The sequence below is a fragment of the Misgurnus anguillicaudatus genome, chromosome 17 (assembly GCF_027580225.2).
Source record: "Misgurnus anguillicaudatus chromosome 17, ASM2758022v2, whole genome shotgun sequence".
Taxonomy (NCBI): domain Eukaryota; kingdom Metazoa; phylum Chordata; class Actinopteri; order Cypriniformes; family Cobitidae; genus Misgurnus; species Misgurnus anguillicaudatus.
In genome coordinates this window covers 17774121-17880135 of record NC_073353.2, presented here as the reverse complement: position 1 = coordinate 17880135, position 106015 = coordinate 17774121, and the positions used below count along the sequence as shown (strand labels likewise).

General features: G+C 37.8%; 8 protein-coding genes and 1 pseudogene across 14 annotated transcripts; 3 read left to right on the top strand and 6 right to left on the bottom strand.

Moving 5' to 3' along the window:
• Positions 1-8788: 8788 nt before the first annotated feature.
• On the bottom strand, positions 8789-11640 carry p4hb (prolyl 4-hydroxylase, beta polypeptide). Its single transcript, XM_055214502.2, has one exon. The coding sequence runs from the start codon at positions 11461-11463 to the stop codon at positions 9943-9945; it is 1521 nt and encodes a 506-aa protein (XP_055070477.1). The 5' UTR covers positions 11464-11640; the 3' UTR covers positions 8789-9942.
• On the top strand, positions 11580-25379 carry ttf2 (transcription termination factor, RNA polymerase II). Its single transcript, XM_055214498.2, has 24 exons — positions 11580-11609; positions 11985-12027; positions 12117-12228; positions 12357-12443; positions 12527-12596; positions 12699-13643; positions 13899-14019; positions 15196-15375; positions 15466-15623; positions 15967-16048; positions 16319-16417; positions 18396-18546; positions 19056-19161; positions 19235-19419; positions 19597-19750; positions 20097-20188; positions 20294-20373; positions 20765-20901; positions 21157-21327; positions 21447-21499; positions 21791-21944; positions 23406-23488; positions 23741-23815; positions 25076-25379. The coding sequence occupies exons 1-24, from the start codon at positions 11580-11582 to the stop codon at positions 25218-25220; spliced, it is 3513 nt and encodes a 1170-aa protein (XP_055070473.2). The 3' UTR covers positions 25221-25379.
• A 144-nt stretch (positions 25380-25523) lies between these two features.
• On the top strand, positions 25524-29760 carry LOC129451416 (uncharacterized). The gene is made up of 2 exons (XM_073855076.1): positions 25524-25898; positions 27613-29760. Exon 2 carries the CDS (start codon positions 27634-27636, stop codon positions 28648-28650), a length of 1017 nt encoding a protein of 338 aa, XP_073711177.1. The 5' UTR covers positions 25524-25898; positions 27613-27633; the 3' UTR covers positions 28651-29760.
• A 360-nt stretch (positions 29761-30120) lies between these two features.
• prmt2 (protein arginine methyltransferase 2) lies at positions 30121-35122 on the bottom strand. Of its 2 annotated transcripts, XM_073855075.1 has the most exons (9): positions 34886-35120; positions 34343-34525; positions 34034-34195; positions 33791-33955; positions 32941-33116; positions 32463-32592; positions 32234-32365; positions 30633-30800; positions 30121-30537 (listed from the first exon to the last, which is right to left on the bottom strand). In XM_073855075.1, exons 1-9 carry the CDS (start codon positions 34967-34969, stop codon positions 30505-30507), a joined length of 1233 nt encoding a protein of 410 aa, XP_073711176.1. In that variant the 5' UTR covers positions 34970-35120; the 3' UTR covers positions 30121-30504. The 2 variants fall into 2 exon arrangements, with proteins under 2 accessions (XP_073711176.1, XP_073711175.1); XM_073855074.1 differs by having other exon boundaries at positions 30121-30800; positions 34886-35122.
• Positions 35123-40173: 5051 nt separating this feature from the next.
• LOC129451590 (UDP-glucuronosyltransferase) lies at positions 40174-80285 on the bottom strand. 6 transcript variants are annotated; one of them, XM_055214868.2, is made up of 5 exons: positions 79348-80285; positions 42206-42337; positions 41304-41391; positions 40898-41117; positions 40174-40543 (listed from the first exon to the last, which is right to left on the bottom strand). In XM_055214868.2, exons 1-5 carry the CDS (start codon positions 80200-80202, stop codon positions 40264-40266), a joined length of 1575 nt encoding a protein of 524 aa, XP_055070843.2. In that variant the 5' UTR covers positions 80203-80285; the 3' UTR covers positions 40174-40263. The 6 variants fall into 6 exon arrangements, with proteins under 6 accessions (XP_055070843.2, XP_055070846.2, XP_055070847.2 ...); XM_055214871.2 differs by lacking the exon at positions 79348-80285 and adding an exon at positions 72607-73464; XM_055214872.2 differs by lacking the exon at positions 79348-80285 and adding an exon at positions 56597-57454.
• Positions 45666-47242, bottom strand: LOC129451592 (UDP-glucuronosyltransferase 1A5-like). Its single transcript, XM_055214874.2, has one exon. It carries the CDS (start codon positions 46524-46526, stop codon positions 45666-45668), a length of 861 nt encoding a protein of 286 aa, XP_055070849.2. The 5' UTR covers positions 46527-47242.
• On the bottom strand, positions 61638-62593 carry LOC129452482 (UDP-glucuronosyltransferase 1A6 pseudogene; annotated as a pseudogene).
• On the bottom strand, positions 68406-69324 carry LOC129451591 (UDP-glucuronosyltransferase 1A1-like). The gene has a single exon (XM_073855073.1). The coding sequence runs from the start codon at positions 69296-69298 to the stop codon at positions 68453-68455; it is 846 nt and encodes a 281-aa protein (XP_073711174.1). The 5' UTR covers positions 69299-69324; the 3' UTR covers positions 68406-68452.
• Positions 80286-85379: 5094 nt separating the features above from the next.
• nxph2a (neurexophilin 2a) lies at positions 85380-105509 on the top strand. The gene is made up of 3 exons (XM_055215946.2): positions 85380-85862; positions 85963-86108; positions 103262-105509. Exons 2-3 carry the CDS (start codon positions 86064-86066, stop codon positions 104018-104020), a joined length of 804 nt encoding a protein of 267 aa, XP_055071921.2. The 5' UTR covers positions 85380-85862; positions 85963-86063; the 3' UTR covers positions 104021-105509.
• Positions 105510-106015: the final 506 nt, after the last annotated feature.

Below are 106015 nucleotides of genomic sequence, written 5' to 3'. Positions count from 1 at the left end.
CTTTTGTTTAAATGTAGCTTAAATAAATTGACTGCAACCGCTTACCTTAAAAAATTGAGTAAATTGAATGAATAATTTTTTTGTTTTGTGAGCTTGACGTCAGTCCAACATTGTTTTTGACATCACACCGTTGTTACATCTGGATGTGGGGCTAACGTTGGGTTTTGACGTCAGCCCAATGCTACAGCTTAATATTAGTCCAGCATTGGTTTTTGACGTCAACCTGACATTAAATCTGGACATATCAGACTTTTTTTTATGTCAGTCCAACGTTGTTATCTGTTGTCAACCCGACGTTCTGGAGTTCAAGCCGAAGATGATTTTGACATCAACCGACGTTACATCTGGATGTTAGGTCAACAAGAACTGGGGCAAAAGTAACAAAGTGATTTTCCAGACTGATCTCATGGAAAGTCGTGTTATAGCACGCAAAATTGTATAAATTTTTTTGTGTCCATGGCACGAAATTCAACTTTATTTGTGCCTTGAGCACGACTGTCTTTTTCATGTCAGTTGCACGAATTTCTATAAGTAGTTTATCGTGTCTGTTGCACAACTTTCTTTTTCGGGTCTTTTTATGTATTGTTTTCTTATTGTTTTTTTCCTATTTTCTTACAATACCATTGTCGCTTGGGGTTGGGGTTAGAATCACTTTCTGTTACATTTTTAGACATCCTAAACCCAAACCCCAACTTTAACCCCAACTCAAGGCGAGAATAGTTTTAAAAGCAGAAGAAAAACATGTAGAAACCGATACATAAAAGTACATCCTAAACCAAACCCCGAATCTAACCCCAACCGACAATGAAAAAATAGGGTAAAAAAGAGAAAACAATACATAAAATGACACACAAAAAAAGTCGTGCCACGGACACAAAAAACTATTTATAGAAATTAGTGCTGAGAGAAACAGAAAAAGACATTCATGCTCAAGGCACGAAAAAAGCTGAATTTTGTGCCATGGACACACATAAATTATTCACATTTTTCGTGACTATAACACAACTTTCTGTGAGATCATGTTGTGATTTTCTTAGAACCATGAATAAATTTGCTAACTATGACAGCATCTTTAGTACGCAACCCTTGACAGAGCTGACAAATTAAGTTATTTCGACATTGTTTTGCGCATCTAGGTCCATAAAGCTGTTTTTGACCATGATAAGTAAATTCCTAAAGCGGTAATTTTTTTCATATAACACGTTCTGTTTTTTGTTTCATGTGTTAAAGGTGTAGTGTGTAATTTTTAAAAGGATCTTTTGACAGAAATGCTAAATAATATACAAAACTGTATTATCAGGGGTGTATAAAGAACTTTTTATAGTGAACCGTTTTGTTTTTATAACCTTAGAATGAGACATTTTTATCTACATACACAGAGGGTCCCCTTACGTGGAAGTCGCCATTTTGTGCTGCCATGTTTCTACAGAAGCCCTTAACGGACAAACTTTTTTTACAAAGTTGTCTCCGTTAATGACATGTTTGTCCGGTGGTGGCTACCATAGCTTCTCTATGCATTTCAAAAGCGAGGGGTGAGCAGTGGACTGAGCCGTTGGTTGCAATTCGCAACCTTACCACTAGATGTCGCTAAAATTTACACACTGCACCTTTAAAGGTGGAATACGTAGAATTTTTACCACTAGATGGCGCCAAAACACAATAACATCAAATGACGTTGTTTAATGACGCTCTGAAGCAGCGTGGAATTATGGGATTTGTAGTCTTTAACTCAACCGCTGATGGCCATCAATCAGACGCAAATGAGAAATCTCTGTCTAGTTAAATGTTGTTGCGAAGCTCTCTCTATCCAGATAATGCAACACCAAATTAATCCTCTCTCGTTTTGTTCCAAACTCTTCTTGGGTCGTTTGGTTGGCCCGTACGCTTACGGGAGCTGTCTTTGCTGACACAATCAGCGGCAGATGGTAAAGAGTAATCCATAAGTCCTTAAGCAAGCGCGTAGCCCGACAGGCGCTAACACATAGTTCCACATTTGTCCACGACACTGGCTGCGTCCGAAAACTGAAGGCAGTAACTTGTTGCCTCGCTGCCTCATGAGGCAATGACTTCGGAGGCATGAAGGCAGCTCAGAGAAAGGCTTTCGGACACACTTCAAAGGCAACGTGTTTGAAATATAAACAGAGAGCGCCTTTGTGATAACTAATCAACTACAATACTAATTTCTCGCTAGAAATGCAATTAAAATGTGTAAAAAATGAAAATACACCTTTATTTACACTTTATTTTTTCGAATTTGACCACTGTTGTCATGTGGTTTTTACGTCAGTAAAGGCGTTGACAAAGGGTAACATGGATATTAACGTCATTGACAGGAGACTGCACTGCCCCGTGTCAATGTTTTGAATGGCAATTTTCTCACGATTTACATGTAGTTGAAAACATTACAGATATTGAAAGTAATCAGCTGGACAAAATATATAACACTGGCCTAGTGGTTTTTGGACATTTTACTGCAAATATCTTACAAATTGCACCTTAAAAGTACTGATCAATCTACAGGTTATTTAGTGCTCTAACACATTCTGAAGTTTCACTTCTCAGAGTTTTTCAAAATCGCCCTACTGAAAAATCCAGCTAAGACCAGCATAAGCTGGTGAGCTGGTTTTAGCTGGTCTCCCAGCTTGGTTTTAGCTGGTGTAGCAAGCTGGTCTAGCTGTGTTTTGGTCACCTTTTAAGCTGGTCATGCTGTAAGACCAGCTGATCCACCAGCTTGACCAGCTTTGCCAGGCTGGAAGGATCAGCTTAGACCAGCTACCACCAGCTAAAACCAGCTACCAGCTTATGCTGGTCTTTGCTGAATTTTTCAGTAGGGCGGGTTTAAATGTCAGGAGTTAACACTTGCTACTTTTGTACCGTTGCTAATACTGTTGCATTATGTTGAAATTTAATATTATGCTAATTTGATTTAATTTTCATAGTGTTCATACTGTTGAAAAAATGTTTTATTCTCAACAATTGGCATTCTCAACGTTTGATGAAACTAAAGTTTAAAATAAAAATAAACAACAAAATATGTTTACATATTAACAAGATCATAATCATGTATTTACTAAAAACAACACCTATCGTCTTCTGTGTGTTACTTTTGCCCTTTCATAGGCCTACTTAAAACTAACAATGCGCTACTTACACTCACCTATGGTTCTATAAAGCACAATATGGTTCTACACAGGTACTACATACACTCACCTAAAGGATTATTAGGAACACCATACTAATACTGTGTTTGACCCCCTTTCGCCTTCAGAACTGCCTTAATTCTACGTGGCATTGATTCAACAAGGTGCTGAAAGCATTCATTAGAAATGTTGGCCCATATTGATAGGATAGCATCTTGCATTTGATGGAGATTTGTGGGATGCACATCAAAGGCACGAAACTCCCGTTCCCCCACACCCCAAAGATGCTCTATTTGGGTTGAGATCTGGTGACTGTGGGGGCCATTTTAGTACAGTGAATTCATTGTCATGTTCAAGAAACCAATTTGAAATGATTCGAGCTTTGTGACATGGTGCATCATCCTGCTAGAAGTAGCCATCAGAGGATGGGTACATGGTGGTCATAAAGGGATGTACATGGTCAGAAACAATGCTCAGGTAGGCTGTGGCATTTAAACGATGCCCAATTGGCACTAAGGGGCCTAGAGTGTGCCAAGAAAACATCCCCCCCACAATTACATCATTGCATTAATGAGAAATTAGACAGGTGTTCCTAATAATCCTTTAGGTGAGTCTATGTTCAAAGTGAAATTATACTGAAGTCGTTTTACATTTGTTCAAAATTCCACCTGGTATTGATAGAGCACGCTTGTGCAAAAATATATCTGTCTAAATCATTATCTTTTAAAATTATAATTTTTTTTAATTGTACTTTAGCCCCTGCTCACCCTAAACCTAGATGTCACAGCCACATTAAATTTTGAGATAAACCTGACCTGTCACAAAATTCGACATGGATGTCAGTCCGACATTGGGTTTTGCACTTTTGAACACAGTTCTTAGCAAATCTCATGAGGAATCTGAAATACAGGTTAAGCCAAAGTGTTCACATATTTTATCCAGTAACTGTGTGATTATTTATGTCTCCAGCTTGGTGATGTGGGTAGTTATTTTGTTCGCTTTCAGCAGCATTCCAGACACTTAGCAAGGCCGAGCTGTCAGACAGTCCTACATCAGAAAAACCCCAAAGAAATTCACTCTGTATAGCTCATATATAGAGCAGGAAAACTGTAATTTTTCTTATAAAGCCTCAATCGATTGTAACCCGTGGCTCATTTCAGCAGAGGTTTGTAACAAAAAATCATTAATAAACAGTGCTTGTGAAAACTCCCAGACATCTGTAATTATAATGTTGCCTCTGTGTTTTATAAGGCGAGATTCAATTATCTATTGATTATACTGCATACTTTCTTCTGTCCGTGATAATTCACCCACCTTTGTGGTGATAATTCACATTCAGCGATAGATCTCACACATGCTTCACATATGTTCAGCTAGCATCACATGAAACTCTCTGCTGTCGTAAGTTTTTTGTTTGGCTGGTTTGTTAAATACCCAGCTCCCACCACAATCTACAGCCATCCATAATAGATGAGCCCTAAATGTGTAGTTTTCTATGGGGGATTTGCTCGGTTTTAATGAGCTCTGTTCTACTGTAGCTATGTGAAATCTAAAGCATTGCAGGTGAGTATTACTGTCTTTGCATTTGCCTCTAGGCAAGCGTTTTATTTTCCTCGATATTGCTTATAGAGGAAATGTACCTACAGTACTGTCTCGTTTTGCTGCTTGGTGTGTTTTAGATCACGCTGAAGGGTTTCATTATTAACCTTCCCATTAAACCTCGTCTCCAGTTAGCTATTACTGCGTTAAGTGCTATGTAAAATTAAGGGCTTCATTAGTGGGAAAATTAGGTAGTTTTGATTTGTTGCCATTTTATTGATTTCTGTGTATTAAAGTGGAGTCTCCACCAACATAAGCTTCGAATTAAAACACGAGGAATATTCTAATAATCTCTTTTGAGAGTTTACAAATGATTAAAATGGGCTGGATTTAAATTGATTCGGATGCAATTGGAAGTGTTGTAAAAAACTGAAATGTTTCTGTTATTAAGCAAAAGGTACTTCAGTTAGTTGGTTTATCCAGATAAACTGCTAACCTGTGATTTTCACCACAGGAGCCCAAAAAAGAAAAGTAGCAGGTAGGGAAAACATGATCAGGGACCAAAAACCGAAAACACCTTTGTTATTGCCTCTGCCTGCATGCTGAACGAACCAAATAAGCTGAAGCCTGCCTAAGGGCACCAATACTTGTTTAAGCTACTGCTTTCATGGTTTTAAAAGGGCTTTGAAGCTTTTCTCAGCTGTTCAGGTTTAAAGACCTGCATGTGTAACCGGTCGCACCAGCCCCAAGCAGGACTCAAACCAGTGATCAGGCATGGGAGGTGGGCGCTCTAACAAGAAGTGATGACTAACAAGTCGCCAGAGCACTTCTTGAGGTCGGAGAGTGAGGTTTATAGTATTTACTACACAGGTCTCACTCACTAGCTGACCCCCATTACATATTCCAAGGTTTAAGATGGCTTTTACAACATTGCCATACGTTTTTGTACATGATTTTCCTACCAGATGCTTTCTTCTGAGTGCTTTTACTGCAAATACAATATTCATTCACTGACTGGCTCAAACTGCCCACACTGGGTACATCAAAAGAAATTCATTTCATGTAATACCTGTAAAGTGAGGCTTTGAAGCTTGTGTTAAGGTCTGCATATGGTTTCACACACAAATGCCCTCTCAATTTCACATAGACACACAAAGCTTATTAAGTTTAAAGAAGCGATACGCATAAGGGAATCATTTTTAGTGCTATATAGCACCTATAAAGTACCTATCAAGAACCATACAGGGTAATATAGCACCACTATAGCACCAAATATGGTTCTATAAAGCACAATATGGTTCTACACAGGTACTACATACACTCACCTAAAGGATTATTAGGAACACCATACTAATACTGTGTTGGACCCACCTTTGCCTTAATTCTACATGGCATTGATTCAACAAGGCGCTGAAAGCATTCTTTAGAAATGTTGGCCCATATTGATAGGATAGCATCTTGCAGTTAATGGAGATTTGTGGGATGCACATCCAGCAAAGCTCCCGTTCCACCACATCCCAAAGATGCTCTATTGGGTTGAGATCTGGTGACTGTGGGGGTCATTTTAGTACAGTGAACTCATTGTCATGTTCAAGAAACCAATTCAAAATTATTCAAGCTTTGTGACATGGTGCATTATCCTGCTGGAAGTAGCCATCAGAGGATGGGTACATGGTGGTCATAAAGGGATGGACATGGTCAGAAATGATGCGCAAGTAGGCCGTGGCATTGAAACGATGCCCAATTGGCACTAAGGGGCCTAAAGTGTGCCAAGAAAACATCCCCTACACATTGCATTAATGAGAAATTGAACAGGTGTTCCTAATAATCCTTTAGGTGAGTGTATGGCGCGGTGGACTACGTCGCGTTTATTAAGAAAATGATTTCACAAAATCCAAGCTGAAGAACAGACATTTAATCTGGAAAGGGAAGTTATTCAACTAAATAGCAGACAGAACAGCAGGCTGAATAGATGTCTGTACGTTAAAGTTATATTATCAGTTATTTAAAACGATAAACCATAGCATACAGAACTTACCAGGAAGGTTGAATAGTCTAAATTAACCAAACAACTTGTCATTCCGCATCACTAAATCCATTGAATTACATAAATACAGGAGCAGCATATAGCGGACTCTCGCGGCTGTAGACGGTAATGTTGTTTCTTCCCTCATTAATTGCAAAATTAATTCATACTGACTTACAAGGCGCACCTGACTATAAGACGCAGCACCAGCCAAGATATGAAAAAAATTCGACTTATAGACCGAAAAATATGGTATATAATAATGATGACAACAGCAAAAAACTTAAGGTGTGCAATTCTTAGACAAAAAGCATTTCTATGTCCTTTCTATAACACGCTTTCCTCAAAGACAACATCTCAGTTTTCTGTTCCTTCAGGAGATGTATTAGTACCTCAGGGTATCAATAAGAGAAAAGCTGAGTGTGCGCACTTGCCACTTTCCCTAACAAGATTATCGCTTACTGAAATTTCAGTCTCAGCACAAGCGTTTGACATTCTTAATAAAAGTGTTACCTCACACACTGAAAACCCTCAGGTTATGTATATGGTGATTTGACAGTGGGGGGCTTTACTTTCACAGTTAGAAATGAAAGCTTGAATTTGTTTTACTTGTATTTGGCTCCTGTTGCATTATGGCTAGTATGGTGGATGTCGTCCAACTTCATAAATAATGCATTCAACATCCGCTAAGTTTGAAGTCATTTCCAAACTCCAAACTTTAGGGGACTTCGGATTTGGTTTGGATTTAAGCAGCAACAAAACTTGTGGATACTCAATAAAGTGGCTGTGACCTAAACTCTTTATTCATACTCTCTGACTCTCTAGGCACAAATAGCTTTTCTGGTTAAATGCAACAATTTCATCACTGTGTCATCACCACCACTTTTGGTACACAGTAGGCTAAGCGAGAGTTGCTTTGGGTGTAAATATGTGTTTTTGTTCCCTGTGAGTATTATTGCAGGCTCTCACTAGTACTGAGCATAATATATGCTGACAGTAAGCCATTCGTCCTGTTTTACCAAGGTAAAAAAAATGCATGCGTGTCATGTTTACAAATGTCACAATGTTTTTTTTTTCCTTTTTTGTATTTCAGATCCTTGTGTGTCCCTTTAATTGCTACATGAAATATTGCAGCTCCATATGGCATTTCACATAACTGTCACACGATTTTTTCATCAGAGAGCAGGCAAATGTAATACAGTACTTAGATGCACACTTAGCAGATGCTTTAATTTGTATCATCAGCATGTTTGTCTTAAAATTTGCTGTGTTTAGACACTCCTTAGAATATGAAACAGCTGATACGTCGCTCTTTATCCATAATACAATTTTTTCTAGGAAGTTACACAATTTCTGTTTAAAGGCGACACACAAATAACAACGACTGTGTTGAATAAATTACATAAATGAATCTGTGATTGGATAATAGCGTTACTGTGGAACATACGCTAGAAGAACCTATAATCCTGTAAGTTTCTCACAGTAATGATGAGTAAATCAAGCCTCATTATGAATGTATTGTATTATGTTTTTGAAGAGAACAGGGAGCAGAGAACTCTACAATGCAGATGGTTCATTTCTTTACCCATGGCGCCCTCTGCTGGCGTAAATAAAGAATTTAAGTTTTAGACTTAACTGGCTACGTGTAGGTAACCACGATTTTTGGGCAAAGATCAATGGTTAACCATTGCTAACCACGTTTTCTTGTCATTTTAATTGAAAGCTTAATACATGAACAACAAAGACATCCATTTAGATAAGCTCGACATCAAACAGGTTTACGAAAATAAAATTAAAGAATAACAGAGTAAACATTTTTTTCTAAAATTGACTTTAATTAGCTTTACTCTTTGGCAAACTTAATAGTATAATATGATTTTTGTTATTAATGCATTTAAGAAAGCCAATAAACAATCTTAAAATAGTTTCGAGTTTTACTTTAAGGTATATTTAAATTTAAATAAAGGAAACTTTACAAGAAGTTGCCATTCAATTTACATTTAAAAGCAAAAAAAAAAAAAAAAAACAGTTTGGTATCGACCCAAAAAGATAAGTTAACTAAAACAAACCACACAAATACAAATTATTTATTTTTGTAATTTTTATTTTTAAATGGACAAATAAACAAAAAACACAGCTTAAACTTAAAAAAATATCAATAAAGCTATTTGTTTATTCCAGAGGTCTGTAAGAATTACAACAAATATTTATCAAATATAATTTGATAAATATTTTTCATTTATTGTTACTGACATGGTTTTATGATATCGTCACAAATAATTCTCATACTGTTTTGTAGTTTTTTCATCTCTTGTTTATTTGGCCACCATTTTGTTTTTAAATTTAAATGGAATGGAACGCTTTGAGTCTCAAACACCTCTTTCGGTCACCCTTGTTATTTTATAACCCTAACAAAGTCCAAATTCACAAAACTTCTCCATCTTTTAACATTATCCCTGAAATTCACCCCTACCTGAAAAAAATCATTAAAGGGGGAAAAAAACAAGGCTCATTCCAAACACATATACACCATATTTTACAGAACTCCAAGACATCAAATGGTGACACCACCAGTTGGAAAAGATCTTTCAAATAGTCATATACAGAAGAAGGATATGAGATATCATTAACTGATATGGAATCTTTTACTGCAAAAAAGTTTTAATGCCATCATTCAAATCATCCTACCAGGTAATGAGAAAACTAAGAGGGCCAACTATGGAGGGCCAAAATGCAACACTTTTGTTTATGCTTACCAAGGGCAGACTGCAAAAACATACCTAAATAAAAACAACAAAAATTAAAAACATAAAATTAGGTAAAACAAGCTTTTCACTTTCACATTTTTTTAATAATTTAGTAGCAGGCGATTTTGAGCAAAAAATAATGTGGTTTAGCAAAACTGTAAAGAAAAGGTGGTTTCTAACTTTGTAAATTTTTTGTTATTTCTCTGCTCTGAAAGGTTTCTCCAGTGTTTTAACAGTAATACATGGCATAAACACTGACCCCCTGAATCATGGTAGTCCAGCATGTAAAAGTTTAAGCCTTTGTAGAATGTGAAAGATTCATTTTAGAAAATGATGCCAATATCAGGGAGATATACCGTAAAGATAATGGGGTGGAGACCCTTTAAAGTTCTTTTAGTGGGCAGAGAGACGTCTCTGGACTGCATATGACTGATGGAGTCGGTAAGGACAATGGTTTCAAATGGTTTGTCACGCCTCTTCATTGTGACACTTATAACTCATCATGTTCCTCCACATCTGAATCAACGTCTTCTGCATCCTCAAGATCATCGGATTCATCATCCTCATCTTCTCCTGCTGGTGCCCCACCTTCCTTTCCTCCGCTCTCCAAAAATTTAGTAAACCCATCTAGTGTTCTCTCACCATTGTAGTCGATTACTTTATGATCCTCACCGGCAGGGAAGAACTTCAGGGTAGGGAAGCTATGCACTTTGACCGCTTCAATCTCATTGGCTGTGGAGTCCATCTTAGCCACAATGATATCGGGGTTGTCCTTGAATTTTTCACCCAACTGATCCCAAATGGGGGTCAGCTGCTTACAGTGACCACACCATGGGGCATAAAACTCCACAAAAACATTCTTGGCAGGGTTGAAAGCGATCTCTTCAAAATTCTTGCCCACCAAGACTTTGACGGGGTTTTTATCCCAGTCTTCAGGAATGTCCTGGCTCATCAGATGTGCCTTTAGTTTGCCCTCTGTAAAGTCTTTGCAAAAAGCAATAATGTTCTCTGCGGTGATGTCGGAGGTTTTTGGTTTGTATTTGGTCATTTCTTCTTCGAGGGTAATTAGTCGGATTGCTGGGCACTCTTCCTTCTTCAGGCCAAAAAACTCTAAGATTCTCTGGTTGTCATCCACATCACTATCAATAAAGATGAAGAGAATCTTGCCTTTGAAACCTTCAGATGCCTTCTTAAATTGGTCCATCTTCTCCTGGAAGTCTTTGGCTGTTTTGGGCACAAACATCAGGATATGGGACTTTATTTCCCCTCCAAAGATTTTCGGAGCGGTCTGCTCTGTAAACTCAATGACCAGAGGAAGCTGATTTTCCTTGATGAAGGCCAAGAGGTTTTCTGTGCTGAGCTCTCCATCAAATGTGTTGCGACCCTCGTCAAACTTCTTAAAAAGTACAACACCATCCTTGGCCATTTCAAACTTTGTAAAAACGGAATCGTCAGAGGTGATGCCGAAGGGGATATCGTCCACAGCCTCCGCGGCTTTAATGAAGGCCTTGGCACTTTCTGACTCGACATCCTTAAAAAAGCCAATGACCACAACCTCGTTATCAGCAATGAGAGACTCTGCTTGTGTGATATCACTTAAAGTAGCAGCTGCGGGACCGGTTCGCTTTTTCAGCCAGTTCACGATGTCATCAGCTTGTCGACCAGCCGAATACTCTTTGGGGTTAGTCTTCTCTCCTCCCTTGAAGAACTTGATGGTAGGATATCCTCGAACACCAAACTCTTGAGCAAGTTCAGATTCCTCTGTGGCATCTACTTTACCTAGTCTGACGTCGGACCCTTCAGATTTCAGCATACCCGCAGCTTTTGCATATTCTGGGGCCAGAGCCTTGCAGTGCCCACACCAAGGTGCATAAAACTCAACGAGGATATTTGGATGAGTTTTGAGCGCCTCCTCGAAGTTACTTTTCTTTAGTACAAGCACATCCTCCTCCACCGATATTTCAGCCGTGCAAACAGCGGCCAGTGCGCACAAAATCCACAACTTTGACATCTTAGCTAACCTCCGAGCCAAAAAATGCAGTCGAACCGTAATAATGCAAAACAAAAACTGCTAACGTAGTTGATTTGTTTCCGATTCTAGTAGTTCTTACTAACGCTAAGATTCTGATGTTTGCCACTAATGACGTGGCAGCATATGTATGAAAGGAAAAGTGTTTCCGCGCATGCGCATTTAAGAGGGGGAAAGCTGTTCGTGTTGACTTGTGAGTGGACGGCGGCTTCTTCCTTTCTTGTGGGTTTACTACCGGGTTGCAAACCGACTGTAAAGGTGCATACCGCCACCTACTGTGCTTAAGTGTGACAATGTTAATCTGCACGACGCTGGTTAAATTATATTAATTAAGCGGTGTTTTTTAAGAACCTCATTATTGCTATTATCAACGAGTGGACGGCTCATCTCCTCTTACTTTTTTGTAGGTAACCATATTTACGCTGTATGCCACGTCATCAAAGCGCGACACCGGCGGGCTGTTTCTGTTCAAAGTAAAACAGAAGCCGGTGACGTGCAGCTAGTGGGGCTCTGAAAATATTGAGAAAGTTTTGTGTCATGTTCACGGTAAGTACTACGTGCAGCGTGTCACGTACGCAAAAAAACTGAAACGTGTAACTCAAGACGAGTGAACTGAACTGTTCTGTGTTATTCAGGCACTACGTGTTTGCTCAAGACTGGTGTAAAGGAAGGGCCGAGTAAAGGCAAAAGCTTTTATGTTTGTACTGCGCGTGACCCAGCACCCTGCGACTTTGCACTGGCTGCAGAGTGAGTGTGCACGTGCTTTATACATTTACACCTGCATCTCACACACACAGTCATGTTTATGTCTGTCTGGTGGTTATATCTGATGATGACACATTTAAAGTAGTTGCTGGTTTTGTGTATTGCCCAGACATTCCCCCATCTCACTGCCTTCAGCATGAGGACTCTATGGTTGAACTCCAAACACTAATATACAGTGAAACACAAGACAAATGCAGGTATGAAATATAGTGTATCTATATTTTAATATTGGTAATGATCACTTAAGACTGTGCTGATTTGAAAAGTTACTATTCATCAGGTTGTTTTATCGCTGCACACTGGGAAAAACACGTGGACAGAAGTGGTGTGGTGGTGTTCCCTGGAAAGAGGTACACACACATTACATTAAATAAGAGTTAACATATTTACACCTATAATGTATTATATAATAGTTTAAAATGTCTTACATTTAATTACACGTGTTCTTGCAGAAAGACCCTGAGAAAAGGACTGACTTATCAGACGAAAATCAAACTTCCATCCTCCCTCCAGTCAGAAACCCTTTCAAAACAACCCAATGCAGGAGAGATCAAGACAGTAAATTGCATAAAGATGTCAAAACGGACAAAAAACACCTTAATACCGAAGATCATGCAAATACTGAAAATGAGGGAGGAAATGCCAACAAAACAGAGATTAAAAAGGATAGCAAGAATGAACCTACAGGTCAAGGTGGTTTGAATGGAGAGGGGGAACACCCTCCCATAGTTTCAGATTCCTGGAGGACCAAAAAGCTCCCTGCAGGGATGAAGATAAAGAAGAGAGTGTCTGATGATGAAAGACGAGGGCAGACAGCGGAAGACAGAAAGTGCCCTGAAAGTCCAGACAGTGTGGAGGAAAGTGCGAGAATCCAAAGCCTGGCAGAGAAATTGAGTGAATCCTGTAGCGTCAAAGACAAGCAGAAGTCTACAGAAGCGGGCGGCTCTCCTCAAAGCCCTTCAAAGAGCTCCTCTGGCTGTGATAAGAAAACTGCGGTAGAGAATAAACCAAAAGACAGCGTTGTTTCAAACAAGCAAAGCTCTTCTAAATCAAAATCAGATATGAGTCAAACTACCTTGAGCTCCACATCCCAAGATATCCCAGTTACTGAAAAGCCAACTGCAGTTAGTGTTCAAAAAACAGAAACAAACCAGAAGGACCAGAAAAAGATCATGAGCTCTCCATTTGGTGAGTGGAGTGATGGTGAAGATGATGATGATGTTCAGCTGGTATCGGTACAGCCTGGTCCTCAACAGAGTGCGCAGACTCCACTTGCACCTGTTCAAAAAACGCTTACCTCTTACCCCGGGTTCCAGCCTGCTACTAAAGTCCAAGCTCAATCTGAGGACCCCATGACCCTCCACAGCCATCTCACATCCCAGCTCAAGCAGAAGAAGGTATTGCTTTTTTATTAAATAAAACATATAATAGAGCTGGAGAATATTGCAATTACTTTCTGGATGGCGCATTATGCAATAAAATAATGTTTGTAAAACCATTCAGTTATTGTAGACCATTGTCGTTTGTGAATTGCAATATACGATAACTTGATCAAAATCTTGCAGCTCTAATATGTGAAGATTATTATGAAATTACTAACTCTGTTTTTTTCCCTCTATATTTTCTATATCCATTACATGTTTGTGTCCTAGGCTACTCTTTCAGCGGTGAATGTATCTGCTTTGCCAGATAAAGGGGAGCGTTTAAAAAGTCAGGTGAAGGAGCTGGAAGATGCTCTGGAGTCTCTAAGTCTGACCCCAGCTTCTTTGTCTGGTAAATTTGACTCTATTTCCACAAGGCAGGTGCCATGTGACATGTTTAGGCAAAACTTGCAACAACAAGTGAGTGTAGAGATTTCATCCAGTGTTTTTGCTGTTTAACCAAAATGCAGGGCTTTATAGGAAGTGGCATGATTTTAATTTTTTTAGTCTAATAATAGCCATAAATTATTAAATTATTGTATGGGAGTGAGAACTAATATAAACTTTGTCATCATAAATGTTATTATCAGGGTTCCCACGGGTATTTGAAGTTTGTGGTTCAAGGCCCTGGGAAGTTTTGAAAATATACATACATGGATACAGGTGCATTGAAAGTGCTTGAATCTATTTTATGCAAGAAGTTTTCTGGGAAAATATCCTTATTATTCCCTGTGTTACGTATAGGATAACTATCATAAATATTCCCTGAGACTTTTTAAGGGCACACATGCTTAACTGTTTGCGTTTAAATGTCTATAAATTTTTGTAATGCAAATGTTGATCAATATTTTAGATAGTGATATACTTCCTGGCTCCCGCGTTACCCTGTCTTTGTCGTTAAGCCTCACCATTGGTTGAATTTGATATACACATTCAGATGCACTTACCCCTGGAGGCGTCCCTCAACGCAGTGACTCAGAGCGAGTTCCAGCAAAGGGAACTGTAACAATGTATTTTAAAAGGTAACACGATGTAACCTTGCTCTCACTTGAAATGTGTCGCCACATTTAGTCCTTGAATTTGAGGGTATTGGACCTGGAAAGTCCTTGAAAGGTCCTTGAATTTGAAGTTAACTAAAGTGTGGGAACCCTGTATTATACATAAGGAGGGGGGAAACCACATTAACATCCATATTTATCTATTCGCAACCCAAACCCTAAAGTGTAACTTAAAACCAGTATCCAGTATCTTCATTGACTGCATTTAGTCAAGTTTGCAGAACAGAAAGGGCTGTCAATTCATGTGTAACCCTGACAGATAAAATAGTGCTTCATAAAAACCATTATTACAAAAGATCATGCCTTTATACTAACAGAGATTGACAGTGCACTGTATATATTAACTACAGTTTTGCAGCGCAGTACCACTGCGCAGCTGTAACAGGTTAATACAGACATCAATAATGCTTACACACGCTGTGTGTGCTTTATAACCTCAACATAAAGAAATTCTTATCATTTTATTATAGAGTCTCAGGATAAAGACAGAAAAGAGGCAGAACCGAAACCCACACCCAGCCAGTCCAATCCTTTCAGCCGACCTGGAGGCACCATCTTCTTGCCCACAGCTTCAGCCCCCGTGTTACAGGGATCCTCTGGCGGCTCACTGGGGATGAATATGAGTCAGGGCTACTCGCAGATGTTTAGCGGTATGGATTTTAATTTCATTTTGCAAATTGATTTGTGTCCATTTTATTTGCAAATGTATGAAATGATTGTTTGACTGGCCGTGTATGCAGTGAATGCTCAGGGCCAGGGCTTTTACGGGGGCAGGATGACTGAGAACAGAATGCTGGCTGTACGCAATGCCACCACTGAGGCTATTGACCATCTGCACAACTCGCTGGAGTCTTGCCCATCAGAGGACACAGAAGCACAGGATCCCAAGGGAATCAAGGCAAGTCGGTCTACTTATCTCACAATGAAAATTGGAATTGAAGAACTCAGATGCAAAATCCTCTGAGTAGGCCTACTTTAAACATGTTTTCTTGTAAATGATAATATTTTTCTTAATGGATTTGGCAACTATACTGGTATTCCTGAGTGGCCTGAGGCCAGGATTAAGTGGATTTGAAGCGAAAGTATTTAACGAGCATTCGGTTAATATCATTATCTTAATTTTAAATGAGGTGCCGTTTAGCGCTTGCATCTGAGCTCCTCAATTGTTAAAATGACGCCATTACAGGGTATACCTGATGTGCAGGTGTAGTGACTGTAACATGGTGGTCTCACCTCTTTAGGTGAACCTGTTGCCACATCAGAGGAAAGCTCTGGCCTGGCTGCTGTGGAGAGAGACACAGAAGCCTTGTGGAGGAATTCTGGGTAATACTCAAATTACATAATTTATTGCCAGAGAGTTTTGTAAGAGATTATAAACCGATGGACATTTTTGCAAAATAAACCCTGACCGGTAATCATTACCCCTGTGAGTCCTGAATTTGTACATGATCCTAATTATTATTTAGGATATTTTTTATTATATACAGTGGACATGAAATATTGATTTGACCAATGACAATTAAGTAATCTAATGATGTAAACTTTAGATTCTCAGTTTCACTGAGTTTCTATAAAAGTTTTATTTTTCTTAAGCTGATGACATGGGTCTGGGAAAGACCCTCACTATGATCGCTCTCATTTTGGCTCAGAAGAAGAAAGATGAAAAATTGGAGGAATGGATCTCTAAAAATGGTACTTATTCATTGCCTACATTCTCGTATTTTATGCTTTTTAGCGTTATGCTTTTTTGCCTGTGTTTTTATGATTCTCTCTTAGATGCAGGGTTAAAGGGTTAGTTCACCCAGACCAGTAATGACAATTCTAATTTAATTTACCCTCATGTTGTTCCACAGCCGTAATAACTTAGTTCATCTTCAGAACACGTATTAAGATACTTTTGATGAAATCTGTGAGCTTTCTGACCCCACATAGACAGCAACAAATCTGAAACTGACAAATCCCAGATATGTAGTAAAGACCATAGATATAGTATGTCTACATAGATACGTCATTCGACCGCTCTATATTTGTCTGCCATTTTGACATCACTCAAAGTTTTCCAGGATACCACAACATTGCACAACCTCTGGTTCATAAATCCTGCAGATTCCCGAATATATTTATATTCCCTGAAGGAAATGGGATAACATTTTATAGGTGAGAATGTGTTAGTTTTTGTATATGTATTAACATAATAGTACAGGTTTTTAAACTATAGCAATTTTTTATGTTGTGTTAGCAAACACTGTCATCTTGTGTGTATCGTGTTAGTTTAACAATTTTGATGTTTGGGTCAACAACATCTGATCAAACATGGGTATACTATGGTTGCAGAGACACAGTCAGCTTGCACTCAGGTGTTCATGGACCGTCACGGCAGGGTTGCCAGATTTATTTAAATAACAACACTTTATTTGCATAAAATAATCTTACCTTAATATTGACAGCTGATAAACAAAACCCTGGCTTCAACTCTTACATTTCCTTTGGTGTCTAAGTGTGTATTTGTACATCTTAATGATATGCAAATGGTACACACCCCAACGTAAATCTCTATTCTTGGACTACAACAAACACACGGATTGTAGGCAACAGTTTACTTACTGGGATTGGTGTTGTAGACAAGACGGACATTATCAAAATTCCTCCCGCTTCTGCCTGTAAGTTAAAGGCGGAGTGCACAATGTTTGATAAACGCTTTGGAAAAGGAGATGGGCGGACTACCAAAACACACTTATAGCCAATCAGCAGTAAGGAGCGTGTCTACTAACCGACATCCTGCCGGGTTGCGTATGTAAGGTCCAGATTCTATTGGGGTAGGGGCGTGTTTGTTTAGGTGATTTCAAATATCAACATTGGCTTTCAAACATTGTGCACTCCGCCTTTAACTCCTGTTAGCATTGCATTGTGACTGAATCTTTCAATTCAATTCAATTTTATTTATATAGCGCTTTTCACAAGTGTTAATTGTTGCAAAGCAGCTTTACATGAGAAGATGTAGAGGAGAACACAGAAAATCAATAGGTTATATAAGAAGTAGATATAGTGGCTAAGGTTAAACCGTACAAGCGAGCATATTAATAATATAACGTATACAGTAAAGTGCTATGTTAAGACAAAGTTGGTAAGGAGCGTCACATTTCCGGCGATGTCAGAGGTATTCAGGCCAATCACAACGACGTACAGATTAGCTGGCCAATCAGGGACACAGTGCTTTTTAAAAAGCTTTTTAAGTTTTGTACGTGAATCATTGCGTTTCAGAAAGACAGGGAAACCTGGGGCTACAAAAATGTATGGTATGTGGAAAATAATGTGTTTTTTTAACCACATTAGGTATATATAGGTGTTCATATGGGTGCCCTTTTATCCACAGGAAAAGCAATCCGCATCATCAGTTTTAAACTTGGATCGTTCCAATATGGTGGATATCTTGCAAATAGTGGCTCAAAAAAAATCTGCTAATGACACATAAGTATATATGTATATGTATATCTATGTAAAAGACATTGCTTCATATAATGAAGATGGACATTTTAATGATGCCTTTACTATCTTTTGGACTTTGACAATTTTAGTTGCATTGCTGTCTATGGGGGAGTCAGAAAGCTCTCATTATCGGGCTAACTAACCATTTAACGTCAATGCGTGAATTCTGATTTACCATCCTCAGATTCATCCCTAGTGGCTTCACAGGGGACTTTGATCATCTGTCCTGCTTCTCTGGTGCATCACTGGAAGAAAGAGATTGACAGGCGTGTGAAGAGCAGTCGCCTCAGTGTGTATTTGTACCACGGCCCCAACCGACAGAGGAGTGCAAGCGTGTAGGGTGCACTTGTATACACACACACACACCAAATATATCAGTGTTACATCAGTAACACTTTGCAGTAGGGTTGTATTTATTATCATTAGTTAATGAGTTGGCTAACATTAACGATGAACAACACTTCAACATCATTTATTAATTTCAGTTCATGTTAAGTTCAGCTTTTATGAATACATTTTAGTTCAGATTGCTCCAAACCAGTATGTCTTACTCTTTATTTATAGATGATACATATGATTTACATTTAGGCATTTAGTGGACCCTTTTATCTGAAGCATCTCATAAAAGTGAGGAAAAACGATAGGGATTTGTCTTAGGACATGTTACTGTTTGGTTAGCTAGCATGAATCTTTAAACATTGTCTTGGTTGCTCTAGAGATGTAAAGTATTTCAAATGCTTGCATGTGCATGCTTTCATGTTACAATTTTTTACATACTTTTATAGCCGATACCTTGTATTCTTTCTGAATCTTTAATTCTCTCACCAACCTGTCTCTTTACCAGCCTTGCTGAGCACGATGTGGTGATCACCACATACAGTCTGGTTTCTAAGGAGATCCCTGTTCAGAAGGAGGATGCAGAGAAACCCTCTCAGGACTCTGATCGTGTGGTATGAACTGACCTTGACTCTTGATAATTTAATTGATTTGACTATATTTAGATTTTGTTGTTTGTTGTTGTAGACCTCAGACCTCCCTCCCCTCATGCGTGTCGCCTGGGCACGCGTGATTCTCGATGAGGCACACAACATTAAAAACCCCAAAGTCCAGACGTCCATGGCGGTGTGTAAGCTGCGGGCCCGAGCCCGCTGGGCTGTCACTGGAACTCCCATTCAAAACAACCTGCTGGATATGTATTCACTGTTAAAGTACGATCACACCGCTAACTCAAGACACATCATACGTATAATATAAAATGCCACTGTCCAAACGCTTTTCACTTCCTGTCAGAGGTGGAGCTTCCTTTTGTAATATAGTATAATGAGTAAATTGGTAAATTAATAAGTAAGTAAGTTAATAATAGCAACTGTTTTAATGCCATGCAGGTTCCTGAGATGTTCTCCATTTGATGAGTATAAGCTTTGGAAAGCTCAGGTAGATAATGGCTCAAAGAGAGGAGGAGAGCGATTGAACATTCTTACCAGAACGCTGCTGCTTCGTAGGACCAAAGACCAGCAGGACTCTTCTGGCAAACCACTGGTATACACACCGGCCGCCCCCTTGTGTCTGCATACCTTTATATAGACCACATTTAAGGCGGAGTCCAGGATGTTTGAAAAACGCTTTGGAAAAGGAGAGGGGCCGACTACCAAAACACATTTATAGCCAATCAGCAGTAAGGAGCGTATTTACTAACCGACATCCTTGCAGGGTTGCGTATGTTTGGGGCGGATCTATCAACAGAAGGTCCAGATTCTATTGGGGTAGGGGCGTGTTTGTTTAGGTGATTTCAAATATCAACATTGGCTTTCAAACATCATGGACTCAGCCTTTAAACACATGCCTAGGCTAAAGGTCAATTAAAACCTCTTTGCTGATATTGTAGGTGTCTCTGCCTGATCGCACATGTGAGGTCCACAGATTGAAGTTGTCTGAAGATGAGCAGGCTGTATATGATGTTGTGTTTGCACAATCTAGGTATATTGTGATCCAACTCCTTTTATAAATGCATATTTAGTACATTTTTTGAAGTTTGTACACATGATGTCACATGGAAATCCTTCTTGTCTTGCACCTGTAAAGGTCAACACTTCAGAACTATCTTAAGAGACATGAAGGAGGGGACACTAAAAAGGGGGACAATAGTAACCCTTTTGACAAAGGTAAGTGTGTTCGGTAATACCACCAAGTATGGGCCGAGTTAGTTTGGTTTCTTCTCATGTGCAGTCTATTGTTATTAATTAGATCTTCACCAGATATGTCAATTTTGGTCATTTTGACTGAATTGCTTGATTTGATAAATCAGATTACAGATTATGATTTTCTTAAAATAAGACTTTAAAGACCCCCAATGTACTGACAAGATGTTGACAATTTCTATTGTAACAGGAAGTTATGGTGGGACATATTGAGTGTCTCCACAACCTTTTTAAATAGCCACTAGCATTTAGTTTCGATTTGACTTTAAAGTTAGGATCTTCCTGTAAGGATTTTGTAGGAATGTTAATTTATGATTTGGGGAGGTATGTAATGAACAGCTGTTTTGTGTCTCAGTTGCTCGGGAGTTTGGGATGTCTCAGCAGAGCTCGCTGTCTTCATCACAGCAGCCTCAGGCCTCCAGCACCATCCACATCCTCTCACTTCTGCTGAGACTTCGACAGTGTTGCTGTCATCTGTCACTGCTCAAAAAGGTGATGCTCCCTCTGTCACATGTACATTCACTTACAGACACCAAGAGCTGTGGGTTCAGCTAGTTAACATTAGCCATTGCTATTAGTTGCTGTGATGTCATCTGGAGGCTAAGAGCATATATCTGCAGTGATGTTTATATGGACTAAATGCATCTAATGCAAGTTTTGGGTAGTTTTTAGTTGAATATCTAAAGTTGTTTTGATTCTTATACAGCAAATAGGTGATCTAACTGTTACAACATGTGTGTTTGACAGACTCTGGATCAGTCGGAGCTGCAGGGGGATGGTGTCACTCTGTCTCTCGAAGAGCAGCTGTGTGCTTTATCTCTGTCTGAGACCTCAGATTCGGAGCAGAAAGACATGGTGTCACTGAATGGCACCCGCTTTAGTTCAGAGCTCTTCCAGGAGAGTCTTGAAAGCACTAAGGTGACTGATCCCACATGCACTGTTGTGTTTAAAGCCTTTGGAGTATAAATGTATGTTATGTATAATCTGAGTATACCTGAGCTATTTAGGATCTCAGTGATGTTGTTTTTGCATTTTAGATATCAGCCATTTTGACAGAGTTGAGAGTTATTAGAAAGAAAGATCAGAAAAGGTATGTTAACCTAATGTGCAGTTTATATAAATTAATACATTTTAGCATCAATTTACATCATATACTCATTCACCCTCATGTTTTTCTTATGACAATCTTCTGTGAAATATAATCCAATATTTTAAGTATTTTGATGCTGTATGATAGCTTTATTTATTTGTTTATTTGTTATTGATAATCTTTCCTTCTGCTTAAGTTCTGTAATGCACTGCAATAATTGTTTGGACTCTGACAATGGCAACCCAACTCAAAACTGATTGTATTTTCATTTGACCTTCTTTTTTTTTGCAGTGTGATAGTGTCTCAGTGGACCAGTATGCTGCACATTGTTGCTGTTCACTTGAAGAAGATGGGGCTAAGCTTTGCAGTAATCGATGGCACAGTCAATCCTAAACGCAGAATAGACCTTGTCGAAGAGTTCAACACTAACCCCAAAGGGCCACAGGTATGTGCTCACGTTGAGGTCACAGTGTATAGGCAGACGGTTGTTATCGCAGATAAATCCCTGACAGTGTGATCAGGACTGAAGGGGCTTATTTTGTGATAACAACTGGCTGCCTGTACATTATCCTACTTATTACACGGCTATTATTTACCTCATAAGTAAGGTAAGGAACATGCAAGAAAAACCTGTTAAATTTTTACTGAAAAACCTGTTTATTATATTTTAAGAGAAGACAAGACGTTTAAATGTCACAAATACACTTTTATGTTTAATCATTTGTAAATATATGTCTTTTAATTAGGGCTGTGATGATACATCGCGTTCCCCATTAAAAATACCTGCCTAAAATCAATTCTGAATCGCAAGGCTACGATTCTTGTTTTTCATGCACAGCTTGTGCATGTACTACGGCTATGTGATCAGTAGGAAGTCCTTATCAATCTAAAATCCCTATGAGTTCGAGTCGTTTATAATGTGAATTTAAAAAAGCAACACTCGTCAAACACAATCATTCAAAATAGTTTTATTATCATGAAGATACCTGAAACAATCTGAAGAACAGCGATATAAATATCCCTTTAGTTTAGACATTTCCTGGAATAGCGTTTATAATGCTACTTCTTCTGTGGCACAAATGGCGTTTCTACACGAGAGCGCCCTCTGGCTTTTGGATGTGGCGGCATTTCACTGTAATTCAATTCATTCATTGAGAAAACGCGCATTTGCACGATTATTCGTCACAGCCCTACTTTTGATAACCTATGACATTTATTTTTGTGTAATATTAAACTGTTCCTGTAAAAATAATATACAGCAATCCTGATTATTAATTATGAATGTCACAACAATTCGGTCAATCAAAATCAAGCATTTCATCGAGCAGTTTAATTATAATTTTTATTTATTTATAACTTGCTTATGTGTTGAATATCTGCACTCTTAAAACGTTTATTGCATGCTTTGCTTACTAAAATTTCTAAACACTAGACCAGTGGTTCTCAAACTGGGGGCCGCAAGATGGTGCCAGGGGGCCCACAGTTTTATGACGTTTTATAAAATATATTAATTTATCATGAATTCTGTGTAATTAAACCTAAAAAAAATAAGGCTACTAACCAACAGCACTACTTTTTATAACTTAAAGGTGTAGCGGAGGATTTTCTTGAATTTTAGAAAAAAAAGAACCACCTTCTCCACTTTTTAAAAAAATGCAATTGCGCAAGACTCCTGATTGACAACTAGGAGGACCAATAGTCTTGATGATCCACCCGGAAAAAGGAAATCCTCCGCAATACCTTTAATATGTTTTGTTCAATTAAAATGTTACATTTTAGAACAGTTTTTGTCATAAATTTTCTTTGGGGGGGCCACGAAGGAATGCACTGTACACAAGGGGGGCCGCACGCGGAAAAAGTTTGAGAACCACTGCACTAGACTCATCTTATGGGGTTTGTGTTGCAGGTGATGCTGGTGTCTTTGTGTGCTGGAGGTGTAGGCCTTAATCTCATTGGAGGAAATCATCTTTTTCTAATCGACATGCATTGGTGAGTTACTTTGCAGGTCTTTAGAAGATCTTCATAAACTCTGTGAATCAATAACAGTGTCATCATACCAGTGTTTTGATTTTGCATTTGTGAATGTTTCAAAGGTCACAGGTTTGATAACCAGGAAACGTTTTGAATAAATATGTCTGCCTTGCGTGAATGTTAACTGAATACTCATTTACTAAATGGACAGTAAATTTTGAAAACTTACATTTGGGTGATTGTGTACACAAGTTGTGCTTCCATTCACAGGAACCCAGCACTTGAGGATCAGGCATGTGATCGTATCTACAGGGTGGGACAACACAGGGATGTTACAATACATAGGTGAGGAGTTGCAGTTGCTTGTAATCAGTGATAAACATTTGATTACACACACATAAGTAAAGGAATTGACACCGTTAAAGGCAGGATCCGTGATCTCTGAAAGCCAATGTTGACATTTGAAATCACCTATACAAACACGCCCCTACCCCAATAGAATCTGGACCTACTGTTGATAGACCTGCCCCACACATTCGCAACCCAGGCAACGATGTTGGTTAGTAGACACGCCCCTTACTGCTGATTGGCTACAAGTGTGTTTTGGTAGTCGGCCCGAGACTCTTCTCCAAAGCGTTTTTCAGATATCGTGCACTCCACCTTTAGAAAGATTAGTGGTTTGACTAATAAACAAGAGACAGGCAAAATATTGTGCCATGAAGATTGAGAGTCAAAAAAGCAGCTGATTGAAATCACAATCTGAATGATTAGTTGGCCAAATATATATAAGTCTAGCTTATATATCAGATTATTTCAGCACATTTAAGTTGTTTTTATTTGTCTTTTAGTTTATTTCATAGGCTAACATGCATAAGAGCTCAGATGCAAAAGCCGCTAAGGGTCACTTTAATCAGAAATGAGATGATGATATTGACCGAATGCTCTCGGCACTTATACGACAACTTGAGATCTTGTTTACTCAGTCTGTTACTCAAAATGTTAACTTTGTATCTGCATTATGGTTTAACTCATAACTGAAATGAATGAGAAAACCGCAGGCAGGAGATGAAGTGATATTATTAAAGATGGTTTATTGAATAATCTAAGTTGTGTTCAATGCTAAGTTTAGCTTTGTTGACTAACATTGTCGACTAAAAGCAGATTTAGTAGGTGGTATTATATCAAAAACAGACAGTGAAAATGTACCGTTCACAACATTCTTGTGACGTTAACTCTTTCCTCGCCATTGACACCTTTGTTAAGGCAACATTGAAATTATTAAGTGACATTTGTGAAAAAAATAAGAGCTAGAAACAAATGCTAATTCACAAAAAAAAACTAAAAGGGTTTTGCATCTGAACTTTTCATATATAGAACTTTTCATTTATAGACTAGTGTAAAAAAAACTTGTCAGTGCTTGATGGACTATATAGAAACACAGAGGAAATACTGTATATGAACATACATATTTTTAATTTATATTTGACTCTTAACAAATAATGCATCCTGATTTTGTCTCTTCACTTTTAAAATTAATACACAGAATATGTTTTACATCTGTCTTGCCTGTAAGGTGATAATGTCATGTGGTTGAATCTCCCACAGGTTTGTGTGTGAAGGATCAGTGGAGGATAAGATCTCTTCTCTACAGGAGAAGAAGAAAGAGTTGGCAAAGACGGTCTTGTCTGGAACTGGATCATCATTCACTAAGCTGTCTCTAGCAGATCTCAGGGTCATCTTTGGTGTGTGATGTGTGTGTTAGAGAACGAAATATTAGTCCAGTCTCAGCATGATTTTATTTGTTGTCATTGTTTTTTATCAGTGTACTGTATGAAAAATGAAATGCAGAAATCCAAGAATTTGTTTTCAAATGTTGCATATTTATTCTGAATAAATATAAGGTTACGAAGTTTGTCTGTTATTTACACACAAATGGCATTAAAACTGAGCAATACATTTAAGTATGCAATGAATGTATTTATTATACCTATTCAGCAATTAAAGCAAATGTGGTGTGTTAATTACAACAAAATTGCATATATTTTTGTATATTTTGTAAACACAGTGTATAGTTCTGGTAAAGTGTTCAAGGTTATATTTCATTGTATATAATCTGAGAAACAGACTTTTATTTTGATAGCCGGGCAGAATCAAAGCTAACGCGCATGAAAATAATTTCACTATAGTATTAAATTTATGAGTTGTTACGATCAGGCTATATTTTTCCATGAACGCACAAAAATACTCGGAGTTATCTTACCATGCGTAGTTGTACATAGTGTAAGATATATTCCGATGATAATTTATTGTTTCGTGTACCCGTAACGACACTTCGACAGGATCTTTATTGGTAAACATACTGTACGTTTAAGTCTTACTGATTATTAACGTCTGGCAGATTTACTGGACGTATATGATCATGATAAGGGTAAGTCTTGTTTACGCTCTGTTCTTGTATGAACCTTTAATGATTGACAGTAAGAAAGTCATCATCAAAAGCAGCGCTGTCAGATTCAGTAAATCAAATGTATTGTTGTCATTGTATGACCACGCCCAGTGTTTAAATAAACTACTGCTTATGAATGAGATTAGATTCGCTTTGGTTATAGCTTTGGATAGCCTACATGATGTGATGGAGGCTGATGTGTAATGTCTGCTCTCATTGCAGATAAAATGTGGACAGTAACGTAGTTACTGCGTCAATAAATATTTTCATAAATACTGACGCGTTAATATTCGATAACTAACCAGCATCCGTCAAATACAGTAAATGGTCACAAATATTAATCCGAAACCCCAAATTTTTATAATTTATTGCTTTTTACGCAATTATTCAACATGCATTCGGTGAAAAATAACTTTGATATCTTTAATATTTAACGTTACCGGGCACGTGAAACACAGTGGTTGAAATCAAACTTAACGTTTTATGTCAAAAATCTTTTAATATGAATGTGATTCATAAAAATAATTATGATTCAAATTTTATTATATTTTTAAATGCAGTTATTTAAAGTTAAAGGCTTTTGATTTGATCAAACTTGACAAGTCGCAATATTGGCATTCTATACATTGCATAAAATGTATTAACATTAACATCTAATGTTAATGTGAACTCGTGAATTACAATAACACACAAAAGAAAAAAAAATCTAATGTTGTAATTAAATTATGCAAATCACTGAACATTTTTTGTCTTTATAATACATTTAAATGAGCCCTTTTCTACCAGTGGGTGATGATGACCATAAATGGCTTAAAGGGATAGTTCACTTTAAAATGAAAATTCTGTCATCGTTTTCTCAACCTCACGCCGCTCCAAACCTGCATGAATTTCTTTTTTCTGGTGAACACAAAAGAACATATTTTGAGAAATGATGGTAAACACACAGCAGAAAGTGACCATTGACTTCCATAGTAGGAAAAACATATTTTGAAAGTATTGTGATAAATGATGAAGAAAATATTTTGATAAATTATTGTAAGCACACAAGTGACATTACCCATTAAATTCCATTATGTTTTTTATTCCTACTATGGAAGTCAATGGTCACTCTCTGTGTGTTTACTATCATTTCTCAAAATAATATCTACTTTTGTGTTCATCAGAAAAAAGAAATTCATACAGGTTTAGAAAAACATGAGGATGAGTAAATGATGACAGAATTTTCATTTTAAGGCAAACTATCCCCCTAAAGCAACACTACACTAAAGCATCACAACATGTATGTAGCCCGTCATGTGTGTGTATTGTAATTTCAAAATATGTGTTCTGCGCATTGAGTGAACCTACGCGTCCCGTCAAAACAAGTGCCCGCCGCAGACGCGCCCAAAGGGTTCATGATAAAAGAGACGCCCGCGTTTGCCAGACACTCGCACATAATCTCCTGCGTAATCAGAGTTTACTGTTAAGGGAGTGTCTTGCATGTATTTTGTGAACGTGAGCATCACCTTTACCCCAAACGGTTTTGACGCCTGTGCAGCAGGCACCCACCCTGACAAAACACATGTCACTCTGAACACATATTTTGAATTTGCGCCCCTTGGAAGAGCAGTCATGATCCACCACTGTGTTTTAATTACATAATTGCGTAACCAACCTAACCTAAGTAATGCTAATCTTAAGCAATCTTTCACTTTAGAGTGGTTAAAAAGATGATCTTATGGTTCACTCCATGATGCCCCACTCTTCCAAGCCTCGATCCCACCCTTGTGGTCTTTGTGACAAGTATACTGCCCAGGAATCAACAGTCAACAGGCACCAGCGAATGCATGGTGAAGAGAAACCCTACAAATGCCCCTACTGCAACAAAAGTTTTAGTCATTCTTCTGGTTTGGTTCTGCATAAACGGACCCATGCTGCGGAGAAGCCTCATACCTGCCGTATTTGCAGCAAGACATTCATTTCCTCTTCTCATCTGACGCTCCACATGCGCTCACACACCGGAGAGAGGAAGTACAAATGCGGCGTATGCTCAAAAATGTTCATGCAGTCGTCCCAACTTATGTGTCACAAGGCCACCCACTCGGGCGAGAAACCATTCAAATGTCCAGACTGCAACAAGTGCTTTGGCCGATCCTCACACTTGAAAACCCATCAGAGGCTGCACACGGGTGAAAAGCCTTTTAAGTGTACACAGTGTGATAAGGCTTTTATACAAAAGGCCGGACTTGTAGTTCACATGCGCCTGCACACAGGCGAGAGGCCTTTTAAATGCGAAAAGTGTGGGAAGGGCTTCCGCACATCAACTCACCTGCTGAACCATCAGGCTCTGGAGTTAAATGAGAGCAGGTTCGTCTGTACCACGTGTCAGAAAGGCTTCAGGTCAATGTCAATGCTGAAACAACATGAAAAAAGCCACCAGACGCTCTGCTGTAGCGTATGCTCGGGAGCCTTCGCACAATCCTCATATCTGCAGCTGAAACTGCACATAAGCAACGGAGAGCATCTCTACCATTGCAAGGTGTGCAACAAGACGTTCACAAAGATGTCCACCTTCGAGAAACACTGCATTAAGCACCAGATGCAGACGGATGAAGGAGAGGCCGAGTGCCAAGAGGAAGCTGGGGATGATCCCCTATTTCAGCCTTTTGTCACCGATTCCTCAACATCCTCGAAATCAGAAGTCAACACACGTTCCAAAACAAGAGCAAAAATTAGAAGTAACATGGAAAACTGACAGTAATGCAATTTATCATTTACACAAAAAATGCTGTTTATATGCTTAAAGACACAAGTTTCGATCTGTTCATAATTGCATTAAATAACGAAGAGCTGTTTGCACACAAAAGACTTATAAGTCATACAGTAGGGTTGGGTTAAAAATTGATTCTCTGATTTTGAACAACCTTCAATTTAACTATTGATTTGGGAAATCCTGAATAAATTCTTAAGGGAGTTGCACACTGGACGTGCACATTAAACAGCGCGAGCTTAGTCAGACTTAATTCTACTTTAAGATGCAAAATATGCGTTAGCAGCCTATGTTATTTGTTAACGATTTGGGACAAATATGATGTTATTTAATGTTAAACTATGTGAGTGCCACTCTGTGGTGCGTCAGGGATTTGAGCAGCGTCCAGAGGCACAGCTGCTGTCAGATGGCGCCGGTGTGCGTACATTCATAGAAAATAATGTGTTTGATTTTTAGTATAGTATGAATCCTGGTAGTATGAATGAGATTCGGACGTACTACATCCGCCATGTTGCTATATCACGTGACATACGTCGTCATCACTTCATGTCATTTCAGCGCGAAAACAGCCGCATGCTGCTTCTTCTTCGTTGGATAACTCCTCTCCCGGGGCATCATGGGATAGTGAAGTGTCCATCATATGCAAAATCTAACCGGAAGTAGTAGGTCATCCGGGTACTTTTCGCATACTGTTTTTCGAATATTACGCATACGGACATACTACTCGGCTCGCCTACTGCTTTTCGGGTAATATATAGTATGAAGTAGGCGTTTTCGGACGCAGCATGTGAATATTATCTGTAGTTTGCACCTCATCCTGAAGATGTCACCATCTTTCAAATTGCTACACTTAAAACCAAACAAAATTAAATTTTGATGTGTGGAAGCCTTTGTTCAGTTGCAAGGATGAGGTTGAAAAATGTTTTTGTATATGCAATGCAACGGGCCTATTGTTAATGTAAATGTATATTTTAGTGATATACATGTGGGAGGGTTCTAGTAACCAGCATTTTTATTTAAATCTGGATTCCATGTCTGCAAAACTAATTGATATTGAATCGAAACAAATCGAATCACGAAATTGGTTGCAATATTCAGCCCCATCATATACAGATATAATAGTTGGAGAATTCAAATACTATGGACGTCAATGTTTGGCATCATTTATCAAAATATCTTCTTTTGTATTAAAAGGGATAAAAAAACTCATGCAGGTTTAGAATAACATGAGGGTGAGTAAATAATGACATTTATTTTTGGGTGAGGTAACCCTTTAAGGGTGCACATCTCTGTTTAAAAGAGTAAAAACCTTGCAGTGTTTGTACACACTAGCTGAGAATGATGTCTGTGTTCGCCTGTAATTAATTTATATGCATCTTTTAGTGGTAAAAACTTTTATTGTTGTGCTTGTAGGATTGTTTGGGTATCTCTGCGACATAAATAAACACAACATGCTTAAAAAGAAAAGCTGTATTTGTACTGAAACTGTGGTAGTAGCAGCCTACTGTAGCAGCAGCATGTAGGCTGTCAATCATAGAAGTGGGTGTGACACCAAGCCAGGCCGACTGCTCTTAAAGGGGTAGCACAGACCGTATAAATCGGAGGATGAAAAACAGGGTGGAAAATGGTCATAAATTACTTACATTTCTATATTTTTTGACAAACAAAACATCAGGGAACATAAAATAATAATAAAAACAACAAAAATAAAACATATGTCATGACCCCTTTAAAATGTAAGATTTGTGGTATATTAAATTTTGTGTATTCATGTTTATATAAATGCAACTAGAGTTCAAGGCTGTGTTTATTGTAAAAGTTCCTAGACTTGTCCCAAGGTCACCTCCACATTGGAAATGTCTTTGTCTGAACCTGTAAAAATATTTTAAATGACAATTAAAATGTAAAGAAAAGCTCTTTAATAAATAAAAGGTTAAAGCCTCCCTTCCAAAGAAAGGTTTATTCACCCTAGAATCTTCTGTGCCATTTATGGTCCATGAAAACGTGATCGACAAGTGACGTCTCCAGATCGGATTTCTCTGAAGACGTATGGAGCCCACAATTACATCTTCTTCCTCAACTGTCACTGGTGTATCCAACATAAAGAGAGTCTGTTTCCAGTGTGTGATCTCTGAGAAAACATTAATAAAGGCTTCTGTTTAACGTTAACATTAAAGGAAAAGTTCAGTATTTTACACTTAAAGCCCTGTTTTCAGATTGTTTATGGTGAAATAGAACGGTTTTGACTGAAATTTCGACATATGCGGCTGCACCGAGAATTTTCTGGTGTTTGTTGTTTCACCTCCCACCTCTACAATGGTTGTATAGGTGCACAGGAACAATCCTTTCTAAAATGCATTAAACTTTCGTTTACAAAGACATGAAACTCACCGAGTGGTCAGGGGTGTTCACTGATATGCTCACACAAAAATCGTTGCAAGTTTTTGCCAACTCCATTGACTTGTATTAGATGTGCTGTGAGGTACGGTATTACTCCGCGCCGGGAACTTTGTTTCTATTCTTGCAATTGGCAAAGGTGGATTATCGCCACCAACTGGGCTGGAGTGTCTATTATTCAAGCTCTCAGCGGAAGAATGTACGGGTGTGAGGCGTTTGGAAAAATAGGTCCACAAGTTTACAACGAAAGGCTTAAACATCTTTTAAAAGCATCTTTTGCAACAATTTTTGTGTGAGCGTATCGGTGACCGCCCCTGGCCGCTCGGTGAGTTTCACGTCTTTGTAAACGAAAGTTAAATGCATTTTACGAAAAATTGTTCCAGTGCACCTATACACACATTGTAGAGGTGGGAGGTGAAACAACAAATAATTTCAGTCAAAACTGTTCCATTTCATCATAAACAATCTGAAAACAGGGCTTTAACTGTAAAATACCGAACTTGTCCTTTAAAGCATTATATGTTATATATAGAACTTGAAATTACATTTGTCATTGAATTTTTTAAAGGTGCCAAAAAATGCATTGATACAATATGTTAAATTGTTCTCTGATATATACATAGAAGGAATGTGACTTCATTGCATAACAATGTTGAGCTCTGCTCTGATTGGCTGTTTCTCAAAGCAGTTCAGTTCAGTAGCTCACATTAAGTAAACTGACCTTATATGTTTGAGCCTGTATCAGACAAAAGATGCAGATTTTGAGGAATAACCAAGTGTTCGGAGATTGGAAATGGATGTTTCTGAGTGGTATATTTATTTGTGTTTTTTCAGTATGCACCTGTAAAGCATAACTGTAACATCATCACTGGTAGAACTTCAGCCTAAATGCTAGCATATAGCGCTAACTCAACAGTCAAAACTTTGTTTTTAGCAATGAAAAAAAAAACATTGTAATTAATTTAATGTGTAATTTTATTTTGGGGGTGTACCCCAACGTCTGTCAGGCTGAAACGTCACAGTCAGTGTTATGCTGAGATTGGCCTGTTTTTCAGTGGTCTTTTACACTGTTTAGATAAGGAGAAAACAATAGTGTCACAATATGTCATTTTATATTCTATGGCACCTTAAAATATGCTATGCTATCTGTTCTGAAAATGCCATACTCTGAATATGGTCCTGTGTTTAACTCCAGTGATGGTCCATCCTCTTCTAAACTCTGGAAATGTGCACTGAACCAGACAGTGAAGCCATGCAACGTGCCTGACTTCTCGATAGTGAAACTAAACTCTCCTTTGAGCCTCTAAACAAAAGTGGAAGAAAAAAATCAAATGTAATCTTTAAAGAGTTTTCTGTGCATTCATATGAATGATTTCATTAAATCCAAATTCTAACTTTACCTCCAAGTCTGAGACCTGCATTGTCCTCATATCAAGAGTGATAACATCAGATGGAGTGGACAAACAGTCTTCAGGTAAAAGATGATGGCTAAACTTAGGCTTGGAGAGAAACTCTTTCTGTGCAAGTGGGCTGTAATACATTAATGCAGAGTTAGTTTAACATGCACTCCATGCAGTGTAAGAGAAAGTAAAGTTTTGGTGATTAATGTTATGGTTAAAATATGCATTTGACATTCTTTAAAATAAATGTAATTTAAAACAATTAAAAGAACACATGGTATATTTTGTAAATTTTGACAGGAAAGCCAGATGTCTTTTTACGAACATTATACACCGCATAATTGAAACGTGTTATTGCAAATAGGTCCAAACGGGTTTCTGAAAAAAAGTTCTTACACAAAAAACTCTAAAGGCTGAAAGACTTAAATAATAAAATATTTCAGGAAATATGTTAACTATTCAATATGAAAGTCCTCACTGTAGACAACTGAAGTCTAATCCATATGGCTGCTCCCAGAACTCCATTTTTTGCCTGTAGTCCGAGAAGGCCTGGCATGGGATGACAGTAAGGCAGGCGGAGGACGGCCACATCATTCCTCCTTCCTTCAGCCACCGATCACGTGCCAGCAACACTGACTCCACCATGAACTCAAACTGACATCCAAAAAAATATATTATTTTTTTGTGCTCCTAAAATGTGCTCATGTTAAGTTCAGTGGTATAGCAAAAGGTCATGGATTAAAATCCAGGGAACACACACACAACAATAAAATGTATAGATTGTGATGCAATGTAAATCGCTTTGGATAAAGCCGTCTGCCAAATATATAGATGTATTGTAAATGTAATATGATTAAGTTATAAGTCGCCTCTGGGCAGTTATTTTAGTCATGCAACAAGTCCTATTAACTTGAATATGGAGGGCAGATATCTCTAAAATCATGTGCTGAAATCACAATTAAACCAAATGTTTCTGACCAACAATTAAACCTGACATCACCTATACCATAACTTTTGTATCTTATGCTCAAATTGTGCTAAAAACACCTGTATTCGAGGTCATTTCAGCTACCGCGCACAGGTCGGAAAGCGCCTCGTGCGACTTTGTATAGAGCCCCTCCCTCAGAGAATCGTCAGTCTTTATCGATTCCAGGACTTCTGTCACCAAAGAGGCCATAATGAGTGTTGCATTGTCTCCTATTCATATTAATAGGAGTGCCCAAGGAGTTATATCCAATATCTTTGGTAAGGATAACCACTCTGTGATACAAAGGTGACATAAATTATCATTCATTTAATGTACAGTATGTTTTGTTATGTCTTGATACCAGAAGACAGTTGCCCATCCACTCTGACACAAGAACATCAACTTTCCCAGGCAGGGTGAGATTTTCAGCTCGGTCCCGAAACACTTTTATAACCTCCTCGCACCCGTTCTTTTTCACAAGTTCCTCTGTGTGTTCTGCTATCGAGCTGGCCTCCACAGCGTATACCTACAGAAGAAAACCAGTCACCATCTTATCCTAATAATACTAAAAATATATTATTCACAGACCGTCTGTTCCTCTTACCGCTGCAGGTTGTGCTAAACGGGCACAGAAGAGGCTGATAACCCCTGTCCCACAGCCCAAATCCATGACCACCTTTCCTTTCAGGGCAGCACTATTGTTCAGGATCACCTGCCTGTATGTTTCTGTGCGGGGTTTATCTGACAGCATCTCCAAATGTAGCCTCTATGGACAGCAGATATATGGCACATTAATGTAAACAAATGAAAAATCCTAATCTTTTGAATTTCTCAAACTAACGTTACTTAATTTGAAGCACTTTGCACTTAACCGCTTAATGATTTTAGATGCTTTTCTAAATTTAATACTTACTAATGTCCCATAATTGCTGAAATATTCGTCATCTTGCCAAGCATCTTCAACTTCTTCATCCTCAGTTTTTGGCCGTAAATAGCTAGATGGCACATAACCAAAGTGACCATGCAGTTCAGCCCACCACCAATCTTCTGAATTCTTGTCATGGACCATTAATATGTTGCCCGCTAAAAAACTGAGCTGTATGTTAAAAAACAAAATCAAACACAAAAACATCACTCTCCAAGCAACCACATATTATAGTTTCACAACGGCTGTCTTGCATTAGCAAAAGCATTAAAGAGTATACAAGTAACTTTATGCATTCTACAGAAAAATATACTTTTATTGATTTTTGAATTTTTATCTGATATAAAAATATCAAAATGTTATAAAAAGTGTTATAAAAATTTTAAAAATATATTTACTTAATTATAAACTATATCCAAAGTTTTAACTGTAAAAGTATTAAGTACACAGTCGAAGTTAAATCGCTGTTTATTTTGAAAGTCGATCATCACGCACACGCATAAACAAAAGACTTGACAGCACGTAAGTTACCTGCTCACCACCATTAGCCTCAAAATCCGCGAGTGCGATAAACTCTTCTGCTTCATTCCCCTCATTGCTTTCATCCTCAAGCATTTCAACAGCTCAAATGAATCTTGACATTCGTCAATTCAAACAAATAACGTAACTGTTATATACCTGTGTAAAACAAATCTTTTTGGATTGACAGGAACCAAACTGTTTCCCTTTTCCACGGCGCCCGTGGCGTCTAGAAAGTAGTTTTCAAAATAAAAGTCTTTGGCAAAGGCTTAGGCTGTTTTAAATAGGGCTTGGGCGCCGCGTTGCATTCTGGGACGTGGCGGCCATGTTGGTGGCCTCGCGAATGTAATCATACAGCAAGTTGAACGAGGAGAAGCGGCAGAGTTGGGAGAATTAAAAGAAAGAAAAAAGATGTTAAAATCCGGAAAAGTATGTGTAATTTACTGGGATACGTTAAACAGGGAAGCAGGGACCGGTATGTGGACAAAATTGGAACTATTAACGGTTGGGATCCATATGAAAAAAGAGTGAATAAAGAGCCATTTAAGATAACAGCGTGGTTGTTGTAAGAGCACGATTTCACGCCAATCTGTAAGCAAAGTCACGTATGACCTAGCTTCACAAGTAGCTTAGTTAATGCAGCAGTTTTTGCTGTCAGCAGAGGGATAGCAACAGAAAGATGAATGTTGAAATGTTCCCGTATTTTGGGCGAGTAAACCGGGACATTTCCCTTATGTTCAATGTTGACTTAAGCTATATATATTAATATTCAGATGTTATACTTCACTGTCGTATATATAAATGTCATTTATATGTCATGTATACACATTACTGAGGGGTTGAGGTTAATGTTTGGTTTCCGATATTGAATAAAACATAATGAAGTTTTGTTCTTATCTGTCATTTTTAATGTAAATTACTTTTAATGTGTTACTTTATTATTAATACAGCAACGGTTTACCATGGTTGAAAAAATAACGACAAATTAATCAAATTAAGACACACGATTGAGAGAAAGTATGTCTATAAACAGAGTGCAGCAGTAAAGGAGGCTATCAACATGGCCGCCACGACAAGTAATGACGTCACGACGCCCAAGCCCTATAGACCCCTTCAAGGTTTGTAAACATTGAATGATTATCGGGTGCGCGCGCAGCACGGGGTCGAACTGTTCATACCATTTAGGCTTTATAATTTAATCTAACAGTGCTGAAAAATGATGACTTACCTCAAATGAAGTGAGCACTACAAACACAAGCCTCTTTGATCTTTGCATTGTCCCAGTCTGCACGTTAATTGCTTGCAGACGCAGATGTTGCATTTTTTTGTTTTTGAGATTCTGCATGAATCGCGAAAACTTAACGGAAGACCTCGTGCGATTTTCACAACCCACGACGTAAGTAGGCATTTTTGACGATACCGAATAATACGCAACTCAATCAGCTGTAATGACTTTTCTGACCCCGACATGCGCAGTGGGAACAGCCTGTGACGTGAACCGTAAAGGGGTTTATAGGACATAATTCTGTAAAAATACTACCCCTTATTTGTGTGGTTTTATAATTTTTAAACCGCAGTGACATCTAAATATACATCTTGAGAGAGGTCCACGTCTATTAATATTATATCAATAAAATGATAGTAATATTAGCTTAAGTAAAATTTTATCTAATTATTTAATACAATCTAATAATGAGATTAGAAGCATCACAGTTATATTTGGCATTGCCTTACTCACTCAATATCAAGGTTATATTTTCATAAAATGCTCTTTACATCATGTAAAATTATTTTTTAAAAGGAATAAATCACAAAAGAGTAAATCACTTACTTTAGCTGGGTTTTTTCACACGCACGCACGCACACGCACGCACGCGCGCACACACACACACACACTTTCTTGTTTCCATGTTTTGTGAGGACATTCCATAGTCGTAATGCATTTTATACTGTACAAACTGTATATTCTACTCCCCTTACCTACCCCATTCCCTAACCCCAACCATCACAGAAAACATTCTTGTACCTTAGATTTTCAATAAACATCATTTTGTTTGATTTATAAGCTTGTTTCCTCATGGGGACATCAAAATGTCCCCACAAGGTCACAAAAACACTGGTATTCCTATCTTTGTGGGGACAATTGGTCCCCACAACGTGATAATTACCAGGTACACACACACACACACACACACACACACACACAACTTTAATACCTCGTAATGCTGTAATGGCTAATTACTTATCCAATAATTCAATTTTTTTATAATATAATGTGAGCTTCTCTTTAAAATGTATTATATTTATAGCAATAACCTTGATTCTTTTTGAGTAAAGCCTATTACCCTCATATAAACTCAGTGTGTGTCTGATACTGAAAGTATTCATTATTTTTTTATACATTTCAATTTTATTGACCTGGGCTAGCAGAGGAATGATTAAAAATCTGACTTTTTCCATGTTTAAGTGCGCATTCTATTAATATTATATCAATAAAATTATAGTAATATTATACTGTAGCTAAAGTAAAATCTAATTATTATATAATCTAATTATTACAGTTTTTTCAGCACAACTGGAGCTACATGTGCAAAACTAACTACAGTCTGCACTACCAAAATTCACCTGAGCACACCTCTAAATACATGGCTCAAAACAGCTCAGTGCAGCCAAACACTAAACGAAACCCTCACTGAGATAACACACACTGTCACTCAAAACACACTGAGAGTATAAAACACTAGCATCAAACATCAATACAGAAAATACTAACTTTTTATCTTTACAGTTTCAACAATTTCAGTGACGTCACACACAATAATGTTTTCTTCAAAGAATGATTCATTTATTTATTGATTTATAAAATATTTGTAGAACATCATAATTCTTTAAGGTAAATGAAAATTAGCAGTTTGCTTCAGTAGTCTGGAGTAATTTAAGGAATTACAGTAATGAGAAAAAAAACTTAGAAACTAAAAGTACATACTGTAATTCAAACAAATAATTAAGGGGCTAATCCTGCCTCTCTCTAGCATCAGGCCACTACCTGCCGCCCTTTTACCTACACGAACCTGTTCCATTTCCAAAATTAGTCTTTCTGAGCTGTACCATACATATACTGTATATATATATACATTTATATGAAATTGCAATCATCAGTGTTTGAAAGGCACAAGGCTGAAATCAATTCTGTTATGAATGTGTGGTTCACAGTTTTGACAGCAGTGTGTTAGCATTTGAACAAAGTGCTATAAATCCACAGTGTTGTGCAGGTTGTGGTTAAAGTCATGGGATAAGAGTTTTGAAAACTGTGTTCAAGCAATGAAAAATGAACTAGAGTTTGGTCCACATGAACTGCTGCTCTGCAGACTGTAGTTAGAGTTTTGCACATGTGTGTGACTTCAGTTGTGCACACTGTTGTTTAGCAATAAACAAAAAACTGGAAATCTAATCTAATTATGTGATTAGAAGCATCACAGTTATATATGGCATTGCCTTACTCAATCAATATTAAGGTTATATTTTCATAAAATGTTTTACACCATGTAGAATTATTTTATAAAACAAATAAATCACTTAAAAAGTAAATCACTTACTTTAGCTGAGATTTTTCACACGCAAAGTGTAGTTTTAAGATTAGTTCCGTCGAGAATATATATGTATAATATTCAAATCTGCAGTCGTTTAGTAAAGATAGCGCCTGTTTGAACGTTTGCTAAAAAGATTCGGTACGTGAGAGAACAAGAGCCATGAGCGGACGTCAGTGTTCACTCGCCCCGCTGACCACCGCCCTCTCTGGGCTACATCTCTGACAGGGATTCCCTGGCTCTGATGTTGGCCCTGTCTGTTTTTGATGGTCAAAAATGAAACTATTGAAACTGGTGTCATGAAACTATTACTTGGTTTCTTGTTCATATTTAGTGTCTTTTGTGTTGTTATTGTTTTGGTGCAAGGTAAAAGTTAATAAAACTATATTTATACAACATTACTATTGCTTTCCCATTTATTCTTAACCCGATACAAGCACTCGCTTATTATTAGACTTTGTTCTTGTCAGTACTATATAAAACAGTTTTTTATAAGGGTCACAGAGATGTTTTTTGCATGCTGTTTATAAATATATCAGTGGTGATATCTCATAACGTGTTTAATAGTCATGACACAATAAATAAATGATCAATGTCCACATTGAACAATGTGACATTACTCCACTTAAGTTTAAACTTACAAAGAGCTGATCTTTGACTGGATAATCACTTCCGATTGGGATAACAGACTGATTCACGAGCTAGTGAACTAATGTGAAGAGGCTAATGTAAAAACAGTGCGTCTGTGTGCATCCGTGTGTACGTGCAGTTTTTCCAGTCAGAGATGAGCCTGTTTAAAGGACCTCCATTCACTAATACTAAAATGACCACTAGGTGGCGAAATGATACGAATGGTGAAGCGGCTACTGTGCCGTTGTCAGTAGAATATCGCATAGCTCTTAGCCTATCAGATTCGAGAACCAGAAAGAACTGTTTTATAAAAAATTAAAAAATCGGACTTTTTCATGTTTAAGTGCTATAATTGGGTTCCCAGTGCTTCTATCAACCTAGAAAATGTACATTCTATTAATAGCTTCAATTTTATTATTTATGTATTACATAATTTTATATTAGCTTGGCTTCTTTTGTGTATGTCATTTTAAACAACAATAAAACATATCAACAAATAAAATAAAACAAAAATGTTTTGAGTAGATTATATAAAAAATAGCCCTCCAGATTGTTTTATTCATTGTGGTAGCCCTTGCTCACAAAAGGTTGGAGAGCCCTGGCCTAGAATGTGTCTGTCAAGTTTCAGCTTAAAATACCTTACCGATCATTTGTTATAGCAAGTCCAAAATGCCCCTATTTGGGTTGAAGCAAAAAAGCGCTTTCACGTGTGTACTTTAAAATGCAAATGGCTGCAGTTCCTCACTCTCTTACAAACAGACAATGAGTGTTTTTGGTTAATGATAGATCTAATTCAATGCTAACAAACATATTTAGAAAAGCTTTTGGGTAAAATTAACCATTCAGTTAGTGGCTGTAGGCAGGACTTTGTTTATGTGATGTCACATTAACAAGAGAATCAAAACAGCATGTCTGAGACTGCTTTGGTTTAATAGGAATTAAAAAAGAAGAGAGGGTGGATTTTTGATTGCTGTGTTCACACAATGCCAAATACACATTTCTGTCCAAACACCTTGTAAAAGTGGATTTTGCATAATATGTGCCCTTTAATACGTTTAAATGCACATGAACTGCAGTCCAAAAGGCTTTGTGAGGTTTTATTCAAGTCACAGAGGTATTAATAATACAAAACACTGAAAAATAAATCCACACACTTTCAACCCCATTGTGTATCTACTCCTTCTTCTTTTTATGTGTCTTCCCAAAGCACTTCCTACAACAGAACTTGCAACTTTTGACAGTCACAAAGATAACAGTCACTACAATGAGAACGAGAAAGCCGATAACATCCAGACTATGGTACTGTATCCAGTTCAAATCATGGGCAGCGGGTCTAAGATGGTCCGCCCCTTTGTGCCTCATAACAAACTCAGTCCAGAACACAGCAAGGTCCAGTGGCTCAATAGGACGGTCTCTATGGACAGCTGAAAGCTTTGTCATCTTCTCCTTGTAGCTGTTGAGTGAGAGATAAAGAATGTTATTAGTACTGTTTACCTTACATTTCAACTGATGGAAGGACCACCTTAGACCAGTATACAATTCCTTGCTGTCCTGGTTAATTAGTGCAGGTCGATCAATATGATTTGTTGATCATATTGTTTAATAATTTGTTACATTGTAGTTTCAGAATTTACAATATTACAGTTTTCCTGTAGCTACACAAAACAAAGGTCAGAAGTTCCATTGCCAGGTTACACAACCGATCAAATGTGCAGCTTTAATTCTTGACTAAGAAATACTAAAGTTGCATGAATCAAAACAAATGCACATCAGCACAAACTTTAACTTGTGTTATTCAGTAGCTAACCTTTTGTCATTGATGACCTTCCTCAGTGCCACCAGCAGTTTTTCTGAGGTCAAATCAAATATACTCAGGCCTTCTGCAACTCCTCGAGACACTAAGCGTTGGACATTATCACCCTGGTCTCCAAACAGTGGAAGCATCACCATTGGCACCCCGTTACAGATGCCCTCATAGATTCCATGTGATCCACCATGTGTAATAAAAGCTTTAACCTTAGGATGGCCTATAATCAAAACAACATGATTAGGTTATTATTAGCAGCTAGTGTATTATCAACTGATTCTGTAGTGAATTAGATCATGCATGAAATTCAAGCACGTTACTCACAATGAAATAAAAATTCTGCTGCACAATTTTTTTAAACCATATATGAGGTTTAGAGCATTGGGTTTAAAGAACGTAAATATACCTAAAAGATCATTTTGTGGTAGCCACTTCATCAGTTTGACGTTCTTTGGGGCATTTTCAGGCACTGGTCCAGTGTACCTCCATAGCACCTACCAATGAGAATTATAAAGATTTATGATGTCATTCTGTAATCTTAAAGGATAGTTCACCTTAAAATGAAAATTCTGTCATAAATTTCCCATCCTCATGTTGTTCTAAACCTGTATGAATTTCTTTTTTCTGATGAACACAAAAGAAGATAATTTGAGAAATGATGGTAAACACAGCAGATATAGTGACCATTGACCTTTAAGCATTTGATTATGTTTTCATAAAGCTTTCTTACTGGATCAGTCAACAAGAAGAGTCTCTTAAAATTTGCATAAAGCATTATCACTAAATATTTTCAGATTTTACATATTTATTTCATGTTTGGCCTCCCATGACATACATACTGCCAGGATCCTGTCAGCCTCTGTATGTTTAGTCTTGTTTCTAGTGACAGGGTCCTGACAGCCCCGTATTGTTAGGCTTGTTCGACTTCATGCGGCGCCGCAAGAACTGACAGACAGATGACGTCAGAGTACCGCGAGAGCGAGACGAAATTAGTATTTGTATGATTTCTCTAATCTTTCTCGCGGTACTTTGACGTCATCCGGCTGTCGGTTCCCGCGGCGCCGCATAAAGTCGAACAAGCCATCAGCTTTCAGTTGAACAGTCACATGGCCTTTGTTTTGTGTAGTTGTGTTCGACTTCATGCGACGCTGTGCAGACCAATCGGCAGCTGACTTGAAGCAGTGCATTCTGGTTAGTAATTTTGTCCGACTTATATAAATATTGTAGCATGTATACTGATAACATTGTTATATTTCTTCATTTAACCCTTGCTCTGCCTTTATCTTTTAATAGTGTATCTTTACTTACCCTCTGAGGTATCTGCCCAAACGCCTCAAAGAAGACTCTGGCTTTAGCTTCAGGTAACTGTGACACCATGGAGCCCAGAGTGAAGACCACAAAACCATGTTCTCCAGATCCATTCACAAACTCTTCAAGCTCCTGCACAAAAGATAGACAGCAGGGTTAGGCACAGAGTACAACATAACTTCTCAGCGTTAACTCTATGTGTTTAGTGCAAACAGTTCATGCTCTTTCTTAACGCACACACAGAAACAGTTGCCCATGCTGGTTCACCCAATTTTTAAAAGCAACATGCTTAAATGATTTGTCCTGTGGGATCTGTATAGTTGACATTTTTACACATAAATAGGCACAGCTTCACTGTTTGAAATGACTGGTTCAGTATCACCTTTACTCTATAAGTAAAAGAGTCATTTACCCCATATGTGCACATAACAGACTGGTATGACAATGTAAACAATTTTCATTTTGTGAACCTGACCACTGAATGAAAAAGTCAAAGTTCATGTCATTCAACGTGAATTGCTTACCTTTGATAAAGGACCTCTCTTAGCACAGTTAAGGCCACCTATTTGGACCATGTTAGGCATTAAGGGTCTGGGGTACTCGAAGGTAAAGTCGTACCTTAGAAGCCAGACTGCACCGTGACTTAAAAGCTCTTTGTAAGTAGTGTCTTTCTGCAGATATCTTCTGGCCAGTTCATCGGAGCTCGCAAACAATTTCGTGCAGAGAAAAGATTCCACCATTGTCATAATCATGTTGTGTATTCTCTGATGGAAAGTCATCTTATCTGAATAACCGGTGAAGAACCGTGGGACAAAAGATGGAGGTGTGGGGCATTTACTCGCCGCCTCGTCCAGCCGACAGGGAATCCCGCGCAAGAAGTAAACGGCGGGAATCGAAAAGTTTTGAGAGATGATGCTGCCACATGGCAGGAAAGGATCTGTAAGCAAAGCATCGAAGCCAATCTCTCTCAAACTCTTCATCAGGGTCTCATTGTACAGCAGCATCTCGCATCCTTTCACCTGCAAGTTGGTGAATTCAATCAATCTCGCCACATTGGTAAAAATACTCATGAAATCCGGGGGCTTCTCGAACGCCATCTTCCTTATGTTGTCCAAGTTAAAGTTTAACTCGGCATTGGTGTACGGCACAGGATGACTCTTAGTGATGTAATTACCAGTACCCCTAATCAGTATACTGGTCTCAGGTATCAGGACCACCATCTCATGACCCCGCTGAGATAACTCCTCCACCAGAATCTTCATGCTAAGCCAATGACTGCCATCCATCGGTATGACAAGAACTTTTCCCGCCTGCACGGTCTCCGAAGAGAAGCAGCATAGCCAGGCTATAATGCCCAGAACAGTAATACTCAGTGCTCTCACCATGTCTCAAACACAGAGGTGAACACAATGAAAAGCACTGGCAATGGACTGGTAATGATTTTAAAAGAGGAGTGGCCTTAAAACTAGACTAAGGGGCAAGTGCACGTGGATAGTTTGCATAACCTTCAATGTCACATAATAGGCACAGACCTAAAAAATGGATTGTCACTCTGAGTTAATAATTTCAAAAGAACTGTCATAAGAGTTATCTGCAGATTACTTTCTCAACACAAAGGTAAAGAGGAGCAAGTGTCTGCTTCAGGTTAATATTTTTTTAAACAGGCCATTTGTAAAAGCCATACATAATAGGTTAAAGTTGTTTCAAAATAGGCATATAGAGGTGAAAACAATTCTGCAAGTCACTGTGGCATTGCAGTAGTAGGAATAGCTCAAAGTGCTTGTAAACACATGGCTGTCACGCAACTCATGAACTCTCACAGAGGGTTCTGAATGAATGAAATCTTAATGAATGATTTTTTTTGCGGTTGCTTTGATTTCTTTGCAGGAAATGTTGTAAAGGTTGCTTTATGTTGGACAAAAGAGCTGACAATCAGATGAAGGCATACATAAATAAAACTATTGCGCATGTGTTTGATAACAATGTATTCTGTAAGCCTTTTGCTTCATGAAAAACATTCTTTTTACATTTTAACAAATCCCCTTTAAGCAGACCTATGCATATATATTTAGTTCATTTAAAATTGAGGACGAGATACACATGAAAAATAATGTCTTTATCTGTGTACCAATAAAAATGAAGCAAGAGTTCTCAGAACCTCCACTAGAGATTTCTCTGAATTAAGATTACCAAAAACCTTTCAATCTGATTTGAACACAACAGAAAAGCTACAACAACAATACCAAGGCAATTAAATTACCTGCTGCTTTTTTCAGTCTTTATAAGTTTTCTTCTCATGTATACTCTAACTTGGGATATCCAGTACTGGGATTTGCTAGAAATATAACTCTGCTATCTCCTGCACACTTATTGGTTATTTTTATTCCAAATTAATCACAGAGATTAGAAAATATAAGGTGTATCGTCTGAAGCACTTGTATCATGTAATTGTGTAAAGGCCCAAGTATACTATATTTTCTTACACTTTAGCGAGCCTGCACAGTCAAATAAAAAGTTCATTTGAGTCATACAGGTACAAAAACTTGCAATACCTCTCCTGGCCTACACACTACATACTCCTGTATTGATGTGTTGACAGGACTAATACGTTAATTATTCTTGTAATAACAGCTTTATAAACGTACAAACTTGTACATATTCCTATTCATAAATATTATGAATTTTGCAATAACACACAAAAGGCGTATTCTCCCATGCAATAATAATTACATCAAAACACAACATACGTAAATTCACAAAATATGTTAATTTATTAATTCACTGTAATCCACATTTAAAATGCATACGGTTGCGAGGAACAGATACTTTTTTCCATTTATCCAGCAAACTTGATTCTGGTTCTCAGCAGTGACTATAACGTCAAATCTCACGTTCGTTATGCATTCAAATTCAAATATTGCGCCTCAAGAAGCTTTACGACACATTGCTTTACGGAGTGATATCAAACGCTTATTGGTTCTTGAAATTTCGCAATACATAAGTTATTGTGATTACAGTCTGTCTATTATGGCTTTTATTTCTAACAGTACATGATTTTAATTAACTGTTTGGGTAGGTTTAGGAGTAGTACTGTACTTGCGGCTTAATCTATCTTTTAATTGCTATATGTTACTATTGTTACTAAAATGTTCCTACACATTTCTGTCCATTACGTTGCATAATATAAAAAAATACATTATGTATTTAAAAATGTTTTGTATAAAAAAGGGTTTGGGGTAGAGTTGGTAACATTATCGAAAAAATTGTTAAAGTGAAATTATACAGCAATCTTTATGGTATGAAAGTTTTGCAATTGTTTTACGTTTTGTAGCTGTACAAATTTAATAATGCTACGATTAAATACGTCTACATTGTACACTGCAATTTAATATAAAAAGTATATTTTGTGTTTTCGAAAGTTACGTATTGATACGTATTAACATTGAGACCAAGTAAGAATTTAATTATAAAGACTCACTTCTGGCAGAGGATTTGGTTTGTGGCTAAGTGTGGCTCCAATCATGATCATGTTGGGCATCACTGGACGTGGGAATTCCAAAGCAAAGTCGAATCGCATAAACCAGAGAGCAGCACGGCTCATGATCTCTACCATGGATGATTTTCTTTGAAGTAAACGTGAAGCAATCTCATCTGCTTGAGTAAATATAGATCCACAAGCCATGGGTTGCAGTAAAGTGTATACCAGATTCACACTTCTTTGCCAAAAAGACATGTGGTCAGTAAATTGAGTAAAAGGTTGAGGAACATAGGAGGCTGGAGTTGGGCATTGACCGGCAAGAGTGTCGACCCCACATGGATGATTTATTTGCATGTAAATAGCTGGAATGGAGAGATATTCACCAACAATAACTCCAACAGGCTCAAATGGATCGGTGAGAATGGCATCAAAGTTGTACTCTTTCAGTTTCTTCATCAGGTCCTTGTTGAAAAGTAGACTTTCCGCATTTCTCACTGTAAACGTTTTTAGAAAATCCAGTGTGAAGATGAATGTCTGAAACCTGGCCAGGTCTGTAGACACATCAGTACTCAGAATGTTGTTTAAATCTGCCGCTAAGTTCCCTTCTAGCTCAGCTTTAGTGTAAGGCACTGGATAAGAAAGAGTGGTGGTGTGATCTGATGGACCCATACTCAGACTTGCATCTGGGATGACCACCACCACCTGATTCCCTCTTCTTCCCAGCTCTTCCACAATAGGCTTCATCCCCCGCCAGTGACTGCCATCTGACGGAATAACCAACAGCTTTCCAGCTTCAGCTGAACCAAAGAGTAAGAGACTCACAAGCAATCGTACGATAGTCATTCTATCAGTGGTGTGAAAGAAGTCAACAGCTGAATGAGATTAAGAACGTGTGCACACAATACTACCATAAAGGTTAAAGTACCACAATTCAAAGTGGACTATGTCCAAAGAGTTTCTGCAGTTTGCAGATTGCATGTTAGTACTGTAAAGTTTGTAAAGATGACAGTATGACCAAAATCTTATATTATGATAGGATTAATTTTATATCATGATAACAATATGTATCACAGTAGTTTTCTTTTTCTTTTAATAAGGTTTTTATGTTATTAATTTAATACCATATAATTTTCATAATTCTTAATATATCTGATTAAAGGCAGAAAAGTGATTTAGTTGAAAACAGTGAGAGATTTTTTTCTTAATGCTGTTTGATTGACATGAATGACAGACAGGAGCAAAATTAGGTAAGTTCCACTTTAAGACCAAAGTCCGGATACTGTTACACATGCATTTTCTTTTTCAGCTGTTTATTTCTCTTACGACTAAATGGTCATGTTTATGAGGATACTTGCAAAGACGAGAATTTTGACGCATATATGTATTTAAGGTCAATAAGCAATAAGCAGCTGATGAGCTGCTTGCATGCTCCTCTTACACAGAAACAGCATGCGCATTTAGCACTGTTGTTTGTGTTTCAATGGCTTAGAACCAAAACGACGGTGGGTGCTTAAATACATGTACAAATGTTACATTTTAAAGGAACACGCCCAGATTTTGGGAATTTAGCTTATTCACCGTATCCTTTAGAGTTAGATAAGTCCATACATACCTTTCTCATCTCAATGCGTGCTGCAACTCTGTCTGACGCAGCCCCCGCTGGCTTAGCTTAGCAGCACAAAGTCTGGAACTGAATGGCTCCAGCTAGCAAACTGCTCCCAATAAGTGACAAAATAACGCAAACATTTTCCTATTTGTGTTGTGATTTGTATAGTTACACAATGTACAAATAACAAGGTGATATGAGACACAGCGATCTTTTAACAGTATACATACTGGGAACTATATTCTCAGAAGACGAAGTACTGTTACATGGGCAGAGTGATTTGCTCGCAGCACCCGAGAAGCCCCTGGTGAGGAGCAGAGAGTTCGGTCAGAGTTGTGCAAATCACTCCGCCCAAGTAGCAGTGCTTCATCTTCTGAGAATATAGTTCCCAGTATGTATACTGTTAAAAGATCGCTGTGTCTTATATCACCTTGTTATTTGTACATGGTGTGACTATACAAATCACAACACATAAATAGGAAAATGTTCGCGTTATTTTGGCACTTATTGGGAGCAGTTTACTAGCTGGAGCCATTTACTTCCAGACTTTGTGCTAAGCTAAGCTAGCGGGGACCGCGTCAGACAGAGCCACAGCACGCACAGAGATGAGAAAGGCATGGACGGACCCATCCGACTCCGGGGGACACGGTGAACAAGCCAAACTCCCAAAATCCGGGCGTGTTCCCCCAATGCGTACAGAAACGTGATGTGGGCACGTAACCTTGATAGAGACTAAATAAATGTATAGAGTCCAACATCTCTATCGGTTTACAATATTCTAACGGTTTATCATATTACCTACCAGTTTGTCGCACAACATATTTGAATAAAACGCATAATTAAACACCAAAATTACATTGTTTTCTCTTGCCATTATAGAACATAAAAATCAAGTAAAACAAATCAACAGTAAAATTATTATTAAATAAAATTAGTTAATAAATAAAATTACTATTAAATTAGTATAGGGCTTATTCGCAAACACCGGAAATCGGTAACCGCGGCCATATTGTTGACATGACATCTGTCCTGCCCCTAGCCACACGTAGATTTGAGTTGAGGGGAGCAGTAGCCTTATGGCTTCATCTCGTCGGTATTAAGAGAAGATGAGCTTGATTGGTGTGGAACCATATCAAATAGACCCAATAGCCTTAAGTAAAGATCCGTCCTTATTGCCAGCCGTAACTTATCCGGATATTTATAACTATATCGTTCATACAGTATCCGCATACATCATACAAGCACTGAAGGGCCGTTCACATTATAACGATAACTATAACGGTAACTATATCATCGTCCACATCACCAAACAATACGTTTATGCTAATTCGCTCACGGCACTCGCGCAAATCACTTGCCTTTAATATTGCTTGTAAGAAAAACTTTTGCAGATGTCCTCAACATGCTGCGTTTCACGTAACTCTAAACAGTGAATCTAATAGTTTGTGTAATCTCTTACCGTTTGGCATAACAGTTATAAATACTAATAAAATTATGATCAAATTATGGGGACAGACTTTGCTGTGAGGTATATATCCCTAACGTTACCTGTGGTAAAATGATGGGGACAGACTTTGCTGTTGGGAGTCTCTCCTTCGCTGGTTCATTTCCTCTGTCTCATTCCTTTCATGTTTTCTGACAGTCAGTATCGCATAAAAACGAATTCCGTTTTTTTTTTTGCTGTTGTTGGAACAGCCGTGTTTTAAACCACACACCATCGCGCGGTTTAAAAATATTACATCGATAATAACACCCACGCTGCCTCGCTTGTCAATTGACAGACTGACAGTTCTATGTCAACAACTTGGCCGGTGCGAACATTGATGACGTAGATCGAATAACTCCTATTGTAAGAGGTAAGATGCATGATGAAATGTGACGCTATATATTGCTAACGTTTCCAGCAGACCAATCACAGTGCTTGCACTCTGTGTAAAATTGACATTATTGTTTAATTTTTGGGCAGGGGTGCATAAGGCTACAGCGTAGGGTACACGCCTATGCGTAAGCTATGTCCTACACTCGACGCAGAGGTATAAATTGGGCTTTATGCATCAGCTGTTCATCCAACACTCTGTGGGATTGATGCTGATAAGCAACACTGAATTCTTTTCATATGAATGATTGTAGTGTCCAATTAAAGTGTCCGATAAACCTTAGTGTCAATCATAATCACTTAGGTTGTTTCCTGTTTTGCAATTTACAATCTTTATTGCATCTTCATAATTTAGAAGAAGCATATTGTTGTGTCTATCAGCAGATGGAGGTTAACAGCTCTAGCAAAATAAACAATATGTGACTCTCCAACAGGTTGGTGGGCCTGACAGTGACGATGAACATTATGTTGACTCTTTTTTATCCAAACACATTACAAAATGAGTAGTAAAAAGAAGAAAGTCTGCTCTTGAATGTCTGCTGTAAGAGGACAGAATTATTAACTTGTTGGCTATTGTGGTTTCTCTGCCATTTGCTTCCTATTTTCACTGTCAATGACCGTGGAAAAATTGTTTTATGGCAAAGGCAGAGTTACATCACTAATAATTCTGCAGTGGAACTATGTGTCAAATTTACTATGAGGGCTTACTTGTGACAAAGGTTTTAATTTCTTGGCTGCCATCCCTCCAATCATGATCATGTTGGGCATCACTGGCCGTGGAAATTCAAAGGCAAAGTCAAAACGCATAAACCAGAGAGCAGCACGGCTCATGATCTCCATCACAGAGGTTTTTCTCTTAAGTACACGTGAGGCAATCTCATCTGCATGAGTAAATAAATATCCACAAGCCATGGGTTGCAGCAGAGTCCTTACCAGGTTCACACTTCTTTGCCAAAAACTCATGTTATTAGTAAAATGTGTTAAAGGTTGAGGAACATAAGAAAGTGGACTTGGGCATTGACTAGCAAGAGTGTCAACGCCACAAGGAAGGTTTATTTGCATATAAATAGCTGGAATGGAGAGACATTCACCAACAATAACTCCGACAGGTTCAAACGGGTCTGTGAGAATAGCGTCAAAGTTGTAGTCTTTCAGTTTCTTCATCAGGTCTTTGTTGAAAAGCAGACTCTCTGCGCTCCTCACAATAAACCTTTGTAGAAGATCCAGTGAGATAAAGAATGTTCGAAACCTGGCCAGATCTGTAGACATATCGATACTCAGAATAGTGTTTAATTGATTTGTTAAGTCCTCTTCAACTTCAGCTTTAGTGTAAGTCACTGGATAAGAAAGAGTGGTGGTGTGATCTGATGGACCCATACTCAAACTTGCATCTGGGATGACCACCACCACCTGATTCCCTCTCCTTCCCAGCTCTTCCACAATAGGCTTCATCCCAAGCCAGTGGCTGCCATCTGAAGGAATAACTAACAGCTTCCCAGCTTCAACTGAACCAAAGAGTAATAGACTCACGAGCAACCGTACGATAAACATACTGTGCTAGCAGTGGTGTGAAAGAACGGAATGAGCTTAAGGGTGTGACGTGCACACAATGTTACCAAACAGGTTAAAGTATCACATTTCAAAGTGGACTACGTTCAAAAGAATGTCTGCAGTTTGCAGCTTGCATGTTAGTACTGTTAAGTTTTGATATTTAAGTTAAACACATAATTAAACACTAAAACTAAAACATTGTTTATCTCTTGCCATTATATAATATAGAAATAAAGTAAAACAAACAAAACAAATAATAGTAAAACAACATCCACAGCTCATGCAGCACACTATTTTCTTCATTCTGTAAATAATTAACAGAGCATGTCTGTCCACTTATACAATGACCAGATATTTCATTTGCTGGGGATTATTTATATAAACACTAACATTTAAGAGATCAAAAGTTCAGACAAACACCCTCTAGGTACGATTGCTGGTTTGAGGATTACTTTTTAGGGTTTATGAGACATCCCAGATAAAAAAGTAGTACACTTCCATAAAGTTCTCTATTTTCACACGCTAATTTTGTAGTTTATATACTAAAAATTCTTGTTTAGTACTTTTAAAGCTGTTCTTAAGATTATCTAAGTTTACTTATTTGTGCTATTTTGAGACACCACCAATATGAACCAAAATGCACTTTTAACATTCTTTCTCTGTATTAAAAATTTATTTAATTAAAAACTCTCTAAGCGAATCTGCGAGACGTTAGTTATTGTTGACGTTTGGAACTGTTTTCAAATAGACGGAGCGTAGCTAACTCCTCCCCCTCCCTTGCGTGCTTTCATGAACGCGCCCAACCCCCACCCCCAAATCCTTCTTGTCGTTTATTGGCTGGAATACTTTGTTTTGTTTTGTGATGCTAGGTTTGGCCACTTGTTGATATTGCCGTTTGTGAAGCCTGGGCTGTCTACAGAGATCGCGTTTTTTTACAGTTTGATCAGCGGACAGGCAGCAAGCAGATAGTGAGGAGATTTTTCCGGTATGTAACAAAAAATGTTTTATGGTCTAAAACGCTTCAATTCGCTTAGAGCGCCTTTAATACTTGTATTAAACTTGAACTCAACTTTCATACAAATATGGGTTTAGATTTACTACAAGTGGTAGATAAATACAATTTTAAATAGATTTTTGTTCATATTCATGTTCATATTCAACTCCATGTAACATCAAATACTCCATCCAATTAAAAAACTGTCATGTTTTGTTGTTATTTGGTTTTCTGTATATTTTTTTCTATTTCATGTGAAGCTGCTTTGGAATGATGAACAATTGTCAAAATACTGTAAGATAATCTTTTATCCAAAGCAACTTACAAAATGAGGAGTAAAACAAAGTGAGTCTGCTGTTGAATGTCTGCTGTAACAAGACAGAATTCTTAACTTATTGGCAATTGTAGTCTTGCGTATTTGCTTTCAATGGCAATGACAATTAACAATTGTGTAATGGCAAAGGCAAAGTTGCCGGACTTATAATTCTGCACTGGAACTATAGTATGTAAAATTTACAATGATGGCTTACTTGTGACAAAGGTTTTATTTTCTTGGCTGCCATCCCTCCAATCATGATCATGTTGGGCATCACTGGGCGTGGAAATTCAAAGGCAAAGTCAAATCGCATAAACCAGAGAGCAGCACGGCTCATGATCTCCACCACAGAGGTTTTTCTCTTAAGTACACGTGAGGCAATCTCATCTGCTTGAGCAAATAAACAATCACAAGCCATGGGTTGCAGCAGAGTCCTTACCAGGTTCACACTTCTTTGCCAAAAAGACATGTGGTCAGTAAATTGAGTAAAAAATTGAGGAACATAGGAGGCTGGAGTTGGGCATTGACCGGCAAGAGTGTCGGCCCCACATGGATGATTTATTTGCATGTAAATAGCTGGAATGGAGAGATATTCACCAACAATAACTCCAAAAGGTTCAAACGGGTCTGTGAGAATAGCATCAAAGTTGTAGTCTTTCAGTTTCTTCATCAGGTCCTTGTTGAAAAGCAGGCTCTCTGCGTTCCTCACTATAAATGGTTGTAGCATACCCAGCGAGAAGAAGTATGTCTGAAACCTGGCCAGGTCTGTAGACATATCAATACTCAGAATAATGTCTACTTTGCCTGCTAAATTCTCTTCTAGTTCAGCTTTGGTGTAAGGCACTGTATAAGAAAGAGTTGTGGTGTGATCTGACGGACCCATACTCAAACTTGCATCTGGGATGACCACCACGACCTCATTCCCTCTCCTCCCCAGCTCTTCAATAATAGGCTTCATTCCAAGCCAGTGACTGCCATCAGAAGGAATAACTAACAGCTTCCCAGCTTCAACTGAATCAAAGAGTAAGAGACTCACGAGCAACCGTACGATAGCCATTCTATCAGTGGTGTGAAAGAAGTGAACAGTTGAATATGAATAAGTATGATGTCCACACACTATTACCACACAGGTTCAACTTGCACTTCTTATGCAGCACGCTCAAACTTATCAGCATTTTGTTAATAGATAACAGAGTGTGTCCATAAAATAAATGAATGCTACATTTTGTAAGGTTGAAACGTTTAAAAGTTAAAAAATTGAGATAAACTCTCTATATTGTACATGGATTAAAGATTTCTTACACTTTTAAAGATAAAGGTTGTTTTGCTCGTATCTCTGCTTTCTTTCTAGACATCTCGTCCTGGATGAAGAAACATCAGATTCAACTCAAATCACTGCCAACACATTAAAAAAACACCACTTCACCATTTAACAAGGTTCTTCAACTCTAACTACTAAGTCCGTGAGGAACCCGAGGGTGTTGTTCGATGACCAGCTAAAATTTACTATATCACAAAAAACACTCTGTCAAGCAGGTACAAAACAGGTAAATCAGACCTTTCCTGTCTGAGCATGCAAAAAAATAAATAGGAACCCATAGCAGGCGCGTTAAAAGTTTGAGGTTTTGACTTTAAATTGTCATCATGTTGTGTTTTGGCTGCCAGAAGGAACAGCACTTTTAGTTCAAAACTAAAGTTTTACCGGATCCTGCCACACATTCTTTCACAAAAATCAAGACGACAATTGTGGTTGAATGCAATATGCAGTACGTTTTGCTGTCGCGGCTGTAAGTTTGGTTCCTCTCGACAAAACTTTTCTTGAAATTGTAATATATATTTAGTTTAATTGCTAAACTACAAATTAACGAAATTTCAATGAATTTGAACAGGTTGTTTTACCACCCGCAAAATGGAAAACAATGGGACAAAATAAGGTGATGATTTTCGAGTTTCAAATGGCCAGTATTTTGTTATTCTTAAACCCATAGATATGGTCTTGGTGTCATTTTAAAGTTTTTTTCAAGCTCTTTCTATCTGAACAACTAGTTTTAGCATTTAACCATGTTTAAAATTTTTGTCACATACCTACAATACGGAATACAGACTGGATGGGGATGTTCATAAATAATGCTTGTTTTTGCAGTGCACACTTCATATCAGGTAAAATAACCTATACATATTTACTGGTGTGTTGGTTTTATCTAGTACAAATCAGCAAGTTTCTGTTTTATAGGTGAAAAGTTGCAAACCTTCAATATTGTTTAGCTTAAATGTTACAGTGATAGATGTGTGAGACATCCTTTGAATGGTCTCACATTGCTAATCATAGTTAGCCCAACGATAGGTAACATTAGACAATAAGCCTTGACAAAATTCCCCAAACCACCCGAAAGTAATTCATATGCCGTCTAGGAAATATCCAAAACCTGGTTATCCAAAACCGCTTCTTCTTCTCGTGTTTTTCAATCAGCCCACAAAACAAGCGTTTTCTGCGTTCACTTAACTAACACCGAACTGTCCGATTTTATAGCTACAACATGTAAACATAGCTTCCAAAACTACACTTATTGTTGCCTCTTTAGACAAAATGTTAAGTTATCTTATTTGTAAGCCGCTTTTGATAAAAGCATATGCGAAAAAATCCCAAAAGTCAGGCTGTATGGTTCCATAAAAACTGCCTGACGTCCACAGACCCTTTCTGTTGCACAAAAGGTCCTTTGAAGGTGGGCAAATATGGTTATTTTAAAGGTGACATATCATGAAAATCTAAGTGCTAGTCCTCAGTGCTTCTACCAGTAACTCAGTTTTGGTAAACAGTTTTCTGCAAGCATGTGAAAAAATAGCCCATTAAAATTTGGCTCCACTTTTGAAGTCAGAAGGGCATAATACCGCCCCTTAATCTACACTATCCAACCACAGCACTGTCATTTAGTGAAGGGGGTGCAGAATCCACCTGGATGATGCGACGGCAGCCATATTGCACCAGAATGCCCACCAAACACCAGCTTATTGGTGGAGAGGAGACAAAGTTATATAGCCAATTGGTTTATGAGGGGATGATTATTAGGCCAATTGGTAGTCTCAGCCTCAGACGTCATGCCCACAGAATGTTGGCTAAACGTCTGATGTTTATCGTACACTTTCCTGGAAACCCTGTGGGAATGTCGAAGTCGTCTTTTGATTCATTTAAATAAACCGGATTTCCAGGAAACGCGAGTGATTATTTTTGAGTGATTAGTTTGTATAATAATGACCAGTTATTATGATCAGTTAAACATTGGATTCTCAAAATATGCAAAGTTCGCGGCATAAACTCTCAAAAAGACGTCCAAGAGTTTTGCTTGAGGCAGTTAGTGGAAGCAAAAAGTTCGGTTCTCCTGAATTGCTTGTATGTGTTAAAAAGTGAAGAGATATGCTTCAAACAGACGTTTAACGGGAGCGTCTCATTGGTGTGGCTGTTGATGAAGTGCACAACGTTGTTCTATAGTGTTTATTTAGATGCTATTCAGTTGTGGCTGGTTATTTCAATAACTGACTTGTTGCCAGCCGACTCGTTATTGTGGGGAGTCCGAAACGTGACGCTAGATGAAACAAACTGTGATTGGTTGTTTGACATGTCGGTCAAGTTTGGCCATGATGCCGGGTATGAAAAGATAAGATTTAAATGCTGATATCAGTTTTTATGATTTTCTTTATAATCCTTATTGATCTTAAGATTGACAAATATATGCATTCATCTGCTCCAACTAAAAGACTAAAATTAGCTGATATATAACAAAGGGTGCTGGTATAGGAAATAATTAATGACAACTTATCTCACTGTGGCAGATGTCAACTTTACCATAGGTGAAACTGCACTTTGCCTTACTGCCCCAGAGATAAACTCTTATATAATTAAACATATACAGCCCCACCAAATCAACGTCCTGCCAACTATCAAACAATGTTTAGCATGTTTTATATTAAAGAGCAACTATTATCTGATTCATAATTTTACATCATGAATCAGATAATAGTTAAATCTGCATTTTCTGGATCAGTTTCAGCTCGTACTGTAGTAAAGACGATATTAACTTCTGTTAGCATTGCATTGTGAGCTAATCTTCAAAACATGGTAAGGAGCGTCACATGTCTTGCTGATGTCAGAGGTATTAAGGCCAATAACTACAGTACATACTGGTAAGCTGGCCAATCGAGGACACAACGCTTTTCAGATCGATGAGCTTTGTAACAAATCAGAGCGTTTGAGGAAGACAGGGATATCTGGAGCAACAAAAATGTACTGTATGAGAAAATAATGTGTTTTTTACCATAAACCCAATTTAATAAACAGAATTTATTGGGGCCATTGGTGATAAAAACAAAGCTGTTTCGAAGGTGTTAATGGGACCCATCTCATGGAATTATACTGTAACTCTACAGAATATTCATGTTATTGTGAATTGTGGCTTCTCTGCAATATTTTACAGTCCATGATATTGACAGACAGTATTAAATAAAAATCAGATGTTTGTGTCAAACAGCACCAATAAGTTGAACTATAGCATGTTTTTTTTTTAAAAGACCTTACTTGTGATAAAGGTTTGGGTTTCTTGGCTGCCATCCCCCCAATCATGATCATGTTGGGCATCACTGGCCGTGGAAATTCAAACGCAAAGTCAAATCGCATAAACCAGAGAGCAGCACGGCTCATGATCTCCATCACTGATGCTTTTCGGCGAAGTAAACGTGTTGCAATCTCATCCGCATTAGCATGTAAAACTTTACAGGCCGTGTGCTGCAGGAGACTTCTTACCAGGTTCACACACCTCTGCCCAAAATTCATATGGTCTGAAAAGTGGGTGTTACGCTGAGGAACATAGGAGGGTGGACTTGGGCATTGGCTGGCAAGAGTGTCAATGCCACAAGGAAGGTTTATTTGCATATAAATAGCTGGAATTGAGAGATATTCACCAACAATAACTCCGACAGGTTCAAACGGGTCTGTGAGAATAGCATCAAAGTTGTAATCTTGCAGTTTCTTCATCAAGTTATCATCAAACAGCAGGTCCTCTGCGTTTCTTACTATGAACTTCTGAAGAAATCGAATTTGGTGGAAGAACCACAGGAACTTGGACAGGTGCGAAGAAAGTTCAATGTTCAGAATTGTGGTTAAATTGCCTTCTAACTGCTCGCTTAATTCAGCTTTAGTGTAAGGCACTGTATAAGAAAGAGTGGTGGTGTGATCTGATGGACCCATACTCAAACTTGCATCTGGGATGACCACCACCACCTCATTCCCTCTCCTCCCCAGATCTTCCACAATAGGCTTCATCCCAAGCCAATGGCTGCCATCAGAAGGAATAACCAACAGCTTCCCAGCTTCAGATGAACCAAAGAGTAAAAGACTCACGAGCAGCCGTACGATAGTCATTCTATCAGTGTTGTGAAGAAAGATTTCACAAGTCTGGCTGGAGGAGATCAAGACCGATACTTAACAACCAGGTCATGTAGCTTAAAGTTTTCCATATCTCTACACGACTCTGGCTTATATTCAGTCGAGGTGGAGACAATTACAACTGGGTGGGACTTTATCTATATAAGCCGGTGAAGCAACCAATGAGGGCAAAGGTTTTAAACTGAATAATTGTGTGTACTGCAAAACATTAACATTTTCAAATAGAAAAAAATGTAAATGCTTTATAATGCCATTTGTGAGAAATAGATAAAGTTGCATATGTATATATAGTTGATGTTGTATATAAGCAACCTTGAACTTTAATCTCTGAGAGTAGATTTGACATTTGCACAGATAAAGATATCCTCTGTACACTGTTAGAAAAAATGTCAAAAGATGTACCCAGGATCACATATTAACCCTTAAAGCTGCCGTAGCATGTAAAAATGTATTTGCAGAGATGAATAATAAGAGATCTGTGCATTGTAATGACATATTGTGAGCCACAAACACTATTTTTTCCTCATTCTTATGTAAACTTTGCACATGCAAGACAATCTCAACATATCACAGACTGTGATGTTACAGCTGTGATGTATGCCCCAACATTAAATTATATATTAAATTAAGTACAATGTTGTTACAATGCTAAATAAAACATTGTGACTGTTGAGATAGCAAGCAATATATGCTAGTTACTGCTATATGCTAGCTTTTAGGCTGAAATTCTACTATTGATGTTACAGTTACGTTTTGCAGGTCCATACTAAAATAAACCCACAAACTTACCACTCAGAAACATACATTTCTATCTCCAAACAATTGATTATTCCTTAAATTCTGTATCTTCGTCAGATACATGCTCAAACATTAGGGCTACTTACACACAGAGCTACTGATGTGAACTGCACTGAGAAACAGCCAATCAGAGCAGAGCGCAACATTAGTATTCATGACCCTTCCAAATAAGGTAATAATAAACCATTGCATAATAAAGGCAAATCCTAGGGTTGTAAAACCGTCTCTGGATAATTTTTGCACTTCATAAAGCCACATACCTTCTATGTGAATATCAATTAAACACATTATTTCAATGCATTATTTTGCACCTTTAACAAAGGTGAGCATGCACTTTGCTGCTACAGTACCATACACTGCAAAAACTACTTTCTTTCTTAGTATTTTGTCTTGTTTTCAGTAAAAAATATTTAAAAATCCATAAATCAAGATGTATTTTCTTGATCGGCAAAATGACCTAAGAAAAAATATGTTTTAAACAAAAAAAAAACAATTTAAAGGGGTGAGAAATATGTTACTTTTTCTTAAACATTAATTTCAAGAAATTTTTTCTCACCCCATTGGCAGATATTTTTGCTTGTTTTAAGCAAAAATTTACTTAACTTGTATATTTTTGTTCTAAAAAATATATTTTTTATTAGGTAATTTTGCTCATAAAGAAAATTCATCTTGATTTAAAGCTCCACTGTGTAGGATCTACTCCCATCAAGCGGTGAAAGTCTATAGACCCCTTCAAGGTTTGTAAACATTGAATGATTATCGGGTGCGCGCGCAGCACGGGGTCGAACTGTTCATACCATTTAGGCTTTATAATTTAATCTAACAGTGCTGAAAAATGATGACTTACCTCAAATGAAGTGAGCACTACAAACACAAGCCTCTTTGATCTTTGCATTGTCCCAGTCTGCACGTTAATTGCTTGCAGACGCAGATGTTGTATTTTTTTGTTTTTGAGATTCTGCATGAATCGCGAAAACTTAACGGAAGACCTTGTGCGATTTTCACAGCCCACGACGTAAGTAGGCATTTTTGACGATACCGAATAATACGCAACTCAATCAGCTGTAATGACTTTTCTGACCCCGACATGCGCAGTGGGAACAGCCTGTGACGTGAACCGCGAAGGGGTCCATATGACAACCAACTGAATATTACTTTCTAGCCCCCCCCATTCGGAATGCGTTTTAACTCGTACGGTGGCCCGGCCGTGTCATGCCAAGGTTAACATGGCTTCCAGTAGCTACAAAGCAAAAGCAATGAAAAAAATGAACAATTTGCAATGTCATTTGCGTGTGATCCATCAAAGCACACAGATTTATGTTTAACATGGAAAAAGTCTGATTGTCATGATATGTCCGCTTAAAATCACATACAAAAAGCAACCATAAACGTAGCTTAGACACTTCTTTTTTCATCGACGCGAGGAAAAATATCACAGGGGCTGTTAAACTTGGTATTAAGATGTGTTTTCGTCGATCAGATCACAAGTGGACAAGAGACACATTACGTTTACACTTGGTGTTTAAATCCGTCTCTTTTTGTCCATTTTCGACCGCTTCTCTTCAGATTACTGAGGAGATGGTCTGTGGACGAGTCCCTCTGTCATTTAATAATGAACTGGATTAATGAAGGGTTTAAATGGACGCGAACTAATATGTCAGAGTCCAATGCTTATGTTTAAGTAAACGTTACATGTCCGTGTATATGTAAGAGCTTTCTCTGATATTGGTGAAATAAGATCGCTCAACTTTCACACGCTTGTAAAATGAAACGAAAGACGCGCAGATCAGACGCTTTTATCAATGAAAGGCTAAAAATAGCGCTGTACACCGTGTGTTTGTGTTAGAGGTCAGAAAAGATGAAAAACATTTATCTCAGTACCTCAGATTACATAAATGGGCGGAGAGACGGCGTGTGGCTGTTCCAAGACATTAAACCACATGCATGTTTACACTAACAAGTGTTACGCATACCCATGTTCAAGTTTACAACATAAACTGTATAGATGTAAACAAATATGCTGAATTACCTGTGGTGAAGAAAGTAACTTAGCAACTTCATTGTCCAATGAGCCCCATCTTGGAAAACTAACTCCAATATTGACTTTGGTCTTGATGTTTTTCCTGTCGCGTTGTCGTTTAAAATCCCTGTTTCGCTTCCTTGGCGACTTGTTTTAATGTCCTCGAGAATAGTTCTTCAACAGGCTTTCAAATCAAAGCATTAGATCGCAGGTTTATCTTCGGCGTGCGGCCGAAGGATTCAGTCTAACGCAGGTCGCATATCCGGGCTGCATACGTCATCAAGCCTGGTTTATTTAAATTAACTGAGCATTACATTCGCAAGTCATAAGCATATTACATCAATTTACAATTAACTAAGAATAAATGTCAGCTTTATAATTGTTAATATTCTGAAATTAGACTGTCTTGATGACGTATACCGCCTACACATGCAACCTCCGTAGGCTTCAGCTCGCGGCCAGCTTGAGTGTACTCTGAAAGCGCGAAAGGCGGAGCTTGAATTTCAGGAATGTCCCGCGTCGGCGAATGTATTTCAAAGATGGAGGCACAACATGGATTCAGCCAGAGCGCGCTACGGCGGTATGTATTTTAAATAGCAGATTCTACACTCACGAGAATACTTTGATTAGTGGGGTGGAAGTAATTACACATGAATGAGCACATACTTTTGGAAGAAAACATGGGTTTTTGCTAAGAATTAACTAAAAAAAGTACACACTGGAGCTTTAAGATTTTTGAAATATTTCAACCCAGTCTCACCCCATGTCGTCAATATTTGACGACACTTGACCATTCGTCAATATGTGACGCGGAGGGTATACCTTTCGCATCATTTTTTGACGAACTGGGGACTTCAATACTATTACGTCCGTTGCATTCTCTTCTCCTATTTTCTTACCATTTTCGCGTCGGTTTAGGGTTAGATTTACATAATGACATCCCTACCCAAACCTAACTCTAACCCCAACGCCAGGTGACAACTGTTTAATTTCGCGTACACTGTTTAATTTCGCGTACACTGTTTAATTTTGCGTAATCTAACCCTAAACCGACGCAAAATTGGTAAGAAAATAGGAGAAGAGAATGCAACGGACGTAATAGTATTGAAGTCCCCAGTTCGTCAAAAAATGACGCGAAAGGTATACCCTCCGCGTCACATATTGACCAATGGTCAAGTGTCGTCAAATATTGACGACATGGGGTGAGACTGTGTTAAATATTTCTACTGAAAACAAGACAGGACAGAATTCTTAACTTGTTGGCTATTGTGGTCTCTCTGCCATTTGCTTACTATTTTTACTGTCAATGACTGTGGAAAATTTGTTTTATGGCAAAGGCAGAGTTACATCACTAATAATTCTGCAGTGGAACTATGTGTAAAATTTACCATGAGGGCTTACTTGTGACAAAGGTTTTAATTTCTTGGCTGCCATCCCTCCAATCATGATCATGTTGGGCATCACTGGTCGTGGAAATTCAAAGGCAAAGTCAAAACGCATAAACCAGAGAGCAGCACGGCTCATGATCTCCACCACAGAGGTTTTTCTCTTAAGCACACGTGAGGCAATCTCATCTGCATGAGTAAATAAATATCCACAAGCCATGGGTTGCAGCAGAGTCCTTACCAGGTTCACACTTCTTTGCCAAAAACTCATGTGGTTGGTAAATTGAGTAAAAAGTTGAGGAACATAGGAGGGTGGACTTGGGCATTGGCTGTCAAGAGTGTCGACCCCACATGGATGATTTATTTGCATGTAAATAGCTGGAATGGAGAGGTATTCACCAACAATAACTCCAACAGGCTCAAATGGATCAGTGAGAATAGCATCAAAGTTGTAGCCTTTCAGTTTCTTCATTAAGTCTTTGTTGAAAAGCAGGCTCTCTGCGCTCCTTACTGTAAATGTTTGTAGAATATCCATTGTGAAGAAAAATGTCTGAAACCTGGCCAGGTCTGTAGACATATCAATACTTAGAAAAGTGTCTACTATGCCTGCAAAATCCCTTTCTAGCTCATCTTTGGTGTAAGGCACTGGATAAGAAAGAGTTGTGGTGTGATCTGATGGACCCATAGTCAGACTTGCATCTGGGATGACCACCACGACCTCATTCCCTCTCCTGCCCAGTTCTTCCACAATAGGCTTCATCCCAAGCCAGTGACTGCCATCAGAAGGAATAACCAACAGCTTCCCAGCTTCAGATGAACCAAAGAGTAAAAGACTCACGAGCAACCGTACGATAGTCATTCTATCAGTGGTGGGAAAGAAGTCAACAGCTGAATATGAATAAGTATGATGCCCACACACTATTACCGCACAGGTTCAACTTGCGCTTTAGCACACTCAAACTTATCAGCATTTTGTTAATAGATAACAGAGTGTGTCCACTAAATAAACGAATGTTACATTTTGTAAGGTTAAAACTTTTAAGTTAAAATTTTTTGATAAACTCTCTATATTGTACAGGTATGGATTGTTCGTATCTCTGCTTTCTTTATAGACATCTCTTCTTGGATGAAGAAACATCAGCTTCAACTCAAATCCCTGCCAACCCATTAAAAGAACACCACTTCACCATTCAACTTGGTTCTTCAACTACTAAGTCCGTGAGGAACCTGAGGGTGTTGTTCGATGACCAGCTAAAATTTACCATATCACAAAAACCACTCTGTCAGGCAGGTACAAAACAGTTAAATCAGACCTTTTCTGTCTGAGCATGCTATGCAACTTCTAGTCCAAGCTATTGTCATATTAAGACTGGACTATTGCAATGGCCTACTATTTAGCCTTTCCTGCAAATGACCCAGAATCTGTTTTTTAATCAACCCACAAAACAAGCCTGTTCTGCGTTCACTTAACTAACACCGAAAGGTCAGATTTTATAGCTACAACATGTATACTTAGCTTCCTTAACTACACTTATTGTTGCCTCTTTAGATAAATGTTAAACGTTCTTATTTGTAAGTTGCTTTTGATAAAAGCATATGCTAAAAAATCTATTTAAATGTAAAGGTTCCCAAAAGTCAGGCTGTATGTTTCCATAAAAACTGTCTGACGTCCACAGACCCTTTCTGTCTTTGTAGACTTTGTAGGTCTTTTGTCAAATATGGTTCTTTTAAGAACTTTTGAGTAAAAAGTTATTTGGGAAACCAAAAATAGTTCTTGGCATTTCTGCAAAGAACCCATTTGTTTAGTGTGTAGAGCATTTTTGGGGGGGAAACAATTAGGAGTACAATAATTTATGTGGTGGCCAAAGGTCTTCACCATTTATTTAAACATATTATTCAAATGTAGCAATTGTAGTATATTATTAAAATGTATGGAAATATTGTATGCATGTTATGTAGTTGTGCTTGGAGTTTCATCTTTGAGAAGAATTTAAAGAGGCTGTTTTTAACCCAGCATTGGGTCAAAAAGCGACGAGGCCAGTCTATTGAGTTGTCATTTAGCTTGGGTTGTTTCAACCCAAAATTACTGAGTTGTTTTAAACCTTTGTTGGGTAAATTATAAACATTTTCTGGGTTAATTTAACCCAACGGCTAGGCTTGTCCTTTTTTGACCCAGTGCTGAGTTCAAAATAACTCAACCTGTTTAGGATGTACAGTACACAGACATGCAAATCTTATTAGGTGAAGGCCCTGAAGAATGACTGCTAAAATCAAAAACAAGATAGGAAAATACTAATAATTAGCAATAACATTTTTTGTCATGGATGCTCAATCCTCTAAACACCATATTTCCCAATGTGCACTATGGTTAGCATTTTTTGGCAACTAGTCACATAAACAGTTAGGTTTCTCCATTTTGTATCACATACAGTATCTTATATTGAACGATTTAAGCAAATAAATTAAAAGCAAGTATTATGCAAATATGCCCTCCTGACATCATTTCCAGCCACTACTGATGAAAGTGTATTGCATATGGATGATCTCAGATGCAGGTCACATATCAGTTAATAAAATACGAATAACACTATTTTTATTTTCATATATTCAATTTACCAATTTTTTTCTCTAAAATTTGCCTGCTAAATTTTGCTCTGTAATCAAAAGCCTTATCATAACCATCAATTTGTTATTCAAAAAGTGGCAAATAGAATTTTTTTCACTTGCCTCCATAGAAATAAAATAAAAAATAAAAACGCAGTAAAACAACATGTAATTCTCACACAAGGTATTTGAACTTTAAAGAATTCTGTAAATATTTAACAGAGCGTCTCCACTTAACTGACACATTGCAACACTAGTCGTTTTGAAATGTCTGGTAAACAAGCAATATTCACAAAAAAATTATGTTGGCATAAATATCATATCTCACTTATAATACACCGCAGAGTAATTGACATAGTCATAGTTTATCCAGGCACTAATTATGGTGAAACTTTTCACAGTGAATTATCACAGTGTATAAAAAATGTGAACACTCCACTGATTAAACTTAAGACTTTAACCAATGTGTAAAACATACACGGTTTTAAGTCTTTATATTTCTTCATAAACCAGCTGTTTTTTTAAATAGAAACATGAAATTTAAAACAGATATGAAAAATGAGATTTAAATGCAGATGTCAGTGCAGTTCCCTTTCAGTCAGTCACTACAAGGTCACTTCGTGACCGACGAATTGGAAACGCATCTCGCGAGACCAATATACTTCAAGAAACTTCTAAAACGCCAATGAACTCTGCATGGAGATAATTGCATCTACCGGCAGCGCCCCGCCGCACGAGTATTTAATGAGAGGCAGGTGCAGTTATCAAATCAGCTTTTTTCGCTTCGAAAGCTGCCAGTAACCTGCTCACGAAAAGCTCTTCTTTTCTCTTCTATTGAATAGATCTCTGCATGTCAGTTGGTTGGGCGAATGCACCACAGAGGGGGCTCGCGAGTGTTTACACTTCTTTGATCTACGTGATTTCGCCATTCTCTGCTCACGGGCTTTAAGGGTCTTTTTAAAGATGTCTTTTCGTCCGTGTTCGACTTCTGGATGCTGTAAATACATGGGTCCTCGTGATGGACATGATCGCTGTCTCTCGTGTCTTGGCTTACAGCAAGCTGAGGCGGCTTTCATGGGAGGCACATGCTCCGCTTGCGAGAGCATGACTATTGCAGGTCTGCGGGGTCGGGTGGCGTTTCTCCGGGATCGCCACACACCATTGCCGATCCCCCCTAAGAATGCGGCTGTGAAGCTTCAGAAAGACGACCTCTGCATTACGGTGCTGAATCGGTCAGCTGGTCCGTCCAGCAGCCCTCAGAAACCCGATCCGCAACCAGTTGAGGTTCCGATGAAGACAGAGGGTGTGTGTTCTATGTCACTCTCTACCTCTGTTGGGCCTCCTGAGGATTTGGTATCTGCCGTAACATCGGAGGGGGGGCCGTCACTCTCGGACATTGACCCGGATCTGCTCCCTCCTTTGGGTAGGGTTGAGGTTCCTGAGCTCGACCCTGAGATGTCAGCCATGCTCGATCGGGCTGCAGAGTTGGTCGAGTTGAGAGCTCCTCTCGTACCATCCTGCCTAGACGATTGGTACTTTGAGGCTGCCAGGACATCGCAGCCCTCTCCACCTGTACCATTCTTTCCCGAGATTCATGATAAGCTGACTTGGTCATGGAAAACCTAGTTTTCCCCCCTGGAACCGGCCGCATCAGCCATCACGCCTCACCTCCCTCAATGGTGGGGTTGCTAAAGGGTACGCTAGTATTCCGACAGTGGGGCATTCAGTAGTGATGCAGCTGTGTCCTGCTTGTGTTTCCTACTGGAAGGACTATCAAAACCTTTCCCCCACAAGCCTGTAGGCACTCATCAGCTCTGACGGAGTCGGCATAAAGGGCTTGTGGGGAAGCGGCCTTTGCCCTACATGCCATGGCTTTGTTGCTCCTCCAGGGGGGAGTGGTGCATTGGCTAGCCCGCCATCTCCTCCTTTGGAGTCAGAAAAACTTAGGTTTCTTCGTGCCATTCACATTCCAGGGTCGCTCAACACAGCGGCAGACACGCTTTCACAAGCACCACAGCCTGGCGAGTGGTGACTTCACTCCAGAGTTGTGCTTTTATATATCTAGCATCGCTTGGAGAAGAGACCTTCACCGTCTACTCTCAAGGTAGATATCGCGACGATATCCGCACACCACACACCAATAGACGGTAGAATAGTGGGTCAGCATGATCTGGTCATTTTTAAGAGGTGCACGAAGGCTGAATCCTTCGCGCCCTCCCTCTTTTCGTCCTTGGGACCTGTCCATGGTGCTGAAAGCCCTGCAAGACGCTCCCTTTGAGCCTCTGCAGACTTTAATGCTCCTTTAAAAACTTTTAAACTTTAATGCTCCTTGCATTGGCTTCTGTTAAAAGGATAGGTGACCTTCATGCATTTTCAGTCAACGATTCGTGCCTTCAGTTCGGGCCTGCTGAATCCAGTGTTACACTGAGCTTCCGGCCTGGCTACATGCCTAAAGTTACCACCACTTCTTTCAAAGATCAGGTGGGGAACTTGCAAGGGCTGCCGTTGGAGGAGGCAGACCCACCCAGCTCTGGCTTTGTTATGTCCTGTACATGCACTTTGTGTGTTTGTGAATTGAACTCAAAGCTTTCGGACCTCAGAACAACTCTTTGTCTGTTATGGTGGTCAGCAGAAAGGGAAAGCTGTCACACAGTAGATAATGTCTCATTGGGTTGTAGACACAATTGCCCTGGCTTACGAGAGACAGGGTATTCCTTGCCCCTTTGGGTTAAGAGCCCATTCGACCAGAAGCGTGGCATTGTCTTGGACTCTGGCTTGTGGTTCCTCGCTGACAGACATTTGTAGAGCTGCTGGCTGGGCGACACCTAATACGTTCACTAGATTTTACAGTGTTCGATGCAATTATCTGCATGCCAAATTCGTTGGGTTTTTAAAAGTTTCTCGAAGTCGATTGGTCCTGCGAGACGCGTTCCCAATTCGTCGGTCACAATATGACATCTCTGTTCCCCTTTTTCTCCGTTCCCCTGCTTCAGGGAACGAGGGTTATATATGTAACCGAGACGTTTTATATAATCATATTTATATAAATTTTCTTTATAATCATTAATGATCTTAAGATTGGCAAATACATGCATTCATTAAATGGCTCCATCCAAAAAAAATCAGCTGATATATTAAAAGGGTGCTGGGATAGAAAATAATTAATGGCATCTTACTTATCTTATTGTGGCAGATGTCAACTTCACCTTAGGTGAATCTGCACTTTGCCTTACTGCCCAGAGATAAACTCTTATATTATTAAACCTATACAGCTCCATCGAATCAACGTCCTGCCAACTATTAAACAATGTTTAGCATGTTTTATATTAAAGAGCAACTATTATCTGATTCATGATTTTACATCATGAATCAGATAATAGTTTAATCTGCATTTTCTGGATCAGTTTCAGCTCGTATTGAAAAGGTAGTAAAGACGATATTAACTTCTGTTAGCATTGCATTGCTAATCTTTAAAACATGGTAAGGAGCGTCACATTTCCGGCTGACATCAGAGGTATTCAGGCCAATCACTACATACTGGTAAGCTGGCCAATCAAGGACACAGTGCTTTTCCAACCTATCTCTGTGGTATAGTCACAGAATATTTTGCTAATTTTTCCGTGGCATTATGACGGATCTCCGAATGTTTCCGTTGCCGTACCACAGACTTTCTTTTCTGTGTCATTGTCACAGATTGGTTACTCAACTGTTTTGTCCTATTTTCTACCATTGTCAATATTTTGCTAATTTTTACGTGTCATTGTAAAAATGAGCAAAATATTCTGTGACTATACCACGGAACTTTGTGAGATCATGTTGCGCTTTTCAGATCGATGAGCTTTGTAACAAATCAGAGCGTTTGAGGAAGACAGGGATATGTGGAGTAACAAAAATGTACAGTATGTGAAAATAATGTGTTTTTTTACCATAAACCCAATTTAATAAACAGAATTTAGTGGGGATATTGGTGATAAAAACAAAGCTGTTTCGAAGGTGCTAGTGGGACCCATCACATAGAAAGATACTGTAACTCTACAGAATTCTCATGTTATTGTAAATTGTGGCCTCACTGCAATATTTTCACAGTCCATGATATTGACAGACAGTAATCAATACAAATCAGATGTTTATGTCAAACAGCACCAATAAGTTGAACTACAGCATGGATTTTTTTAAAAGACCTTACTTGTGATAAAGGTTTCGGTTTCTTGGCTGCCATCCCCCAATCATGATCATGTTGGGCATCACTGGCCGTGGAAATTCAAACGCAAAGTCGAATCGCATTAACCAGAGAGCAGCACGGCCCATAATCTCCATCACTGATGCTTTTCGGTGAAGTAAACGTGTGGCAATCTCATCCGCATTAGCATGCAAAACTTTACAGGCCGTGTGCTGCAGGAGACTTCTTACCAGGTTCACACACCTCTGCCCAAAATTCATATGGTCTGAAAAGTGGGTGTTACGCTGGGGAACATAGGAGGGTGGACTTGGGCATTGGCTGGCAAGAGTGTCAATGCCACAAGGAAGGTTTATTTGCACATAAATAGCTGGAATTGAGAGATATTCACCAACAATAACTCCGACAGGTTCAAACGGGTCTGTGAGAATAGCGTCAAAGTTGTAGTCTTGCAGTTTCTTCATCAAGTCTTCATCAAGCAGCAGGCTCTCTGCATTTTTTACAAGGAACTTTTGAAAAAATCTTATTTGGTTGAAGAACAACAGGAACTTGGACAGGTGCGAAGAAAGATCATTGCTCATTATTTGGGTTAAATTGCCTTCTAACTGCTCATGTAATTCAGCTTTAGTGTAAGGCACTGGATAAGAAATAGTGGTGGTGTGATCTGATGGACCCATACTCAGACTTGCATCTGGGATGACCACCACCACCTCATTCCCTCTCCTCCCCAGTTCTTCCACAATAGGCTTCATCCCAAGCCAATGGCTGCCATCAGAAGGAATAACCAACAGCTTCCCAGCTTCAGATGAACCAAAGAGTAAAAGATTCACGAGCAACCGTACGATAGTCATTCTATCAGTGGTGTAAAGAAATTTCTCACAGGTCCGGCTGGAGAAGATCAAGACCGATACTAAACAACCAGGTCATGTATCTTAAAGGCGGAGTCCACGATGTTTGAAAAACGGTTTGGAAAAGAAGACGGGCCGACTACCAAAACACACTAATAGCCAATCAAATCAAATCAAATGCCGGGTTGCGTATGTGTGGGGCGGGTCTATCAACAGAAGGTCCAGATTCTATTGGGGTAGGGGCGTGTTTGTTTAGGTGATTTCAAATATCAACATTGGCTTTCAAACATCATGGACTCCGCCTTTAATGTTGTCCATATCTCTACACGACTCTGGCTTATATTCAGTCGAGGTGGTACAGCTGGGTGGGACTTTATCTATATAAGGTGGTGAAGCAACCAATGAGGCAGAACTTTTTAAACTGCATAATTGTGTACTGCAAAACATTAACATTTTCACATGGAAAAAATGTAAATGCTTTGTAATGGCATTCGTGAAAAATAGATAAAGTTGCATTATAGATATGGTTCATACTGTAAGCACCCTTGAACTTTAATCTCTGAGAGTAGTTTTGACATTTGCACAAATAAAGATATCCTCTGTACACTGTTAGAAAAAAATGTCAAAAGATGTACCCAGGATCACATATTAACCCTTAAAGCTGTCGTAGCATGTAAACATGTATTTGCAGAGATGAATAATAAGAGTTCTGTACATGGTAATAACATTTCATGTACAGAACTCAAACACTATTGTTTCCTCCTTTTTATGTAAGCCTTGCACATGCAAAAGACAGCTGGAAAACAGGCCATTCTCAACATAACAGGCGTGATGTACGCCCCAAAATTTTATTCTATATTAAATTAAGTACAATTTTGGTACAATGCTAAATAAAAAATTGTGACTGTTGAGTTAGCGCTGTTTGCTAGTTAATGCTATATGCTAGCGTTTAGGCTGAAGTTTCTACTATTGATGTTACAGTTACGTTTTGCAGGTCCATACTGAAAAAAACACAAACTTGCCACTCAGAAACTTACATTTCCAATCTCTGAACAATTAATAATTCTTTAAATTCTGCATCTTCATCAGATACATGTTCGACATCCCTACTGAAAAATCCATCTTAAACCAGCATAAGCTGGTAGCTGGTTTTAGCTGGTTTAAGGTGGTTTACGCTGGTCCTTCCAGCCTGACAAAGCTGGTCATGCTGGTGGGCCAGCTGGTATTCCAGCATGGCCAGCTAAGTCCAGCTTAAAATGTGACCAAAACACAGCTAGACCAGCTTGCTACACCAGCAAAACCAGCTTCCTACACCAGCAAAACCAGCTAAAACCAAGCTGGGGACCAGCTAAAACCAGCTCACCAGCTTATGCTGGTCTTAGCTGGATTTTTCAGTAGGGATGAGAGCTGTTTACTTACACACAAAGCTACTAACCTTCTATGTAGATATCAATTAAACATATTATTTCAATGCATTATTTTGCACCTTTAAAGGAACACCCAGATGCTGGGAATTTAGCTAATTCACTGCATCCCCCAGAATTAGATAAGTCCATACATACCTTTCTCATCTCTGTGCGTGCTGTAACTCTGGCTGTTTCTCAATATGCGTTCTTCAGCAATCTTGCGTCCTCGTGTCCTCGCTCTACGTCATCATTAACGGTCGAATTTCATTCCAATTCTCAAGAACGCAAGGACAGAGGACGCATGAAAATACCCGGATGTGTTCTTGATATCGAGGATGCATCGAGTGCAGACTTGCTGAAATCGCTTAACGCCCCAGAAGTCATTGCGGCAAAACTTCCGAGTTCGTTCTTCCAAGGTCGCCTGGCAAGACCGATCTCCACGAGGACGCAAGTCCGTTCTTTGCGTTCTTGGAATTGAGAAACAGCCCCTGTCTGACGCAGTCTTCGCTAGCTCAGCTTAGCACAAAGACTGGAAGTGAATAGCTCCAGCTAGCAAACTGCTCCCAATAAGTGACAAAATATCGCGAACATTTTCCTATTTTTGTGTTGTGATTTGTATAGTCACACTGTCTACAAATAACAAGGTCATATGAGACACAGCGATCTTTTAACAGTCTACATACTGAGAACTATATTCTCAGAAGACGAAGCACTGCTACTTGGGCGGAGTGTACACGCTGTGACTATACAAATCACAACACATAAATAGGAAAAAGTGACAAAATGTGTATTTTGTCACTTATTGGGAGCAGTTTGCTAGCCTGGAGCCATTCACTTCCAGTCTTTGTGCTAAGCTAAGCTAGCGGGGGCTGCGTCAGACAGAGTTACAGCACGCACAGAGATGAGAAAAGTATGTATGGACTTATCTAATTCTGGGGGATACGGTGAATAAGCTAAATTCTGGGCATGTTCCTTTAACAAAGGTGAGCATGCCCTTTGCTGCTACAGTACCCTACACTGCAAAAGTTTTTCTTAGTATTTTGTCTAGTATTTCAGTAAAAATATATAAAAATTCTTAAATCAAAATGTATTTTCTTGATCAGTAAAATGACCTAAAAAAATCTAATTTTTTACACCAAAAATATACAATTTAATGGGGTGAGAAAAAAAATCTTGAAATAAGTTGACTTTTTCTTAAACATTAAACTCAAGAAACTTTTCCTCACCCCATAGGCAGATATTTTTGCTTGTTTTAAACACAAATTTACTTAAATTGTATATTTTTGTTCTAAAAACTAGATTTTTTATTAGGTCATTTTGCTCATAAAAAAATGACATCTTGAATATATCTACTGAAAACAAGAAAAATAAATACTAAGAAAGTAATTTTTGCAGTTCATGTTTTTGAAACTAGTATGATCTGTAGGAATTTCATCCCCAACATGCACCTCAGTTCATTAACTATTAATGCATTTAATCGTCATCTTCTTAAAACAATAGTTAACCTAGCAATAAAACTTGCTATTGTCAGCTGTTTTATCAAAAGTGTTTATTTAAATCAGGGTCACCAGAGTTTAAACCCCCACCCCAAATAAACACACCCAAACCAGTTCATCAGGGCCTTCAGGATTACTGATGGGGATAAAAACAGACAGATGGGTTGGATAAGGGGCGAAACTCATAGGACAATGGCCCTCCGAAAAAAGTACTGTACACCCGTGATTAAAACACACTATAATCAGTTTCTAACTAATGGTCTAAGTGCATTCCTGTGCCATGTGTCCACAAGACATGCATGATGTCCACTCAAACAAAATATGTAACTTTGTTGTCACGCTAGTGAAATTGCTGATTGCATTTACATCTGAGAATGGTAGCAAAATTACAGCCTTTTAAAAGACTTACTTGTGGCAGAGGTTTTGCTTTCTTGCTATCCAATCCTCCAACAATGATCGTGTTAGGCATCAAGGGTCGTGGAAATTCTACGGCAAAGTCACCTTGCATAAACCAGAGAGCAGCACGGCTCATGATCTCAACCATTGATGTTTTTCTCTGAAGTAAGCGTGAGGCAATCTCATCTGCATGAGCATACATACGTCCACAAGCCATAGGTTGCACCAGGGTCCTTACCAGGTTCACACTTCTTTGCCAAAAGCTCATGCGGTCAGAGAAACGAGTAAAAGGTTGTGGAACATAAGAGGCTGGATGTGGGCATTTACTGGCAAGAGCGTCAATGCCACATGGATGACCTGTTTGGATGTAAATGGCTGGAATTGAGAGATACTCGCCAAGAATAACTCCAGTAGAATCAAAAGGGTCTGTGAGGATGGCGTCAAAGTTGAAGTCTTCAAGTTTCTTCATCAAATCCTTATTAAACAAGGCACTCTCAAGGTTCCTTGATGTGAGAATGCTAAGCCTATCCACACTGTTGAAAAAAACTCTAAACTTGGCAAGATCTTTAGACACATCTGCACTTATTTGCAGATTAATGCCTGTATTTACATTCTCCACCAGCTGGGCTTTAGTGTAGGGTACTGGATATGTCAGAGTAGTTGTATGATCTGATGGACCCATGCTAAGACTTGCTTCTGGAATGACAACAACCACCTGATTCCCTCTGCGCCCAAGCTCCTCGACCAAAGACTTCATTCCCGTCCAGTGGCTGCCATCTGCTGGACTAACCAATAACTTCCCAGCCTTCACTGATCCCAGAGAGAAAAGACACAGCAGCAATACAAGAGCAGACATCTTCACAACCACACAACTGTGTGGACCAGTAGCAACAGGAAGAGTTGGCTGTCTTAAAAATTTTAAGCACTCTGACTGTGCACTTTTTTAGCATTGTGTTTTCTCTTGAATGGAGGTTGCAACTTTAAACAAAGAAGGTGGGCCTGAAAAGAACAACATTCCACCCTTCAGTAGCAAGCCACGCCCCCAGAGGAAATAGGAAAGCACTATCCATCAAGAAAAGTCTAGAGAGTAGTCTGTGGTTCTTAAGTCTGAAATGTATTGGTTTACATAAAAATATGAAGACATGCATCAGTATTAAAAAGTGTCTTTCAGTAAAAAAGTGAGGTAAAAGGTAGCAACAAAATAGTAAAAATGGTGTGGTTTGGTAGGCTGCCGATAAGTCCATGATAAAAAACACTTTGAATTATTTCATAAAAGCAAGTTTTTATGCCTTGAGATTTATCTTATAGATTCCTGACAGACCTTCTTTGAAAACCTCTCTTAAACCTCTAAACTCGAGTAGTATTTTCCAGATTAATGTGATTTGAAAATAATCGAAGTTGGATTACCACAAAAAATCAATTGTTAAAGTAAAAATTTTTCCAACTTGAGAAATTTAAACAGTTTCCCGGACAGGACTTATTCTAGTCAGACTAAAATGCATGTTAGAGCTGCCTTAATTTAAAAACATCTTGCCCTGACATATCTTTACATATATCAGTGCTATTGTTTTGTCTCAAGATGGCCACCAATATAGATTTTTTTTGTAAGGTTTGTTTGTAAAAACGACTTAAATGTCATAATAATAGTTAAGGCCGGGTAACTGTCCCATAAGGTGTTACCAACTGAAGTAATTTTTTTAAAGTCTTTCACATTACATTTTTCTTTTAAAGTGAGAAATTTTTAATTGACAAAACGTTATTTTTACGTGTTACCAATTAAAATAATTTTTAAGTAGATCCAACTTTCTTTTTACCGTGTAGAACCAGAGGTTACCAAGAAAGAGCGGGAAAGTGATTTAGTGCACTTTTGTGAAGGTATGGTATAACAAGGCTCCGCTCATTCACTGAACACAAGGTTCTGGATGGGATGTAGGATGGCGAATGTATGCCAGTGCGGAACCAGTGACAGTTCTGTAAGCAAGCAGTAATGACTTAAACCTGATACAGGCTTCAATTAGTAGCCAGTGGAGAGAGATAAAGAAAGGCTCTTTTGGGCTTATGGACGATGATCCGAGCTGCTCGTTCTGAACCAGTTGGAGTGGTTTGACTCCCCATGCAAGAATACCACCAAGGAGAGCATTACACTAGTCCAGCCTAGAGATTATAAGGGCATGGACCAAGAATTGTGCAGCATGCTCAGAAAGGTAGGGCCTGATCTTCCTCATCTTGTGTTATGCAAATTGGCAGGGCCGCATTGCATTGTCTTTTAGGGCCAAATTTACTAAACGGGGCAAATTAGCATGCAAGCGCGATTTCAAAAATGCGCCAATTGGAGTAGTAATATCTGCAGGTTATTTACTTAAAAAGCGCAAATTAAATAACACTGGCGCAACAGCTGAATTCCATAATGACCAACGCTATCTACTAAGAGGAGCGCAAATTAATGCAGAGTCGCAATTAAGCAGAGCTGATGACTTAACGTGTGATGCGCTTGACTTCAGCACCACAGACATCACAGATAACAAAGCCACTGAACTATGAAAAGTGAAGGTTTACAAGAAGTTTTGAAACACCTGGTTTTATGTTACAACTTCTAGTGACTTTTATTTTATTTACTTCATCAATTAAAAAATAACATGACTTGGCAAACAATATTTTTGAATAATATGTCCCCCCAAATTAACTGTTATATGTTAAAACAATCCGCTGCATTGTATCACACATTCTCTGTGATGCCTCTTTTTTTGCAATAACTTCAGCCATTTCAAGCACAAAGTATTAAAGGAATATTCCATTTTCTTAAAAGAAAAATCCAGATAATTTACTCACCACCATGTCATCCAAAATGTTGATGTCTTTCTTTGTTCAGTCGAGAAGAAATTATGTTTTTTGAGGAAAACATTGCAGGATTTTTCTCATTTTAATGGACTTTAAAAGAGCCCAACATTTAATACTTAACTCAACACTTAACAGTTTTTTTCAACGGAGTTTCAAAGCACTATAAACAATCCCAAAAGAGGCATAAGGGTCTTATCTAGCCAAACGATTGTCATTTTTGACAAGAAAAATTTAACTTTTCGTCTAGATCCGGTCCAGCACAACCTATCGTAAATGCGTAGTGACGTAGGGAGGTCACGTGTTTACATATATAAAATGCAAATTGGCGGAAAATTGTAAACAATAAACTGACACAAATACATTAATAAGTATCAGTTGACATACAACAACATAGGAGCGGTCCTCTTTCTGAAGACTTGTAAACACTGGGGCGGAGTTTCACGTTCGTCTTCTGTGACCTCTTGATGTCATGACGTATCATCACGCATCACGACCGGATCTAGATGAGAAATTGTGGTTTAAAAGTGGATAATTTTATTTTTCTTATCAAAAATGACAATCGTTTCGCTAGATAAGGGCGCACTCACACTATCCAAACCAAACTGCGCTCGGGCGCTTTTGACCCCCAAAGCCTGGTTTGTTTGACTAGTGTGATCGCTCTGTTCCCCGCCCGGGCGTGGATTGCTTAATCGCGCCGCGGCCGGGTTGCAGAGGTGGGCCGGAGCGTGGTTCACTTGGGCTCAGGCGCGATAGGCTGTGTTGTGAACTGTTAAGTGTTGAGATTAAAGTCCATTAAAATGAGAAAAATCCTGCAATGTTTTCCTCAAAAAACATTATTTCTTCTCGACTGAACAAAGAAAGACATTGTAAAGGTGGGAGGTGAAACACAAACACCCGAAAATTCTCGGGGCAGCTGCATATGTTGAAATTTCAGTCAAAACCATTCTATTTCATCATAAACAATCTGAAAACAGGGCTTAAAATACCGATCTTGTCCTTTAAAGTCTGTCTGGAATTTGCCCCAAAGTTATATTTATGAGTAATATCATACAGGACACATTATTACCTTCATTACTGTGTTATCTTCTTCAGTCTGAACAATAGACTATTCGTTAACTTTTTGGGGTGGTTTCCCAGACAGGAATTACCTTGAGCCAGGACTAGGCCTTAGTTTAATTAAGAAATATAACTAGTTTTAAACAAACATGCCTTACTAAAAACATTACTTTTGTGCATTTTGAAAAACAAATGGCACTGATGTATTTTGCGACTTTTAAGCAAGTTGTTTTCAGTTTGGACACCTCTTTATTTTAGTCAAGGACTAGTCTAATCCCTGTTCTGGAAACAGCCCCTTTATGTTTAGTTTATGAAGTTTCCCCTTTAGAAAAAGATTAACTTTGAGCTGATATGAATTCTCTTGTCAACTATGACAAAGCACCCAAAAACCTTTCACACACTCTTTCAATTCGGGGACTTGCGCAGCAAGTTTTTTTTACATATCAGTACTTCAGCCAATCCCATACACTTTAGCTTGCTTAAAATCCTTTTTAAGAGGCACATGGTCATGCTTGCATTGAAGGTTCCAAACTGTGTACACTATACCTGTATTTCAATATTATTATTTGACAAACAGCATGTATTCTTTATTCTCTAACAGTTTTTACTGATTTGTAAGCATGAATATTGCATTTCTGACTTATATCAGTAAGGTGTCAAACTGAGGGAGAGGTCAGTCTTTACCAGAGGTGAGGCTGAACTTTATCTTACCGCCAACTCCAAGAAATACATAAGCTAGAACAGTAAATACTGTTTTCGTGGTTCAAGAGAATGAATGGCATGTTTGTAGAGTAACTTATAAACCTGTTTAATTAAAGCACCAATGATTTTTTGCTATTTTCTGTTTAGCTTGTCTTGTAAAGGCTCATTAGACTTCAATAGATCAGACATTACACTCTCTATTTAGGTGTCTCCTACCCTGTTCCTGGTGATCTACCGTCCTGCAGACTTCAGTTCCAACCCTGCTCCAACACACCCATCTGTAATTATCAAGCAACCCTGAACACCTTGAATAGCTGCTTCGGCTGTGTTTGTTTGGGGTTGGAGCTAAAATCTGCAGGGCAGTATTGCAGATTAGAGACCCCTGCTCTATATTTTAAAGTATGTGCTTATTTAAGAATGACTTAGAGAAGTTGTGTGGAAAATTCTTTTACACAAACTCTTCAGTTACGAACAAAGGGTTAAATGGCTTTTAAAAAAGGCAAAAGGTTTGATTTCTTGGTTTCCATACATTCAACAATGACCATATTGTGTGCATCAAGGGATAGTTCACCTCAAAAAAAGAAAATTCTGTCATCATTTACTCACTCTCATGTACAAACATGTTTGTTCTGATGAGCACAAAGGAAGATAATTTGAGGAATGTTTAAAACTAAACGATCAGAGGCCCCATTGACTTCCATAGTATTCTGTTTGCCTGCTATGGAAGTCAGTGGGGCCTCTGATTGGTTTGATTATAAACACCTCTTCAAATATCTTCCTTTGTGTTCATCAGAACAAAGAAATTTAAACAGGTTTGTACATAAGAGTGAGTAAATGATTGCAGAATTTTCATTTTTGGGTGAACTATTTCTGTAAGCATAGTTTATGCACAAGTGTGAAATGTGCTACAAATGTGCTGCTATACTGTTCACTTGCAACTCCTCGATTAGGATTTGACTCCCAGAATCGACTTGTTGTTCACTATGTCCTGCTGTGTCCTAATTCACATACTTCTGCTAAACCTCAAAAAGTTTTCGTCATGGGAAAGTACTGTGTATCAAAAGAATCAAAGCGCTATCGCAATACCTTGATGGCATACGTCACAATGATATGGCATTGGCACGGTCTCATCTGAGAACATCTCTAAGCGGCATGCACTGCTTCAAGGCTGCGTCCAAATGCCCACACTTGCGGTCTTGGCAACTGGACAGCATGTGCTACGCAACAGGAAGTGCACAAGATTGTCCCAACTTAAAACTGGGAAAGTGCAGTTCCCTTAACCCACACTATCTCGAAATCTTTGGAGCAATATCGTAAGTTAATAAATGTATATTACGTACGGAAGGTGTTGCACATTTTGTTACATTATGTATTTTGTAAAACATCTGCAATTGAAGAGTTTCGTTGCAAAACGAGAATTGTTCAGAAATCTCGTTTTTAGTTGCGCATTCCAATTCATATCAATTCAACTGCAGTTGGTTTGTTTTGATTTAAACCTTCATTACTTAAAAAATACAGCTAAGTAGCACCATAAAACAAAATAATAACATGATAACATAATAATAAACATGTTTTGACAAAAATGTTAAAAACGGATTTATCTCGTTTTGCAACGAAACATTTCAATTGCTTTTATCACATAATTCTGTTGTTTATTCAGGGACTACTAAATAAACAATACATCAATTGAATAAAGCTGCATGCACAAAATGAATGCAAAGAATTCTGCTTCTGAAAGTTTCAGATAAATGTAGATAATAATATTTAAGTTCAGCAAATGTTCATTTCACAGTGTTTATGTGTTCGTTTTATTTAAAGAAAAACTTAAAAATATATATTTTAAGTAGCCTTAATTAAAACGAATACATTTGGTGCAAATTGCTGCCACTACCTGTATTGACATTTTTACACTTGCTAAGTATGTCCCATTGGCTGAATAATGCTACATGCATGCACCTTTAAACTACCTCTTAAGCAAACAGACCTGAACCACAAAGTTAATCATCATCTTCAGGTCTAATAATTATTTCAGTGCTCACAAAACAGCATGTGACAGCCTGATGTCCAGACACAATATTTGTAAGTTTGCTGTCAAGCAAGTGTATTAGCTGGTTGTCTTCATATCTTAGGATAGTTAAGAGCTGTTTGAAAGACTTACTTGTGGCAGAGGTTTGGCTTTCTTGCTATCCAGTCCTCCAACAGTGATCATGTTTGGCATCAAGGGGCGTGGAAATTCAAAGGCAAAGTCGAATCGCATGAACCAGAGAGCAGCACGGCTCATGATCTCTACAATTGATGTTTTTCTTTGAAGTAAGCGTGAGGCAATCTCATCTGCATGAGTATACATACGTCCACAAGCCATGGGTTGCACCAGGGTCCTTCCCAGGTTCACACTTCTTTGCCAAAAACTCATGTGGTCAGAAAAATGAGTTATAGGTTGTGGAACGTAAGAGGCTGGAAGTGGACATTTACTGGCAAGAGTGTCAGCGCCACATGGATGACTTATCTGCGTGTAAATGGCTGGAATGGAGAGATACTCGCTAAGAATAACTCCAACAGGCTCAAAAGGGTCTGTGAGGATGGCGTCAAAGTTGAAGTCTTTAAGTTTTTTCATCAAATCCTTATTAAACAAGGCACTCTCAAGGTTTCTTGCTGTCATAACTTTAAGCATATCCATAGTGTTAATAAAAGATCTATACCTGGCAAGATCTGTAGACACGTCTGCACTCAAAAGTTTTGTAACACCTGTATTTACATTCTCCTCCAGATTGGCTTTGGTGTAGGGTACTGGATATGTCAGAGTAGTGGTATGATCTGTTGGTCCCATGCTAAGACTTGCTTCTGGGATGACAACAACCACCTGGTTCCCTCTGCGCCCAAGCTCCTCGACCAAAGACTTCATCCCCGTCCAGTGGCTGCCATCTGCTGGAATGACCAATAACTTCCCAGCCTGCACTGAGCCTAGGCAGAAAAGACACAGTAGCAAAACAAAAGCAGACATCTTATCAATCATATTCTTTAGCTAACAACAATCACAAGCATATGATCTAGTAGCAGTGGCAAGAGTTGTCCGTCTTTAAATCATGTGGATTTGGCCCTTCCTAGCACATGGTGTTATCCTAAAATGCAACCCACAAAAAAGGTGGAGCCTGAAAAGAATTACACACCCCCAGTAGAGAGATAAGCAAAGCAGAAAAAGTCCACAGAGACGTTTATGGTTGTTAGAAACTCTGATAGAAACTGATTTGACATAGATTTTATAAATAAAATAAGTATATTTCAAAATAAGAAGTAAGCCAGAGCTGAAAAGAAGTACTTTAAAGTTTAAATAAAGGTGTGTCTCCTCTATACCTCACCTCAGTTGGCTGTACTTATGTCTTCATCTAACATTATGAAATCGGCATTACACAAACAATGGCAAACTATGTCTGTATAAAATCTGGAAGGCTTTGTGAATGTGACAATTTACAGAAGAATGAAACTAATAAAAGCTTTTTATTTGATTACAAATCACGACACATACCAATTTTTTGCAGTTCATAGAGTGAGGTAGTGAGACAAAAATCGATATTTTATTAAGACAAATATATTAATGATATTAAAGTAGTGATGTTTTCACTTACAGCTTAATAAGTTAATGCTAATTAAAATATAATTCGACGTACAATGATTTGTGTGCATTTAACCTAAATATCTGTGACATGTGTACAGAATAATGGACGGCATTGATCTCTGTCGCAGTGTTCACATCTATTTATCAATTCCAAGTTTGTACAACAAATTTACAGTAAGTGCTCTTTTGCAAACTTTGTAGCCCGAAAATAGTCCCCTGCTATTCAAAGTTACCAATGGGACTATTTTCGGGCGCTGCGTAATATCATTGCACCTGCTTCAGCCGTGGTACGTCAGCAAAGTCTTTGATTATTACTCCAGAATAAGAGTATAGTTCCTAGCCATATCGGCCTAGAAAATCACAACTTTTCAATTTCTATCTGTCTTAGTACACAATGTAACTACAGAAGAGTCAAGTTTTAAATAGGAAAAATATTGAAACTCTTTGGTCATTTTTGAGCGTGATGCTAATGGTCTAATTCAATGGATTATGCAAATCTATGCAAATGGATTCCAAAACAGTAAAAATCAGATGTTTAACACTAGAGGAGCTGGAAAATGAGCCATTTACAAAATTAGTGGAGTGTCCCTTTAAAACTCAAAAAGCTACTATAATTAAACCATGGTTTAAACAAAGTTTTGCTTAAAAAACCTGGATAAACCATGGTTACTGTAGTAAAACCATGATTTTGCCAATGGTAATTAATATGCCAAAAAATAATGTTCACTACAAAAACATGGTACATTTTCATAAGGTTTGGTGTTATGAATCAAAATCTGAACTTGTACTAAATGTAACCTTTAGTCATCATGCAAGTAGACTCAAGTTTATATATCAAAATAAAGACAGTACATATATTTTTACATTGTGTTATGTTCTCCACAGTCTGCACAATAAACCCGCATTTTTTTTAAATATTAGACGGTATTGATTATACTATTATCTATCAAAACTCTTGCCCAAGTTGCCCTATAGAGAAAGGTGGACTTTGAGCTGATATGAATTCTGTAGTCAGCTATGACAAAGCACCTCACAACCTCTCACACTGTTTCAATCTGACCTCATTTATCTGGTACTTGAATGGCAAGTTTTTACACAACACCAAAGCCAAGCCCATTTACTAGGACAAAAATGAATCATTGTAGCTTGCTATTTTCATGAAGTGCATGGTCATGCTTACATTGCATGATCTAAACTGTGTGTGTGTGTGTGTGTGTGTGTCTGTGTGTGTGTGTGTGTGTGTGTGTGTGTGTGTGTGCGTGTGTGTGTGTCTGTGTGTACCTGGTAATTATCAGGTTGTGGGGACCAAATGTCCCCACAAAGATAAGAATACCAGTATTTTGTGACCTTGTGGAGCCATGTTGAGGTCCCTATATGAGGAAACAAGCTTATACAGTGTTTTTATTCGCTTTGGTTCTATTTTCACAAGTATGGTAAAACATCACAACTGTTAGTACAAAACTCAAAGCAAATATGTAATCACATGTTCAATTGACTTAGTACAACACACAAAATTACACATTCCCTTTTTCACCACACTTAATCATTGTGTCATACCTTTCATATGAAGTAATTGTCTTTCACAATGCAATGCTCACAATACTTTTGATATGCTTCTCAACTCATCTGCGTAAATACATTTGACCAGCACTAAATCCAACTGATCTTAATGGTTAACCATTTGGTAAACATATTTTTTATTTTAGCAATATACAGTATATGGATTTTGAGAACTACAGATATAAAATGTGTGTGTTTGTAAGAACATATAAATTATGTGTCACCACACATGATAAAATACTCTTTATTGCTAATTGATTTTACATAGTGGTAACCAAAGTTGGTCATTACAGTAGATACAGTTTACTGTAAAAGTGGGGGTGAAACACTGGCAATTTATTTCAACATGAAGCTGGACAGACAGCAAGGAATAAGAAGAGCTTGTGAACAAGGGATCTGTCAGAGAGGTGGGCATGGGCACCCACAGAGAGGTCAAAGAGGTGGACGAAAATCTACGGCCAAATGCTCAAGACAGACTTGATCCAAATGACTGTAATGTAATGTAATGTAATGTAATGTGTGCACTAAATGTTATGTTCTCATTCAGTTACATTATAGAAAGTATAGCTATGTTACAATTATATCTGAAAAATAAAAACTACTGTAATTTGATCAAATGATTGTAGAGGATGTCTTCATTGATCCTTCACTTGATAACACATAGGATGGATATTTTAGAAATTATAGATTATTTAAGTAATGTAAGTGTATTGCCTAATGTGAAACTGTGTAATATGTATTTTTTTTTTTTATTCCCTTTGGTACTATTTTCACAAGTAAGGTGTACATTTTCAAAACTCTTAGTACAAAAATCCAAACTGGTCACACTTGTAACACAGCTAGTCATTCTTTCAAAACCTGATGTAATGCTTTCAGTAAGTTGCACATGTTTCCACATAATCATTGTTTCAAATACAAGATTATTGTAATATGTAATGATAATAATTCGTTATATTTATATAGCGCTTTTCTCAGTACTCAAAGCGCTTTACATATGAATGGGGGAATCTCCTTAACCACCACCAATGAGAACATTTTGTTTAATCACCGAAACACAACGATATGATCTTCTTTCAGTTTAGTACTTTTAACAATCAGTTCATCCAACAGCAAACAACGCAACATACATGTTTTAAATCAGCCTTAAAAGTGCTAAAATTCATATGCTAAGCATTACATCAGGTTTTGAAAGAATGACTAGCTGCGTTACAAGTGTGATCAGTTTGGATTTTTGTACACCTACTTGTGAAAATAGTACAAAAGCGAATAAAAAACTGTAAATAAAACAGAGTGGTGTTTCTTGAAAATGTGAAGTAGCAGAAAGGTTTCTAGAATATACAGTTTGTACAGTATAAAAACCATAACGTCTATGGAATGTCTCCACAAAACGTGGAAACACAACTTTAACCTGTCATCTCTCCCACTCATGTTTTAACAAAAGCAGAGGAACTCGCCCATTATAGACAATCCCCTCAAAGTAACCAGAACAGAAGTGGTCAAAAGAGATGGATTAAAACACCAGGTGTGAATGTGCATGTGTCTCTCTCATCCAATTGTGACCGAAACGCATCTTATATCAGGTGTAAACAGACACCAAATCCAACCTTACTGTATATAATTTGAATCACTGTAAAACATAACACCGTTTTTACACAGCAGGATTACACAACTAAGCCTCAAATGTACAGTGTAAATTTCATTAATCAAAATGATCAGGAAAATAATTGATAAATAATTGAACAATTATATTTTTTTTGGACATAATAGTGCGACCTTTTAAATTATGCCTATCCACATGCACTGATGCATAATACAGCGATGGTTAGATGAAGGATTATGCATGGATAGATGTGTGGATATCTATTATAGACATGTGTACAAACAATATCCACCTCTAGTAGGCCTACAGATTGAATAGTAGGGGGCGAGTTGTAACATTTGCTCTTCTGTCACTTTCAGTGTAACTGTATGAGAATAGTAGGTTCTAGAAACAAACTAATTTGTTAATTTGTAGCAGATATGTGTGTTTCTTGTGCAAAATATATTTATTCTAACCCGAATATTTTTTTGAATATTTGGGCCAAAACCAAAAAGCTTTCTGTACCAACATTTCTGATGCACAACCGTTTACAAATACACCCAGCTTATTTGTGCATTTATTGTATTGCATATAAACGCTATATTATTTTTGCATTGTTGTATATTGACATTTGCATTGTAAAGCCACGCGGTGGCGCTATTGACACATTTATCTTTGTTTATGGCAATATTTCAGTAAAGCATAGAGTAGCCTACATTTCTTCTGCACTGTGTTTAAATGCAGCTGTGATTGTGTGCAGTCTGTTGCAATTTCACCTCGTGTATCATGCATGCATCAAGAAACAATGTATGTACATTAAATACATTCAATGCCATACATTTCTCATAAAGCATAGTTATAAAATTAACCCTTGGTTTCAGACAAGGCTTAAGACTGGTCTTAGACTAAAATACACCTTTGAGCTGTCTCGATTGAAAATAATCTTAAAAAATGCCAGTGCCATTGATTTGTCTCAAGATACACAGCAGCAACACCTCTTCTAAAACATGTGTATAAAAGATGCTTAAACACCTTAATTTACATAAGGCTTAGTCCTGGCTTTAGCCAAGCCTTGACTATTAAACAATGCTAACAGTTGCAGATGTTGATGTAGCTCAGTTGATGTGAATGTTACGTAAAAAACTACGTAAAATGTAAATTGTAATGCACTGCACATTGCTTAGATTAAAAGCCCCCCCCCCAAAAAAAAAAACATAAATAAAAGATTAAATAATCTTTTTTATTATGCACTGTTTCACCAAAGCAATGCACCACTCGTTATTACGTCATTAAACGTGATAACGTCATTAAAATATATTTTTAGATCTGTCTAACTTTAGACTGTTTTCTTACAAAGTCCATAACAACATATTTACTTGAGTGCGGTTAGTATGCTTTAACCAGAAAAGAGAAGACAAACAAACAAACACAGGTACACAAAGGGTTAAAAAGTTGACGTCTAGCTAAGTAGCCTACTGAGTTCCTTTACAGGCGCTAAGTCTGAAGAGCACTTCAAAGAGAGATTCGCACATCATCACACAGTCACTCACCAATCAAACCACAGGCAAACAAACTAAGATGTTGAGCTTTTTGTAATCGATTTATTCTACTTGGAGGCGAAATAAAACTTTAATCAGAACAAAGTGCCGTAAACAAGACGACACGAAACGAGACGGTCCATATCGCGCTAGACGAGCGAGGAGTCGCGTCCGTCCATCAAGCAGGATGCTGCGAGGACTCGCACCTTCATACTGATCGGACGCGCGTCGTGAGGCGTCACTGCATTTACTCGGACACTACTTTTAAATAAAACCAAGACTTTGTTCTTCCGAACATAACATTTGGCAATATCAAAGACGTCCGTGGGACTTTCTTCAGTTACAACGTCACTTTTCAACATGATCAACATATTTTGTCAAGGGTAAGCACGAGATTATAGTTTTATGGAATCTCATCTCTTTTAATCCTTTAAACACATTATTAATGATCGCATTTACTTACGTTTAATTATTTTAATTCAGGTAGTTAATAGCAATGGCACTTTTTTGTCCTGAACCCTGTGAACTGGATATTTGCCTCTTCCACCTCAAGTAAAAGTCGAAGATCATTCTCTATAGTCAAGATGCAGTTTCTTTCAGCTCTTCTGCTGCTTTTGTGTTTGCACAAGGTAAGTTCTGTCCTTATCATTTATAGATGTACGCAACACGTATGTTATAACGTGCAAGGTTTAACCAGTTTAATCCAACATTAGTTTAATAAACAGCATTTTTTTGTAAATAATTAATTTTTCAGATTTCTTTTGGTTTTTATGAAAGCATAAAGGACATTTTCCATGTGTTCATGTCCTGTCTGCAACTTTTAATTTCTCGTACTATTAGCTGCATTGATATTGGCATCAGAAAAACTCTAAAAACAAACGGTTCTAAATAGCACTAAAAGTGGTGCATTGGCTTGTAATCATAGGGGAACCATTTTAAGTATACACTGTAGCACCTGTGTAGAACCATATTGTGCTATATAGAACCATATCTAGTGCCCCCGTATGGTTCTTCATAGGTGCTTTATAGGTGCTATTTAGCACTAAAAATGGTTCCCCTATAATTACGAGCTTTTAGTGCTATTTAGAGTGCACTTTTCTTTTAATCACTTTAGAAATTATCATTATAATATTTATTAATTTATTAGATTTTATTAGATAAGACCTTACTTTTTAATGTGCACTAAAGTATCATGTTTAATATGAACATCAATGGTACTAATTTTCTTAACGGTACTAAATGAAGCATGCAAAATGAATTTAATGGTAAAATGTTACATTTCTCAGAAAGAATAACATCCTTTAGAAAATTCTATTTTTTTCTAAAATAAAGTAAGGTATTAAAAGAAAGACGCTTCATTAGATGTAGACAAGTGGGATAGTAGAATCAAAAGTAGTGTAATATTGCAGGTATAACGCTAAGTGTAAATGCATATAAGATATTTAATATGCGAGGAAATTATGAGATGTGTTGTTTGTTCACATTTGTTGTGACATGTTTTTATGTGCCTAAATATAATTTGTGATTAAGCGTGTACTGTGCAGGTACATACACTGTCAAAAATAAAGGTACGAAAGCTGTCACTGAGACGGTAATATGTATAATTTTCGTGCCAATTTGTACCTTTGAAGTACTAATATGCACTCTTTAGGTACAAATGCATACTGTTTAAAACGGTAGTGCCCCAGTGACAGCTTTTGTATCTTTATTTCTGAGAGTGCACAATGTACTTTTCAAAGCAAAATAATTGAACCATTATACTGTAAAGAGCTACGACAGGAGACATAGCAATCCATCATTGCAAAATTGTCAATATCCAAACATAATTTTCAATGAAACATGCAGGTGTGAAGGAGGACACAATCACTTTTGCGGTTTGACTGTCATTCAACCGTGTACCTTTAAGGAACAGCACATGTGGGGATGGCTGTACATCCTCACCTTTGGACAATCCTCCAAAGACAGCCTCCCAATTGGATTAGAGTCCCAGCAGACTCTCTCTCTCTCTATCTTTTTCTCTCTCACACACATACGCATGCATGAGCACATACACATGCACATAAATGCACACATGAACAGTGATTCAAATACAGGAGAAGGCCAGCATCTGTGCTTCTCTCTGGGGACAGATAAGAGGGTCAGACTTTACATTAGCAACTATTCATTACATTACATCTGCTGCAGCCAACCTCTGGGTGCAGGATGGAGAACAATGTGATCAGGACTAGATCCACTCGATCACCACCCCACGACTCTATCTATTGTTTAGATACATTTCCTCCATTTCTCATCTTTGTATAATGATTGTTCTCTGCATGACTAAAGTTCAGCTCAGCTGGCCTTTGCTGTCAGAGCGGTGCTCCTTTGCTCTCCTTCATTGCTTAATGTTCATTGCTTTGCTCCTGTTCACACTGCATAAGAGCATAATTGTTGTCAATATGTGCTCTGGTTTTTAAATAATGATTTTGTTGATCTAAAGAAAAGATTAAATTTGAGTAATTAGGCAATTCAGTGTGTAATCATCCAAGCAAACATATATAATTTATTGAATACTCAAATAACATTGATCAATACAGATAAAAAATTTTTTTGTGTAGTGATGGAGTATTTTATTTGAGAATCTTGCCTCGTAAGAAATTTCATGTCAGAGGACGCATTCGAAGACACAGTCTTAAATGGTTTACGAAGAGCGATTTTAAAAACGGAATAATGATTCGCTGTGAACTCCCTATCTCTAGGTTGCCCTGCCTCCCGTCATCTTTGTTCGCAATTAGGTTTGATTTCATTATTTATTTACCCAGAGAAAACTAGCAGTGGGGAATTTCCTAAAATTTACAGTGCTGGGATTAGACGGCACGCTTTAATCTTATGCCTCTGATAATGGCGCATGGCCTGATTGATTAGTTTTCCAGGAAGCTTATGTCAGAAAAACTAATCCGCCTTCGGATTGTGCCAGCTGTGTAAGGTTCTCCGCTCTGGTGCTGTATCACGAAGGCGAATTACAGAGCTGCTGGGCTGCGATAAGGCCCTCGTCTCTTTCACACGCCCGTCCCTCCGGACAATAATAACGCTGTTTATATTCTTCTGAACCTGCTGCAGCTCGAGTCTTCACATCAAGCCCTTGCTGGATTTGCCATGTGAGGGGAGAACTTACATTGGGCTTTCAGAATTGGGCTGAGGACACCAAATGAGAGGAACAAGACGTGACAGAATAGAATGGTGAAATGTGCTTGTTGTAGGTCCACTAACCCAGAAATTCCTGTGAGAGAGATTACACGAGGATTTCAGCGAGTGTGTCTGTAAATATGAGCATTTCGCTCTAGATTGACATTATCACTTCGGAGCTTATAAACTAGTGATGTGTATCTGTGTCTATATTGGGGTCATTGTTGGTTTCCCTGTAGTCTGGCCTCGGTAATCCCTCATAAACAATGGTGTCTGTGACATTTTCCGCTATAAACAATGACGTTTGACGGTGTGAGGCTTCTAGTATGTCATGTTTGTTAATTTCATGTGGATAAGTAAAGGAAATGAACTCTTTTCCAAATAGCACATGGCATTTACTGTCTGCGCTGTCGTCATTTTTTAATATCTTCTTTTATTAAATATATTGGCATAAAAATATGCTATTCGTGTTATTGTACATGAACAATGATTGACAAGTTCGGGAGAAGCATGTAATCCAACCAATATATACTGTATAGCCATTCCATACGTCTGTCCTGTTTTTGCAGCATCCCTCCTCCACCCCATCGCCTCACTCTTAGCTAGTACATTTATCCCAGTTAAAGAGGGGAAGTACTCTGGGTTCAGGCTAAAATTTAGAGCTCTGAGCCCTCCCCTCGGACAGCAGGCCAAATATGCTTTATCTGATTCCCTATTGATTACATGGTAACTCTTTTCCCGCTTTTTAAAAAAGTTGCAAGCGCCAGCATTTCTTATGATTTTCAGCCGATTTAAAGACTTTAAAGCCGATTGGAACCTATAGGTTTGGTAAAAACCTCAGTACCTTTTAGTTCATATCTACTTTTCCTTTTGGCGAATCTGTTTTGCAAATTGTTTGGTAAACTTTCCAAATGGGCTTTATACGTGGTATTTATGAGGTTATACTCTACTAATTCATAAAATTTTTATGTTTTGAGTTGTATGAATAAAGAATTATTTGGATATCTATATCCACTTCCACTAATAATTCTAATCACTCTTTTTTGTAAAACTAAAATTGGATTAATGTTTTGCAGGCACTTCCAAGTCAGATATGGCACAATCAATGAGTTATATAACAAAAACAATGCATTCTTATTTAGAGAATCTTGAACTTTTTACAGCACTGTTATCATTTTGGATACCTTGACTTTGATATTATCAATATGTGATGTCAAATGTTCATCAATCACAATACCTGGAAACTTAATCTCATGTACCCTTTCAATGTCTAATCCATTCAAGAGTTCACACTTACAAATAAGTCAGATAGAATTAATGATATGCGTATTTGGCGTGCTGTCCGAGGAGAGGGCTCTGAGCTCGGTATTTGGCCCGAGCCCGGAGCACTCCTCAACAAAGAGAGGGCTCCGGGGTCTGTATTAGGCCCGAACCCAGAACACCCCCCGTATTCAGGTTAGGAAGTAACCAAGTAAGTGTGAGGAGACGGGTGGTGGAGGGATGCTAAGAACTGTCGAAGGACGTGGGTGAGTTGGCTGCATGTTTATATAGGCTTCCACTCATGCCGATCAGGTGGACACCTGATTGCTGATTGTTGACAGCTGGTCGTAATTACGAGATAGTTTGGCAGATTATTTGAACATGCTCCTCTCGAACTTTGTTAATAAAACATCATTTAATGAACAGTGATGTTTCAACATATTTCCTTTTACTACAAAATATTATAAATTTGTTTTGCTGATATTTAGGGACAATCTATTGGCATTGAACCACTTCAAATGTTCAAAAAAATTTGTTCTCTACAATTTGTAGGACATCTTTAATATTTTTTTCCTGAATAAAACAAAGTGGTGTCATCCGCATATAGTATGCACCTAAGTGACTGTGACACCGACACAATGTCATTTACATATAGTAGAAAAAGTATAGGTCCTAGGACCGATCCTTGAGGTACCCTGCAAGTTATATTAACATTTTTGGATTTTGTATTGTCAATTTCGACAAACTGACTTCTGTTTTTTAAGTAACTGGTAACCCATTGGGTGTGCCACACCTCTGATACCATATTTATATAATTTATGCAACAATATCTTGTGGTTCAGCGTATCAAATACTTTTTGAAGATCCACAAAAATGCTTACTAAATAGTGCTTTTTATCTATAGCATTGGTAATTTCTTCAGTTAGTTCCATGATTGCTGTAGCAGTTGAGTGATTTGGGTGAAACCACAAAAACTGTTTCATCATACCATCATTTGTTCTTTTATATTACCTCTCAAATATGGGTAGGTTTCTTCAAAAATACCAAATTTTGAGCAAAAAGCTGAAATAAATCCATTTGTGTGAACAACTTTTGATAGAAATCAGATTCAGAGCGGTCCTCAAAACATACACATGGTTTGCCGGTTATTGCAACTGTAAACTGCACAAAATATGGGCACAGTTGCTTGCTCTCCATTGACTCCGATTGACTCTGGGGCTAGCGTAGAGTGAGGAGACCCAACCAATATGGCGGCGACGCAGGATTACGTTCTAGCACGTCATGAGGCATCTACATATATAGGGCTCTATCTTACACCCGGCGCAATGCAGTGCAATGCGTGACGCAAATGTCTTTCGCTAGTTTCCACCCTGCGTAATTATAATTTCCACGTTTAGCGCCACATTGTTTAAATAGCAAATGTTTTTGCGCCCCCTTTTGCGCCCATGGGCGTTCTGGTCTGAAAACGAGGTGTGTTCAGGCGCATTGTTGGCGCGTTGCTATTTTGAGGCAACTAAAATAGACTACGCCATTGACCAACAAAAACCTGGGGCCTCATTTATAAAATGCTGTGTAAAAAACATCCTACATTTGATCTTATGATAATTTATCAAAAATGCGTACGTGTGATTCATAAACCGAACGTACGCGCAGAAAACGCGCGTACCCCTTTCAAATCTATAAATCGCAAATGAACTTGATCTCCGCCTTTAAACAATGCCTAATTAATGTCATGGACATATAACGCAATATGTTTTTTTGTTATTTAAAGAGCGCATTAGTAATATGCGCCTATAAACGGGAGGACAACGCGGGTTTGCTTATCACATACACGAATGCGCAGCAGCACAAAATCGCTTTTAAATATGAAAGATTAAAGGATTGAATGTAAAAGATTATTATTGAGTCTCTTGGACATAAATGAGGACCAATTATGAGACGTTAGAAGGCGCAAAGAGCTGCTTTACCTGCAGCCTGGTAAGTAAATAAATGCTTTGCTTTAAACAAATGCATCTGTTTTTAATTTTTTTTTTAAATGCTACCTCACGGATTTATTGTATATGATGACTCTGTACCTGTGGATATGGTGAGATGAGAAACATTTTTAAGTAATGCTTAAAAAACTCTTTAAAAAAAACGCTGTCCAAGTGCTGAAACGCGCGGAGAGCCGTTTGTAAATTCTTTATCTCCTGTTTGTTACAAATAAAGTATTTTTAGAGTACAAACCTTATCTTACATACTTGTAAATAATTTTTTGATGATATTGGATAGCCATACATTTAAAGCAATTAAAAGCCTGCTTTTTTACTTCCATGACTAAAAGAAAACGGGTTTTAAAGGTTTTAATAAAAAAAATAACAATTTCAATACAAGTGAAAAACAACACAATTATTTAACATTAATCTTAAACTGGGGATCTTCTTCCTCCGCTTAGTTTTTCAGTTTTTCATCAAAGGGGATGAGAGCTGAGACTCTCATTGGTTTATTGCACGTTACGCCCGGCGCACAAACCTTTTTTCCCGTCGTTAAATTAGCAAAAGTGGATTCGGACACGCCCATTTAGACGTTGCGCTGTGTGCTTTAGACAATGCGCTTAGATTGTTAAAATTTTGTGGAAATTTTTAAATGTTTGCCCTAAGGAATAATACTTCTGGGTTTTATAAGTTGGGTTAGAGGAAAAACTCATCATTGGCAGGGAAGCTTTTTTTTATTGACGAGTTAATGATATGATGTCAGTTTTTTTAAGTTAACTCATCAATGGCGGGGGAAGAGTTCATGTGAACTTGTAAAAAAAGTATACAAGTTGTGGAGCACAAAGTTTTCTGTAAAATAAGAATTTTTTTATCAATTTACTCCAAAGTATGTGGGTAGATGACTTTTAAATTCAGGCATGGCATTTTGGAAAATAAATAAATAAATAAATAAATAAATAAATAAATAAATAAATATATATATATATATATATATATATATATATATATACTGCAGAGCATAAAGATAATAATAAACTTAAAACTAGAATTAAAAAACTGAATTAAAAGTCTCACAACAGATCATAGGTGAAACATGTTGATAAAAGTCTTAAGTGTTAATTTTTCTACTTAAATTGTAGATTGTTACTATTAATTATTTTAGTTTTGACTTTTATTTTTGTCATAGATGGCAGTGATATTCATTACCAAAGATATAAAATTTGTATGTTTCCAAATGATAGGTTTGCAACTTGTGAGTGCGTGTCAGCGGCTGATGTGTGTTTGTGGGTAATGTATGTGTTATTATCATGTGCCTGTCATCCTGTGGTCATTTATTTACTAACTCTGAAGTTTTTGTTACACTTAAACTCTACTCTGTCAATATAAAAGTTGGCTTTCCCTTGTCCTTATCCTGTACATTATGGTAAACAGCAGCTCCAATATTCTTCTGTATATCTCCGATTTTTATTAAGTGAACTATTTTTTTAAAAGTCATCGATCCATCTCAGTTTTAATATAGTTTAGATTTCATTCTTCATATATTTCAGATTTCATTTGCATCAACTGTAAAAAAATGGTCTTCATCATCATCATCATTACCATCATAACATTATCACATTGTTTTATCTTTCATTTTTAGTTCATCACTTCCTCCCGTTTTTCACTTGGATGTGGTGTTGTCAGCCTTCTGCTACAGTATGAGGAACAATCATCTCTACGAGCAGAACTGCCAACACCAAATCCAGCATCATTGTCTCCAAAAGAGATTAGTACTGTATAGTATATCTTAAAATTCATCTTATAAATAAACACAGACATCTGTTCTGTCACTTTTAACAGAGAGGAAGGATTGACTGCACGTTTACATCCACGGTCTCACTTTTCTGTTTGATCTTTATCCAAAGCAAAGAGGGAAATCATGAAGGTGTAACAAAATACCATATCAAACTGAACCTCAGGGAGTCGCAAGTCTTTTTAAGAGATGGAGATTTTCCATTTCAGTTTTTAAGACACTTCTCTCTAGTGTTGTTTTCACATATAAACCCTTGATCATAGCTGTTATTCTTGCTGAGGAAATGTCAAACACATTTGTAAGAACAAAAAGCAGGCAGATGGTATAATGGGATAGAGGTGTTGATAGGACAAGCTGGAAGAAAGAACCACACTGACAGGTATTAAAAGAGGAAGCTTCAATCTTTACCTAATTACCTTCCTTGGCCTTATTAACAAATGATGATGTATAAATCAAACAGTATCACCTCGCCTAACTCTTTATGTTGATATTTGATGCTTTTCACATAATTTTCATCCTCTTAAATACATGTATTTAGTAGAGCTGTCACATGAAACATGTTATTGCATGCAGTTAATTTAACAAGCTTCATGCCAGTAAGTAAATAAATAAAAATGTTAGCGCTGTTATCGCATTTATTCAATTTGACTTAAATGTTTCGGCTAGTATTAACCAAACACCCTTTCTGCAAAACCTCATAAAGATGTCAGTAAATGAAAACATGTTAAATGATTGATCTTCATGTTAATGTGCATATATTTAAAAGTTTCTGATTGGTTAAAAAGGTTAAAATTTCTACTGTTTAATGGCGGTCACATTCGAACTGCATTACAAAACGTATTTGTTATGCATGTAAAGTTAAGTAAATGAATTGGGAATATTTTAATATTATTGAGTTCAGGGTTTGCATGTAGTTTTGGTGCTGTCATTTAAGATGTGATAGAAACAGAATATGATCATGTTATTTTTTGTGAAGTAAAGAAAGGTATCAGTGAGACAAAAAATAATTTAAAAACACTGGTGCAGAAGTCTACATTGATTTCTACATAAAATCATCCTACATAATTTAAAGAACATCATGTGAAAATATAAGCTTGATATATTTAGTATTGACTGAGTATGACCATGTCAAATATTGAAATCAATGACTAAAATCAATCTCTTTTATCAGGTGCAGACGTTTTGGTGTTTTAATATTCACGATATATATCTACAAAATCTTCATTATCCCCAAAATTATGACATTATAAGGCAGATATATCCATACACTGTAAAAGAAATCCGTAGAAATTAAAGTGTCATTGCAGCTGGGTTGCCAGTAACTCACTGTAGACTTAAATTTATGTTATTTACTGGCAACATTTTGTTCAAAGTTAAATGAACATTAAGCATTTACAAGTGTTTATCTTTACAAAGTAAAACTAAAAAAACTGCATCAAGCAAAACATTCTGGAAAACAAAATCTGAAGCAAAAAACAGAAAAAGGTTTATGATTTCTGGTTCCCAGAATGCTTTGCATAAGGCTGTTATTGTATCGTTTTATCCTGTAAAGATAAAGACTTGTTAATATTTAAAATTTATTTAACTTTGAACAATCTCTTGACAGTAAATAACATAAATTTAAATCTACGGTAAATTACCGGCAACCCAGCTGCAATAACATTGTAATTTCTACAGTTAACTTGGTGCACATGTACAGTACTGTGCAAAAGTCTTAGAAGTTTTAAAATGCATCCATATTTATTTTTTTATCCATTTTATTAAGATACAAACAGAAAATACAGGAAATATGTAAAAAAAGGACTAAATGTCTTCTTTAGGCATCATCTGTGTTTAGTGCAACCTCTCTTGGCACTAAACACATCTTGAGCGTTTTTGAGCAGAATGAAGTAAAAAGACTAATTTCTTTAAGATTTGAAATTAGGATTTAATTTTATTTAGGTTTAAGAGATTCTGCAGTTTCCTGCTATTGCTTTAGTGGAAGGGGAGTTTACCCTAAAAACTTGACACATCGGTTTTCATTTTTATACAGTTTTTAATACTATATACACATTTCCTGTATTTTATGGATGTATTCTATTAAAGAGACTGAGAAACAATTATATACGATCACTATAACATTGCAACAACAAATCTTATTCTGGCATGGTGTCCTAAGACTTTTGCACAGCACTGTATTTCTACAAAATCTTCATTATCCCCCAAATTATCACATTATAAGGCAGAGATATCTATAGGATTGAAAAGTAAACCTGGTGCACATGTAGATTTTCTTGACAGTCCTCGTCTATAACTCAAGGAATGACCAAATTTTTTTATAAGAACTTCAGACACAAACGTAGCCTAAAATTATGCAAATGTGTAAATTTTTGGTCTAAAATCGCCTTAATTGCAATCAATGAAAAACCATGTCACCAACAAGTCATCAAGCAACTATTGGCTGCAACTGTGAGCAGATGATTTAAGGGTCCGCTGACTGAAGCAGCCATGCATGAGCGTTTGCATCTATAAGGGTCAGGTGCTAATGACAGAGGAGATTATGCAGCATTAGACATGCAGGACAGAATACAGTGCAGCGATGGGTCCCGGCTGAGGATTTCTCTCTTTGATCCTCTATACTGAACACCTGCCATTTGTTAGCGGCTCGGCTCTTGATTAAGAGTGATGGGTTTCGGGTGAGGCTGTTTCACCCATCAGAGTAGCAATCTATTCTGCGGCCGCGTGTAGACCTGCCTCCTCGAGGCGTTCAGGACCTTCTTTTGTAACTGCTCTTTGTGTGAATCATTACAAATGAAATGCTGTGTAACGCCACAGATGAAAACAGTGGGGGAGAGAGAAAATAAGACGAGGACAGGGAAAAAAGGGGTAGGTTTCATAAAGTAGACTTTAGGGGGAGGCTGGACTAATGAAGAGGCAGTCACTGCATCTATGACTGATAAATCATACCATGATGTTCAGTAGTGTACACTGTACAAACAGTAGTTTTCTTAGGTAAAAACAACTGATCAGGATAGATTAAATAAATAAAAGGATTTAAATTATTGCAGCACATTACAGCTGCCCTTACCATGTTGTACAAAAACAGAAGGGCTGAGAAAAACAGAAAGCAGAAAAATAAATTGTGGGAAAATGACAACAAGGTGCAGGTCTGACATCTAAACAGATTCATGCCCGGGGGCTGGAGAGCCATCACAGCTATCAGAGGTGCGGTACCGTCAGACGAAGCAAATGCATTTTAACAGCATCCTCATCCATGATCCGCAACTGAGATGTCCCTGACTTCTTAATAACTTTCTAGCGGGCTAGTTCTGGTCACCACGGCAATTACCTTTATGTCAAGCCTTAAAAGATATGTCCACCCCAGGGAACGGCAGACAGCTTGCTCCATAATGCTCATTACAGATGAACGTCCAGACTGATTTTTCTCACATTTTGTAGATGTCAAATTATGATGCTGTCAGTGTGAAAATGGGCTTTGGTATCAGAGACTGACAATATGTACAATATGCTATCAAATTACAGATACTCGTGGGAGGTTTAACTCATTTTGGGGATTTCTGCTTTTATTATTTATTTTAGGTTGGTTGAAACTTGCAATAATACCGTTTATCATGATAAATAATTAGCAAAATATTATTAACTTGGTCAATTCAAAATACTGTAAATAATTCTACACTGTAAAAAGTGAAAAGTTGGATCAACTTACAAATGACTTTAATTGGTACTAAACAAATTAAGTTGTTTCAACTTTTATTACCAATTAAAGTAATTAATTAAAGTACTTTTCACTTTTTACAGTGTATGTAACTTAGCATCGTTGTGAAATCACAGTAGCTTATACTTTCCATCAATAAGTTAAAAGTCATGGGGCCCTATTTTAACAATCTAAGCGCATTGTCTAAAGCGCACAGCGCAACGTCTAAATGGGCGTGTCCAAATCCACTTTTGCTAATTGAACGATGGGAAAAATGGTTTGTGCGCCAAGCGCATGGTCAAAAAGGGTTGGTCCTATTTTATTAATGAGCAATGGGAGTATTTTGGGCGTAACGTGCAATAAACCAATGAGAGTCTCAGCTCTCATCCCCTTTAAAAGCCAGTTGTGCTGGCGCCATTGTCTAATCCCTATTTAGATGACGGAGTTTGTAAACTGAAAAACCAAGCGGAGGAAGAAGATCCCCAGTTTAAGATTAATGTTAAATAATTGTGTTGTTTTTCACTTGTATTGAAATTGTTCTTTTATTATTAAAACCTTTAAAACCCAGTTTTCTTTTTGTCATGGAAGTAAACAAGCAGGCTTTTAATTGCTTTAAATGTATGGCTATCCAATATCATCAAAAAATTATTTACAAGTATGTAAGAAAAGGTTTGTACTCTAAAAATACTTTATTTGTAACAAACAGGAGATAAAGAAGAAGGCTCTCCGCACGTTTCAGCACTTGGACAGCGTTTTTTTAAGCAAAGAGTTTTTTTAAGCATTACTTAAAAATGTTTCTCATCTCACCATATCCGCAGGTACAGAGTCATCATCAAATACAATAAATCCGTCAGGTAGCATTTAAAAACATTTTAAAATGCATTTGTTTAAAGCAAAGCATTTATTTACTTACCAGGCTACAGGTGAAGCAGCTCTTAGCGCCTTCTAACGTCTCATAATCGGTCCTCATTTATATCCAAGAGACTCAATAATAATCTTTTACATTCAATCCTTTAATCTTTCATATTTAAAAGCGTTTTTGTGCTGCTGCGCATTCATGTACCATGTGATAAGCAAACCCGCGTTGTTTTTATAGGCGCATATTCCTAATGCTCTCTTTAAATAACAAGAAACATATTGCGCCATTGACTTTAGACCAGGTTTTTGTTGGTCAATGGCGTAGTTTAGTTGCCTCAAAATAGCAACAACAATGCGCCTGAACACACCTCGTTTTCAGACCAGAACGCCCATGGGTGCAAAAAGGGGACGCAAATGCATTTGTTATTTAAACAACGTGGCGCTAAACGTGAAAATTATAATTGCGCAGGGTTGAAACTAGCAAAAGACACTTGCGTCGCGCATTGCGCCAGGTGTAAGATAGAGCCCATGATGTTTTAATGCAACTTTAATTTTATTAAATGTGCAATTGACCAACATAAGTCAAGTATTATTACTGTAAAAAGTAAAAGTTGGATCAACTTGAAAAAATAAATTTTTGTTCGATTTGAATGTTTTTACTTTAAGTGGAAATTTTAAGTTGAAAATGTTTAAATATGTTAGGTGTTATGTGAGAAAAAGTGAGAAAATTGAAGTTTTAAAAGTTTATATATTTTTTAAGTGTTATCAAATTGAAGTAAGTTTTTTTAAGTAGAGCAGCTTTCAATTTTTACATTTCGAGTCTGTCAATAGATTTCTTTTATATTTTATCAGTAAATGTTTTCTCATGAATTAAAACTTTAAAAAATTATTTAAATGACTACTTTTTATTTATTTTATATGTAACTAAAGTAAGAACAACAAAAATAATCCAAAGTAATCCATGATAATACCACTTAGGCCAGTAAAGTCCTAGCAATTACCGTAAAAAAGGAAAAATCAATATACCATTGGATGCCTAATTAAAACTACCAATAATAAAGACTAATAGTGGAGATGTAACACAAGAACACATCCTGTGTAAACTGTCCACAAGTCAAAACTGCCGTGGTCAGTGGCCAGGTTTATTCAATGAAATGAAATTAAACAACATATTGATTTTGAAACCCATTTGTAGTAATGCTTTAGTTGTCTTCCATAACATAAACAATTGAACACCTTTGATATATCTTGAATTATCTCAGCAAATGTATATGCAGTCATGCAGTGAACCATCTTCCTGCTCTGTATGTTCTGTATGAACATTTAGTGTTGTGTTTTGCAGAGTACTTGAGTTTTTGTCTTCGCGTTTGTCATTTCAGTTTTGTAATGTATTCTTGTCAGCACTATTGTATTGTATTGTGTTGCTAAGGGTTAACTAGGGGCTACACTAGGGGTTTCAAACTCAAGGCCCACGGGCCAAATCTGGCCCTACGGAGCCCCTAAGGGGACATGGAGCAAAAATCCAATAAAGTTTAGTTTTGCGTGCGCACGTGAAACTATCGCGTGCTCATGTGAACCTTTCACGTGAGCACGCAAAACTAAACTTAAAAAATTCTGCACATGAAGGTTTCGCGTGAGCACATGAAAGTTTCACGTGAGCATATGAAATTAAACTTTAGATTTAGAAGTAATCGATCGCACAGGCAATTATGCAATGTAGTAAAAAGGTTGATACATTAGTCTTACAAATACAACCAGCCCTTTGAGAGCAACCGTAATGCTTTTGTGGCCCGGGATAAAATTGAGTTTGACACCCCTGAATCATGTTGTATAACTGTCATCATGTTATTATGCTTGTATTAGTTTCTTTTGTACTGCCTGTATGTGTAAATGTTCATTACACTGTCAGAAAATTACCAAAAATGGTTCCTACCCATTACTGGGACGGTACCCTTTTAAAAAGTACACCTTTTCATATTAGTACATCAAAGGTACATATTGGTACCAAATGTGTACACACACACACACACACACACACACACACACACACACACACACACACATAAAATATACATACACATACAAGTCTTCCATTATTTCTTTTGCATCATGGTGAAAGAAGAAAATGAAAGGTTATATATCTGTCTAGCCTGAAGGACAGTATTGTAGTTTAGCTGAAGTCTTAATTAATGTCCTTAGAAATCCCCCTCAGCAAAGCGTCTGTGCTTTACCTAAAATACCAAAGTCACAGCTTCGGTCGACATCAAACACATTACCAAAAAATCTGTCGAATTATTGCTACCACGTACAGCATGAGAGAGAGGGAGAGAAGGATTGGGACGATTGTCAGCAGAACCTTTTAAGTTTCCTCTGAAGGCTGTACAGGTTTTTTTGCCTGTGATCTTCCACTTGTCACAGCAATTTCCCCAGTTGTTCATCATCCTTTAACTGCTTTCACATTAGCATTATCATCTCCTGCCTGCTTCACCTGAAGTTTTCTCTCACCACATTTTCTCTAAATGTGAAGGGTATTCATCTTCCCTTGTCAAGTCATTGAGGTCTACCAAATGAAAAATGAAGCGGCTTACAACCGAGAGCTAGAAAGAGATATGTGCAATCTGTTTAACTGAATATTGTACAAGACCACTGGGACTTAAAAGTGAATAAATGTTTCACGCCAGACAAAAATCGCCATTTCTCTTCTCGCAAAACCTTTCTTCTCATTTCCGTCGAGGCTTATCTTTTATCTGTGAGCGACATGTTATGCTGTTTTCATTGCAAACAGTATAGTGATTATAAATATTTATTTTTTTTGTAAGGTTTAATTTTTTAGCGGTCTTGTCTTAATTAAACCTAGTGAGCAATGATAGATGATCAGAGCTCTCAATCCAAAGGGGACACATTGATTTCACATTATACATGGAACTTTCAAATTACTGGGCTATTATTGCAGGTCTGAAACATTTATAATGGTGTGCAAGATGATGTAAAGGTGTAATAATTACGCTCATCTAAAAGTTCACATGCACTGACAATCAGAAATGTTTATATGTTTACACAAGATATTTGATTAAGAACAGGCGACCACTATTTGGATAAGCTTTAGATTACTTTAGATGGGAATGTCTTCGTGAATGTAGTTTAGTGCTGAATCTGTTCTCATATGCTGCTGTTAAGCTTACAGCAAAATTAGTAATTATGGAGAAAATACAGGGTTGCTCGTCTGTGCGATTTCAAACAGCTTTACTTTCACATCTGCTTCAGCAAATGATCCCCTCAGCCGTGCCTCAGGATGGCAGTCTGTGCTAATTACCAGCAAAACTAGTTTGGCTTATTTCTACAAATTATTAAGACTTTATCTTAAGTGGACCAGAACTTAATCCTGGAGCAAAGAGGTTATTTTGCACACGGGATCAGCGCTGCAGTGTACCGCAGGAATAATGTCTGCAGTGTTTACAGTTAAATAAAATCATTTAATTATTATTTAACACTGTTTTAGATTTATTCTGTCACAACAAAATACTCATGATTGGTCAATTACAATTGCAGTTAATATTAATTACATAATAATTAATATGTAACTAATAATAGATACAATCTATTGCAATTAGATGTTTATACACTTAATAATATGTGATCCTGCCTGCTTTCTATCTAAATCAAATCCTTCCAATCGTACATCGTAGATCATTCTGTGAAAATATAACCTTAATAATATTAAAAGAGACACACCACTTTTTTTGAATATATGCTCATTTTCTCATTTACCATTTGATTCTTACCGTTTTGGAATCCATTCAGGTGATATCCGTGTCTGGCGGTACCACTTTTAGCATAGCTTAGCACAATCCATTGAATCTGATTAGACCATTAGCACTGCGCCTAAAAAAATAGCCAAATCGGGTTCCGCAATATAGTGAGATAACTGAGCATCTATCTGTATATGTGTTAGAAGCCCTGTTAGCACAGTTATTATTAGCAAGATACGTCCGCCATTGCACAGAATCATCAACAAAGCAGTCAGCGGTGCACAATCTTGACGTCAAACACAGTGGATAACGGCACACACTCTGACGTCACAAGGAAAACCCCCGGGTTTTACTCTCTACACGACACCACTGTAACCGGGGTTTCTTAAAAAGCTCACCCTGGCCTGGGTTTTCAAATATGCTTGGTTTCAGTGCCCTGATACTGCGGTTTCGTGTGGACAAACGGCCGAACCGTGTGAAAAAACTCACGGTTATAAAAATACCCATGTCCATGTGGACTAGGCCTCATTCTGGCGTAATAATCAAGGACTTCACTGCCGTAACATGGCTACAGGAGGCGCAATGATATTACGCAGCAGCTGAAAATAGTCCCCTTAGTAACTTTCAATGACAGGGGACTATTTTGGGGCACTGCATAATATCATTGCGCCTCCTGCAGCCATGTTACAGCAGCAAAGTCCCTGATTTGTAGGCCAGAATGAGAGTATAGTTCCTAGCCATATCTGCCTTGAAAATTGCAACTTTTAATTTTCCGTCGGCCTTAGTACACGATGTAACTACATAAGAGTCAAGTTTTAAATAGAAAAAATATTGAAACTCTTTGGCTATTTTTTTAGGTGCGATGCTAATGTTCTAATCAGATTCAATGGATTGTGCTAAGCTATGCTAAAAGTGGTATCGCCAGACCCGAAGATCAGCTGAATGGATTCCAAAACTATAGGGGAGCTGGAAAATGAGCATATTTTCAAAAAAGTGAAGTGTCCCTTGAATATTGATTGAGTAAGGCCATGTCGAAGATTGAAATCAATAACTGAAATTAAACTATGATGCTCCTAATTTTAATCAGATTGTGGGTCTCTGGGAATTAAACCAATGACCTTGGCATTGCTTACGCTTTGCACTACCAGTTGAGCTACAGGAATGCGTGATATGCTAAAAAGATATTTTGCTTTCATAATAAATTGCACAGATTATTAGGATTCCATTTGCCTCTTTTGTGTGCGACCCAATATGATGAAACATCCTCATGTATTTGTGTTGTATTTCTCAGTTTTGTTGGAAGGTGACGTGCAGAAGAGTCCAGATTCCTGAGATGGCCCTCGCGAAATGGGGAGAAGCTGAAAATGAGGAGAACCCTTCCCCCAAAAGCGTCAGCCCTCGCATTCTCAACCCCCTGCGCCTATTCGCCCGGGGATCCCCAGGGCTCAAGGGCGACATGAGAGAGATAACGTATTTGGAAAACATAGAGGACTCCTGGGACTGGTTATCTAACCAGACAGATGTTAGAGAGGGGAAGAGCAGGACTAGACGCAGGCCTATCGTTAAAACTGGCAAGTTTAAAAAAATGTTCGGCTGGGGAGACTTCAACTCCAACATCAAGACTGTGAAATTAAACCTCCTCATTACAGGGAAGATAGTGGACCATGGAAATGGCACATTCAGTGTTTACTTCCGACACAACTCCACGGGCCTGGGGAACGTCTCCGTCAGTTTGGTGCCACCTTCCAAGGTGGTGGAGTTTGAGATCGCCCAGCAGTCGACGCTGGAGACCAAAGACTCGAAATCGTTTAACTGTCGTATTGAGTATCAGAAAACCGATCGCAGCAAAAAGACATCGCACTGCAGCTTTGATCCGTCCAACGTGTGTTACCAAGAGTCCACCCAGAGCCACGTCTCCTGGCTCTGCTCGAAACCCTTCAAAGTCATATGCATCTACATCGCCTTCTACAGCGTTGACTATAAACTGGTACAGAAAATCTGCCCAGATTACAATTATCACAGTGACACACCATACGCCTCCACGGGTTAACTTTCGGTCAAGACGAGCTTGGGTCTTCAACAGTGATGTTTCTGAAAATCTAAACAGAGCATGGTTCATCCCTTTACTACCTGGTGGCATCAAACTTCATTTTAACCTTGTGTTTTATCTGATTGGACAATATTTTACTTGCAAAATAATTTGGCCTTTAAACAAAACACCATTCTAAACTCTAAAAAAATGCTGCGTTGTTTGAATCCATGGTTGAGTAAAATATGGACAAACTCAACCGTTGGGTTAAATTAATTTAGAAAATGTCCATATCTGAAACAACCCAGGATTTTTTTGCAGTTCAGTTTGGCCTATGGAAAGTCACTTCAAAAATTTCTTGCTGCTTGTCAAACTACTAAATCTCCAGGATAGAGTATATACGCAAAACATCTTTCATTGTGAGGTTTGTGTGTGTGTTGGTACGTACAGTATGTGTGTTATATTATGAGATTTGGCCTCTCGTTTCACTGTTGTTTAGCACTAAATCGTTAAAACTTTTTCAATGTGAAGAGCACCCACGGCGGGTAAAATTAGAGGTACAATTGGGTCGAATCATTTAGCAAAGACATCACATACAAATTACTCTTAGTCATTTCGTATTTCACAAAAGATCTATGTATGAATTGAAATTTGTGTTTAATTTCAAAGAGTAATTTGCGATGTCTCACGAGAGCACAATTCATCGGACAGGTGGATTTAGTGAATCTGGCAGCCGGTTAACAACCCTTTGTCATGGTCTCGCCACAGAGATCCACATTTCCAGGCTCTAATTAACATTAATTATAGTGGGAAATTTCATTTACAAACCATGACAGATGGGACAGAAGCCAAAAACTGAAATTTAGCACGTCACTCATAGCTCTATTCACACTTGTGACTTTGGGCTGGAATCGAACATGAGGATATTTTTTATTTTTCATTTGAAACAGTGTAGAAAGACATTGAACTAACATGCTATGGTGTTTTTCTTTGCATTATAGTCTACATGTCACAATGAACCAGTTGAAATGCCATAGTCTGAACATCAGAACTGGACTTCTCAGGTTCCATGTGTTTTCTGCAAATAGATTTCAATAGACGTTCCAATTTATTTCATTCCTGGCAGTACCACAAAATCAGAGGGATAATTGTATGGATAAATCTGCACCACTGTCTTGCCAAACGTGATTTAACATCAAGAAAATGTTGATATAGTTGTTTATAACTGTATTTAGTTTATAATTCAGTGTGCAATTTTGTGAATAGTGTATAAATGTGACAATATAAAAGCGTGTGTATTTTGACTTTCACAGATAAACTAGTTTCTTTTATCTGTTAATGCAGTGTAAAAAAAAACTTTTCCTACCTTAGGTGTTTGAAGGTTATATCAGATAAATGCAGATTTTAGTCACGTAGATTGTCAAAGCTTTAATTTAAAATCAAACTGCAAATTGTGATTTTGTCTGTCCTCAATATCTCTGTAAAATACAAGAAAACTAAGGAAAATGCCTGTGAGGTGTCAGCCTCCTTTTTTGATTGTCTGCTATAGTATGTATTGTATAGTATATTTAACAATTGAATATTGTTTCCCATTAGTTTATTCAACATAAAACAGCTCTAAAAACCTTAAAATAATAATAAAAAAAGGTTGCAACTCAGTATATGAAAACTGTTAAAAATGTTTCAAGTATCAATTTCTTTAATAAATATACTGAAAAAAAAAGATTCTTTGAATTTAATCAATTTTTTAAAGGTAAGTGGTTGCAATCAATTTATTTAAGCTACATTTAAACAAAAAAAGATTGGTAACGTAAAATAAAATATAAAACTTTTGTTTAAATGTAGCTAAAAAAATTGATTAAATTCAATGAATCATTTTTTTCAGTGTAGATACACTTACAGTATAGTTTCAGATCTTCAAACAGAGAAAATTATTATCATCCTTAAAGATTTTGTCCCACAAAAATAGAAATTCTGTCATTATGTTTACTCAACCTGTATAAATTTCTTTGTTTT

Coding starts and splice junctions, on each gene's coding strand:
- p4hb (XM_055214502.2), bottom strand. CDS start 11,463: ATGTCAAAGTTGTGGATTTTGTGCGCACTGGCCGCTGTTTGCACGGCT.
- ttf2 (XM_055214498.2), top strand. CDS start 11,580: ATGTTTGCCACTAATGACGTGGCAGCATAT. Junction 18,547..19,055: donor CGACAGAGGAGTGCAAGCGT/GTAGGGTGCACT, acceptor TCTCTTTACCAG/CCTTGCTGAGCACGATGTGG. Junction 20,189..20,293: donor GTTGTGTTTGCACAATCTAG/GTATATTGTGAT, acceptor GCACCTGTAAAG/GTCAACACTTCAGAACTATC.
- LOC129451416 (XM_073855076.1), top strand. CDS start 27,634: ATGGTTCACTCCATGATGCCCCACTCTTCCAAGCCTCGATCCCACCCT.
- prmt2 (XM_073855074.1), bottom strand. CDS start 34,969: ATGCTTGAGGATGAAAGCAATGAGGGGAATGAAGCAGAAGAGTTTATC. Junction 33,117..33,790: donor GGATGGGCAACTGTCTTCTG/GTATCAAGACAT, acceptor TTTGGATGTCAG/TTTGAGTTCATGGTGGAGTC. Junction 32,593..32,940: donor TTAGACTTCAGTTGTCTACA/GTGAGGACTTTC, acceptor AATGTATTACAG/CCCACTTGCACAGAAAGAGT.
- LOC129451590 (XM_055214867.2), bottom strand. CDS start 43,590: ATGGTGAGAGCACTGAGTATTACTGTTCTGGGCATTATAGCCTGGCTA. Junction 42,338..42,729: donor AGAGAGGTCCTTTATCAAAG/GTAAGCAATTCA, acceptor TCTTTTGTGCAG/GAGCTTGAAGAGTTTGTGAA. Junction 41,118..41,303: donor ACCACAAAATGATCTTTTAG/GTATATTTACGT, acceptor TTTTGATTATAG/GCCATCCTAAGGTTAAAGCT.
- LOC129451592 (XM_055214874.2), bottom strand. CDS start 46,526: ATGACTATCGTACGATTGCTTGTGAGTCTCTTACTCTTTGGTTCAGCT.
- LOC129451591 (XM_073855073.1), bottom strand. CDS start 69,298: ATGACTATCGTACGGTTGCTCGTGAATCTTTTACTCTTTGGTTCATCT.
- nxph2a (XM_055215946.2), top strand. CDS start 86,064: ATGCAGTTTCTTTCAGCTCTTCTGCTGCTTTTGTGTTTGCACAAG. Junction 86,109..103,261: donor TGCTTTTGTGTTTGCACAAG/GTAAGTTCTGTC, acceptor TGTATTTCTCAG/TTTTGTTGGAAGGTGACGTG.